The sequence below is a fragment of the Antennarius striatus genome, chromosome 10 (assembly GCF_040054535.1).
Source record: "Antennarius striatus isolate MH-2024 chromosome 10, ASM4005453v1, whole genome shotgun sequence".
Lineage (NCBI taxonomy): Eukaryota > Metazoa > Chordata > Actinopteri > Lophiiformes > Antennariidae > Antennarius > Antennarius striatus.
In genome coordinates this window covers 3,743,822-3,888,000 of record NC_090785.1, presented here as the reverse complement: position 1 = coordinate 3,888,000, position 144,179 = coordinate 3,743,822, and the positions used below count along the sequence as shown (strand labels likewise).

At 40.9% G+C, this 144,179-nt stretch overlaps 1 protein-coding gene and 1 long non-coding RNA gene across 6 annotated transcripts; one reads left to right on the top strand and one right to left on the bottom strand.

Annotated features, from left to right (window-relative positions):
* Positions 1–8,730: 8,730 nt before the first annotated feature.
* Positions 8,731–17,476, bottom strand: LOC137603095 (uncharacterized). Of its 2 annotated transcripts, XR_011037232.1 has the most exons (5): positions 16,762–17,476; positions 14,847–14,925; positions 12,871–12,980; positions 9,957–10,030; positions 8,731–8,967 (listed from the first exon to the last, which is right to left on the bottom strand). It is a non-coding gene; the product is annotated as an uncharacterized lncRNA (long non-coding RNA). The 2 variants fall into 2 exon arrangements; XR_011037231.1 differs by lacking the exon at positions 12,871–12,980.
* A 77,907-nt stretch (positions 17,477–95,383) lies between these two features.
* On the top strand, positions 95,384–143,062 carry pitx2 (paired-like homeodomain 2). 4 transcript variants are annotated; one of them, XM_068325521.1, is made up of 4 exons: positions 95,384–95,578; positions 135,861–135,930; positions 140,398–140,597; positions 141,414–143,062. In XM_068325521.1, exons 2-4 carry the CDS (start codon positions 135,885–135,887, stop codon positions 141,972–141,974), a joined length of 807 nt encoding a protein of 268 aa, XP_068181622.1. In that variant the 5' UTR covers positions 95,384–95,578; positions 135,861–135,884; the 3' UTR covers positions 141,975–143,062. The 4 variants fall into 4 exon arrangements, with proteins under 4 accessions (XP_068181622.1, XP_068181623.1, XP_068181621.1 ...); XM_068325522.1 differs by lacking the exon at positions 95,384–95,578 and adding an exon at positions 121,481–121,655; XM_068325520.1 differs by lacking the exon at positions 95,384–95,578 and adding an exon at positions 133,058–133,424.
* The last annotated feature ends 1,117 nt before the right edge of the window (positions 143,063–144,179 follow it).

Below are 144,179 nucleotides of genomic sequence, written 5' to 3'. Positions count from 1 at the left end.
AATCATTAATAATCTTTTATAGAAGAAGTGAATGTGGAAATTTTGGTGCAAAGCAGATTTTAAAAAATAAAAAATGAAAAAATAAACATTTCGTTTTTACTTCCTTAAAATTTGGTGATTCTACTGTTTTTTTATTGAGTCATTTGTTTATTTTTATTTTTTTAATCAGTAGGGTTACATTTATAATTTGTCTGCTGGTGGTTGACATTTACTGTCAGGCTGCTGTAGAACTGTCTCCTGTCTGCCAGCTGTAACAGAATTATTTGTGTGGTTGCAATCAAGCTTTAAAATATAATTCGGAACCTCCACGTTAACAATTTGCTTCCTGAACAGCACAACCATTTTGAACTATATATATATATATATATATATATATATATATATATATATATATATATATATATATATATATATATATATATATATATATATATATATATATATATATATAAAGAAAAATAAAACACCCTTAAATGTAACCCTTCATATTGTGACAGAAGAAGCGGTTTATCTTGATTAGCATGAAGAGAGTGTTTTATCATTGACAGGTCTGTGTATGTGTGTGTGTGTGTGTGCGTGCAGAACTTTCAGCTGACTTTGTTTTGTTCATGCCATGTGTGTGAAATTGATTTCCTTTCAAAGATTCTTCCCTCGCACGTAAGTTCATTTCAACATTTTGTTTGTTTTGATTTTAATCCCTGAAATCTTCGCCTGCTCTGCTAAGAGTAAAACAACTTAATATCTTAAAAACAATAATTTCCCATGAGTATCCCTCACAGATGCTTTTTGCCAAGGCATTTTCTCTCATCCACAATATTTCTTTGAGCCTTAATTAACAGAACGTGGATTGAGTTTCCTCCAATTGTATCGCTCAGAGGAGAGGGGGTTGAACCCCGACAGCTTTTCCAAATGAAAATGAGTAAGTTCAATATGGGGCGCAAATCAAATGAGTTTAATTAAAAAGACACCAAAACTGTGTATGTTGTAACATTTTTTGAAAACTGCATGTGTATATCTGCATCACAGATGTGTTCTGTAGTCGGTATCAGGAAAGAATTTACTACATTTTTGTTTATGCAATAACATTCGATTGATTCTATTTTATTTGATTAGTTTTGCACAAATTTTGTATTTTTAAACCACGTAAACTCCTTTAGGGTTGTGTTTACAATAAATAAATGTCACATGGACAACATGGCATCAAGTTTTTAGTAAATAGAAAAGCAAAACTTTATGTCCACGGGATGGATTCATCAGGTGCAAATCTTGTAGAACTGGTGAGGGCATGCCATAAAAAAATGTGTTTATATCTGATAAATTCTGAATTAAACAACTCAGCCAAACGAAGCACCAGAAACATTTATGACGGGCATGACTGAGCATACTTCATGGGTTGAAATCCACACAAAGAAGTCCTGTGTTTTCTGTTTTCACAAGAGTAGTGAAGCAGCAGACAGATTTAAAAGCGTGTGTGCATGTTCCAACTTTATTTTAGATAAACCCAAGGAGATTACCTTATTGTCTTTCTCATTTACAAGAGAGGCGTAACAAAATTGCTGTCAAAATCTCGGAAGAATGGAAAGCCGAAAATGGCTCAGTCCTCAGCAAGCAACGGCAAGCCGGCAGGTGACAAATCTAGATAGATCTTTGATAAATAAAATTTACACAAATCTGTATTTATTTTTTCCTTAAAGGGAATCTTGCTCTTTATTTTGTTCTCTGGATGCTAAAAATATAAAAAACAACATTTAAAGGGAGTGTTCCCTTAAATTGAGGGTTTTATTTGTGTAGATTTTGCACATATTGATTCTTTTCCAGGGGGTTTCCAATTATTACGATTTTTTTTTTTTACCGGTGCATGTGGTTGCACGAGGAGATACAAGAGGATTAACCTTCAAAAAACTGAACCCTTTATTGTGTATAATTAAGATAATCTGAGGGGTTACCGTTGAATTTAAACGTTGTCGTAAGGAGGTGGAAACTGAACCAATGCTCCAATTAAAGTTTATCTGAAGTGTTTTTTTTAAAAATTAATTTAACATTTACTCTTTAGTATATCCATTAAAGGCCATTTATTGGCTATAATACAGCACAGATTTGAAGTATTCCAAGTACGTTACGTCCTCGTTCCTCGCGGTTAATGCGTTCCAAGAACCACACATGATTAATGAATTCCGCGATACAGCAACAAACTATTTATGTCATTATTTAGGGCAATTTAAACGTTTATGACCCCCCTCCCCCCATTCTGATATTAACCTACCTTCTATATGTTTTACCTTTTCCCACACTTTTATTGACTGTTTAAAGCACTTTTGTGTTTCACGGAAGTCTGAGACTCACCGATCGTAGCACACTTCCAGATGTCGTCAGCCAATAGAATGCGCGTACGGTATCACGTGACTGCCTACCAAAAATCTGCAATGAGGTGAAGTCGCGAGCGTTGATGCACGGATGTGCCAGGGCGCACTGTATGCCTCTTTTATTCATTATAAGTGGCTCTTCAATGGAACTAGGGCTGACTAATAGCTCAACATTGTAAAAGGTGACTTATTACAATAAAGCTCTCTGAACACTCCTTCAGCTTTACGTTGTCCGATATGATGTTCTGTGTATTTAAACTACTGTGACGTCATTAGAACCTGAGACTTGTTGAGGTCCCGCGGCCCATTGACCCACCCTACAGCATGGGCAGAGACCAGGGATGGTTGTCACCTTTCTGACATTTCTGTCTCCAGCTTTGAACTATTCTAAATGATTGCATTCAAACTTTACACAAAATAGTAACACATACAGTATGGGTAAGCGGCATAAGCAGAAAATGCGTTATCTACTGACACAAGGAGCAAAATATCACAAAAGAATTCTGAAAACAACGTAAGACATATTAACCCGAATGTAAAACATCATATTCTATGCAGATGATGCAGTGTTATACATCCCACATAGTCTGTTGTGTGTGTGGGGGATTATGCCGCCATCACTTTACAAAGGCTGTCTTGAGAAGTGTCTTTACAGCAGCGCTGTCTTGAAACATTTTGCACACTCCAAATTCAGAATTAGACTATAATTACAAAAAGGTTCAGTGAAATATAACAAATGTTGTTGTTTTTTTAACCAGATTTAATTTCAGTTGAAAATATTTGCATTTTGTATTTAATCTATGCTGACGTGCTTTATCTGGGGTCAAAGCCCCACCCAGAGATCAATATTCCAGAATACATTATGATCCTTGATGTGTTTGGAGATTTGTGAATTTTTTAGTATTACGTCCCCGTTTGCAATGGAAGGATTTGCAACTGGCCAAACATGAAGTATGCTGACAAATTCAACACTCACTTACTCACTCAAGTCGCTGCTATTTCAGCATGTAAGAATATACTGCGCCGTACAACTGTCCCCGCTAACAGCCAGATAACCAGGCACTAAGTTGTTGATTGAGGGATCGCTAGCGAAATGGGATGTTGGCAATTCCAAAAGGTGTAGAGATAGAGATAAATAGCCGTGGGGCCTCCTCAGCATTACAGAGGAATGTCGCCCAGCAAGGAGCCTTTTGAAACGTGCACCCAAAATACGTGCCTTCTCCCCAGTTGGCGAAGCCGAGGAAAGAGGAAGAAGGATGGCAGCCGCTCCTCGACGACAGGTAAAAAAAAAAAAAAAAAGCATCTGACACAAACCGTCACCCTCCGGCCCAGGAGTGATGGGGCCACAGATTTGCACTTTGCCATGCTGGCACAAGTTGTGTGAGCTTGACGAGTAAGATGGCACCTTCCAAAAAGTCTGCAATTGATGAGAAGGGAAATATTGTATGTTTGTATAATTGTCTTTGTCATCAGAAGTTGTGCCAAAAGGACAATCAGCCATGCTGACATTCAATCTTATGGACAGCTTCCTCACCTGTTCACCTGTATTGCGTGTTTTTGAACTGCGAAAGGAAGCTGAAGCCATTGCTGGAGGGAATCCACGCACCCCAGGAGGGCCCTGATCCGGATTAAATCCAGAATCCCTTTGCTGAAAGATGACATGTAAAATACAATAAGTTACAAGAGCCTCATAATTTAATTACTGCATTTGGTACCTCCCTGGATTAAATATCTTAATATCTTTTATATCCCAGCTCTTTGCCGTATTAATATCACAGTGCTGGATTCATTCACCATTTTTAACTTTTGAAATATAAAGCACAGAACAGTGGATAATGATCCACAGCACTTGACCAACAATTGGTACTCTGGGCGTTGTAGTATTTGTTTGTAAAGCGCTCCACTCTCTCAACAAGGGTAATCAACTGTAGATCCCTCTGAAGGACAAAAGCATTGCTGAGCTAGCTCTCCCAGCCAGAGTCGACATTTGCTTTGGACCGGAGTCACCCTCACAGCACACTTACCGGGATAATATGACACGCATGTGTGCATCCATCAAATGCATCCATTTTGAAGGTGACATTCTAATACAAGCAGGTAGTGTGAGTGTTATTTAGTGAAAATGAACTGTATTGCACCATAAGGAACAAGATTATCTAGAAAAGGAAACATTTAAGTTGTATAATAGTTTAATAATAGTATTGATTCATGATCTTGAAAGAATTTTTTTTTTTTTTTACAAAAAATAAGATTGTTGGATTTGAATTGACATTCCTATAAATAAAAATTATAAATTGGGAATCTTTTCTGAATAATAAAATGGCTGTTCTTTGGACCGTTCTGTTAAGAGACATTTCATATTGAGTCTACCTCTAATTCCTAAGGACACAATGTACCTTTATACCACTGGAATTACGGTTTTTATTTGTGGTGGGTCTGTCAGATTAAAGCTTTGTTTTTCTGGATTGAAAGTTTATCTTTGACATGCTACAAAAAAAAGTGCTTGGCATACCATGCTCACAGTCCGATGCGGAAGGGTTTTTTTTGGGGGGGGGGGCTGGCTGGATGAATTTGCAGAAGGATTCTATGAAAGTCTGTTGTGTACAAACTCAGAATCGAGACCGAGATGTGTGTGAGATATACGCGTCTACCCTTTTGTGCATATTCCTCTGTGGATGCAAAAACTTACATAATATTAACAAAAAAATATATGCTACCGGTAATTAAATAATGTGCAATTCTGTCATTTACAACAAATCAACACAGAAATGTATTTATTTGGAAATATGTAATATATATATATTAATACTTATAATAAAAATATGTATTCTGACTGATTATCATACAAAAATATCCTCATTTGATCATCGTCAGCTAAGATGCGCACATTGCTGTTGAGATAAGGGGCTGGGAAACAGCGAACCAGGCACCTGTCTGTCTCTAGAACTCTATCCTAACAGCAGGGAAGCAAGTGTCAATCCAGAATAAATATCCTGGGCAGGTGTAGTAAGAGCCAAAAATCCATCGCCAGCTCAGCGAAGCCCGCGTGGCTTTGCTCAACTGTCAAGTCAGTGTGGAAGAGAAGAGGAGGCAGAATCCCACTCAATCGATCACAAAGTGCAGCAAAAATATGATAAAATTGCATATTTTATTTAACTTCAGAAAACATCATATATATTTTGTGTGTGTTATACATGACATGAAATGAAAATGTGTTTACATTAAACATATAGGTCAGTCTTTTTAAATTCATAGGCAAAGTAGTTATTGATATATAAAATATATGAAGAAGTCTTGCGGTTCTCAACAAATTCAACACCAGTGAAGATTGGTTTGGGTAAATTATTTATTTCATTGATTTAAAAAGAACATCTTTGACAGAACATACAGTGCATGCTTTCTACATACTGTGAAGAACACATAGTGGTAAATTTAGTATGTATACTGAATTAATTCTAATTGATGGGGTGTATTTAATATCAGTATTGGGGTTTTTTTTAAAGTAGAAGTATTCTTTTTTTTTTTTTTAAACCCAATACTAATATTAAATACACCCCATCAATTACAATTAATTCAGTATACATACTATATTTACCACGGTCTTTGATTAAGTTAACAGTAGAGTAAGAATCTATTGTGTCACAACGACAATCTATTGTGTCACAACGACAAACACAAAATCAAACACAAAATTTTGTGTTTGAGATGTTTGAAGGAATAATTCAAATTCATACAACTATGGAAATGTTTGGCTCCTGCTTTGTGAAACAAAATATCTTCTTTTCCTTTGCAGTAAATACAGAAAAGAAACCTCAAAACAAAACAGTGGAGAGGATAACCATTGATCCCCATATAAGCCATGCTCAATCACACTTAAACGGGGCGGCTCTTCCTACCAGAGGAACCGACACAAACCTTTAAGTCGACAGCTAATGCCCGGTTTAGTCCTCTCTCTCTGTCTCTTTCTTTCCCTCCCTTCCCAAAACTTCCCCACTACCACTTAATGTGAGACCAGCTCAAGCTGGGCGACTGGGAAGTGCTGCAGAGGCCCGAATAGCACAGTCAGGGTTTGCCCTTCTTTTCCATTTCGCCTTTGCCATTCTCCGTCTCACCCGCTCTTCCAGTCCTTTTTCGGGTCACCGAACCCTGGGACAAAGTGTATCGGCCCCACCTCCCGATCGTTGGAAGCCAAAACGGAGACCACCTCGCCACACACAATGCTGGAAGATGGCATTCTCCCTCCACGACCCCCTAATCCAATCAGCAAAGGCCTGAGTTTTTCTAATATATTGGTGGCCTCATACTCTGACTTTATCCCTGCAGCTGTGCCGGACCACTCATTGGCAAGATTAGGGCCTCCTCAGCTCCTCTGATCATGTATTTCAATATGAAAGGGACCAATAAGGGGGTGGATTATGGCTTAGTTACTCTGGAAATCCAAGGCCCCCCTTTGATGCCCCCGGGTTTGAACAGCAATGGTAGGACCCTGCCTGGTCGGCATGGCGTGGTGGCAACGCCACCTGGCAGTCAAATGTTTGCTCATATGCGCTCTTTAAACAACACCACACTGGCAGCGTGGGTACCGACTGCGGGCCCGATGGCAAGCCTTGGCCGCGACCAGATGGCGCCGCCACCAGTATGCCAGGTGGGGTTCGTTGTCACTCATGAGATGTATGACGGACGAAGGATGGGGGCGTGGGGGGGGGTTGGGAGGTGCGAGAGAAAAAGAGAGCGTGGGCAGAGGACGTTGCCAAGTAGGAAGAGAATAAACAAACCCATATCCCTGTTACCTTCGCTCACGCAGAGATTCCCAGTCCAACACTCTTTTTACCCGTACATTAATAAATGTAAACGTGTTCTTAACACAGAATCCTCATGAACATGAACCAGGAGACACCCCTGGATGCCCACTCAGTATCACCTTGTACGTGTAAACTCAACTGACTTCCAAGATTAGAAACTAGACATTCACACACTGAGGTGTCCAGAGAGTGCAAGCCCCACCACAGCATGGTCCCTGTGGGGGGTTTTCATTAGTTGTCGAGGCCTGTGTCATCTTCTCTACCAGCCCTCCTGCCCACACATCTTGGGGGCCCTTTTGTGTGTGAAGTGCTAGAGGTGATTAATATTTGTTTTCCCTCCTCTGTGGGAGAGGAAGACCCAGTTGATCCTCTGTGACCCTTCCTTAATCCCCGCTGGGTCGAGCCAGTCTCTCCGTTTCGTTCTCACTTCTTTTGGGTTCTTACCTCTGAGGGTGCCGACCCGATGTTAATGCTCATGTTGGACCCGAGGATCCCAAAAGACCAAGGTTTTTTTTAAATGGTCTAGGAAGTTTTAGACCTGAGTAAAACTGCCCATGCTTGTGAATTTTACTGTCAAGACAGAGGATAGTTTGTAACATTGAACAGTCTCTGGACAGCAAAAAAAAAAACTTGCAGCAGTAGGTTTAGATTTTCCCAATGAAACGTCTCAGTGTCAGCTTCAAAAATAGATGTGGCAAACTAAAAGACCGTATCGCTAACGCACTCCTCCTAGTCTGGACAGGTGAAGGAAGTATCTTCTTTACGGGACTTTTACTCACTGAAACTGGCCAAGATGGTCAGGTTGAGGGGTTTGGGGAGTTTCGTTGGGGCCAGTGGACGGGGTGTCTTGAAGGATTGAGTGGCTTGCGGGGTCTTTTGAGCACTTGATCCTGCTGACAGATATACTGCTCCCTTTGTGACCACATGGCTGTGATGGAAATGGCAGGTGGAGTATGGGTAGCCTATGGAAAAAAAACCCCCCAAAAAAACCTCCATTCTAGCATTGTGTTTCACTGGTTGTAAAAACACAGCTGTTTTCTGCTTTCTGGACCAACTGCTCACTCGGGTTCCAATTCTCTCCAGCTCCTTGTTGCCTTGTTGGCGTAGTCGCTAAACTCGCAAACACGGTCTTAGGGTCTTAGCTCTTTATAAGAGGGCGAGTTGGGAAAAATGTACAGCCCAGTATCTTGGGTAACTGATAGTCGACCTAATGGAAAACCGCTTGGCTCTTTAACGCAGCAGCATATTAACACGAGATAAGAGAATAATTCAGACCTAGCTTAACTTAAAGGCATCAGCATGTTAGTGATACAGGCAAAGTCTAGGACCAAATTACAAAACCATTTTAAAGCAGTTTTACCTTATCACAATTTGATATATAACATATGAAATTGAGTGTGTGTGTGTGTGTGTGTGTGTGTGTGTGTGTGTGTGTGTGTGTGTGTGTGTGTGTGTGTGTGTGTGTGTGTGTGTGTGTGTGTGAGCGCTTGTCCCACAGATGCTTTCTTTTAAATAACTCTAAGTGTGCACAAATAGACATGTTTTTATTTTACATTTCAGAGACGTAGGCTCCATTTGATGGCTCGACGGTGCCGTGCCTGACACGCCCCAGTCAGCATCGTGTGGGAGTGCATTCAGACGGCGAAGCAAAGCTTTTAGTTCTCTGTGAAGTTGTGTAATGAATGGCGCCAAGCGTCACAACTCCTCCACAAATTACTTTCCTCCACAATCAGGCCTCACTCTCTTCCAACATCTCTCACTCCCATTTTCTTCTTGTCAACACTTTTCGGTCGCTGCCACGTCTTTGGGAAACCATAAAATTGCATTTTTTAAAATCAGATATCATAAACTTTACATTTCATGAACTCTCAATTTTACATGATGAAGAAACAACAAATATTATTACACCAATCTGATTCAACAAACTGACGTCTTTTATATAGACTTCCACTTGTTTTTTTAAATGAGTCTTGTACGTATCTAAGATAATTAATACATGAAAATTCACAAAAAAAAGAATAAAACATTGTAAGGCAAAATTAAACCTGGTGTAGTATCAGAAATAATAATGTCAAAAATAAGAATTTTACTGATCAATGGGATCCAGGTTTATTGTTTGAGGGCGTTATGTTTCTACACACCTTACCTGTACTGAATACACACTTTTCTTGTAAAGATTTATGGCATATGCCAGCTAGAATAAGCTTAAAATCCTCAATGGTAGACATAAGACCGCCACCACGCGAGGGTGCTTGAGTAATAGAATCATTGATATCAATACCAATAAAATAAATGCCCATAATTCATGTGATTTCAGGTTTAAATTGACAACAAGTTGACAAACTGAGCTCAGAGAGCTGATCTATGCCACCAAAGAGCACATTGTCACTTTTCACTTTCCCCAATGTGAAGCAGTCTTACTTTGTTCATCACGCTGGAGTTTAACTGATGAATGACACTGCGGTGTGCTGTGTGCCTCACCACGGGGCCATTTGTGTGGAGATAAGAGAGACTTCCTGGATTAAGGAGGTAGTTGAGGTACATCTCTAGAGAGCCTGTTTGTTTGGGTAAGACAGCTCCGTCATTACTGCAAAACTGTGGGAGGCTGGGAAGCCAACCTGTCTCCGAGATAGCACAGAATGGCTGCCAAAACGTACTTAACCAGACCGAAAATGCAACCCACTTCCCATTGATGCCTCTAATATATTATGACACGCATCAGGCGTAACACACAAGGCATTAAAATAAAGGAGATGCTCATAAACTGACTTCAAAATATCACATTTCCCACCTCGAATGGTAAGAAACTGCACACTCTTGATGTTTTTTTGACGCTCTTGTGCTCCGTGGGTGGCCCATCATGACCTGGCAAGCAAATGAGAGTCAACGTTATAAAATGAACGAGTTTCTGATGCCATGTGTCATTTTGAAAAACAAGAGTAGACTCTCTAGGGTTTTTTTTTTTTTTAATTTTTTTATGCATGCATGAAGGATTAATCTCAGAATGTATGCTGGTTCTCACACTCAAATGAAAAATTAAGGAAAGGAGGAAACATATTAAAGGAAAACTTGATCGGATTATTCTTAGCTATTTTTTTAAATAATTTATTCATTTATTCAGTCACAGATTTTTATTTTGTCTTTGTCAAATGTTTCTTTTCACATATTTCAGCATAATTATCACTCATTTAAAAAAAACCCATTTATTACTTATCTTTAATTTAAGTATTTATAAAAATTAATTGTTTACTTTATTTTATACAACATGGAAAGGTGTCGATTACACATCACCATGTTTCTCTTCTCCTACTCTCCAAAAAATTTTTTTAAAAAAAATTCTAAATGTCAGTAAACAAAAAAGTAAAAAATGAAATCATCATAAATCACAGATACAATGGCTTTTTATATATCTCAACCCCTGCAAACACTTAAACAAGATTCTATAATATTATTTTATTGCAACTAAAACATTTTAAACATTTTTATGATTGCGTTAAAGAGACTCAAATTCCTCTGTAGAGGATCAACGTTCATTGTTGGGAACGCATTTGCTTTGTTTTTCGTCAGGGTAAGGCACAAATCAACAAGTGAATTTATGCGTCATGTCTGAGACTAATAGAAATAGTTGCATCCCCATGCATAGTGATCTGTTCAGTGCTGTAGTGCTGTGTGGAGCCTCTTGTTGGCCCAGTGGCAGTGAAGGGGGAATTAGATGTAGTGTTGTCTGAGTCCCTGTTAATCCTCAGATGATTAGTGGAATTCTCATCAGGGCTTCTTCAAAGACAGAAAGAGTGTGTAGTAGAGAAAAGGGGTGAAAAAGAAAAAAGAGGACTTGGAGTAACAACGAAAAAGCAGAGATTGCGAGACCTCCCTCATTTCCACTCATCAGTCACCCCCCTCTGCCCTCCCGCCAAGGACCACAGGCCCAAATCTCCTCCGGCCAATAAGATCTCAGGCCCTCAGATCACCTGGCTCATGAAACTAATCCTGAATCTGCCTTGTAGATTAGCACTTTCCCACTCGCAGCCACTCTAGCCCAAGCCCCGGCAAATCCCGAGGTAAATGTCGGAGCTTCCGGTAAGTGGGTGAGCACGGCGTTGTGCAGTGGATTAAGGAGAATAGGATAATATTTACAAGCCCATTGCCAGTAGTGATAAGGCCGAGGATAAACAGTAATGGTCCCTCTTCAGCCTTTTTTTCCATCCCTTGTCAAGGCAAACGGTTAAACCTCTGAATCACTGTGTTTAGACGTTGATGTGCTCAATTAGCTGGCAGCTAATTCATCCACGTCAGTCTCTTCTAGATTTATTGCTGTTTATGGGTAGTTACTGAGTGTTCCTAAAAATGTCCAAATGTTGTCTAGTGAATATTTTTATTTTATACAAATAACATTTTCTGAGCATTACATCACAAAACTTAATTTTTTTGCAGTGACTTCTATTTGTTGTAGTAACCGTTCTGAAAAAGCCAAAAAAAATGGTTCAGCATACCCTAAACAACAAGAATGAAAACCACTAGCACAAGACGGAGGATGTTTTCACGTCTGTAAATCTCTTACGGTTGGCGTCATTACATCACAAGATAGTCCTCTCTACTGTAGATGGCACTGTTAACCTTGACTTGCACTTGTTGGCCCTTGGTGTCCAGGAAGTAGACTAGGACCAGTCGCTGTCTGTTCCTTATTACCTCTGAGCCCAAGGGAGAAATTAATTAAAGTTTGGAATAATAACGATAGTTAAAATAACAATGATTATCTTTGTCGTTGCAGTTATGCTAACAGTAATGGAGTTTTGAAGGGAGGCAGCAGCTGAAATGAATACCCTCCAGGCTTTTATCTTACAGAAACTGAAGACGCAGCACTGTTTCTCTTTCCCCCTTGTGTTTTTTGGAGAGGTGGAGTATTGGTGATGGTGGGTGGAGGGACGGAGGTTTGTACAGGGAGGTTTGGGGTTGTGGCCGAGAGAAAAGTGAGCGTGTTATTGTTACAAAGCTTATGAGGGAGTCAAGAGGAGGGCAGTGTGCCGATCGCACGCTAGGCTACAGGATTCACACAACAGGCCTGAACACAAACCCACTGGACTCCACCAATCGCCCTCCCCCCTACATGTGAAATCCCCATCGTCAGCCTGCACCCAAGTGAAGGCACATCACCTCACATCGCCTGTTGTGTGGGCGACTCCGACCATCTGGGGGTCAATTGGGCACCTCACCCCGTGGAAAACATCAAAAACGAATCGCAATGACATCACTTCAGTTTGAGGGGAAAGACAAAACATCAGGTGTGGAAAAAGGATTTTCTTTTTTGACCTCGTAGTTACATTTTTTTAAAACATTTGCTCAACATAATAAGCTGAAAAACTCACCGTGCTAAAATCCCATTACATGGTTTTACATAGGCGGAGGAAATTGTTTGACTTCAAAGCATCATGAAACCCTTTAAACGCCCATTTTGTCAATTTTAAACATACCGGATTATCATTTCACATAGCAGTGGTTATCCCTCCATCATGAAAGCATTCTTCAAATGTCAATAAGCCCATGAAATACTGATTACATCAGTATATGAGAAATGTCCTGCAGCAGCCACCTCACCCTATTGCGTTGTCTGAACTGATGAACCCCCAGAGACTGAGCGACCCACCTCTGTCTCGTGACCGCCACTCGAACCTCTTTTCATGTTGTCTGCAAAAAAGGGACCGACTAACCTCATGTGCTCTTCGGATATTACTTCACATCTTCATCTGGTTGCGCCCTCACCTCCGGCTTATGAAAGACTCGGTCGTGTCTAGAACGTCACCGCATCGCTTCCTGTGAACTGTACAATAGCTTGATGTTATTGTCTAATGGAAGACAGGTGCTGCGAAGGGGGAAGAGAGATTGAGACTTAAAAACCCAAGAGTGACTGAAAGGAAGGCTGGAAAATGTAGATACTACTTAAAGTTTTTGCCAATATCAAAAATCAGAATAATCTATTGAGTGTTAAGATGGAAATATTATTGGTTTTTGCTGCTCATCAATAGTTAATTCAATCAAATTGTAATGCAAGATAGCAAATTTACTCAGGATATGAATTCCTGATTCCTGTAAACGATGATTGTTCTTTGTCTTCTTCGTTTCGCCACAATCCAATTAGGATTCGCCGGGAAGGAAATCACATGTCTGTATGCTTTAGAGGAAGATAAAGTGAGCTCGGCTGCTCATTAGCTATTTTCCTTGAGCCCTCTTGTAATATTGTCTCACCGAAGTTAGCTTTGGTTTGAATTAGTAATAAAGTGCACAGATCTGGTCTTTGATGATTTTATTTTTACCCTTTCCTAATGCATTTCCTCTTCCTGCAAAAATTCATTTGTTTTCAAACTTATTCTTTGGAAACTTGCTCGCAAAAGGGCAGACACTTCCAAAAAATACCGAGAACGAACCATCTGTTTGTTTCTATCTTTGATGAACAAAAATGACCCTTTTACAGTTCTTATGGAATTATTTTGGTCTTGAGAAGCTGCAGTTTTAGAGAACTTCACCTGTATCCAAATTGACAAGACTGGCATGCATCAGCAACACGTCAGACCCTACATCCTGTGGAAGCTGGGACCCATCAACACGAGCAGCGAGTTGGAAAGTGTTCTACCAGTCTGCTCTGGCCAATATTGTCTACTTTAGTCTGCAGGGGGATCAGCATGGGAGCCAGCGACACCAACCGGCTGAATGCGCTAATCAAGAAGGCTGGCTCTGTGATTGGCTGAAAAGCTGACACATTTGAAGCCATGGTGGAGAGGAGGACTGAACAAACAGTTATCCATCCTGGATAATCCTGACCACACTCTCCAACATCTACTGGACAGACAGAGCTATTTAACAGGCTGATCCACCTCTGCTGTCGCAAAACAGGAAGTCTTTCCTACCCTAAAAACAACGACTCTACAACTCCACACCTTTGATAGAAAACTCCCAATAGTTTCCTGTCAGCTGGGGTTTTAGTGTCCATCCAAAATATTTTTTTTTAAAATCTTGACAAGCTTTTACCTGTGCTATTCACCCAGTTAATCAACATGAAGACCCACACGGCACCCCTTCTAGGGAAGTGTCTTCTCGGAAGCCCCTTGTGGTCCGTCACCCTACTGCATGCCCATCGTATCTGGAATATTTAGCTCCGATAGCAGATTTGCTCCCTCTAATTGTCCTGTCAGTAAATCAGTAGCCTCAGTTCCTCCCTCTCTTCACTGCTTCAGTGTCACCTGTTCCTCTAACATGTTGCCTGATGAGTGTAGATAGCGTCTTTGTTCTTGAGGTGTGCCGGCTGATTTCGTTGGCGAGAGAAACGGACCGGAAAAGAAGGAAAAGAAGTTTCCACTTCCAGGTCCTGGTTTCTAACACAGTCTGTTGAAACATGGTGCTGAGTAGAATACAGCTCAGTATATTTGTTGCTAAATCAAACAGAGTTATATGTATATATGTGTCAGGCTGGACTAAAACTCACAATCGATCGATATGTCTTATTATAGATTTCTACAACTTCTCTTTATCTATTTTTTGTCTTTTCGTTTTCAGTAAAGCGCATTCCTTTCTCTGCAGAAATGCTTTATGACCAAGCACCACCTTATCTCCACCTAACCTCTATACCCTTCCCCCTCCCCCAACTCCACATCCATCAGGTCTGTGAGAGCCGTCATGGTAATTTGTTAACCTTTATCCAGCGACCTCTGCAGACCTCTGTATCACCCTCAGCCTGACAGCGTGGCTGCGAACGCGGAACTGGATTTTCTCTGGAAAAAAAAATGGCAGAAACGAAATGATTATTATTCTGTGCAGTTTGTGCTGATGTCTTACAAGACGCTGTGATCACAAACACAAGTGGATAAATGAAAGGAAAGCACGCAACGCTGAAGAATTCTTAACGTGCATTAAAAGAAAAATAAAGAGTTTTTCACTTTGAAGATTCTTTTTTCGCCATGGAATTAAAAAGTGTGCTCTCGTGATCTTTTTTTTCAGTCACAAAGGTAAAGAAAACACAGTTCATTCCTCTGCTGCTGGATTATTATTCCAAGCACAACGCTGGCTCGCTGCTAACTGAGAGCAAATGCTGTATGCCGATACATATTCATATGTTTAACATACAGACATGCATTCCTAATGACACGAGACAGGACAGAATGCAATGCCGCTCATTAATGCATTTCACCATGCCAGGCAGAACACTGCCACACGCCATCAAATCAAGATAATTCAGCTCTCCTGTAAAGATCGACTGAGATGAAAACATTGAAATGCAGCTTCTGCAGCGTGTTCGCTCCTTCAGGTGGAAATAGGTATTTTTGGAAAATTAATCCTGCTAGATTTAGGAAAATTTGTCAATTATAAGTGCTAAATTTTTTTTTTAAAAATTTACAAAAAAATATTTTCTCTTAATGACAACAAATCCTACATATAAAAAGTAATATAAATCTTTTTTTTTTTTTTTAAATGTTCCAGTGAGATCTCTACCTTTCTGTCTTCTTGTCACTCAATGGTTTAGCAGAGATGGGACGATGGGCTTTAAATGGCAGAGGTAGCATGTTTTACGAGTCTATCCCAGTATAACCATTTCTTATCTCTGAACATACCCTGTCACTTTTAGTTTTAAGATTTAACATGAACCAGCCCAAGATGTTGGGGTGGGGTGGGGGTTAGACAACCAGACATCGTCCGGTTGGAGCGGACAGACATCAGTAATGGCCGTCGAGTTTGTTTATAAGTTAGTAGCGATTTTCGGGCCGTTCCTGTCATTTTGGACAGGCTGAGAGACGGGCTGATGCCTCTCCTGTTTGCGTGGCAACACGCTCCTTAAACAGATTGCAATTTATTCCTCTGCAGTTTGTCCATCAAGGCTAACTCTGACAAGATAATCCCAAACTAATCCGCCATGTTCAGTTTTTCTTGTTGGCTCTCATGCAAACTGCTCTGCCAAATCCTGCTACCTGTCAGCCTTGCTGTGTGATAGGGAGCCCAGACGAGCTGCCAGCCCTGCTGCAGTGGCTCTCTCGTGTGTGTGTGTGTGTGTGTGTGTGTGTGTGTGTGTGTGTGTGTGTGTGTGTGTGTGTGTGTGTGTGTGTGAAGGGGTGGGTGGGGGTGGAAGCATGATGCCTGGGTAGACTTAACCCCTGCCTCCCTCCCTGTAATCCACTGTAAACATCCAGAGCCTTAGAAGGGCTAACTGCACTAATCAAGCCCCAAGCTTGCCCAGTCACTATCATACACAGTACCCTAAGAACTAGAGATTTGAGCAGCTTCTGCAGTGTGTGTGCAGGGTATGAGAGTGTGTGTGGAGCAGAAGGGCCCATTGACAGCTCCTAATCCTGAAGGAGGGAAAAAGGTGCCAGAAAGAGGCAGAGATGGGTACCCTAAGTGAAGCCGCAAGACCAGGTTTCCATGACTAAAAGCATAAAAAAATGTGGAAAATGACACGCATGTGACTCTAGATGTTTCCATATTTTAAATAAAAATATCTCATTAGGCTAATAAAAAAGTGCTTACATCCCAGGATACCAAATTACAATTTAAGTACTGGAAAAATATGTTATACTAAATTATGCAGTAAACATTTTTTTTTTTTAAATACTCACAAGTTTTCCAGAAGCAGGAAAAAGCTGGACAGAAATAGGACACGACTTTCCTCCTCTACAAACCAGCTACTCAATATTCTCTCCCAGCCTTCTGGAGGGCTGCATTTAAATTTCCCTCACACCCTTCCTTAGTCACTCTCGCAGTGGCCCAAAATCCAGAGGAATAACATAAAAGGGTCTGAGAGTAGTCAAAGGCTACAAGGAAGGCGATCTAAGCCAGCCCCCCCCCCCCCCATCAAAAAAACCCAAAGGTTCAACAAGTGGTGAGAAGAGATGACAACACAAGCGATGAAACTTTACTCGCTCGTCTTTTCTCCCTCCATCTCTTTCATTATTCCCACTAATGAGTGGATTCGGTGGGGTGTCTGCAGAGGGTGGTGGGGGGTTAGAAGCTGACGGCAGAGAAAAAGAGTCACTTTGTCCAAGTCCATCAAGTATTATAAATAGATGCGACACTAGAGGCTGTTATCCTGGTTCAAAAGCCTTTTACCACTGCAGACGACTAAAAATGAAGGACAATTGACTGTCATGGATTAGAGATACTCAGTATAAACAGGTCTTTATGTTGTCTTTTAAAATATTTCATCATGAATGACAACTAACCACAATCTAGACAGTAGAACCTCAAAATATGTCTAATGAGAAATGATCTCATTGGATACGTGATGCTTTACAGCATCCCGCTTTTTAATTTGCTAAAATATGCTAAATTATCTCCCAGGTCCTGTAAAAAAAAAAAAAAAAGGTTATCGGCCCCGAGGGGCCCACGGACGCACTTATAACCGTGGCGTCCATCTTGACACACTGACTCCTGCTCTGCGTTACAGCGCAGCTGCTTCGTCCACTTTTCCAAGTCCTGAGACTGTGGGAAAGCTCTGGACAAATATGTTTGTCACTTTAGCGCTTCAGATAAAAGTGGCCTTCAAGGGTGGTGCTTAGAGGAGTGTTGAGATGACAGTGAGGCAGTTGGCAGAAGTGTGGGGAAAATGCGAACATGACATGTAGCTGATAATACTCCTCCAGCAGGTTAACACCGGAGCTTGTAACCGGGATTGCCCCCCTTAGAAGCCCTCTTAGGAAGGCCTGGCATCTGCATGATGGTAAAAGCCCTGGCACTCACAAGAGTGCTGCACACCGCAAGTTCTAGAGGGTGGTTTGAACGGAAGTATGTACCACGCCTCGGAAGATCAACTGGGGAGGAAAGGGTCAAGCTGTGATCACTGGAATGAGAGCAGGATGGCAAAAAAAGTGTGTTTTCCATAGTTTTGTTTTAAATCGTGTATGTTTTCACTGAAACACGATAAAATGAAAGCCAGAAATACAGAAAGGGCAAGAAATAGCAATAGAGAGTGAGTGATGGCCATTGATATTTCAGGCAGAAGAAATCCCATGTCAGGAGACTTTTCTTGGCTTTACATAAACAGGGTAATAAATAGATCGATCACTCGCAGCGAGGGACATTCGTGTCGTATTAAGTGACGGGACATTGAACATAAAATGCTGCTGTGCCTCCCCCTGGGGAGGCTGGGAATTAAAGGTGATGGAGATCGAACTTTACATCTGCTAAGTAAGTAATTCTGCAGAGGTCACTTTGCCAAAGATTGTTCAGGAAGACATGAAGAGCACAGCTTTTAATGGTTAAAGAATTTTATTTTTCCTCTCATCTTTGTGATCGCTAAAGAGGCTGTGTGGTTTAATGAATATCTTCTCATTTGTTTAATGTGACTCACGTAATGTTTAATTTTGAAAATTCTCCATGCCAGCTTTGCCTTCCTGCCAAATTTGATCTGGTCTCTGCAGAATGACGTCGCCTCCGTCAGAAACAGACTTGTGGTAGATTCACTGCGTAGCAGAGCGGAGAGCTGTGCACCTGAGGTAAAATGCAGAGCAGAAATGTTGGTGGGAATCAAGTAAAAAGATACCAAAACAAATGATGTCGGTTTGATGTCTTATCTTTGCAGCTTCATGTCATATAGTTTTATTGTCTTTCACATGCAAAGCCACAATGATCAGGCTCAAAGAGCTTGTTATACCTTATTAACTAGCTAGAAGATTACTCTCCCAGTTTGGAGGCTTACTTGATTCCTATAGTACCCAAACGTAGAATGGTAGCCAGAGCCTTCGGTTATCTGGCTCTTCTCCAGTGGAACCATTTTGCAGTCTCTGTCCAGGAGACACCCTCTCTACTCTTAGGGATTATTAAAGGATTCTGATTCTGATATCTGCACCACCATCTCTACCTCTGGTCAGAACAGAGGGCTGACCACCTTCTTGGGTCCTTGAAGTTTGTGGAAGATCCATCAAAAAGACAAATGGATCCATAACCAAATTTGGTTGTTTTACTTACATTCCACTAAACCAACACAATCTGTCTGCAAAAATGTTGTCGGACTTTCCTCAATTGAGAGATATCTGTCTTTACCATATAAGCATAAACCAGTCAATTGACTTTAAATTATGCAAACCCTTATGTCGATGTTTTTCTTGCAAAAAAAAAAAAAGAGAGGGAGACCTAATATCCAGCTCACTCTGTCCCTGTATGCCAAGTGAGAAAAATCCAAACATAGTTTACCAAGTGAAGCCTGTGACCTTTACGCTCTTGTTGACCTCCTGTGGTATACTGCCGTGCTGGGGATTTCCCCTATATCACTGCCCAGCGCTGTCAGGCTGAGTCCTGCTGCTTTAGATAGCAGTTTGATTTACAGTGAAGTGGGTAAAGGTTGGTCTCGCTAGAGGGATTCTGTCATAAGCCAACAATGGAAGTGGTCAGCGGCGTGTAAGATTGAGTTTACAGTTCTGAGAAGGACTCTGGGGCATAAAAGGTTGTGCACGCAGGTGACATTTCCAACCCGGTCTCATTTAGTCTTGGATGGTTGAGGACTTATGAATGGCAATGGCAATGACAGCATTTGAGTGAGCATTAGTGGGTCATCTGGTGTGACCCCTCTCGCCTCATAAATCAAAATCTCCTGTGACCTAAGAGATGCTGCATAGTTGTTTTATAGGGGATCCTTATCAACGTAGACGTGCACAAGATTTACTTGACTCCGATATAGGGTTAAGGACATTTAATTTTGGTTGTAGTTTGATACGCCACCTATCACATAGCGCCGCGACGGTGTCACATGTTGGTTTCCATTCTGTTTCAATCAAAACCTTCAACATGTATATATCAAGCACACAGTGCAATGCTTTAAAATAAACGGGTAACGGCAGGTTTTCAGACAAGTAAAAAATGAAAGTGACCGTACCACGCAATTGGCCGAGGGCTTTCGAATCCACTTTTAGACCCCTGGTGATTTCTCACCAACAGCTGCTGTAAAACACAAATTCATCAGATAATCCCTCCAAAGCCCGCCGGTCAAGCTGAGGCATTCTGGGTCCCGGGCGCTCTCATAAATGAAATACCGCGAGCACCAGCAATTTCAAACCTGCAATGGAGTGAAGTTATATTTAGGTAAGAACATGAAGGACCTTGATCCCTTAACAAAATAAAAGCTTGACAGCTAATCTCCTCAACAGAAGTCAATAGTGTTGAAGTCTGATGATGTATGACAGGGCGGCCATGAGGACTACGACTAAGACGAGCAACTGTCAGTTGTATTTTTCAGAGATCAGAATGGGGCTGGAGTCCATCTCCTCCCGAGTCTTACATAGTGCCGCTTATCTTTTTGGTATTATGGAAATGTATTATTATTTAGCTGTTAAAAAAGGTTTTAAAATCCACATTGATTTGACTACACTTTTATTTAATCAGATTTTAAATTTGAATTACGACCGGGAGTTTACTCTTTCATTGAGTCGATTCAACAGGCATGGTGTCAGAGTGGTTATGTGCTGATTTAACACTACCGATGCCACGAGAACAAAAGTGACTCAAGTGAGATGTACCTCTCTGTAATGTGTGAGTATTACCAGAGACTCTGGTAATACTTAAGCATCCAGAACACACACCGCATCTCCTCAATTCTCATCCAGAGATTACGGTCAAGTACAGCCGACACTCTCAGCATTTCATCATCCCCCTGTTTCGTGCACGGCTCTCTCTGCCTCCATGATGCACGCAAGCATGTGTTGAATACGCCGATATAAGCGTGTCCGTGTGATTCGTGTCATTCCACCTCCTCTCTGCTTCGTGAAGAGGAGTGGGGAGAAACAGAACTGTTGCACTCACTCTCCCCGGGGATCTGCATCTCCTCAAAAAGTGACCTCCACCAGACTTTGACCAGATTCCTCTGTACTTTAAACAAGACTCCCATTACAGCCCTTGAGAGTACAGTAACAGGTTTCCATAGTTTGCCTTGGGCAGTTGCGTGGCAGATGTGTGTTTGAACATGCCTCCATGTATATGTCTGTAGAAGTGCATGCACATTCGTGCCCTTGTGTATAAATCACTTGACCTAGACTTACTACTGACCGTGGATTTATGCCAGCATGAGAGGCTCCCGATGACAATGTATCTGCCTTAGCCATAATGGATGGTACACAGAGCACGCTGTCATCTGGCAAATATGCTCTCCGAATGGATCTCAAGTGGGGCGGCGCTCGGCAAAGGGGCGACGGGCGACGGAGAGGGGAAGAGATGGATGGTGATCAGCCCAGGGTGGAGCCATCAGCCACAGACTCTCCCCCACAGCTTTTTGGAAACTGGAAATATTGCTTGAATTAGACCTGCCATCAGCACCGCAGTTGGCAAGATTGACGGTCAGACTGATGCCTACTGTGCTCTAAGCTCAGGGGTAGCTTTGTAAAAATAAGGAAGGGAAATCCAATGCTCTGTGTTATTATATGTGAAAATGATGAATGTTTTCACATGTGGGGGAGGACTAAAAGATGCCAGCGAGCAACCAGTCGGCGAGACAGAATGTGACGTTTTGGCGTTATCCATGCGTATTTGACCCGCGGCCTCACGCTTGTTCGCAAGACGAGCACTTATGTCATCTGTTGTTACTTTGATAATGCGTAGAATAATATCATTAGTGCTGTTGGACATTAATCAAGAGAAAAGAAAGCAGGTTTTTTTTTTTTTTTGTGAGGGATCAAATTGAAACCACATGCTGCTAGAACCCGATACACTGTAAGGGTCCCAACTGGGTCCGAGGAAACAGATCCACGATTCTGCTAGACTATCACAAAGCATAACGTCTCCCAGACAAACTGGAACTATCAGTGGGGAGGAGAACTGAGAACCTTTCACAAACCGCCGTGATGATGTGTCCTATCGCTAGGTTGTCTCGGAATATCTGGGGCCTCTGTTCCACTTACAGGCGGCCCTAACACACAGACAGATTCTATCTGTGCAGCGTGTGTGTGTGTGTGTGTGTGTGTGTGTGTGTGTGTGTGTGTGTGTGTGTGTGTGTGTGTGTGTGTGTGTGTGTGTGTGTGTGTGTGTTCTGGTGTAGGGTTTCTCACATTATTGTGTGAGCGTCTTCAAACGTAGATAGGGTGAGCAGTCAAATAATGAATTTAAAAGGTCATTTCCAGCTCATTATTGCTGATTTAATGGACCCAACCCATTCCTTGCCAGTTTTTTTTGCGTATAACAGGGAAATAACAGCAACGTAAAAGGGAGAAGAAAAAAGAAGAAGTTCCAGGTTCCGCCTCTTGATGCAAATCTGCTGTGAACTTGAATGGGTCCCCTGCCTGACCTTTACATGAAATCTGTCCAGTAGCTTTTGTGTAATCCTACTAAATACCTGATGGACAAAATAGTGATGATTAAAAACATATCCTCGTTGGCAGACGTAAAGAAGAGCTTACGAATGTTGTTGCACAGTTTCTTTTTCATTTTCAGGAACTTAGAAACACTGTGTAAACTTTTTTTTTTTTTTTTGTTAAAAGGAGGCAACTGAATTTATTTTGCAAGATTTATCCCTGACTGGAGCCACTTTCTTTTATTTTTTTTGTCTAATAAAAGAAATAGAGGAAATTACTCATTAAGAGTACATGGATGCATTTAAACTCTGTCCAGTAGGACTTTACGGTTTGTGGCCTTTGCAAAGATGAGAGTGAAGGTCGCTCCCTGTCTAACTGTGGTGGATTCCAACCTTTTAGACATCGCGGTTGTAATTGTAACAATTACAGAGTCAACATGTTTATTATGAAGATGAAATGTAGTTTATAGGTGTAGATAAACTGTGCATGACAAAAATGAAACGACAGGTTGACATGCGATGGCGTCTGCGGACTCCAATAATGTGAGCGCTGTCTCAGGTCCAGCTGCTTGTAGACAGTTTACAGAGCACAACCGGTCCGACGGTGCGCGCGAAGCGATCACACACACACACACACACACTCACAGCAGAGGACCCTCATTATTCTGTCACAATGTATTGCTCGCAAAGCAGGCGAGGATCACACCAACCAAATTCACACAAACACACATATGTCAGGACACATGCTTGCACACACTGTATAATCCTCTCATTCACCCTTGTCTTTTACACTCACCCTGGCCGCTGGCGACTTCGCTCGTGAAGCATGAATGCTCGTAAATTCCCCGCCTTGATTTTGTTAACCTTTACTGTGACCCGTCACTTCTCTCCTTGCCGTTCTAGCACCCACTCAGTCACAGATGAGGCCCTGCTTACCTCTGCGGAGCTTCTGCAGCTCATCGCTCAGGCTGCTGGCTCGGCTAGAGGTTTCAGACCCACGGTGCCAACACACTTCAGGATTTGGAGAAATTTCTGGACATTTGAATCAATATTTTACTTCTGTTATCATTGCCCTGCATAACACTTTCCATAAAGAACACTGAGGAGTTCAAAAAGCTCTTGGAAACGATCGTTTTCGGGGGGTTTTCAGATTCAGTCCTACCTTAGATAGCATGTTGCAAAAGGACGTCGATCTGTGTTGTTTGAGTCTTGTTAGAGGAGAGTTTCTGTTTATTACTAAGGTCATTTTATTTGCATTAACCAGTGGGGTCACTCTTCAAGACGTTTACAAATTAAAAGCATCAGACTGGGGCAGGTAAATGTATAGAAGCACCTTGTTCTCCACCGCTATCATGATTTTACACACGTTTATCTTCAGACAACAGTATAAAAACCAACAGAAAGTCAATATGCTTTCCTGTTGATTAAAACATAAATAGCAATTCATTACATTCAAATAAATTGAGAACTAAAAAGAAAATAACACTTTCTCATTCCCTCCATCAACAGTTTGCAGCCACAAAGCAGAGACTTGAACCGTTGCATTCTTTGCGCGTTAATCTGAACGTTTTCGGCTTGTGGAGCATTCTTCACTCTTATTTATCTCTGTAATGTTCATTACACCCAGGGAGAGTGTGTGCTTAATATACACATCTCCCCATGTGTTTAGATGTTCTACCCCTAAGGTCAGCTAGGTGGCAATTTGTTTGGCGTGACGCTGATAGCTGCGTTGCTTGGCGTGATTTGTTGTCTGTGTGTTGAGGACGACGTGGCACGTAAATGTGTAATGTATACTTATTCAGTCAAATAGAAATGATATGTGTATATACCATGACGAGAGTCATTGCAACGTTATTTTTATGATTCAGTATCTGTTACAGAATGAAGCGGAGCGTGCGAAGGACGACTAATTCGCAAGAGCTATTTCTTTTTCCTAGGCGACCAAAGACACAGGGGGATATTCTGCGCTTGTAACCGACAATGGAAAAAAAAATAAAAAAATAAAAAATGGACGGATGAATGTCATTATGATTTATAAGCACTGACAACAGCATGAGTCTGCAGAGATTTCCTGGCTGGAAAAAAAACAAAAAAAAAACTGTGAAGCATCGAGAACGATCTTCAAACTGTCTCAAAGCAAACGTTGCGATGGATCCAGCTGTGGCCGTGACACATACTCCATCATACGTGTAAAAAGCTTTCCAAAATGACATTTGATGTAAAATATACCTCAAATTTTTAAAATTTTTTAAAAAAATGATGGTGGTGACAAATATTGTGTTAATATATCTACTGAAGTTTGGCTGGTTTTGATTTTTGCCAATGAACTGAAAAAAAATAAAAAATGCCAGATGGAAATTTGGAAAGCCAATTTCCTCTAACAGTTCCACATCCAGTTCGTCTGGTGGGGGGGTGTGGGGTGTGGTGGGGTTGTACATGGTGTACCGGAGCCGTGAAAAAAACAAACATGTTTGTGGACTCGTCTCTGGCAACACATGCCCCCCTTTTATTTCCAGTGACGATGACTTTGAAGGCGCTATCGGTGGGAGTCTGCTCTTTGTGACCCGGAGGATTTACTTTTGGTTTGTCGGCTTCTCAGTGACAGGAAGACGAGGTCACGACCACCCGAAGGTGTCACCGTGCCAGTCCTTTTAACGCAATGCTCCAGGTCAGATCAGGATGAGGCGGCTTCCTTTAACTCGCGATGCTCTTATTTTTTTTTTATTATGAGATTCACATAGAGGTGTTGCCCCCCCCCCACCACTACCTCCACCCCAACCTCATGGCATCAGAGCCTCCAGTCGTGTTTGGCCCTTGTGCCTATTTTCTGCAGCGCTAATCCACCGGTGCTTGCTTCCCGCTGAGCAACAAGTCCGCGACTTAGTGACTCGGCTGTTTGTAGCGAGGGTTTCAGTCTTCACAATGGTAATTGGTTCATCCTACCCCCCATCACTCACCTCTTTCAGACCTTTGATTGACAAGGCTTGCAAACCAAGGGACAGAGCAGGAGATTACGGGAGTAGAAGAAAGGCAGTCTCAGCTCAGCAACTCCACAACTGATGAGAAATCCTGCAGAATTTTTTCAAGCTCAACGGCAACCACAGACGTCTTTTTGTCTTTTTGCTTTGTGGGAGTCAAAAATATCCTGTTAGCCAGCTTCTTCGCAGTGTGATTTATCAGTGAAAAGCCATTCTCTCGTTTTTTTTGTTATCACATTTACTCGGAATCTTTCGCCGCTTCAAGCCGTTTGAGTTTGCCCGCAATGCCGACCCGCTGCCAAGAATCAAACCAAAATGCCCAACACTCAACTGATAATGCTACCTTTGCTCTCTTTCATTGTTCTTTATAACAACTAGTGTTATCAGGAATAGTGTGCAACACATGGTTGAAGGAGAAGTAAAACTTGTGAGTATAAGAATACTGATTGCGTTTGAATCAATGAAAAATGTCTGCAATGAAAACTGCTGACAAAAAAAACACAAAAAAAAACTGTGATAAACTCCCAAATGTATTCTTTTCTAATCCTTATTGATGACGCCTTACAAGCTGTCTGAGAAGTAACCTTAACAACCCCTCTAATCAATCAAAATATCTTGAAATCATCTCCAAAGATCCATCATTATTTAAATACGCCACATTTAAAAAGGTTCCTTCTGTAATCTGACAACAAATGAAGGAAGATTTACGTTGTTTCTACGTAGTCAGTAGAAATCTGGGTGGGGCTCTCAGATTCTGCAGCTACTGTCTTGTTGATTAGCAATCAGTGTTGGCGTCTTTTAAATCTATCATACTAGTAGGGAGTGTGGAGGACTAAATAAAAGAAAATGACAGCAGGAACCCCTTCGGTTTGTGCCCTACAGCTTTAAATCTGCCAACAAGGCTGAAGCGGGGAAAGGAAACCTTTGTGTCTCTACCTACCGAGACATTTGCTTTTCTAGCGCTCCTTTACAACTGATAAGACGACTGCATTCCTGCTGAGCCCACAGGCCGGACCTGCCGGTGACCCCACTTGACAGTGTCCAGTCACGAGAGGCTCCAGCGCCCATAGACAACACACCAGAGACCCCTCTTCAGCTCACCCCCCCCCCACCCCACCCCTGACCCCCCATCTCCCTACACCAAACACTCACTCACAGGAGTGGAGAGATAAGGAGCAGAAAGCAGGGCGTTTTTTTTGACTGTACTCCTCTGATAACTGCATTTTTGGAGGTACCTTTGAGTAATGTTACACACTTAATGTGGATTACTTTCTGCGTGAATATGTAAAGCGCTTTGAAATGACATCTGGGAAGATTTTGTGTTTTATTTTGGAAAGGAAGGTGACGTTGTAGCTTAATATTTTGGGGGCTTGTGTGTGAGATTTTTTTAAATTTACGGTAGTGAAACTTTAGTTTCTACGCTCATCTATGAACCTCTGAATACATTAGGAGAAAAATTCAAGCAAATCTATTTGTGAATACTGGAAGATTTTTCAAAATAAAAGTCAATCAGCTGTTGGTTGTGGTACTGATGGTGGTACAAGAAAATCCAGCAATGCAGTATGTTAAAAAGCTGGATCAAATATGACACAACATCCTGTAATGTTGGCCTTTCTGTGTGAAGCTCTGTGAGATAAGTCCTCCCACACAGCGTGAGGATAGATGCTGATATGTCCCGTCTCTCCCACGAGGCTACAAACACCAGCGAGCTCAAAATCTGAGGAATCTTGATGACAGGTTTTCATCGAGCTCAAACTCCTTCCTGTGGCTGCCAAAGTTAACACACAACAGGTTTTGTTTGCGAAAGAAAAACTCTCACGGTGAATTTAGACGGATCGTAAAACTCTTACAGGCTTGTAGTTAAAACAATAGCTTAATCTTAATTTTTTTTTAAGAAAAAAACAATCTAATTTACAGTTTTGTAGAGCTCTAGCTTCCCTGACTGCTTCCAAAGCTGCATCCATGTTGAATCATTCATTGTTATAATGCACGGTTGTGAAGCCCACAAAACTCTAAACAGGGCTTAATAAATGCGGATTATCGTCGCAGATTCCAGCCAAATGCAAATCCATAAATTCTGGTCAAACTGCTGACTAGAAATTTTAAGAAAAATCTATTCCAAGTCTTTTTTTTTTTTTTGTAACTAAAAGACATTTAACTGTCATGTGTTTCGATTTCATGGACGGCAGTCAACAATGTTCTTTTGTCCTTTCTTACAATATTTTGTAAAACTGTTGCACAATGGCAGCATTTGAGATTCTTTTTCTTTTTTCTCTCCAGCTATAAATAATAATAAAAAACAAACAAACCATGACCTAAAATTAAGACTGGATGTGTTTTCCTTACCCCTGAATGAACCTTTTACGTCAACAGACAGAGTTGGTCTTCTAACCTGTCTACCTTGTTCCATGCGTGGCAGCCCAGAACACATGAACCAGCCTCTGGCTCTAGAGAGATTTTTGATTCTTTTTTTCATGCTTTTCTTTGGATTTTAACCGTGGACCGTGACAGAGGGTGATGTGTGGGGTTTTCAGTGAGTTACAATCTACAACCCGACTGCTGGATGCCACTAAATCCTGCATACTTGACCTTTAAGAAAGGGATGTGAACGACTCCTCCACCATAGGCTTCATGCTGCGTTTCTATGTCATTTCACAGCATTGATCGCCAAAAGAAATCTTTTCTGAGCAAGAATCAATTTTGAACTAATTTATTAGCTGTTTTGAGGCGGAAGGGAATTAAGTGAAGCTGGTTTAAAAGCTCTTCCCTCATTTTTGGGCGACACAAACCAAGTGAGAACTCGAGACGACAACTGTCTCAAGAACAGTAACAAGAAAAATCCTGGAATCACAAGTTCAGCTGGCCACTGCAGCATTTTCAGGTTAACAGAGAAGAGAAATCTAGTGACTTAGTCGTGTCGTAAATCCCAGATTAACATGTTCTTATTCAGCATGAATTGGCTTACACAAGCTGAGGCGGTGGAGCTAAGAGTGACTTAGCGAGGCTTAGACTTGCTCGTTCAGTGTCTGGGATGGGATGGAAATTCTCCTATGGGAAGAGGGAGAACAGCAGAGCAGTATTTAAGCCGGCCATTTCAGGAAGCCATGGGATCAAAGAAATTAAGAGTCTCAATTCCTTTATTTATACAATATGAAGAACATGTCATACCGCCACCGTAGTAGCGTTGACATTCAACAGATAGTTTTAAGGACAGGAAGTACAGAATTTAACACCATTTATTTTTTATTTATTCATTTAATTAAATATAAGGAAACAGCAGCTACTTAATCATGAGAAAGCTACTTAATCAGGGAAATGGATTTCATTAAAAACTGACACAGAAGTGTCCATTTCCTGACCCGCTATCCTAAACTGACCCTTGATTCTGGAAACCAGAAAACCTCAAATTGCTCTCTGGGAATGCAAAATAGAGGATAAAACTCCCAATATTTGTTCTTTCTTGTCTTATTATTTTTTCTTTCTCCATTTGAAATGACTGATATCACTAAAAATAAAAAGAAATGTCACATTTTCCAATTCTAACCCCCCTCCCTTTAGTTTTTTTTTGTTTTGTTTGCTATGACCAAATGAGGATTTTCAAAATTATGAGCATGGGAGATTTTTCTTGGCTACATTTCTTAAAAATGTGAAATCCTTGTCATTTCTAAGACATGCACAGATTAACCTGAGGATATTAATGTATTATTTTATCATTTCTCTCTTTCCTTTACAAACTGGGAGTGGACTTTTTACCCAACAGCCGATGGACGGCTCCAGCCGTAGGTTCTGTCCCGTCTCGATAGCGATGTCATATTTTTTTGTTGTATCAGGTTTGTGTGATTTGAGTCTCTTGACCTTTTATGGACACTCATACGTCTTGATAAGGTTTGAGGAGGAGGGCGTCTCACAGACTGTCCGTAACCTCACGTGACCCCTAGTTGAACAATGAAGGTGTAGATAAGGTGAAGTGGGACCAGTTCTGAAGTTCAAATACTAAAACACAATTACAACAACAACAGAGTGTTTTTTTTTTCCTGTGGTTTCATCGTCTAGATTAAAATAATCAGTTGTTCTAGAGCTAAAGTTTCAATGATGCTCTATTTCATAGAAATTCAATTTAATTTTAAAAGCAAATATTCATAAGGGATTGTTTGTGTTTTCTCTCAAGAGAAAATGCTTTCAGTGGAGGTGGAAAGAAGTTACCTCACATTTGTAAAATGTTCACAGACACTGTATTTCATGAATTTTATTGCAGATGGAAGAGAAAAAAAAGTTTTACAAGTACTTTCGTTGTCTAAACCTACACACCCATTTCTAGTAGGACTGTTTCAATCAAATTAATACTGTGTTCTAATATAACTATGTAGTGATTCCAAACCTGCAGAAATATATTTGCTTTTGTATATCATGTTTGTGGGAGCTCGGGGTGTTTCAGGAATATGCATAAATCTGTGCCAGGCTTTAAAAACCCTGGTTTGAATTTTTTTTGTGGTTTAAAAAAAAGGTTTTTTATGCACGGACACAGTTCAGTCTCTAGTGGCCTGGCAGACGCATCACAGCTGAGTCTTTGTGTTTTTAGGGCATTTGTATATAATTTATAGTATAAAACTCCTGCAGTCAGCAACTAACAAATTCAGATCCACTGATCAAGTTCAACAAACCGAACATAAATGAATACCCATTCACTTCATTACATTTCATCAGGTCTCATGTATACGACATCCTAGCTCTGCTGTTTATGTCTCTATCAAATACAACAGTAGAAAGGTGTTGTTTATTTGCTGCTTGCAGCTCATATGCTCTTGTACGAATTTAACAACATGTCATCATCCTGTATGAAGAGAATTTTGTTTTTATTTGACAGAATTAGTTCTCATGTGTCTTACAGACATATTAAAAATATGCCCCACGGTGCAGAATCTCTTTTGTTTTTTAGCTGTCTTTCAGAAGTTTTTCTAACTCTTCTGTCAGGCTCTTGTGGGACTTTGCAGGGCTGTCGTCGCCCTCTGCTGGTCAGATATGGTAACTACAGAGACAAATACAACCCATTGAAACATGATGAAGGCCCCTATGTTTGACCTTTCAGGGGTCTGGGACAGAGACTTAGCTGTTAGAGCTAGCAGGTGCTGCAGTCAGTTTCTTAAAATCCTACATCTGGTCCAGGCGGAGGTTTCAATACCAAGCTACACTGCCCCCGCAGCCAAACGCTGCTTCTGCTACATCTTTTGTGGCAAGCTGCCATTTCGAACATGGAGGTTTGCCTCTCTGCCGTCTACAGCCGCCTCCACCAAACATCAAAGTTGTGCAGATGTGGGTGAGGCCACCAGTGAAGCCTGTGAACATCTCTTCACAACAACTTGTTGAAGGATGGATTTCTATCTCTGACTCAGCAAAGACACAGTCCGGCGCCACTTTCGAAGCTTGTCAGAGCACGGGGCCCCCAAGGCAAAGCTTATTGTCCACAAATTGATCCAACCCCCTTGGTTTTGTTTATTTAAATGAGACTCTTAAACCCTGGGGTGTTTGTTGAGAAAAAGTCAGAAATGCCAAATATCTTTTTTTGGCCTTCTTTCTTTCGCGTCCTTCCTTTCTTCTCTTCTCTCATATCCCTTCAGCTTTGTGAGCCAAAAATCCTCGGTAAACATCCCGGCTCGGCAGCTTTGCAGAACCGGTCTCCCTCTCAGTGCCCTCACCCCACCCCGCCCCACCCCACCCTTTGCACTGAGATCGTCTGGTTTGCAGCACAGTTTCATTGACATGCTTTTTCTTTATAAACATATTTTCCCTGACATGCTTATTTTTAAAAAAAAAAAGTTTCTGTAGAACTCTTGAAAATAGTGTAAATTGGAATTTTATTTAGCCTTTTTTTGGTGTTAATTTAAAAAAAAACCAAACCACTGTGTATGTTGTTACCCTGTGGGAATGGCTTGTAGAGAATGTTTAAGTGTAAGCCCAGATTGAAACAGACACATTTAATGGCCCAATATTTATGTTTGAAGGTCTCTTTGTCACTATGTCATAGTCCTGCTTATAACACGCCATGATTGATGGATATGTACAGAACTAATCCTTATGGTTTACAAAAGACACACCAAAAAAGCCTGGATCATTTCAAAGATACTTTAAGATGTGTAGCAGGTGCAGCGAGGGGCCATTCCTCCATTACATCTACTTGTATTAGTCTTATAATAATGTAGGTGTAGGTGCTTTATGAGAAAAAAAATATTCTTGTCATGAAAAAAAAAAAAGATCAAATATGAGAACAAAAATGCCTGAGTCATTTTTGGGGGTATTTGTTAATTAAAGGGGAAAAGTTTAAATCCCGCTAATCCCTGCAAAGTCTGTGAAGTCACGGCACACAGGCAGCGGAGGTTTTAATTTTCATAATAAAAAAATTTAAAAAAAAAAAGAAAAAAAAAGGAAAACACAAATTGGCCACGGACATCTATTTCTTTTCCTTCTTCTTCTCCCCCCCCCCCCCCCCCCGTGCAAAGCATTTCCTTATTGGTTTGTTGCCCAGAATTAGGGCACATCTTGGGACGATGCGCTGCAGTCATACTAATGTTAGACAGACGACTGCACGGAGTCGGCATGCGGGTCTATGGATGGTGGCTATAAGTAAAGTAAATCACTTGTGTGTGTATGTGTGTGTCTATGTGTGTATGTGTATGTGGGTGGGGAGGAGGAGGAGGGGGGGGGCTTCACAACAGGGTACACAGAGTTCAGTCATAAATCACACCGCTCAGGTTCTTGATGCTTTAATGTACATATTTTATTCTATGGGAACATGGACGCACGATTGCGCACCGCAAACTCCTGTGACCTGACATCCACAGTCCACGGGACTCTCAACTGTCACACTCTGTCACAGGTGCTTAAGTGCTGTGACCAGGGAGTGAATTTACGCATGGACGTTCCTCCTCCATGGCGAAATCCAGTCCAGTCCAGGCGGAGGCCGTGCCCTCTCCTGCTTGTTCCACAATGAAATACAGGAGGATTAAGCTCCATAATGAAACCTTACAATTCTACTATTACATCGATTCACTTCCATCTCTCGATTCATACCAGCGCCGCCGACAGATATCCTCGGAGTCCAATGTCATCACGGTGAAACGCGTCAGCGGCTCATTTTTCCACTCTTCCTCCGTCGCCATCACCGCTCCTTACGCGCCGCATCCCCATCCCACCGCAAAGCTTACGTTTCATGTATTAATTGGAAGGTAGAAAACACAAGTAATCACTACCAGGTTTTTCCAGGAGCTAGACATTGCGCATTTACTCATCCGGCTTCCTCTTGGAGAATCACAAAGCCCCTGCTGCTTATTTTCCAACGATTAGCTGTACATCAGCATTACCACCTCAAATCCAGCAGTTTCACATCCAGAATTAAATAGGATGAATATTGATCTGCTAAAGAGGATTTATTTATTTCATGCTCTATCCAAAGATCAACTGCTACCAGCTTTGGACGGATCTGCGGAGGTCTTACCGACTAAAGCTACTGCATACATGACTTTGGACTTGACATTTTAGGCCTAGAAGAAGACCAAACAGTAAATTCACTGCAATAATCCCAGATAAATGGGATGATCACTGCAAAAGCTTAGATAGTTAAGTGGCCCACACTTTAGTCCAGCAACGATTAAAAAAAAAAACAGCATCTAGGAGGAGATCCTGGATTGTGGCGCATTGTCCACGTGGTAGACGGAACACCTGAGGATCTCACATGACAAGGGGTCATGGAAATGACTCCAATGTTTGTCTTTAACAGTCAATAAAAGTGGAAGAATAGAAAATCCAGAAATCACCTTGCTTCCAAACTAGTTTACAATGGTAGTAGTGGAAGATTTACACCCTCCGGTTTAACCCCTCACACCCTGAACTGTTCTCATCGGTGCTGGTTAGCGGTCGTGGGCTGTCAAAGGAGCGGCTCCAGTGACTCCCAGTGACCGGCTCAGCTGCGTGGAGCCGCGAGAGGGAGACAGGCAGCGAGACGGAGAGGCAGACAGAAAAGCGGCCATCTGGATCGACAGGCCGCGGGGTCACATGGTGGAGTCACGGGCTGCGCGGTGCTCAGCTGCTGCGGGTCTGTGCGTTCAGCCGCACCGTCACTCCGAAGGGACGGGGATTGTGTTCCGAGAATTAATCAGACTGTACAGTTTGGCTCGTTGGGAGGATTTGATTAGAAGTATTGCTCACATGATTGAATCTTTTTTAAAAACTTATTTATCTGTCTTTAGATCTATTTTTATTTCAATTTCAAATCACACTAATATTTATACTGTTTTTCTTCTCTTATAATGATTTGTAATAATAATACCCATTTTTTACGCATATTTACTTTGATAAAATTAGAAAAATTAAATATATCCATGCATCTTCAATATATTTCTAATTAAGCCTGTTTAAATACTGCACCAACTGAATTTAAAGGGTAACATGAACATATTTAGGCCTTTAATTTGAATGTAAACGCTTCAGATTTCGCCTCATCACCTACAATGAGGGTCGTTTGTCTCGTCACAGGATGAAGTACCCCCGGATGCCAGTAGATGGCGTTTGATGCCTGCTTTAGAGGTGGGAACAATCCCACCATCATCCGGTGATCCTCCTGCAAATCTGCTGTAGGATTCTTAATAACAAACAAATTCCTCTAAAAGACAAATATATAAAACATTATTGTCCAGGTAAGATGACATTAGCCGCATATATCCCCTCCAAAATAAAATGTAATCATGATGATAAAATTAAAAACAACGGCGAGAAGGAAAAATTTCCTTTTTTTTGTAACATCTTTTACATATTGGTGCAGTTTGGGTTGACAAATTCTTTCTTTTTCAACCATAAATCAAATCAAGTAAAATGACTATTTCAAATTTTTATTTCAAACAATCCAATTATTTTACAAATTAGGATTTTTTTTAAAAATTTGACCCTATTAAAACAAGTAATATATCAAATTTATTTGCATATACATGCATATATTTGCATGATATTTACAGGATTTAGAAATTCAGATCAAATGGGAAGAATTCTTCACTGCAGGAATAACCCCACTCCCAGCTAACCAGCTTCACATGCTTATCGTGTTGCAGTCTGACATGTCTGTCTTGAGCCCATCAAATTGAAGCAGGTATTACTGGGAGAAAGAAGCTCTAATTGAGATATATTTGATTGCAGCTTTAAGAAAGGTCCCATCAGCCCTTCTAAACATATGGGTCTGTGCTCGTCGTCTGGCCATAAATTTTCAACACTGCAGGACGTTGTCTTTTTTTATGCCCCGTGATCCATCCTTCAATCATGCCAGAAAAGTGTCAAGGCCCACTGTGAGTGAGACGAAAACGTGCCGCTGGCAGGGAGCGAGGATCCCCAGCCAGCTCGCCGGGGTGAGGAATGCATTCAGGTTGTCGGTCGGTAGATCAGTCACACATGAAAAAATTATTATTGTATTATTCAGACGCTGTGTAATAGGCTGTTACCAAGAATGCTTTTACAGCTCTCTTTAACACTTGATTATGTTGTTTAAACAGATTGATTCAAGTCATTCTTTTTTTGAAATGTGTTTTCAGTAAACCTCCACTAGACTTTAATGTGATTTGGGTTTTTTATTCATTAACAAATAAATCATACCTTATCAGAAATGACAAGCGTTTTAAAACCCCCACAAGGCACGTCTGTGATGAAATACACTTTTGAAATGATGTTGTTGGGTTTTTTTTACCCCCACAAATTGCAATTATATTAGTGTTTAAACCTGTTTCTTTCACTTTTGAGGTGTATTAACACTTTTTTTTTTTCACCAGACTTCCATCAAGGGAAGAGTACTGTGTGAATATCTTCGTTTCAAATGAGCACATTTGGAGTTTCAGACCAAAAATGAAGACCACACAAGTGGCCAGATGGTCACAGCAATGCAATCATCTTAACAACAGGACAACAAAAGAGCAGCCACGCCTTAGATAAAGGTGCTTAACCTCCAAGCATGCAGAGTGCCCCTCGCTCCATTACCACTTAATAGGCCTAATCAGTTTTGGCCCAGATTAGATTTTGAATCTATTGCCACCAAAGCACAGTGGCGTATTAAATTAGTGACTTCATTAGACTGAGCAGGGTCACGTTCAGTTGATGTTCTCTGGAATAATTTTATCATCAGCGATAAAGAGCTTCAGCTTCATCCCAACCGGACCACTGCATAGAAGGATGGGGGAGTGGGGTGGGGTAAAAGCCACTTTTTGCTTCTACCTACATGTTTGAATGGATGATTCTTGTCTGCAAATGAAATTTTACATTAAAAAAAAAGCTACTTTCTAATTTAATATGATCTAAATCTGGATAAATAAACAGTAGGTTGGATTCTATCCTCTATACGAGCACCAAAGTGCCTGTTTAACAATTTTTGGAAGAGAAATGTGTCATTTTTTTTACATCTTCACATTCTTGTCAATTTTTTTTCGTGTTTATCGAAGCTCTTGATCAAGTATGGTGTCCCTGTTTACAGCATGGGACTCACGGCCAAACCGACTTCAAATCTGACGGATCTCGGCCTCCAACTTCTCAGATAATTTTATTTCAGAATAAATTAAAGTCACTGAAGAAGAGCCACGCAGGCGGCTCGACTGACTGACGTTACGACGGCTCAGCATTTCGAAGGCTAGATTGTACCATGGAGTTATATTTTCCACTGAAATGAAATTAAGTGAAATGCATGCCATGCCACATGCTGGCAGAGCGGATTGCCCCAAAAAGCATTTACCTCATCAGATATAAGACAGCTGAAGAAATAAAGAAAAATAATGTATGTCCTGCTGTTTAGGGATGAATGCAGACATTGTGTTCTGTTTATGCGATTCCTTCCACGACCCGTGAACCATTTCTATTGTCTTTAAGGATTTCTAGTCTGCCATATCTCGTAAAATGGTCAAAAGTATTTGTATTCAAAAACTGGGCGGCACCCAGAGAACACAAACCTCCACTGATGCAATTCAGAAATATTCCCATGATAACCTCAACATACGAAAACCAACGCCTGGTATTTGGAATCACACTCTCAATTTCAAATCAGGATTATTATTTCCTTTCTCACTATAGTGGATTTATATATTCCAGATTAGGCTCTGATGTGTGGCCAATGTTAGAAATCAGGGATTGTATGGAAGAATCGATTAAAAAATGTAAAAAAAAATCCATTCCTAACTTTTTGAACCTACTTGCTAATAAATAAAACACATAAATGAACATTGTTGCCTCCTCTGTGGACGCAATTATGTGAAAAAGATGTTGTGTGGTGGAAAGTCTTGACAATAAAGAGAAATTTGCATATTTGTTGAGAGTGAATAAAAAGCTACAGAGAAAGTTACACTTGAATAGAAATTTTTGGGGAAGCCAAAACGTTTGTGAGGCTTCAGAGGGACGAACCTGAGACATTAGAGCAGACAGAGAAGCACTGCTGACATGGATGAGCAGTGCATGAGTGTTTTCTTGACAAATAAAACACCGGGACGTTGAAATTCACCACCAGGGCCAATTTCAGGCCTCCTGCACCAGTTGGTGGAATCAATACAGGGCAATGGAGCTGGTTAGGGCCGGGGATCGATATCTGACGATACAATCATATCTTACTTTCTGACACTGTCTCAGGAGCACGCCACGCCGGGGGGGTGGGGCGGGGTGGGGTGTGAAAACAAGCATGAAGAAAAAAAAAAGACATTTATGTTTCACAAATACAACACAGGTAACTGAAAATCATCCCTACAGAGGATTCAGGCTGCAGATTTGAACAAAAAATGAAGAGAAAGATCTACTTCTTCTTAGTAAACAGTATCTTAATCCAAGTTTGTTGTTCAGTCTTTTTTTTCATTGCATCTGGCCGAAGCAAACTTTTTCTTCGCAACGCTTGTCAGAATGTCTTTGCGACCACATGTGTTATTTCTTATTTATTTTCTTCTCATGTTAGTCTCGGCATGATGAAAACACAGCGTTGCCTTGCAGACAGCCTCAATTGCAGCTGATGATAGATTAATGAAAAGTCTTCAATCTCAGCCCGCCGGACGTTTTTTGTTTTTTTTTTGCACATGCAGCAAAAGCCCAGGGTGGTTTCAAACGGGACGGTGGTCAAACAAATGCACACTTATATGGGCACGCTCGGATGGGAAGGGGAGTGAGGGTGGGGGTATAGGAGTCACATATTCAACAGAGGGTAATATGATATTGGATAACTGTAAACATGGTAGCGCTGCATGAACCGGGCGCTCCAACACAGATGCATTTCACACACACCTGCCCCGCTGATGATTGCTCATACTCTATAATGAGCGTACATCAGGCTGGTTTCAATGGCATTCGGGGGGTTAACGGCGCTTATGTGTGAACCCTTGAAAACAATAACCCTCCCATGTGATTTAACAGTATATCCTAGGATTTAAAACTTGGGCTCTTTAAAGTTGTATGTGAAAGCCCTTAAACCCCACCACACCCTAGAGAGGGAAGCTGCCTTCTTTATAGTCTTACATTGACTTCCATGGACTCCCAATCATGAGTCACCCTGTGTGCGTTGCCATTATCTCCCCTCCACCACTCTGCTACTCCCTTCCCATCTACCCACGCACCCACCAAAACAGAGTGCCTTAGCATTTAATGGGCCAACAGGGCTTGGCTTACTCAAGCCGTACCGTAGCACCCGATGCAAACCAAATTATTGCTGGGAGAAAACAGCAGAAGGCAATTAAGTCCCAGTTAGACTGATCATTGCAGTCGTGATTAAGAAGGTCAATGGGTTAGGGTGGGTGGGGGGTTGTTAATTTATGTCTTTTTAATTACTGTGATGAAAAGTATACTGGTTACACTTCCTTATTAGTTAGTGTCCACTTAAATTGAGTGTGTGTGTGTGTGTGTGTGTGTGTGTGTGTGTGTGTGTGTGTGTGTGTGTGTGTGTGTGTGTGTGTGTGTGTGTGTGTGTGTGTGTGTGTGTGTGTGTAGCAAACCGTGCAAATATGATGACATCACCGGCACGATAGCATCAGCCATGAAAAAAAAAAAAAATGGTTGCCTGAAAAGTTTTCACTGAAAGTCAATCAATGAGTTTTTGGCCCCCCGGCTGATTTTGCACTTCAGGTGCCAACTACGTGGCAGTTTTGAATCAAAATAATCCAATTTGTCCTGGCGGTGTCAGATGTTCTGGTCTGCAGACTGTACGCTAATGAAGTAAGCATGCACAACTATTTCTGCGGTTTCCAATCGCGCCAGTACCGCAGTTTTTTTTTCTCCTGGGCCAAGGATTTTGCATGGTTTTGATTAGCACGTATCATTTAAACTCAATCGCTCCCTCTCAACGTTTGCCAGAACGCTTCAGATTCAGTCTGTCTGCCTGTCCGCGGACGAATACGCTCCGCCAGGGAGATTTTTTTTTTTTTCGATCAGTGATGAAGCTGAAAGATGATGTCTCTATTCTGTCCCGTATCACAAAAAAAAATAAAAAAAAATCTCTCAGTTAAAATCTCTCAGCAATGCTGATGTTGCTGATTTTACCTCGTCGTGACGTAACCGAGGATAAATCCACCAGTCGCTGCATGGTCGAATGTGCAACTCAAACATTAATCATAGAATCTGCTTCTCCTTCCAGGCTCCTCCTGACTGTTGACAGTCGCAGCGGATCACACACCAGCACAAACCCACACATCAACAGAGGAGGGCCGAGCCGGGATACCATGTTTGCTGACCAAATGACGGCCTCCCCTTTGCGTGGGCAGGAGCGTGGTGGTTGTGCATTCTCATTCTCCATCCGCTATTTTCGGCACCGTACAGTCGTCACTCAGAAACCAAGCGTCCGTCTTTGAGGGTAATCACAACTAACTCCTGCCTGAACCTCAAAAGCCTTCACTGCAAGCCTCGCGCCACCTCGGCTCATTCCCATATTCCTGCAACCCCCTTTTTTTTTTTTTTTTGCTCATCGCTCCCACATCCACCCACAGCCTCCCATCCGAGCCCACCCTCACCTCCTCAATCCACTCTTGGATCATTTCAATTTGCATCCCAACTGGCCCCAGGATTCCCCAGCCCTGTTAAAAGGCAGGCTATTTGTTGTGCTCTGCGGTTAATGCCGCACAGAGCTTTAAATACCCATATCAAATCTTGGAGGCTCAACAGATTCAGTTTTGCAAACCTGTATCGAACAGAGGTTCAATCCGTCAGCTTAGAAGTGTACACTCCTTAAGTTGTGTGATAAGGTAAAACCAATCACTGGATTAGGCTCTCTCTGTCAGTGATGGTGTGTTTTCAAGCGCGCAGCGTTGCTTTGCTGAAACGGGATAAGCTGATGGAGTAACATTATGGTGCTTGAGATTTCTTTTTTTTCAATAGGAATATACTATTAATAGATTCTGAAAACCCTGCATGATGCTGCTCTTGCAGTTGCAGATGATGCATTAGCAGTAGCGCTGAAAAGACGTCGGCGCTGAGCGCTGTGAGCAAATCATCTGTCAAAGCCGCAAATTTGATTGTTTTTATCATGCAAATCCTGCCGACTACCCGATAAGATTGATCGAGGACTTACAGATGGATTGCAGTTTGTTTTGGGGGTTTTTTTTCTCATAGAGCTTCTCACAAATAACCCCCAGCTTTTTATTCATATCTATAATTTTGCACAGCATATGGTGAATTCATAACTCAAGGAAGGGAGAAATCTCAAGGGTTTGCTGCTTTTTGTGGTTACTCTGCCTTGTTCCATCTGGTTTTGGGGTGGGGTGGGGGGGAGATGTTGGAGGTTTTGAACACAGCGAGCCTGATTTAAAATTCATGGCAGGTACATAAATAATCACCCAGCTAAAATATAGGCCGCATCTTCTGTTTCTGGTCGGAGTCTTGCAAAGACCGTCCTGGATGACATTTGAGAGCAACGTGGAGCAAATCCGCAAAACTGCAAACCGAAACCCCCCCCCCCCTCTCACATGAAGCTGGGTTTCCACTTCGTCCTGCCAGCGAGCGTTCCTGGAAGCTCCCTGCCCGACGACGGTCAAACTTGAACGTCAAAGCCTTGAGGCATTGTTTGGAGACAGCTATCCAACTGTCATATTCTCTTTTTGTTGGTTTTGTGTGAATGTAAAGAGATCCGCGTGGTGATTGGTGATGAAAACCCTTCAAGGACTGTTTGACGACTCAAGTGAGAAAACTTCTGTGCCACTTATATGAGTTTTCTGGACCTTAGAGTGCCAAACCACAGTTTTCCATGAATGTGCTCGCAGTTGTCTTAACACTTTAGTATGTAACTCACAATTAGCTCACTCACTGGAATACTTGTTTCATGCACGTTCTGTCTCTTTGCTCTTATCAAGACTGAGACTTAAAGATAAGCTCAAAATTTAGAGGAGGCATGTGTTTTTGTTTTTTTTTTTGTGGTGAATGAGCTGCTTAACTGTCAAACATTTAAAATCATCATGTTTGTGTGAGTGTGTGTGTGTGTGTGTGTGTGTGTGTGTGTGTGTGTGTGTGTGTGTGTGTGTGTGTGTGTGTGTGTGTGTGTGTGTGGGTAAGTGAGAGTGAGAACGGAATAAAACTATTCATCTAGGTAATGTGTGTCTTGTAAAACCAGAGTAATTTATTCAAGAGGTGACTTAATAAGATTGGGCAAACTCAACAGGGCAATGAGTGATTACAAATGCAGTCATTTAGTCTAGCCGTGAGACGCCATAACAAATTAACATACATTTTAATCGTTAATGTTTTGAGAAGCTTGAAAATCCTGCTCCAAGTGGGTTATAAACTGGTGACATATAGCATTTTATAAAGAGTCGTAGGCAGTCACTTGTTAAAGTCTCACATATCTAAGCAGAAGGGCACTCAATAGAGTCCAAGACCCAAGAGTCCCTTATAATTACATTAAACCAATCCAAAATTCAAATAGACATGTACGTCATCAACATAGCTGAGGTCAGGGTTCTAAGGAAAGTTAAAAAAAATAGTGTGACTCTTTAGGTTACACTTGTTGGATGTCTTCTTTGCCCTCCATAATTCTTACATAGGGTCCTCCTTATCCATATTGATCTCATAACTGCTGGATTGATTTGAATGAACTGTAGTTAAAGTAAATTTGTTCATACTAAAATGACTTGTCAGGTTTAAGTCCCATTGGGACGAGTCCCAACAAAACCTTTCTTTTCTCCATCCAGTCCACCCACTGAGCTGCCTCAGGTTAAATGGACACAAAAACCGACAGAGGGTGTCCATTCTTACCCATTAGCTGGTTGCCATGCAAATCCGGGGATTACATGAAATACATTCCCCCTCCCCCATTTGCGCTTTCCCGGAAATTACAGACTAGTAACAACACACCATCTCCCAGACGTGTATGAATCTTTAATGTTGCTGCAGTTGGAGTAGGCCTGATGTCCGGCCGTCACATTTGACCAACGAAGAAATTAACCTGAGTTGGAAAGGAATACGGATAATAAAAGCGTTTGTGCATAATAATGTATATATAAGTTTTACATGCATTCAATGTTTTTGTCCAACGAGATGTCATCAAACGCTAAACCATTCATATATGGTTTGCTATTTAAATGTCAGTAAGACAGGTTAACTCTAAACACACGAGGATTAGCTGCTCTGCAGAGATAAGAAGATTGGGACAGTTTGGAAAGAAAACATTCTTTTCAGGGATTTTACTTCAAACTCTTTTCAACTTATAAACCTTATATATAGTAAAACTCAAGTGAGCGCCATAAACTTTGTCCTCCACAAACGAGGAAATGGAACTATTGATCTACAGAGTCCAGCAAAGAGCTGATGTTGACGCAGGACAGGCGATCTATAAGGACAGTGCTTCTGTCGGTGCAGCATATGGGATGAGAAGGTAGAATCTAAACATTTGCTTTTGGGTTTGACCGTCTAAGGATAACTCTAAAAACAGCCAACAGAGGGTAAGAAGCGCCAATGGTGTCACGTTACCTGTGTGAGTTGGGCTTGGTGTTTTCAGGCTCAGCCTAAACAAAACAGTAACCTGTGGCAATAGAATTCTAGCGTTGACATATTTGTTATATAAAAGGTTGTTTTTTTTTCCACCATAAAATTTTAATGTATGGAATAACAGCAGCTTAAAAAATCACAAGATATTTAAAACATGTAATTGCCCCTTTGATTGTGATGCCTACCTCACTAATTTAATATGGTAGCATAGTTACAATAAGTCACACACATTTGTACATTTTACTGTCCCCAAAATTTATCAAAAAAGGATTTTGATCTTGTTTGTGTCAAGCATTTTGGGATAATTTTAGAATCTCAACTTAAAATCTCTTCAACTGGGTTGACATGACTACAAAATATCATTTGTTTGATGATAAGGTGGAACAAACATTGTGATAAATTCAAGCTGACGTGAGTCAATTGTCAGCATGATAAACTCATTGCGGTCTCATTTTACACAGTGTTGACACCTTTCCATCATCGTAGTGCAATCTGGCTATGGCTGGTATCGGCCGTGCCAAAAAGCATGCAAAGAATATGTTCTCTGACGTGTGTGTGTGTGTGTGTGTGTGTGTGTGTGTGTGTGTGTGTGTGTGTGTGTGTGTGGTTGTGCATTATATGTGCGCATACACATGGCTTCCAACGATTATGAACATACATGATCCCCTGGAGCAAGACAATAATATTGGCATTAAATATCTCAAGATTCAGCTGATTTTTAATATATCGTAGATTATGTCAGGAAAAACACTGGAACATCACACAAAAGCCACAGTCAGTATAATGCTATCTAATAAAGCTACAGATCTCTCCAACAACATTGACATAGGGAACGGGCAAACAAATGTCAGCCCCTATAACATATGAAATACTTAACGTAACCAATTTACTCCTGTCAATCAACCAGGGAATAATGACGGATGGATGAGAATCAATACGTCGCAATTGAATTTTATGACTCCAGACGTGTCTCAATCTGAAACATAAAAGACTGTCAAATGTCACGATGCCCAGAGTCTTTAAAGATTTATTTTATTTCCACCTGCAAGGTCTATTAGCAACATGGGAAACAGCAGGTCTAGACATTTCTGGTTGTTCTTTGTGGTGAATGCCCAAGGACAAGGCGAGATGTTTGTGTGCACCAACTGTTAGATAATGAACGTACACGTGTTGCAACTCACGGCAGCCCGGTGACTCACAAAGACATGACACAACAGGATATTTGCACAGCCTCCTGTGAAAATGAGGCAGTTTCATTAATCGGTGATACAGTGTGTCCTCGCGCATTCGCGCTTCAAGATGGACGGCTTCACTACATCACGGATATTTAGTAGGTTGTCACGTGATACCGTGCTCGCATTCTATTGGCTGACAACATCCAGATGTGTGCTCCGTTCTGTGAGTCTCGGACTTACGTGAGGCATAAAGTGCTTTAAACAGCCTCTAGTTAATACAGTTAGAAGGTGGTTTAATCAGTATGGGGAGGGTTCATAAATGTTACTGTAAATAATAAGATAAATAGTTCGTCGTTCTATCGCGTAATGTGTTAATTGTGAGTGGAACGCATTAACCGCGAGGATTGAGGGTGCACTTTATTCTCAGGTCGTAAAAAATGCAAACTATTGGACAAGATTAGTACAAAGCATTTAGTGACGAAGGCATTTTTCAGATGGCTACTCGATACAACTTATGACTAGTTTCTGTTTGGTGCACAATGTTCCCACGACCTCTTCCATGAATGACACAAGAATTTCTTCACTGTTAACTACCACTGTAGCAGAAAATAATAGAGAGTGAAGCTACTGAGCATTGCGGTCTTTATCTATCACCTCATTTACAATACGGTGCCCTCTGCCTCACATAATCAATTAAAAGACGGCGAGGCTGAAGAGGCACCCTACCAGTCACAGAAGTTTACATCAAAAGGGAGAGATGCTTTTGAAGACTTGCTTCATCCTTGAGAGTCTTCCCCGAGAATGCAAGGACAGATTTAGTCACTGATAGATGTGGTTCTGGCCTACTTCAAGGTCTCTTCTGAAACATATCAGATTGCACCGCTGGGTTGTAGTACAGTATTTCACTGCTGGGCTCTTCTGTGGCGAAGAAAACACTGCTAAGACTTCAGGGGATACTTTTACAATAAAGGTACAATTATTCATCATCATTTCTCAGTGCCATAAAATGGACTATAACCCTCATTTTGACGTGTTTTCTACCGTTAAAAATCAAATTAAATACACTTTTTTTCAATACGGTCTTTTATGCATCACAGAATAATAACACAGGAAGTTTGTACTGTAACCCTGAAACTGTAACCCTGTAACTTTGTAGGAGCCATCATCATCCCGGTGGCCGTAACGCTGTCGTTTCTACTCATTGCTAGGTGAGTTAGCTCACATTGTACAAACGACTGAAGCCGAGTGACAGAGAGGAAGCGGCTGTCTCCAAGCTAAGGGCCATTTTATGGTCTGACAGCTGTGCTGGTAGTATTGATTACCAACCACTGTGAATGGGGCTGGACATTTTTTTTTATTAAGTGAGGAATTCTGGGTCTGTATGGCTGGCGCCAAATGGGAACAACCACAGGACGCTCTATGTGGCCCACTGCCTGTTTGCAGAGATATTGACGTGTTCTGTTCACATTCATGTGCCAACAGACGCCATTATTTGATATGTCCTCAGCGATAAAATGGTCCATCCCGACTGCAACCAGATATATTGTTAATGGCCGGCTCTTTAAATATCATCTCTATATGCAATCGGAGTTATCGCAGGAGTTTGTTATACAACTCTCTGCATGCATAGAAAGTGATAACTCAATAAAAAGCCACTCGAGACATTAAAGTTGTAAATCAAACATTCTGGGCAGCTGCACAAGCAAAAGTGAAAAATGATGATTTATGAGTGAACACACTGCAAAAAGAGTTCATATGGGGTCTGACACCTACTGTATGTCTCACAGGATGTTTACTTTAAAAACATACAACACCTTATTCATAAAGAACAAATAAATGAAATAAATGGATGATTAAAATATTTATCCACCGGTTTCATCCAGTTCAAATTTTTTTCAGTACATACGGCAAATCCAGACATGGAACACACTTACGAGAACGGTGTTTAGACTGACTGTTTTCGGCAATCTAGATTACAATTAGAATAATCTAGAAACAATTAACCCAACTGTTTGTAGATGACTATATTGAGATTAAAATGATATCGGGTATCAAAATAACAAGAGGTGAGAGACTCGTTTTTGACTTTTTGACTTCTGATCAAATCATGAATGTAATCTAAACAATCTAATAATGTAATAATATTTAATCTAAAGCTAAATCTGTCCAATGGCTGGCCATCGAGCAGATGATTTTTTTTTGCAGTGGATGTTCTTGGTTCCCAGGGACCCTTATGATTATCAGAACAGGTGGCAAGAAGCTGACTTTGGAAAGAAAGCAGCCAAAAATTGAAAGCTTGTAAGCACAGGTGGAGGAGTAATCCAAACCATATAGAGCGAAAGATAATCATCTTTTTATAGGGTCCTATTAGGGTGCAAATGTCCCATATTCATTTATAATGTATGAGAAACTATGTTTCGGCCTCCATAAATCAACCCCATTCCTTTGAGTGACTCAATATGTGTGTTGGTTGGTGGGCAGATGTGTTTACCGCTGTCTCAGTGTGTGTGCGCCGGTGTTGATGACACAATAGCTTGGCTGGCGTCTGGCTCATGCAGAGTTATGCAGAAGTTGTTAGTTGTTTTGCTGATCCCTCTCTGTCAGTGTCACAAGAAGGATCATCAATCATCAGAAAGTTGGAGGGGGGGGGGGGGCAGACCAGACTCCCCTACTGGTCTCACTCCACGGCACTTATAAGCCTTGATCTGAATGGAAGGATTACTATATACAGTACATGAAGTCAGTTCTACAGAAAAAGAAAACCACAGATCAGAAAGAATGTTTCATGAAGGCTCAGGGTCACCTCAGGCTGTCAAGAGCTACATGGAAAATTAATAGCGTCACGCAATATCTGTCTTGTGATGACAAGGACACACACAATGTTTTGTAATTCAGATTTACCTGAAAATATTGTATATATACAGTATATATATATATATATATATATATATATATATATATATATATATATATATATTTATATATTGAAATAGAGATCCAAAGATTTAGCTTCATACTGCTGTGACGCTGTGGAACAGTAAAAAGGATAAAGACCGATGTATCTGTTAGCATTCAGTTCATCATGTCCACTCTGCATACTTTGCGAGCAATCATCGCGAAAAAGTAAAACCAACGCTGACGATGGTGTCTCCATTTATTCCCACAGGCAAACCATTGGTCGAATATTACAATAAAAAATATTTTTGAACTGATGGTGGCCTGAGATTAAAAAAAAATTTTTTAAGGGATCACCAAGGATATAACAAACCATCCTGAGAGGAAAATGAATGCGTGTCCCAAATTCCATTGTAATCCATCCCGCAGTTGTCGAAATATTTCAAAGAAAGAATACCATTTCCGTCCCGATTTTTAATAAGACAATTCACAATTTTACAAACAAAAAAAAACAAAAACCTGACTTGTGTGTGACTAGAATGCATACAGGTCCTGAAAACTTCCCTAAAAATCAGCACTATTGTCATATTTTGACAGTTTAAAACTCTATGATTGCTTTTCAATTGATTAATGGTTGAACAAAAGAAAAAGATCCAAAAACAGTCGGGAAAGTCAGCCTGTTCACATGAACTGGGCCAATCACCCTTTCTGCACTGTACCAGGTGTGCTGTCAGTTATTGCCTCTGACATTTGTTATCTGTTAAAAACATCTGGTTTCAGTATCCACTCTCAGAAGAACAGAAAGAGTGAGACTTATAGTTGGGGGTAGAGAGAGGTCAAGGGGTAGAGTTTGGTTTACCCGACAGAAATATTTACCAATTTAAGTCTGGGGCTTTTTTTTTTCTTTTTTTTTTTGAAGGGCTTATGTCATGTCCTCGTCTTGGCCGCAAACTCCTGCCTCCCAAAAAAACCATTTGTCATGCCCGTGTTTACACAGAAACCACACCAGTGCATTGCTGTGAAATGAGTCGTCATATCAGTCTGCCTGACGGAGAGGTTTCTCCTCCCCTCAGTAACAGAGCTCTCTATGGGCTCTGCCACCGTAGAGGGGGCTGCCGACGTCGGTGGAGATGGTCCTTCCTAAATACAGGTGGGGAGGGCCTTCTGTTAATGGAAGATGAGAAGAAATGTTCTTCCTGGTTCCGTTCTTTGTTGAATGTTCACTAAGAGACGCATAACCACCCTGCTGAATGGAACTGCACCATTACCAGCTCCATGCACGCATACCTTAAAGATGTCCATGCAAAGAGTTACCGCAAAGTTACAAACTCAGTAATTAGTGATGGTGAAATCATTCTGCTAGGCCTCATGAAGATAGCCTGAAGATGCAAGTGTAGCTGCAAAAACTCCAAAAACCCATTTCACCTGATTTAATCTGTCTTCAAACTGCAACGGCCAAAGCAATGTGTTTCATAAATTACATTTGAAAAGTGGGGAAAAAACCCCCCAAAACTGTTCAAAACTGATTAACAATTACAAACTAGTCGTAACCAGACTAACAACTTGGGGAGTTCTCACAAGCGTCACCACCACAGTCACTGTCCATGCCATGGGAACCCCCCCCCCCATGGTGGAGCGTCCTAGTTAAATATACTTGACATTGGCTGCTTAGTTTTCTGTGGTACTTTATTAGTACATGGTGTCAGTAGCCAACACATTAGCAGCTCATTTAGACTCCGGCACATAACTGTGACTTCCTAATTAAGCAGGAAGAACCAGCACATCATCTCAGCACCGATGCTACCAAACACTATTATTACTTTGTTCAAAAGAAAGCCACCATTATGGTTCCTTTGTTAATATTTGACCGACTGGAGCTGATTACCATTTGCGTTTTTCACCATCCTAATTAAAATAAGTTGGCGAACCCCACAGAGTCGAGACAGATTGTGTTTCCCTTCCAAAATTGTCTCGGCCTCCATATTTCCATACATACAGCGCAGTTTCATCATGGATTCTCTTTGAAAGCTAAAACAAGATTTTTTTAAATATTTTTTTTATTTTCTGGTTATGAGTCAGCTCGGGTAAATGGATTTTCCATCTTACTCTTCATAAAAAGGGAGTATCTTTCCTTCACTCCCTGTGATGTCAAAGTACAGTCCGTCATGCAGAGTGAGCACTCTGTTGGCACCCATCAAATAGACAGTGTCGACCCAAACCCAAAGGGATTACATGTGTGTGTCCTCTTTGTTCAGAAACATCTAGCAGCATCTGGGAATAGTCAGTCCGCTTGTGCTACTTCATAAAGACAAGTGTGTTGTGCGATAAATTTTCTCAAGCTTCATTTATTAAATTAAGCAGTGCATTGCTGTGATTTGTCTTGTATCTTTTTTCTTTTCTTTATTTTTTTTCTCGGGCAAACGTATAGCTGGAAAGACACAAGGCCTTTCAGAAACCGAGACAGCAAACGGGAGGGAGGAAGACATATAGGGGACGAGTGGAGCAGACGAAGAGGGAGCCGGGAGACTGTGACGTGAAGAAACGGGGGAGAAGACGATAGGAAAAAGAGAGAAAAATGCAAAAAACAGGAAAAGGGAGGGGAAATGGCGGCCCTCCTGTTCCTCTTCTTCTCCTCAGTCTTCTCCCTCAGCATCACCTCAGAGGGAGGAAACAACCTTCTGCCAGGTCATTCCTCATAACTCTCTTCAATTTGTGCTGACCCTACTCCATTTCTATTAAAAATCGCTGAGAGGTGTGCTTCGGCTTTTACAGCACCTGCGTCCGACGGGAGAGCATGAATTTCCATCTGCATGAGTATCAAAGATACAGCACGTCCTCGTGGAATTACTGCCAAGCACGCTCATGCTAAAAAAAAAATAAAAAAACTAATTACTTTTACAATTTAAGCTGGATTTGGTTTTTGCTTTGGTTGGGGGTAGAAAACGTGTCATTTCATGGCATCTATAGATTTCTTGTGCTCCCTGCGTGTCATACCACCTGTAACTGGCTCAGTCTCACTCCCTCCTTTGTCTGGGTTTGTTAGGAGTGTGTGTGTGTGTGTGTGTGTGTGTGTGTGTGTGTGTGTGTGTGTGTGTGTGTGTGTGTGTGTGTGTGTGTGTGTGTGTGTGACATCGACTGTGAAATAATGTGTGTGTCTGTGTGTGCCTGCCAATGCAAACACGTTGAAAAAGCATAAATTACCCAAATTAAGTAGCAGTGTCCATGAGAAAAGGAGTCAGTGCAATTACTTAATGTCATAGCATCAGAGTAATATGCTCACTGACTAACACACACACACATACACTCACACAGTTTTTGGCTTCTGCAGCGATCTAACACCTTAGACTGATTTCCAATATATTCCCAGGAAAACAACAGTTTCAGCACAGTTGGGAGGGACTCTGACATATTTCATCACAGTTGTTTTCAAAATAAAGCTCTGCAAAATTATTTTTAAAAATTCAGATATTATAATGACAGATAGACGTAGTTCAAAAGGCACCAAGCGTAAGCCAATGGTAGGAAGCTGAAGTCTAGTTTTCTTTTTAAATGATGGCTTTGGCATCTATTGAGAGATCAGGAATCTCATCCAAAACCACAGGGTTATTTATTAAGAAAAGGTTTTATTATTACACAAAAACAAAAAAGTAAATCAGATTGACCGCGAGTGTAAAAGAAACTAAAAAAAAAAAAACTTAACTGCAGCACACACAGGGAAAACAGCTTCAAGGCTCATTGTGAAGATGGTAGGATTTAGTGATAATTATAGCTGCTATATGTACATGTAGGATGATAAAATTTCCAGCACTCCCCCTCATTAGTTCTGATAGTGGTCAAGAGAGATGTAGTTACATGTGTATGTTGGATAGAAAAGGGTATATTCCATTGCAATTCATTGGCCGTCTCCACCCAGACCCATCACAGAACTCAGTTTTCCCTATCACTGGTTTTTACATGTCAATCACTTTGAACGCTATTGACATTATTTACAAGAAAAGTGAGAGGAAAAGTCTTGTTAACTTATAATTACACATTAAACATGAGCTCTTTTTCCAAATGTCAGACACTTTACTCGTGTACATGCTAAACGCAGAGTTACTTTACAAATTTGACAAGCAGGCAGAATCCAATTTTGGAAAACGTAATGATGTTTGCAGATATGGAAATGTAAAGTAGCTCAGTCAGTGGAGTTTATAGAGGGAATACTAAAGCCTTGTTAATCATGAGGTGCTGCAGTTTTTGTATTGTTCGTTTACATGGATTGGGCGTTATCATTAGTTAAAAGATGTGCTGGTTGTCATCATATGTCACTTTTAACAGTTCAACCGGTGAGTGATTTTATTCATTAAACCTCTTGTACAGGATAAAATGTCCTGTCAGCTGCGCGACAGCGTTACAGCCGGCATCACCCCGTTCCTTTGACTTTATTCTTATTCCCATCAGGTCTTTTGACTGGGAATGAGCATGACAAGGAGGCCAAGAGGTCACTGGTGACTAATTTTCTGAGCACTCACAGATTGTGTAAGTAATGGAGCACTTATTGCATTTTCTCCCCCCCCCTATCACTGCAAACAATCCCCCCCCCAAAAAATCCATACAAATTCCCACAAGTAAGATCGTGCCTAGGGGAAAGGAGAAGTGGCCCATCTTTAAGATATAGCGAGCGTCGTGGAATCGGCCCTAATGTGCAATTTAAAATCAATATGTTTAAAAGAAGATGCCAATCCTGCCTACGACAGCATCATCTAAATATCAATAGGGCCGCTGCGGGCTTCAAAGAGAGCTGGGTGTGAAGAGACACAGATCCGAGGTGCTTTGACCGAGGATTTCACACCGTCTATCCGGAGGAATCGGGTTCTCACTGCCTCTCTTTCAATTTTCATACGGTGCTGGGCTCGGTGCGCGAGGTTTAATAAAGTAGCACAGTGACTGTCAAGCCAGGTGTGGCTTCAATCCTTTCATATTCTAAAAGTAAATCCCAAAGAAAGGAGTTGAGAACACCAACAGAAAAAAAAAAAAACAACAGCCAGAAAGATGGGAACCAGAGGGGGTGGGTTTATGTAATATATATATATATATATATATATATATATATATATATATATATATATATATATATATAAATTCCATTATTTCATGCTGGAATTTATTTACCGTATTGTCACTCCAAGAATCAGTTGACAATAATTTATCTCCGGTCCTATCATAATCAAATATTTTCCATCAAATTGTAAGTAAACAGCTCAAAAAATATTCTTACATCACCAAAAGTCCTTTAAATCCTGTCTCCATTATTATTTTGGCTCCTTACCTATCAAAGGACATAAAGATGGAAGATGCCATCTATCATAGAAAAATCCCTGAGTATAAAGCAACACTTTCCCATTTAAATTATTATAGTTGGCCCACAAGTCTATTGGATATTCATATTTTCTATTTTCAATTCAAATTCCTAGAGTCAGTTCTTGGAAAATTTTCAGTTTCAAAGACGTAATTAATGTCTGCCACGTCTTGTGTTTGCTCATCTCTTCCCATCTGGATCCCATGGACAGGATTCATCTGATAAGGCCATCAGGAAAGGAGAGGAAAGAGAAAGAGAGAGAGAGGGGAAGATGGCAGATTGTTACAATTTCCTTTTGTTTGTCCTTCTGGTGCTTTTTTTTTTTTTTTTAATCTGGAATTGTTGACTATTTCTTTCGCTATAATCAGTCGAGTGTTTCAGGAACTACTAAATTAATCAATAATAAAAACTTAATCCCTGCCCTGAATTATTGAGAATATCACCTAAGTGATTGAAGCAAAAAACCTTTCATTAATTCTTCGGGAAACAGATTCAATCTTTTTGACAATCACAAACAGACCTGTCTCATTGATAGACTGCTTCGGCCAAGTTCAGGAGGAGCTCCGACAGGCGACCCCTGGGTGACCCCGGCTGCCCTGGTCTGGAGTCCTTTGACTGTCTGCTAACCAGGCTGTAAAAATTGATTAGTCCTCTGTTCTGAACAGGACGTTGAAGTATAGTATTGACAGCGGATATTATGCAAAGCAAAATAAAAGAAGTAAATCATGTCTTTCCAAATGAATTCTTGTCAATCCCGTATGAAGGATCAAATAAAAAGCACAAAAATCTTTTCATACATTAAATGCATTTTCTCCTTTAATTTTGCACAAATCAATATGTGAGAAGTTCAACCATTATCTTTAAATCAAACAGAACATTTACCGCAATAAAACTGCACTCTGCTCATGTTGGCGTGACAATGTTTGGCCTCCAGCCACCAACATGTTTTATTTAATAATGTGGGAATTTTCTCCTGTTTTGCTTTCATTACAGTCGAGGAGGCTAAAGCTGAAAACAGAAACAGAAAGCCAGTTGCTTTAAAGCTTGAACTTTACCGCCCAACAACTGTCACATGCAATATGAGCATCTGGATTCAAAAAAGGGAGGCTTTTAACAGGATGTCGGCTTAACGGGATGGTATTCTTTTCTTTTTTTTTCTTCTTATTCTCTCTCTCAGAATGCACTCTTGTGCACTCCGCTCTTGTATTTTCTCAATATAGTGGAAGTCTACAATTTTTAACGGTGACCACCCATTACCAAGCGGGACCATGCTAGCTCTGGGATATGGAGATTTGGGCAGCAAAGGAACTAAAGCGAAAAGCCGCAGGGTAGTATTTCTTGAAGGCTGGGATGAAAAGTATATTTGAAGCTAGAGAGATGCAGGGACACTGGGAGAGAATGAAGGAGTAAGGAAGAGTAAATAAGGGGGCATTTATTTTTGTTCCTTTGCTCCCGGGCCAGTCAGCATGCCAACGTATCAAAGAGACCACCGAATACGAGACGAGCCCGTGGGCAAATCATCCCCAGAGTACTCCACACAGACTCGAAACGGCAAAACTAAAGAAAGAAATATCTTCATTCGCGAGTTTGAGATATTTTGATTTTTTTGTCAAAGAGTAATAAGATTCGATCATCATTCTGTAATTAATCCGCTTGTCTTTTCAGTACAGACTAAATACAGCACAGGAACGCTGAAAAAGCTAAATGTTCAGCGGTGTTTGTACAGAAACCCACATATTTTCTTTTTTTCATCTAGTTTTCAACCGTGATTATCTGTGATTAATTCCGGGAATGCGCAACAAAAAGCAAACCTTACGAATAAATGCAGATGAATCACACGATCCACAAAATCCCAATTTTGTCTTATTCACAAAAATACCGATTGATGTTGACATCATAGTCTAATCTAGTCTCGTCATTTTTCCGACAAATGTTTCATGACAGGATGAATCAGCAACACACCACAGACATATCCGCTGGCACATGATGCATTCTGGGAGGCACAAGAGCCCCGGAGTCACACTGCTGTTTATGCTTCAGTGACGAAAGATCAACATTTGTCTCACGGTAGCGGATCACTGAGAAATTGAACGGATTTCGTCTGGGAGTCGGGTTTCACCGTCTTTCTTCTCATCTCTCAAAGGCTGGATCCCAAAGCAGATGTGCCTCCGAGGCAAGGGCCATCAGGTTGAAGGGGCGCGGAGTTGGTGTTAGGGTTAAATTTAGAGGTTGGAGGTGAGGTGAAGGTCAGGGTTATGGTCAGGTTGGGGGTCATGGTGAGGTCGAAGTATCCGACTCCCCCCTCCACCTCCCCTCCAGGGCAGCATTTAAGTGGTCAGTGTTTACCTCTGCATGCACTTTGAAATGTCCTCGAAGGCAACTAGAAGCATTGTTTGCAACAAATATGCAGCAGGAAAAACAGCTGAGCCAATCAGATTATTGATCGGTTGATTGGAAATTCATTTGCAATCTTTTTTTTAGTGACTCATCCCAATATGTTGACAAATGCAAACTGTTTTTTTTTTTCCCCTAGCTTGTTTTTGTACAGGTTTTGATGCTTGTATTGATCATGTACTTTATATAAAATGGGACAAAAACACAAATGTGTGCATTTTTAAAGCTCATTTTGAAGATGCTGTCTTAAGCTGTTCAGTATTATTATTATTGCTGTTATAATAATTATCATCATCATTATTAATATTATTATAAGTAATACAATTTTGTGAGTCTGTGGGTATTGTCACTCCGGCTTCACGGCATGATTCATCTAAAATACCAAGAGTAATATTAATAGTGTTTCTATGGTGTCCTGTGACAGTTGTTGCTGATGTCACCCTTGGCTTCTGCCATCATGTCTGGTTCTCCCACGTTCTCAGAGCCTGCGGCATGCTGGGAAACCTTACACTTAGGGGGAAGCGAGATGAGCGGTGCACATGTGTCGTGCCGGGACACACAGACAGCGCACCATATCAGATGGCTTCCCTGCCATGTTCCAACGCCGCGGTGGAGATGATCCCAGAAATGAGGCGAATGCTGCTAAAGCGACTCCAGTCGGACATCGTAACAGCAAAATAGAACCAGTTTATCACGTCTCTGCCAGAAAAACCCGTTTAGCGCTCTTCCCAGGGAGAAAGATCGACAAAACTAGGGTGACAGATACATTCAAGATGTTTTGCATTCAGTGGGTTTTAGGTGAAACTAATGAGAGTAACAATAGGAGGAAGATGTTCTTCACTGAAATGTAAACTGATTTGCAGGAAGTTAAGGAACCGCATCGGGCAGGCAGCATTCAAGGATGCAAAGACGCAGGATGGAAATATTCCACCGATTCATTATCTCTTTTTCATACGTCTCTCTATTGTATTAGAAAATCCAACAAGGGGCATTCTCAGGCTTTGGGTGACTTAGGACCTCATAAAATCAATTGTCACCTGCTTACTTACAAATAACCGAGATGCATAACTTGAGAAAGTACCAGTCCACTAAACCTATTCCAGCAGGAAGAAAATAAGCTCCTTTCAATGCATTATTAATATTTTGCCTAAACTCAGTCTGGACTGAACAGTGAACTGGATTAGCCAAAGGAATTTAATATAAAATTCATGCCTTCCTTCTTTTTTTTTCTCTCTCTCACAGATATTATTCAGTCTGTTGTTCGTTAGAAAGCCACAGCATTCCTCGGAGCGCCGACGGAGCCAACATATGAGAGCGAGGGGTCAGAGCGCAAAGTCTGCGGCCACACCAACGACCATGTGTTGTCATTTAAAAATATACTTTCTGAAGTTAATGACTAACACAGGCTTATAGGTATAAATGGACAGTCTCTGGTGTTAATTTCATTGGCTAAGTGGGTCCCATAAAAAGGTCATTATGCCGGGTTTGTGTTTAACTCCTGTTATTCCAGGCAGCAAAAAAAAAGGGGGGAGGGGAAGCTGTATTGATTAAATGACAGCTTTAGAAGTAGTTCTTTAATAAAACAGACACTGTGCATTAGACTAGAGAAAAACAAAAATAAATAAACCAGCCTGAAATAAATGTGTGAGCGGAGACTGGACAATATGGAGGATGAGACAGTTTAGGCTGATGTTAACAAGCAAATTAGCCACAGAGGTGAGGCTGGGCCCAATCAATAGCCACAATAAAAAAGTTGGTGCTGACCACGTAGTGTCTGCAATGTAAACTGCTCGCCGCCCCCCCCGGGTCCCCAAGGCCAGGCCAACAATAACCTATAACTGAGCGAGACACAAAAGGTATCGACACGGAGAGCGCTTCAATTTCCCCAGACGGCAGGGCCCTGTCACATCAAACTGGCTATTAGTCACAAATTCTGCCTGCTACCGATCCATCCCCCCCCCCACCACCACCACCATTCTCTAGGGGGACCTTGTCAACTTGAAAGTTGTGCCGCTGGCAAAAGGACATCTGGTTCCACTGTAGTGTGTGTTGAATACAAGAGGCCAGGAGCTGCCCGCCTGATAAAGGAGAACAAACAGGGCCACTTTAAACTTGTCAAGCCTTGTTAGGGGGAGCAAATGACAAAAGGAGGGACGGGCATAAAGATCCAGGAGCTGCTTTTATGGGCGTCTAGTTAAACAGTGTGTGACAGTCATTATGATGATACTGAAGTGTTGTACATGAAATCAAACTGTCAGCTGTAAAATGCCAGTTCCTTTCTTTTAATAACAAAATATTGGATTTATTTAGATATATAAATAAATATCACAACTCCGGAGATCCAAAAAAAATAAAATAAAAAATAAAAATTGTTAATAAATGTTGTGACAACTACGTAATGCTGCTAATAAGTTATTTCTACCCTTTGAATAATATTCAACATCCCCCATCACACGCTAAGCAGTCCTTTAGCGCCACACATGCTTTCCTTGTTATACACGTCTGGCCCTCCTCAAAAAGTGTCCAATCCGACATGGCTGTCAGTGGCGTGCGTGTAGCCTTGTAAATTTCAATCAGCGTCTCACAGCGGGGGGCGGGTGGGGGGGGGGGTGCCAAGGTTTCACTTCATTTCCCTGCACACACTGAACAGGTGGTAACAGACCAGGTCATCACTCAGCGCTGTCTGAGTGATCTGTCAGCCCCACCATTACTGCTCTATTAATTGCCCCTTGTGTTCTTGATGAAATGCACAGGCGACCCCCCCCCCTCCACCCCCAGTTAATGTTTAATGCGGCGACGCCTCAGATCAATGCATGTTTAAGTCAAGCGAGGCTAAGCGATACTGCTGGATTGCAACCGTTGGACGGATGCAAGACGGAAGTGTCAAATATTTCTCTCGCTGTTGGGTTCGACTTGGGGCGGGGGGGATGTATTATTTGGATAATTGACTCAGACAGGGGGAGTAAATTAGAATCCCTTCTGTGGAGCTGTTTAAACTATCATTAAGGTTAATTGTAGGCAAAGGAGGGGAAGCAGCACACCCTTGAAGGCCGTAAAGAGGTGAAGCATAAAAGAAATACTTTGATTTTATGCATTTTTAGTGTTTAAAACCTACAAATCTTAGCAGCAAAACCAACCCAGTAAAAGGAGGCTCATTTAATTACATCCCATCATCTCTGCAGAACATGCACGTGTTCTAAAGTGTGATATTTTAAAGGAGATTTATGATGCTATTGCATTTGCCTCTTGATGGAGGTGGTATCATCTGGGAATGGATCTGGAATACAGATGAGGTCGGGCGATGGCTCGGGGAAGAAAAAAAAAGAAGAAGAAATGGGAGATCAATTTTAGAGGCAAGGGTTGGGCACATTTAATGAATTCATGCTCCTCTCTCTATCTCTCTATCTTATCTATCTTTCCTTGGCTCCACTCTCTCCATAAGGATGGAGAAGATGAAAGGAGAGAGCCTCACACACTGACCGTTAGGGAGGTGCTCTGCGGGTAATCAATCACCAATCAGTCATTGAAAGTGCTTGTCATGCTGCTGGAGGATGTTCTTCATTACCTACAGATTTTCAATGCGGTAACGGACATGAGGGTGAAAGTGTGTGTGCATGTGTGTGTGTGTGTGTGTGTGTGTAAGGAGTAATTATAAATACGTCTTTTACTTTTGCTGCTCCTGAAGGAACTCGTTTAATCCTGGGATGTGGTTGTTGGTGTTCAGGTGGTGACAATATCATCAAACCTCTATTTCTACCCCTTTATACACACGCACACACACACGCACGCACGCGCGCACACACACACACACACACACACACACACCAGCCTCATGAATTTGGAGTCCTCAACAGACCCAGTGGGCTTCAGATGATCCCCAAGGTTGATATTAGCTCCCATGATAGGCATCAGAAAATAACCTCACCTCAGATCATGTTTAGATTTGCCAACCTTAACGTCTTTAAAGGCCATAACAAAACACGCCGGACATATATATATATATATATATATATATATATATATATATATATATATATATATATACATACACACACACATATATATATATATATATACGTATATACCAATGAAGGTAAAATATGTTTACACTTTGATATGTTTGCAGTTTTTTTTTTTTTTACAAAATAAAAATTCATATTTCTCCGTCTATAAAGTGAGTATAAGTTTAATTTACAAGATTAAAAAAAACAACAAACAAACAAAAAAAAGATTTGTGTTTCAACACAACTGCGCCCAAATGACAAATTCCAACTGCAGCAACAGACGATAGAGAGGAGAGAAATATTCAGCCCTATCCCGCTGCAGATATCCCACAACTTATTAGATGCGTTGCTGGAATACCCTATTAGGAATGAAGAAGGGAGGTAGAAGGGAAAGGAGGCTTTACTTTAAATTGAGAAAGTGCCAACGCACATTTATTGGCACTAATGTGGTACCGGCGACCCCCATCACAATATCGAAGCTCTGTGGGCCGGTGCTACCACAGTGAGGGAACATAATAACCTTTTTAAGGGTGCAGCGTGCTGCCGACTCACAGAATAAAGACCTCACCGTCAGCGCCTGGTGAGAAAACGGAGGGCCTTGCCCCAGATGAACATAATCTTTTGTTATTATGCTGTTAATACATTTTTCTTTCCGAGTGCTGATCTCAAACAAACCTCCCTGCAGCGCCCCGCAAACCGTCGCCTGAAGAAAGAAATCATTTCTACGTTCATCTAACCTTGTGAATGGAACTGCAAAGTCTCAGCCTGTTAGAGGAACAGTGCTATTTATTTCCATGTACAGTAATTCAATATGTAATATGACAGTTATAAACAGCAAGAAGATAAATTAATAATATTCTGTGATTCTTTTTTAAGAGAGAAAAAAAAACCCTCTACAGCTACATGATCAGCCAGATTGTACCGCGTTTCTCCCACAATCCCTTTCACCCAGTTTGCTGACACCAAGTGGTTTTGCGCCGCCGCACCTTGCAAGGAGCCAATCGACCAGCTCATTGATTAACAGATTGGAATTATTAACTGGGGGATCATCCATCCCACGTCGCCCATGTCATTTCCATTACTGCATTTCCATTACGCCTCATTTCAGAGACAAGACACGGAACAGGAGAAAAGGGGGCCGGGAAGGAAAACCTCCCCCCCCCCACCATTAGCATTCTAATTAAGAGGCCATCAGATAATGATCAATCAAAGCAATCAGCAGGAAGGCACACAGCAGCATGCAGATGGAGAAGAGGTGCATCTCAGCGCAGACGCAAGTAATCATAAAGCCGTTCTGTCCCATTCATTTGGATAGTAATCCTTTAAATGGATATAAATTGGATGTGTCCCATGAATCAAAACTGGTTATTTTAATAGATGGTACCATATGTAAATCTGATGTCACATCTTCCATGTGCAGTTTAAAACATTGAATCATGGCTTTCTATTTTAGACTAATCCACATATAGGAAGAGAACGTTTGCAAAAAATATGAAATAAAAAATACATAGTCTGGTTTAAATATTCGATATTTTAAGATCTCATTCTGATGAGACCAATCATAAGTGTTTAAATATGTCACATTAAACCAATTTTGACTCAACATGATACGATCTGTCACACTTTAAAAATCACAAGTTTTGACACAACGTCAAATGTTTGATGGACCAGCACGATGACATAGGATATAAATGTCCACATTTGTTAGCATGTTAATGCTGCAGAGTTTTATGGGGAAAAGCTTTGTGCCGCCATTCCCATTAACTCAAATAAAGATTAAAAAAAGCGCTAGGTGGCTAACGCTCGCCATCCAACCCCGGGTCACTACAATTATGCAGAATCCCATTGGCTTTGATTTAGGAACAATCAGCTGGCCGGCCTGAGTGGAGGTGGAGAAAAGAGGCGTCATTGATTGAATTTTATGTCGTTGTTGTTGGAGATCTTAGCATGCCAAAATTTATTACCCAGAGAATAATTATGTCATATAAAAACTGACAGATAGAAAATGGGGGCTGCACTTCAATGTCTGCCTCGGCCCGCCGCCGCTGTGGTGGCCCTGTCACCGCCCTTCTCTCCATTTCAAATGTATTCGCTCGCTTCGGGGTTTTGTTGTTTTTTTTTCTGAAAATGAAACATTTGTGTTTGACATTGGGGGGAAAAAAAAATCAATACGAGTTTAGAGACCATACATAGAGTACACTTCATTACTTTGTGACAAATTTATATGTCTGCCTTCTCCCTATGAGAAATTAGACGTATAAATTATGTCGATTTATAAAGTGTATATTTCAGGAGTAATGTCAACATGAAACAGTTCTCTTGCGAAAGACATGCTGATCTCAGACAAATAGACACATGTACACATATGCTGTAAGATAAATGAATATATACATTATAAATACATAAATACAAGCTGTATTTTGATTTATTGCCACATCTTTACCACAAAAAAAAGAAAAAAAAAACTCCATTTGTTCTGTTCCTATTTTTTGATGTTGCTATTTGTAATCTAAAATACTTAGCTGTGATTGGCTAATTCTAACCCTAGCCTAATCAGCGTAATCAGTGCTCGCTGATATTCAGCAGGGGACACCCTGGACAGGTCACCAGATTACGCAAATGCTCACAATTCACACCTACGACGATGCGTGCTCTAGGAGTGGAAGGAATCCGTCGCACCCAGACGTGGTCAGAACATGCAAACTCAGATCTGGATTCCAACACAACATTCTGGCTGTGCAGTGATGATGAAACAACACAAAACTAGTTGCTAAATAACACTTTTTATTGCTTTATATCACCTAAGGCGCTTATCAAAGTAAAGTAATTAACTTTAATATCAATCAAAATATGCCAGATGGGAGCTGTGAATAACTGCGCGGCTCAAGCGAGTATGTAAGCATGCAATCATCCAAAACCTTGCAGAACCAGCTATTGTGTCTCACGTTGTGTAACTGAACAGATGTATCTGGTAATATTGGCAGTGGTGTTGCTGGTTGGTTACCAGTTTCAACAGGCCCTGGCATCAGAAGGATGGTTACACCAAGACCACATGGCCCCTCCCAAACTGTCATAAGAAACCTGTTCACCACTCGTCTCACGCCGCTCCGTCCAGACGCCATGTTCCTGTTGCGTAATTACACTCCCCATCACCCAAACAAATAAATAAATACATTTTTTAAAATGGCACAACGTCGACTGAGCGGAATTATTGAATTTTTTCCATCGTCCGCCTTAGGCTACGTCCGGACGGTTCAATTTTTAGCCTGAGGAGGACACACCATTAAAGGAGATGAGTCAAGATCGGGTCTTCTTCTGATTGCCCTGAGAAGCCATTACCGCCCGACAGCAGCAGCAGGACGGTGCTGGTGGGGAGTGGACACATACCACAAGTACTACACACACACACACACACACACAGACACACACACGCTTTCCGGCATGAATTCACAAATGCATACACACATACACCACTGAAAATCCACATATCCCCATCCTCACCCCCCCCCCCTCCTGCAGAAAGCAGATGCAATTTACATGAGTTGAAGGGAGGTGACAGGTAGCAATCAGCCTGGGGAATAGGGTTAGAGGCTGACGCCTGGTTGCGTATTAACGCCCGCCAACCAAAGCCTTCAGATTGCTTATACCAGGCCACGACCTCCGACCCTGCCACATATCAACCAATTGCCCTTTAGTATAATTATGTGGAATAATCTTTTAGAGTTTGATTCGGAGGAGATAGGCAGGGAGGGCCACTTGTAATTTATTTATTTTTTTTAGAGAGGGCTTGTTAATAAACACTTTTCTGGTGCAGGGCCCGTCTGGCAGCTATAAGTGAAATACCCTTTAGCACCGGAGGTCACATTTATCTATTTGCGTGAGTATCTGTCAGTCAGTCAGTCCAGCCAGACATCTACACCGTGTTGGCTGTTGGGTAAAGACTGTCTGGAAAGTCATTATCTTCTGATGATCATTTAATGATAGCATCATTGGAAGGGACCCGCTCAGATCTGTCAAAATATAATTGCATTGTTTGGATCTGATTAAAATTTAATGAAGTGCAGAAGCAGCGATTGCTTTTGATAACTTGATGTTACATGCAGCCTTGAGAAAACATTTTCCCTCCTTATTTCACACCTGGAGCACGGGATCATGGTCGCTCTGATTCCAAATATGGAATATTCTGTCAATATTGTGCATCAGGAACATTTGAAAGAAATTTATCCAAAACTAAGATTCCAGTGATGAAATGTTGGTTGTTTGGTTGGTTGTTTGGTTGGTTGGAACGACTGTACGAAATTCCTGACTGGATTTTGGTAGATGCATTGAATACAAGACCGGAAAGAATCAGTTCCATTATTCTTTGCGTACAGGACAAATTCAGAAGTCATTTTTCATCATGTTTAAGATGGGATGTTTTTAAAAAAACTTTTATTTCCAAATTACACAGAAAGTACAAATATTTTTCTATGAAATTCTGTAAACTAAATTTAAAAAAATTATAATTATTTAGCATTGGTAGGGAAATACGTTGTTTTCAATGTTTTCTTCAATGTAAAAAAAAAAAAAAAGAAAGAAGTTGTGAGTTTTGTCTGATCTAAATCAATGCAAAAAAAAACTTTTGTAATTGACAAAATATGAAATTTGGGAAAGAACAGACGTCTGAGGCAAGATGTTGAGCATTTTCCAAGCACTTGCTTAACAATTAATGGAATCACTAAACAGTGAAGAACAGTCATTGTGTTCAGCTTGATTTTCACAGACATCAAATTAATGTTTTCTAAAATGTTTGGCTTCTAGAGGCAGAGTTGATGTTGCACAATCATCTCATCTTCCTCATCTGGAACAAACTGCATTCTCATTTATCGGCGTCTGATCTTAACCTTGGCCCATTAAAAAAATCATGAACTTAACCCACCAGAAAGAGTTTGGTATCCATCGCGACGCCACACACAGTCGCATTAGCAGCCGGGTCTGACCTTAATCATACAGTCCCATCAGAAACCCACTGACCCTAACCTCCCAGGAGAACTCTCCTCATTCACACACTCACCGGGACCTCCGGCTGCCCCATTTAGTGCTTTAATGGTGGGAGGCTCCCGCTCAGCCACCCATTTCATTGTGTCCCCTTCTGCCTGACAACCACAGTAGGCACACACACACACACACACACACACACACACACAAACACACACACACACACACACACACACACACACACACTGGATTCTTTGCTCCACATAAGTCTACTTGTAATCACAGTCACACACACATACGAATCAAGGGTTTACATCCACATCTCACCAGCCTCCTCTCCACGGGGGGTTAACATCAACATATGTCCCTGTCACACATGAAGGTGAAGGTTATAGGCTGGCGAGTCCACATGTTGGGCAGCGAGTATGAGGAGTCCTGATTTTTATTTTTATCTTTAGAGTTTCTTCTTTTTAAAAAAAAAACAAAAAAAAGTTTCCAGGGTTTTTATAAAATGAGACTTTTGACAGACGTTGCCGGCTTTATTGGAGGTGTGCGACACCACCTCCCATCCACTCTGCAGTTTGAGCAGTCTGTAAAGGGCAAAAAAGAAATCAATTCCGCCCTGACAAATGTAAATAAGGTCTTATCGGGGGCAGCAGCGACGCATCGACAGCATCAAGCGAGCAAATGTTCCACTCGCTTGCCTGTCATTTAACTACATCACTGGATCACTCCTTCATATTTTGCCCCGAGGACAACCAATTCTCCATCACATCTGCGTACATATGAGCCCCCGGTCCACATGTGTGGGTATGTGCATGCATCTATAATAATGTAATGTGCGTGTGGCTCCCGTGTTTGCTTGTGGACAGCATCACTTTACATTTATTGAAATGAGCAGCTCTCCCTAGGGGGCTGGGGGGGGGGGAGCTTGTGCGAAGCTGAGGCCTGCAGCCATGCTAGCATCTATCGACTCACCAGGATTAAGCCTGGGCTGAGGCAGCCCCCCCCCCATGGCACTGGTGAGGTGACCTGCACCGAGATAAAGTTCAGGAGGGGAGAACAGGGTGAGCTCTCCTGGGCTCAGATTAGGGGCCCCCGGTTTTTTTCCCAATGGAGACTTGAAAGCCCCCCCCCAAAAAAAAGGATATGTTGTGTCTTTGCACATGCACAAAAACACGCACGAAAAAATAGTATCATCAAACAGGCTCGGGTTTGTTCAGGCAAAACTCCCATTAGGAAACGGTGCCACATCTGACAGGTAGAGACGTCTTCCAGAATTAACTGCACCAGTGACTCAAAAGCACAAAATTACCATTTTAGATTTGAAAGCGATTTGATTGTCGTCTTGAAGTTTAAAGTATGGAGACTTTCACAAATTAGTGAAACCAAGTTCCACACAAGAGCTCAAACACTTCAGCTGTTTGTTCATTTTGACGCAAAACACATTTTTATGAACTTGCATGAAACAAAAACATTTTTGAAAAGGGAAAGAGCGATTTTGATTATTTAAAAAAATAAATCCCTCAATACTAATTTAATAACACTTAATTTCTAGGGAATTCTCTTTGTAATTTTTAACAAGTTCTCACTGAATAGACAAACAAAATAAAATTATATTTCAATTTACTTAAATTATTATTTTTTTTGTGGTTTTACGTTTCTGGTTAAAACAATCTGTTGTTAACATGAACAGGCATAAGCATAATCTACAAAACGCAAAGAAATAAGCGCAAGCTGTGGACGTGGTTTGTTTGCGGATTGATTCGTGGGTTTCACGGTCGCAAAATGGAACAATAATCATGAATTTTGTGTTTTGGAATCGGAATTAAAGATGTCTACTTTCAGTCTATCTGAAGTAGAATACCTGTGTAGTCACTGATTGGAGGCGTAGTTAGAAATGTGCCTTAAGGAACATATTTCTCATTTGTCTGAGTTGTTTTTTTGGGGGGTTTATTTACTGATCCCTACCTTAGGCCACTAATTGCATAGAAAAATCTGCGTTCAAATAAAGCCATCCATTACACCGAGGTAGACGGGGATATAGTAGTCTGTTTTTAGATGTTAAAGTACTGGTAGGAGTAGGTCTCACAGATTTTAATTGGTTCTTTTGTCTCATATAAGCCCCTTAGCCTTTGAAGCTAACTCAAGTTGTTTCTTTTTTTTTTTTTTTTTTTTTGTTGTTCATCCCAAGAATTTCCCACCACGAACATTGGAGTCAAACTGAAACACATGATTCTAAATTTGCTTTACGTTTTCCGAAGCAGCAACAATCATATTTGTACTTCACCAAATGAAAAAAATATCAGAGTTTCTGTTCAAAGCCAAGGGGTTACATACGGGAATTGGCTAATCTTGCGATGGTGAGGAAGGAGATGGGGGGTGTGGGGGGGTGGGGGTACAAAGAATGAACTCCTTAAGTCATGAAGTGGCTATCTTGCCTCTGAGTGGTATCATCATCATCTTCATCATCATCACCACACAAACCCCTTTCTCTTCTTCGTGAGTGGAGAGACAAAATAATTGGATTCTTTCCCACAAATAACACCTTCACCCCTGAGCTTAATTAACTAGACAGACTGCGGGGCCAGGGTCCATTCTCCTTCACACTCTCGCCAGGCTCGAGTGAGAACGAGGAAAACCCAGCTGTTATTGCCCACTGGCCTTTATTACCATGGCTGGATGATGATATAGGTTATTAGGACGCGTCACCACGAGGACTGCTCTTTTTTTCAGTTGCTTATGCAATGGCGATGCACAATGTGTCAAGGATGAACAATTGGTGTGCTGCTCATCCGTCCATCCATCCATTCATCCATCCATCCGTTCGTCCATCGGCCTCAGTAACTCTTTCTTTATCTCCTACTAGTGATGTCATCCAGATGTTTTTTTTTTTCTTGTTCCTGTGACTTCCAAAAGGAGCAGCTTCACCACAACACACGACAACAATGACCTCAACGAAGGATTACCATACGCACGAGTTTCTTATACCGCACAATCCTCAGAGCTGTCGTTTATCTTGGGAGTGGGGGGTGGGGGGGTGGGTGCTGCATGAACGACAGTAGTCAATATACTAACAAATAGAGGCTTTGACAAGTTTCTACAACAAACAGCTGAAGATTCAGCGATCCATCACGGGTCAGCTAAAGCTGCGACGCTGTTGGTCAATGCATTAACGGTAAAGAAAAAAAAACACACACACACACACAACCAAGACCAACTTAAAGGGATGGTGTGGTTTGGTCTGTGGATTTAAGGGGTTTACTTTATTACCGTGGGTGTTGTTTTATGGCTAAGTGTGCTGTATATGCACTACACCCACAAGGCCTTCTCGGACGCCACCGTTGGTATAACTCTTCCCCGGGTCCTCGGGGCCACTTTGTATGGAGGAGTTGCCATTTAGCTGTCACCAGTCCCTGCACACTTCTCTTCACCTTAAAGCTTCATGTTTGTTGTTCCATTCTCCTCTATATCTCCCACAGGAGCGCCCTCATTTTAATATAAATAGAATGCGGGACAAACTTCCCCGTGTTGCATCGCTCTGAAGAAGAAGAAGAAGAAGAGGAGGAGGAGGAGGAGGACACGCCGAGTGGATGGAGCACCGGTGGCGTGTAGGACAGAAGCAAACATGTTTTGTTCTAGTCTCAAATGGTTGGTTTTTGTCTGAGAGGCAAAATATGAAAAGGCAGCAAACCGAGAAATATGAAACAAAACAAAACAACAAAAAAAAGAGTGTTCCGACAGACAAAGGTGGAGTTTATTTCCAAGCGACTTGATACCGAGTACAAATTGGGCTTCTCTTAAATATACCACAGAGAAGCAGTCGATTCTCTCTTGTCAGTATGCCAGTGGGCTAGCTCAGACATGAGGGATTTAATAGCTGACTGATGGACAGACTGCAACTCTATTGAGAATTTTTTTTCCTGTTTTATGTGTCAGATGAGAAAGCCGCTGAGATCTAAGCGAAAGCACTTCTTAGCCAAACTGGACCATGCCCGCCTCACTCTAATCAGATGTGCACAGCTGTATCCCAAATGCCAGAGGGATCATTTGATGAGAGATATTTGCAGCCCCTCTTGGCCCAGGGATTTCTGCTCTCTCCTCTGTAGTGGTAAAGAGGCCCGAAAAAGGCCAGCAGGGCTAGGACACAGCCCGGGGCACTAACTGCCAATAGCTTCGGCCCCGAGACGCACAGACTTGTGTCTTGTGATCGGCGGACACCTAAAGCCGCCACCATTGACTAATTGTGCTTCATCTGGGTGCAGGATCCATCTTGGCTAACAAGAAAGCACTAGAGGTCTTCATTTAGCTATCAAGCCTGCGATCCCCGGGGAGGGTTCTGAGTGCAGCTGCTGTCCTCGCTCTTCTCCCAATCAACACATCAAACGCCAACCCCAATTCATTTTCCTCCCTCCCTCCTTGCTGTCCTCTCCCCACCCACCCTCTCTCCCCGCCTTACTGCCCTCCCCTCGCTTTGCCTCACTGCGAGAGAGGCAAAAAAAAAAAAAAAAAAAAAGAAGGAAAGTTCCAGGACGGTGGAACCAAAGAGCCAGGAGAGACACAGCGGTGAATACTGAGTGTCAGCTTTAGCCCAGCACTCTGGATTTAGCAGGATTTTTTATTCTTTTATATCCAGACAAAAGAATTGCTCATGCCCTCCTGTGCTCAACACAGTCACTCCAGAAAATCAGCAAGAAGTAGCCTGAATATAATCTGACTCCATTATGAAGATGCTGACAAAAGCTTGGCAGTAATCTGGCAAAAACAAAGTGGAAAATATAGGCCTAACCTTTGTGTGGGGATAGAATCCCACTGACTGCTATTTATTTACAACTTGAATTTTTTTTAAATATTCGATTAAACTGTTTGCAGAATTCTGATTGGATAGATATTACGTGTTATTTCTGATGATTTTCAAAAAATCCCCCTTAAAGAAACATGTTAGGTGACAGTTGTGTGCTTCCTCATCAAACGTCCTGTTATTTATTACCACCAGGAATATAATCACACGCATCTAAGCCTCCAGCTCTACATCCTCTGTCAGCACCGGGTCATGTGTTTATTAAAACCTTATTTAGTGTACGCTTTGATTAGAATCCAAATTACCTTTGTGCCACAAAAAAAGTATTTTTGTGTCCTCTAGGAAATAAGAAGGTATTGAGGAATTAGGGGCTGCAGCCTTTGTCTGTAAAATACAGTATATTAATAGCAGTGATAATGCAGTTCATTACAAGATGTGACTTCACTTCCTGATCCCCTTTAAATGAAGCAGAGGTCAATACCTGTAGTTCAAAGAGAAAACAAGTGATGGTAAGCACAGGTTAAGGTGTCTGATAATCTTTTTCTGTTTTACCGAGTGTCATGGTTAAAATGTTTGATTTCTGTAATGTTGACAAGGTCCTAGAAAATAAAAATAAATTAAAAAGAAAACCTTTTTTTTTCTGATGAAATTAGCCAACGGTGCCAAATTTAAATAAAGCAGAAAATAAACTACTGCTCCTACATTGTATTTAAGTTATTTTTACTTTAATTTAATATGCAAGCAGAGCATGGAAGATGAGCATCAAAAGTGTGACAAAAGGTTAAAAAAAAAAAAGATGAAATTATCATCAACTTTATTACAGCTGCTTTTATTTTCATTGTACAAAAGAGCATTTTGACAGCATATGCTTGTGATGCCGCTTAATATTATATAACGGAGATCATAAACATGTGAAATGTTGTTATTGTGGATATTTGTAGTGTTTTTGTAGTGTTTCTCTAAATGGTGAACCGATGTCACACTGAAAAAAATCTCACTGATGAATGAAGTGATTCGGATGTTGACTGTGGTCCAGGTCTCCATCACATCCCACTGGAATACCACGATGACAGTTGATGCTGCATCCGCATCTGGATGCTCATAGAATTTGACACCAATTGGCAGAAGGTAATCATTTAAATAGAACGTTACTCCAAATCACATTAGTGAATATAAATTGGGTGATTAAAGGAGAAGTTTCATCAGCTTGTTTAACTTTGATTTGAATGTCAATCACAGCTGACGGATGTGACACATCCCAATTGCCAATAATCAATATCTACCATGTATGAGTTTGGTTTGGTGAAAACAAAACAAACAGTGAAGTGTTGTCCTTTTGTGTAACGGGCAGTAAAACATAATGACATTTCATCTGTCACGTTGTTAAAACACGGCAAATGAGATAATAAAGCTCTTTTTTTAGGTGACTGGCTGTCCAGTTATTTCCGCACCAATCAATAGGTTGGTAAAAAAAAAAAAAAACAGTCAATAAACATATGCGTAAATTGATTCAATCTGCTTATTATCATATAAAACAGCCGGGTAAATATGCAACTAATTACTGGTGACACTCCAATATCCAATAAGCAGCGAAAAGTGATGCTCATGACTTCCACATTCAATATGTTATTATTTTTCTATCGATAAAATACACGGGAAATTAGCTTTAGAGTGCTGAAGACCAACAGATTCTCTTTCCTATCAAAGTTTTGCATATTTTCTTTAGATTTTTTTTGTTCTCAGCATCTTCTAGAATGATTTCACCCCAAGAAAAGCAAGATAATCATCAGAATATTAGCAACTCTCACTTGCTTCTACTGTATTCTCGGTTATTACACAATGATAAGTAATTACAATCCAAATGTGTTTTCCCGTACACACACCCCCCCCCAGCCTTCCTCTTTGATACTTTGGCCAGACATCCAAAGGCTTTCTGTCATAATCTGCGCATCACTGTCCTCCTTGGCATCCCTGCCATCCATTTCAGCATCTCAAACACGCCAACCGTGCAACATGCCACCCTAACGTTTTTTCCAACTCTAATTCACCAAGCCACACAGAATTTTTTTTTTTTTGGTACGTAATCCCCCTTTGCTCACACTCCTATCCCCACTGGAGTTTGGTAATACGATCTGGAGAGATGACTGAATTTTTGTTCCGTCCAATATCACGGGGTCGCTCGTCTCTCTGCCTCCCCGGCTCTAATAAAATGAGTTGTTTTCCATTTGGGCCCTTAATGCCACTCTGGGCTTCATTTTGCAGATCCCTGATGTGCCACAATGAAATCATAACCCTGGACTCAAACCAGTTTGTTGATCTTGAGATTATTGGTTGACAACAGGTTTCCCCCCTAAGCCGTGTCTGCCCTCGGCGGGGGTTGGGGGGGTGGGGGGGACCTAGGCATGGGATGATATTGAGATGTGTTTCTGTGCTTCTGTCTTCACTGGGTTTCCTTCTCTTGCTCTCTCAACACGGTCATCCACAAGTGCTCACAGCTACCGGCGCCACCGAGCCACTAAGCAGGTTTTAAGACTGGTCCCATACGAGTCCTCTCTCGCCCAACCAGGAGGCAGAGCCCTGGATCCAGACCTTTTTAAGTGATCATCCTTGTATCATAACAGATTAAGGGCTGCTGCTGCTCTGGATTAGGCCTAATCTAACCTTTATCCGCTCCCATCTTCACCTGAAACTTACAGCCACCAGGAAGTCAATCGCCAAGCCCCCGTGATATACAGTGACACTGATCTTCCTTTTCACGCTCTAATTATCAGGATTAAGAAAAACACTTTTGAGTAATTATTTTCACATCGGATAAACATTAGGCTTGCACGGATTTAGCCGAGCTTTCGCCCAACAAGTAGTAGAGATCCGAACGGACTTATGAGCTCCAGAAAGGCAGATGGAGATCCGCACTAATCAGGAATAACCAACAAACAGACAATGGGAAATAAAGGAAGAGCAAAGAAATAAATGTCTCTTTCTTCATTCAAATGATAAGGGATTGTCACAGCTGACAAACTCTACTTGTAATGCCTCGTCGTGAGTATATTTACATTTCAGACAAGGGAGGTGTTATGTTGTGTCTTTTACTAAAGCACAAAAACACTCCTTTGCATGTCTTGCTTTTCTAGCGCTGCTTGGTAATGGATTTGCCAAACAAGTCACACATTTGGGGAATTCTTCTCAGAGGAGGGACAACGTGGAACCATGGGAAAAAGGTGACCTTCAGAGCTTGTTTGATTTTATATATTATTTCAATCATACACAATTACAAACTGAAATCACATCACTGCACCAAACCGAGGCCCAGATAACCTTTTAAAAGGGACAATTCCCTCAGAGGCGTGACCCCTGACCCTCAGGCCTGCCAGCAATCTTCCGCAGGATGACTTGGCTATGGTTGCAGAGGTTAGGCGCACTGACACACACACACACACACGGGCACACACTGTGACTCCCTGTCTGACCTTTTTTTTTTCCTTGTCTCTTGGATTATCTGCCCTACAAAATGTTAATGCACACATTTTTCCTATGGTTGAGTATTTTTTAATTAATCTATTTCCAAAACAATATCAACAAAGGAAAGAGGACTTGATTTATCCACTAGTTTTATGTAAGAAATTTTAAATGCCTCAATATTTGGGGCGTTCATACCGAGGATGAACAAGATGAGAATAATAGATCTGATCAGACATACTGAAATAACAAAAAAGGCTAAAAAGGGACTCCACATTTTTCATCTGCTTTCTGAACATGGGAGAAAATCATCTTAATTGAAATCCATTGGGAAGCCAAAATATTGTGGGTAAATAAAATATACTCAGAGGGAACAAAAATAAATAAGTAAAAGAAACCATTTCAAAATTTATAATCACCCAATTCCAAAAGAATAGCATTCAGTGCAGGTCATGGTAAAGCAGGTATATACAATTCTGTTTAACAGTCAAGAAAAGGCTTCTTGCAAACGTATTCGTATCTCAGAGAGTCTATTCTAAAGTCAGAGTTAGAATCTTCCCACCAGGTCGGGCTGTTCTTTAGCGTCTCTTACTGTAGTCCAATTTATCTTGCCGAACTGGACGCAACCGCCGTATAACAAAGATATTATTTGGCTGTAGTTACTACAATTCATACAAAACATGTAGGAGACTGTATGACTCCCTGAGATTTATAACCAAACTAATTTTCCAACACTCATCCAGGAAATGACAATCCTGTTCTCCTAAACTCTGATTAATCTCCCTGAAGTGTGGTGAACATTTCTGTGTTGCCACTAACCCCTTGTTACCCTCATGACATCCCCCCGCTGCTAAAATGAAGACCTCTTGTGTCCACCTGCCCCCTGCCTCTAGTCAGAAGCAGATGTGCTGCAGCTTTGATGTGGACCAAACTTCTTTTGGTCAGAGAAGGACGAAAAACCCAAAACTCGCTCCCATGAAGCCACAACAAACACATCGCTCTGGAGTTTCAGCACAAGCATTATGTAAAATGGTGAAAAATGTGAATTCTTTAACTTTTCAAACCGCTCCGCGATCAGTCATCTGCAGTGGACGACTAATGCCGAGGTTTCAGTTTACATTGTGAAGGGGAGAACCTTTGAGGAAGACTATGAGAAAGTCTACAAGCCTGAGTAATGATGAGTATACTATATCTTCTGTTAAATGTTGCTTTCACACTTTCATTGGAGCACATGTAAATTGTTCAATATTTTTTGTGTAATTCGAGAAAATATTGCAAAGCACCCAATCTAGAAACATTAAAGAAAGTTGACTGATACCCTAGATGCGCTCCTCAATCCTAATCCTAGTCAATTTTATCATGGAACTTCGTGGAATAAATCAACAAATATAAAACTGCACAAGGGTGAAAACATAATCACATTGGCAAAGTTTAAAAAAAATAAACTTTCTGTGCAAGTGAAACACGACAAGGAGATGCAAATGCACTGCTAATTATTCACTTGAAGAGACCGAATGCAACAAATATGTTTGTACTGTGAGTGATTGGTTTAAAGATTTGCCTTTGCCCTTAATATTGAATTGTTTCATCTTGTATCTAATTCATTATTCTTATTATTCCTACTTTTAAACAAGATGTGAAGAAAACAGTCCTGGCTTTGCTACAGCAGATGTAAATTGGATAGACTTCTAGTTGAGTCGCTCATTTTGATCAAGAAGCACCTTTTTGCCATTAGCAAAAAGATTCAACACATTATGCCCATTTCTAACAGGCGGCAGATGACTTTCACATTTGATCCTCTGTGTCTTTTCAAATTTGAATAGTAATGTTAAAGTAATTTTGAAAATTTACCATCCAGTTCTTCCTTCGCCGTTAAGCATGCTTACAACCTTGTACCACCTTCGCTAACTTAGTTTTGTATGTATTCTACAAATATGATTCAGAGTTTTTTCTAAGATAGTAATAAAACCCATCTATTATGACTTAAATCAGACTGTAGCTAAAGGGGAAGCCGGCCTGAGAAGGTAAGTTTCTCGTTTTCCCAAAGCTCTGTTGGAGGTAAAAGAAATCACCGAGACCAGACATGCCACCGGGCAACGCAAAGGGGGAATGAGAAATTAATGGATTATTCAGTCAGGAAAGAGGAATCTCTTCGCTACTTTGTTGGGTTTAGTGAATATGTCGGCGGGCATGGAGCTTCAAACTAACTGTATATTCAGGGATTTGGTTCGGGCTATTGTCCCATAATTACCTGTTGTTTATACAAGGGATGGGCACATTTGGGGTGGTGCAGACTTCCTGCACAAACAGGAGGAACCAAGCAAATATGAGGTTCACAGACGAGACATTTAAGCAGTGTTGAAAGGCAGATGAAAAACACGTTGGCCAGTCATTGTTTTATTAAATCATAACCTGAAAGGGTTTTGCCCAACAGATTGTCTGATTTGTATTAATGATACCGATCTGGGACCAAAGCATGCATTAATTTAAATTAAATAAAATATTCTAGTTTAGGATGAAAGTCATTTGGCTTCATATCCTATCTTTAAGATGCACAATAATTTCTTGCCATTTTTGAATAACGCAAAGTCATCAAAGTTCCCACAGTAGCGTTTGGCTTCACGCGTAAATGTGAAATGGTGGTGAGATTATTGCAGGTAGTATTTCTAATGAAGTGCAGTAGCTGTCCGTGTCATCATCGCTCCAGTTCTAGGATTGATGACTGATGTCAAAATCCGCTTGAATTCTGAGATAGAGTGCTGCTAGCTTCAAAATATCAATGTGTCAGATAGAGATTCATGGTTGTATTTATAATGCGCCTCCACCATGCATCGAAATGTCTGACCAGTTGCCTGGAAGCTCCAAGTGATGGCTGATACTGATGATAAAATGTTGGAGGGCTTTGCCAAATATCTTACCCAACACAGCACCCAACGACAGACTGGTGCCCAGCGGAGGCCAGTTTGATGACAGGGAATACAGTACTAATGTGTTTTTAAACCAGGTTTGGCTGGGACCTCTGGGAGTCATCTAACAGGACCTGTAGCTTTTGGCTGCATGGCTAACTCAGCTCAATGTAGAAGTCCATCGACAACTACAAGGAAAGCCTTTTTACTGAATATGATAACGTTGATTTGAGTTAGTGTAAAGGGCTTTTGATTAAATAATAATTTGGAGCTAAACCAGGACCTGTTCTCTCCCAAAGGATGTAATGAAACTTAAAATATTTCTACATTTAATCAAATTGAAAAAAAAAAAAAAAGACAATAGTAAAATAGCAAAAGAGATTATGTTGTACTTGGTAGTTGTGTGTAGAAAGTTTGGTGACAGAACATTGATATTTCAAATCACGCCTGGGAAAAAAAAACACTGAGTAAAAATAGAGAAAAAAATTAATTAATTGGCTCCAGAGACCAGAAGAGTTACCAACAGCTAATAGCTATTTCTCAAGTATGTATTCATCCACAAAAATGTACAAATTGCAACTATTGTTTCATTATATCACAGGGAAATCTAGAAATTATTATTTTTGTTTCTATATTTTAGCATTTAATGTAAATAATAGCTTATTATAACCAATGGGTGATCCAAAAATGATTAAAAATAGACTTATATTCTCAGCATGATGTTGAAGTAATAACAGCAAAAAGACAAATTACAAACAGACTGTCTAATTTAGTCACTGGTATGTTTGCTGGAATGTGTCCTTCTTGGTGAACCAGAGTGGTCACCTCTCACAAGTCACAAGTCATAAGCTGAAATTAAAGGCAGTTTGTTTTCTCTAGCTGGGCTTGATTAGCAAAAGAAACATTCGGTGCACATGCAACATTTATAAACCTTCTTAAGAGCATAAGTGCAGTTTACTTAGTCTCTTGTCACAGAGGCAAAAGGTCAGCAGGAGGTTGATGTTTGGAGAAGCACATTAAATGTTGATTTACCCCTCAGAGTTATTTTTGAGACTTTATTGACCACAGCTGGCTTCTGTATGACTAACGCTATATAATACAGGGATATTAAACCAGGGTTGGCAAATTATCACATTCAATAGTCCTGTGGTGCATTCCATGAAAACATAGAGGCCTGTACCCTGAGGAGGAAGGGATGGATGGAATTAAACGACACTTGAAACAATCGGTGCAGTGATATGGTGTCACATATGAAAGAACCGTACAGCATAAATTCAATAATGCTGGCGGTGAATACTTTATATCGCTTATTTAGGTAACGACCTAAAAACATGAGATCCACTATTTCACACAACACAACTCTGTGGTGTCTTTTGCTCACAAAGTTACAAATGCTACTAGAATTATGCTATTACCCACCTAACTCTTGAGTCTGACTGACTTGCAATGACAATTCCTTATTGAAAGAACAGAGTTATATTTATTCTGGTGCAAAAATATGCAGCTGTATTAATTTCCTCCAAATGTCTATCTGTTCACAACGGAGGCAGCAACCAAATTGCGGAGGGTAAGGGTAGTTGGGTTTCATATTTGATCAGTTGCAACTGTAATTTAATGCCTTGAACAGACTAAATAGTGTCCAAAATAGTATACGCCATGACTCAACATCAGGGTAACCAATCTCGTTTTTCCTTGCACAATGTGGAGACTGTAAATGAAGAATGGGGCCAGTTCAGGATTGAATGACAGAACAGAATGAGTCACATTAAAAGCAACACTTGAGTTGGCTTGATTCCCCTCTTACGTTTTACCGTAACCCACGTATTCAAAACAAACTTTTAAGATTCATTTGAAATTTGATGTGTTGACACTTGCAGGAATAAAAAACACTCAAATGTTATTGTAATGATTTGAAAGGGATCAGCTGGTTTCTTATCTTGCTATCAATTTTTCCTTTGGTTTATTCCTCCACTCATTCAGAGAAAAACACCAAGAAAAACTCCAGAATTCAGTCCAAATTAAATTAATATACGTTGTCATTATGGGCTATACTGCATCTAAAATGAGAACGCTAACATCGCTTAAGCTCTCGCTCTGTATTCTTCTGTATTTCCCTACATCCACGTGTCACATCTCCCACGACGTGGTCCTCCCATCATCAGCAGTAATTTGATTTTGCCGTTGACAATGACAATGATGGAGATGCCGATAATCCCCACTATGCATTCAGAATGGAATATTTCCCAGTAGCCTTTATTGATCGGTACTGTTATTTGCCATGAGGATCAGTGTGATAATTAAAAACTAAACACATTTAGCATCTGACTTCCAAGCTTTTATTACCTCTGATAGTTCAGCGGGAAAAAGAAAAGGTCACGTTGAGGGATGGGGCGTGGGATGGCCGATGGGTTTGACAGGTCCAGGTTTTTTTTTGGATATGATGGATTCTAATTTATTGTGTAAAGGGAGATTAGCTGGTGATGATGTCTTTGCTGTAGACATCTTATGAGACACTCACAAAGCGTGAGGAGCTACAGCATGTGCGAGATTATTTCTGATGCCATTTCTTGTGTTAGTCCATGCGTAGCGCGGAAAGATGAAAACCATTAGGAGCAAAAAGAACGATGATTCCACTCATCACGGTAGGGCGCTTTAAAGATGTGGTCAAAATGACTTAAAGCTCAAAATCAAGTCTAAAAACATGTCTAGTAGTTTAGAGTCTGCAAAGCCAAAAACTTTTACAGATGCTGGATCATAACCATCAAAACATTCCTCTGTTACATTTATTTATGGGAGCAGTTTCTACAGTGTTCAGGTCTTTTATCTGCCTCCTGAGACCTAATAGTAGATGCATATATTATGGAATGCTTACCAACCACTATGCTCAAAGCAAGTTTTCTGTGTTCTCGTTCCTGTGCGATGTTTAGTGGCGTTGCACTGGATAAGATTTAAAGATGAACAGGTGACATTCATTGCCACTATGTATCACACAAAAACACCAAAAGCTCAGCCCAAGATTTTGAAAAAGTAAGCTTGTTTTGCACACCATGACGTCTGGAGACAAACCGTTCATGAAACTCAACGCATCGACCACGCAGCAGCCACTTTTACACTTTTTGAGTGAACTGTTGGGACGACATGGAGTTCACATTCGTGTTCACATCCAATGTGCACCGGCCCAACAACCAAAACAAAAACCAGAGGGGGGAGAGAGAGAAAGACGTCACTATTCCGCCATATCTTTACATAGCAAATTGTTGTTTGCTTTTGTATTAATGCTCAGAATGCTCACATCCAAACCTTCAAACAGCGGTACAAAGATCTAGATGGAGCGCAATCAATAAATCTGTCAGTCAACATGTCAAATACGATCCATCATATCAAGGCTGTAACAAGTGATAATATGTTACACATGGCAAGTAGATCAGAACCAGTTCCTTTATTTTCACCAGGAAATCTGCTTTCACTGCCAATGGAAAATAAATAAATAAATAAATAAATTACATCTCAACCTCCTCAGACTTGTGTTCAGACAGAAAATCTCAATTTGAAATTGTAGTAAGTCTCTTGAATGTTAGTGACGCCTGACAGAAATAGGAGTCATCTACAGATTTTTTCTTCTTTCCAGGCCCGCATGGAGGTTGGCGCCATGTGTTGCTCAGCTAAAGATGAACAGGCAAAGACAAATGGCTTCCTTTGCTACTATTCGACAGCTGGGGCCCTCAGTGGTTCCCTAAAGACACAACGCTTAAGAGCCACCATAAGGTGGCAGGGACTCTCTGAAATCCAATAGAACTGAACATTATAGAAAAGTCCGTAACCTGGAATCACATCTGTCCTCGTCTTGTTACTGCTGGGGGGGGACACACACAGTAAGGGTCCGAAAAGCTGCCAAAAGTTTAGGCAAGATGAGTTTCCTGAGAATACTTCATCACTTTTCTCTTCCTGGAATAACATAAACTGGCACAACAGTCCATCCTGTACCAATAATAAAACCAAAAATCAAAGTAGCTGTTAAACAGAGTAATTTGTTTTTGCTGTTATGTGATAGACATTCACCAAAAGTAAATTATTTACATGTGTTTGTCTGGCAGGGTACGTAGCCCGTTGTCAGGCAAGAGAAAGTTTTGGAATTAATTATTTCTGTTCCCCTCAGATCATGCTGCCTTTATGAAGCCTGTGTGCAAAAGTAAATCACAAGTTTCCTGTAACAGGAGGGATCCAGACACTTTTATGGTCTCTAGGGCATCGACAGAGCACGACTCCATGCATGAAATGGCAAGAAAACGAACTCTGTGATGACATAATATCTTACTATGTAGGTGATCAGACATTGAGGTTGTTTATGTGTGAGTGAAGATTGCGATGAAGCGTTTTAAAGGAATGTCAACATATTTGAAGAGGTTTTTTGTTGCTTGCAAAGATTTAGATGACAAGTTCTAGCTTAGCTTCGCACACAAAGACTTGACACGGATAACTTGGACTTCTTAAGAATTTCAATTAAAATTAATTCTAATTAGCAACCGGTGTTTGTGGTAAACTAAAAGCTGTTGCTTCATATACAACAAACAGATATGAGAGTGGTGTCCATCTTTTCATCTTAACTCCACCAGAATGTGACTAGTTCCCTAAAATGTCAAACTATTGCTCTTCCAAGCCCCCCCGTGCTTTATTGTTGCACGGATAAAAAGCGCCGCCTCGACGCTAAGCACCCTAGCGTGCCGCTGCCTGATACAACTCAGGTTAGAATTTTATCTTTCTAATAAATTAACAGCGTGACCATAGGCCTTCAACCGGGAGCAAACACAAGCACTCCCCGGGGGATGGCAATTTGAAGGGAGACATGAGGGGGAACAGTGCATCAGGCCACCGCTTGGATGGATAAAATCGACCTTTAAGACAATCCAGTGCGAAATGCTGCAGAAATTGATGGCCATATGTCAATGAGATGGAGACAATGAGGGCGAAAGGTAAATGCCCCTGGGTAGATGTTTGTGCATGTGCATGGATGAAGTTTACATTGGGCCTCTGGCTGTGTGTGCATAAATCATGAATATCCTCACAGTCACTGCTAGGCCCCCTCTGGAGCAATTTCATGTGTTTTAATAAGCAGAAAACAATTGCTAAATTTCAGTGGATGTGGATATACTGCACGCCGTCAGAATGGACCTTTGTTTTTGTACATGATCGAATGGGATGATGGATGTAGCATTGCTAATCAAATTCATTGTGGTAGCCTCTTGGGAATGTGGCTGAATGAAAGAATGTCTCACATGTTTATGGAATCCAACACAATGACAATGATATTACATGATCTTGAATTATAAATTCTGTCTATGAACGCAAATAATTATTCACGTAGGGCTGCAGTGGACTTGGAGATGCTAAAAAAGAAAAAAAAAAAAGAGGACAAATCACAATGAATGAACAAGGATAAAATCACTAGACCATAATATGGACTTGACCCCCACTGAGACTCAACCATCCATCTCTCTCATCACTTTATTTTAACACCTTTTATATTCTTGCTGCTGTCCGGCTACTCCGATGGATACACAAAAGGAGCACATGTTGATACTGATCCAGTTTATTTTTCATATTTTATCTCCTCTATTATTAAAGTTCTATAGAAGACAAAGCTCTAAATAATCAAATATGTCCCAACATCTGCACTAAAGTGAATTTACATGTAAAATATGTAAATACATAAAGTGCGAAGGATATCTGCTGCCGCATTTCTATTACCTCAGCTGACCTGTTTGACAAACTGGTCAGTAAGGAGGTCTCTTATTGGACGACGTAAATCCCTGCTGTAATTGGTGAGCACATATTTTGAGCAAAAAAACAGGGGATGATGAATCACTACAAGCCTATCCGTCTAGCCAGGAGACGGCGGAAATATACCTGATTCCCAGATGTGTCCACCAGCCCCCATCACTCCCACACCCCAGCCCCCGCTCCCTGTTATTCCTGTAACCTCCGAGACTATAAGGAAATGAAAAAGGATTAGTGGGACTATGAATCAACGAAATGACTTTAAATGACTTTTTCAGGTAGCCACAGGCCAGGCGCGCAGCATGTGTTTAAGTTGACATTTCAATTGTACAAGTAATTTGCATTCTATTTGACTCTAAATGACACCTTCATATTAAGGATTCCAACAGGGGTTTTTTGATTTCCTCAGGTCAGAGATGAGCTGAAGAAACGTGGCTTAATCAAGATACGAGGGACTCCTGTCAATCTATGAGTAGGGAAAAAAAAACAAAAAACGAACAGGGTGAGGTCTTAACTTCAATCAAAACGTTAATGTGTCCACATATTAAATAAAGATCAGTCACTGGACACGCGTACATGTAATAAAGCATCATTTCTCAGAGGTTATAACATGATTGGGGCTTAAATTTCTCCCTAATTCTAATTGGTTGTTCAGTCTCAAGCAAGAATGAGGTATTTTCTGAGGCTGGTTGAATTTTATTCAACAGATTTTGATTTTTATATCCTGAATAGACATTAGTTCACATCCGTCTCTGGTGGCAAAAAAACTACATTTTCAGTGGTTAAAATCCCTGCTTTATTTAGAATGAGAATGGCCAATCACACAACAAATTCACTACACTTGTCTGTCAATGCAAAAATATGTTTTCCAATATTTTGGAAACAGTAATGAAGATAAGTTGGAAAGTTAGTGAACAATTCTGTTGCTAGATGTTTGAGGGAAGCACCGTACAATAATCCTCCACAAGAACAAATTAGAACATAAGACGTGTGAAATAAGATATTTGTTTAGCTTAATGGTTAACAGTCGCTGTGAGATATGTTTGCTGCCACATATCAATAAAAGACTTATAGAGCCATATTTAATCCAGTTCATTTATTTGTTTTAAGTAGTTCTCTTTGTCATAATGCTTGGCAGTAAAGGTTAGTATTAGTACATACTAACACAGAGATACCAGTAACATTTCAGAGATGAGTCACTCAACACATAACTGAAGAGGATATGAGTGATATGTTGTCATTTCAAACTATTTAATCCCTTAAAACACATCCCACCTGTGGTAATCAGTAGGCGCCACCAGTTCTCCCATCATTATTCTGGTTTCTCTAACTTAAGAACTTGAAAACCAGTTCCACTTCACCTCATTCTGATTTGAGAAATTGCATTTACTCACACCACGACACAGCGAGAGTGTACTTACTACAAAGTGCTTAGTCCACTTTTTTTTTTTTCTTTAGAGAACTTGGTACTCAGTTGTCACCTTTCTATCTATTTTCTCAAGGTCAGACCGTGATGGGTGGATGGTTGTACGTGAGGCAGAGGTAATGACTTTGGAATGGCATTTAGAGCAGCGTGAGGCTATTGGTACTCACACCTGACTCATCACGCTATGGATTGAGAAGAATAGAAACTGTTAATGAAAATATAGCTGAAGTCTGGGTTCATACTGACAGAATGATGGAGAAATGAGCTAATATTAGCGGTGTAATTCAATAAAAAAAAATAAATAAACTTGCAATATCATTTTAGATGGCATGACCTCCATAAGGTCTTTTCTTCAGTAAGTAAAATTTAAGCAAAAGTTGACAAGCAGTGTGGATTTGAAGTAAAACCAAGCTGTTTAGATTTAAAAAGGTAATGACAATGTGGATGTGACACTGTTGTGTTCTTTGTTTGTACTCGGGAAAGAAAATGCGATTCAGCTCTTTAAACAGCCAATGTCAAGAAAAACATTTTGGCCTTTTTATGCAGTCTAGGCCAGCGTTTGTTCTTGTAAATGTCTCTTTTTGCCCCCAGGGTATATATATCTGCTCGAGTCAGAGCGTGCAGAGAAACAATCATGTTTAGGCCGTCCACCAATGACATACTTTTCAATTGTCCCATCAGCAGCACAGGACAGACCGATGTTTGCTTTTTTTTCTTCTTCTCCATTTTACGGTTCTCAATCTCCACGCCGCTCTGCCACGAGAGGAGAAAATGCTTGTTTACCCAGAAACCAACGGGCCCTCTCTGATTGCCATCCCGACGGTAATGGCCAAGGATGAGGCAGATCAATAGCCATCTACACCCATTCGTAGAGCAATAACACGCGATAGGAAAACCCATTTACTTTTACTTACCTTCGCTTTATTTTGTTTTACCATAAGGACAGCCAGTTCTGATGAAGAGGGTGTTTGATTTTCTGTATTTTTTTATTATTATTATTATTACTGGGATGTCGGGTGACGATGACTCCAAGCACGACTACAATAAATGCCAAGATGCTATCATAAAACGGCCCTAGTTGTATAAGTTTTACAAAGACCACATCAACTCTATATGTTTATGTGATAGATATTTCTTGTTTGCTCATCTGACCTTGAAGGATGGATGCTGATGGAGAGCGGGGGCTTTAGTGTACAGCCAAGCAATGATTGCTGCCATATAAGGATAATACCAATTGATGGCCTCAGAAACATATAAAAACAGTCAGTTATTATCACACAGAAGGTAAGTTTTTTCTTTTTCTTTCGAGTCCATTTCGTGACATACAATTTATCCACTGACCGCCAAACAAACCAGAGGTCGCAAAAGGTCAGCTAAATCCTACATTCTTGCGTGTTTGTGTGGCCGTGTGCGCTACCACATGCATGTGCGTGCTCTTGCTCGGCGAAAAAAACAGGAAGTTTAATATGAGTTTGTGCTGAACTTGCCTCAGAGCCAGTTCACAAATCCTTGTGCAGTCAGAAAAGCCAGCTCTCCCAGGTGAACCGCGCTCACATCCAATTATCTCCAGTTCTCTCATATAAAGAAAAAAAAAAGGATAAAATCTTATTTTATTTGTTGAAAACACTTCATCACCCTCTCATTCAATATTAAATTCAAAATTGCACTTCACCCCCCCATGGAGAAAACTTTGCCTTCTGCCCCTTTGGTCTTGCTAGAGTGTTTCTCTTGATGCAAGGTGAATTATATTTTTCTATCTTTTCCATTCTGTGGCTGTTGTTTGCCTCAATCCACCAAACTAAACACCCGTTCTGGCTGCCCTGTGTATAACCTTGCATCCAACTCCAAAGACTTCCCCGAATCCTAAGCAAAGCTTCTGGGAATGATATTTCTTTACTTTGGCAGACAGCTGACCTGCTGTAGATATATTCTCTTTTTTTTTATTTTTTCAAATGTTATCACTCTCACTGTGCACTACTGTGGAAAATTTGTCAGACTAGTTTTGTCACGGTAGTATCAGTTCGAGACAGTTTTGCCTCTATTATGATGCTGCAGCCTTGATATATATACTGAACAGCGCATTAATAATATTTCATTCGTGGCTTGAAAGTCCCGTTTGTGGACTCCCTTTGTGTGGACATTTACTTAAGCAGCATATTTCATCTGCTCCTGTTTGTTCCAGAAACAAATGTTGGATACACATCACATGACATGGAGCTCATGATATCATTGGTGGGTTGGTTGCGTAAGCAGTACTATAGCACTGAAGTCGAGTTCACAGGGATCTGGAGGCATCGCTCTCTGTGCATGCAGATGTTTTCTATGTCAATTGCATTGTCCACTCCCCTAATCTTACATTACATTGCACATTATAAATATTCATGGAAGAAAACCTTATAAATTTCAATACATCTGTGTTGCTCAGAAACTGACAAAAGGATTAGGGAGCAAACAGTTACACTGCTGCATTCACACACACACACACACACACACACACACACACACACACACACACACACCGGTAATTACTGTATGTTGATTTCAATCATTGCAAAATCACATGAAATGTTTCTTGCATAAGCAACCATGTATGCTAACAGAGATTGCATTGCTATGCGAGATCCAATATATTGTGCTAATTGTTTGCCATGACAGCTTTCTTTCCAGGAAGTGATATTATGAGTCTTGAGGTCAAAACACTGTAAATACATGATTCCAACGTCCTTTCCCTCAATTCGTTATTTTTCTGGTGGAAAGAACATACAGATATCGACTGTACACGACAGACACCGAATATTGTCATCGCTGTGCCACACGCAAGCAACTCCTATGATGGAGCAGCCACACGTGTGTACGAAAGCGGTGCCTGACTGGGCTTTTCCCTAAAAGGTTAGGAGCACTCGCAATTAATCATCTGGCATATGCACCGCAACAAGCATTGTTTCCAAATTTATCACGATGCCAGGCCTTTGCAGGCATGCGTGTCACACATCATGCCATTCGACAGTGGGAGACACGAGATGTCAGCTGTAAATTAGGCGGCACACAATGACCCTACACCATTCCAGCTTTGGTTAATCCAAAGGGAGGCATGCAGGGGACAAGGCAGGACACAGTGATCCCTGTGACTTAGGTGCTCAAACACCATTTATGTGATTCATATTATATCCCCAAAAGTCATTTTGGGTGGTTGGCGCTAGAGCAAATGAGATTAGAAATGCTGGAGATGTTAATACCAGGCTCCACATAGGATATGTAACTACTACTTGGGTGTTTGCTGTAGTTATTAAGCTATATGGGAAGTTTAACCTACACACATCCATTTGTCCATATTAGCAGCCCCGATCTGTCAGTTGACAGACTAATGATCCGTCACTGTGCTCAGATTTGTTGGCTGAACTGTATCCTTCATAGCAGCCGATAATGCGGTAATGCTCGCAACTGCTGGTGTGAAATATGGCATATAAGTTGGGCTTTTCCTCTTGTGAACAGATATTCTTCGTCACTTGCTTTTAGACTTGACTAATTCACTTAATTTAAGATCAAGTTTTTTGAATTGTTTAAAAAAAAAAAAAAAAAAGAGAAAAAAATCACAGCATCTCCAGCATTACGTATAATTCAAAGCCAGAGGCTCTGGTGAAATAAAGGTTAGTTCCCGCGTTTGTTTCATAAAGTTTAGCGAACGAACTGTGACCTGAATATTTGAATGTATGTACATTTAATTGTGTATACAGTACGTCCACATGTGTTTCTGTGTGTATCTTACCATCAAATGTGTCCATAAACTTTCCCCAACTGTCCTCCTGTCTTCATCAGCACAAAGCTAGCAAACAGCTGCAACCCTGAGACAGCTGGTCATCCACACACACACACACACACACACACACACACACACACACACACACACACACACACACGCACACGCACACGCACACGCGCACACGCACACACACACTTCCTCTCCTCAGCCGCTCTTCAATCCTCTAGTATCTATCCCAGGTGGAATTGGGTTGAACAATGGCATGATGGGAAGGGTGTTGTTTGGTGGGCTCGGTGGATAGTGGAATCCTCCCCAAGGTGACCTCAGAGGGGTGTTGGGGGAAGAGTTGAGGGCTTTGACGGTGTAATGGACTGGTGTCACTCTGGCCAGAGATGCTCAGCAGAGTAATGATATCATCTCGATGCTGGGAGGTAAAAACGCACAACTGCAATTGGTTTGGGCCGAGTTTTCCTTTCCTCTCTTTGCTAGAATTGAAAGTTGAAGCTTTGACAATGCTGTTGTGTTTTCACAGCAATTTTATGACCTTAAGGCTTATAAACGTTATTTAACATAGATTGTAAATGCTTTTACCATATTTTTTGGGGTATAGACTATAGCTGTGACATAAAGTCAGATTCTTCTGTTTTAATATGAATATAATATTTCAAAAAATGTTTCTTAATGTACTTTACAATGACAATAAATTCCGAGAAATATATTCACAGTTTGTAATTGTAGATGTCCCATGATCCTCTGGTGTTCTATGCAGACTGAAGGTTACCTTATCAACGCAGCTCTGAGCATCTGTGTCAAAAGGATGACGAGGTCGAAACCTGTTTTAAAAATTGAATTCCCACACTTTTTTATTTCACATTCCCATGATGCACTGCTCTTGAGAATTAAGTTGACAGTACATTCCTATAAATAATGGAATTCTGGAATTTGTGCTGTGGTGAAGTATTTCTCCCAGATTGGATTGCAGTTTACAGCGTGTCAGTGTTTGACATTAATAGAGCAGAATACTGCTCACATTTCACGATTAGTTTTACAGTGTCAGCTCATATTTTGTGACTTTTTTTTAAAATATGAATACACTGAATAATTTACCAGTAATATTGAATAATACAGTCATTTATATCATAGAAACTGAAAATGTACATTTAAAAGATTCTTTACATTTTTAAAATAAATCTTGTGTTGAATTAGAACTTCTGGACATTTTCTGAATTCAATTATTACGGCTTCAAGAGAATAACATAATTCTAAAGTTGATGTCTACAACGTCGATTAATGCGTGCGTGTGTGTGTGTGTGTGTGTGTGTGTGTGTGTGTGTGTGTGTGTGCCTATAAGTTGTATGAAAAAGAAATCTGATAAATTAAATGCACAAGAGAGTAAAGGGGCATCATGTTAATAATGTTTTGCTTTGTGTGTGTGTGTGTGTGTGTGTGTGTGTGTGTGTGTGTGTGTGTGTGTGTGTGTGTGTGTGTGTGTGTGTGTGTGTGTGTGTGTGTGTGTGTGTTCGTGCACATCTACTTCAATAATTGTTCCTAACATAAAGTGAGACAATTACAGCTGGAGGGTAATTAGCAGATGCTGAAGCAATGCAGCTCATAAATCTGCCCATTTCCATTGATACTGTATGTCAATGAGGCTATGCATACACACAAGGTCTAATTCACGCTTTAATTACCTTGAAATGAACCAACTTTGAAAAAAAAAAAAAAGTATGTTGAACTTTCATATATATTGATTTTAATTATTTCAGCCCCAGAGGGTTCAACACACTAAAAGTGAAAACAGGAGAGCGTTTCTTCCTACCCTCCCCTCGCCTTCTCATCTTCTGAAAGAGAATTTGCTCTCTTGGTGTGGAGGTGTTCAGAAAAAAGAAAAAAAGAAAAAGCAAAGGGGAAAAATAGCCCGGGGCACCTGGCAGAGGATTTGACCTGTTCCCTTGCATTCAGAGGCAAAGAGGCAGAAAATGCACTTTTTCCCACACTAGCCATATTCAGGTTTAAAGATTGGAAAGTAAAGCGGTGCCCTTATAGGTGAAAGCCTTCATCTCTCCCTCAATATGGAGGTGCGTGCGGCGTGGAACAATCTGGACATTGTGCCGCACCGCCCCGCCCCCGATCTCAGCTTACACACCCAAAATAAGATAAATAATAATAACGTTTTCCACGTTTATCAAGGTTCCCGGGGTCTACCGCGTCACATTAATTTACTTTCAGTCTTATGGCATCACAGCTAGTCACGCGATGGTGGGTTAACCCCCTTGATGATGTATTATGTTGGATACATAATACGCCGTAATAGATGAAAGTTCACCCGTATGAAAACTTTCACTCAGCCTCTCTGTTTTTGTCCATTCATCTCGGCTAAATGAAGAGGTTCTGGTTCTCAGGCGTAGAAAATACACACCATCCCTTTTTCTGTTCGGCAAAAAAAAATTAAAAATTAAGTAAAAATCACATAATCTGACTCCATGATGATGCTTTACCCTCACGATTTTTACGAAAATGTGGAAAATACAATTTCATTCAGCAATTTTTGACCCTTAAATTCCACTAATAGCAAGTTTATATCAAAGTTAATTCATCAAAATCAACTTTAGCAGTTAAATGTCATCATAAACACCGTATCTGTGTCTCCTGTCCTCTACTGAGGGAAAATTTAAATGTGATAAACATGCAAGAAAAGACCGTTTTTATGTCTATCACACAGCTATTTCACAATAACTCATTCTTCCCACCTTGGCTCTGCTACCATGGGATAAAACAACAATTCCCCATCGCACAATAACCATTATTTCATATTTCTGGGAGGAATCGCTGACGGGGGTTGTTTTTTTTTTTTCCTCTTCAATATATTTTCATGGTGCAGTTGTACCCGATGATGGTTATGATAATTTGATCTGAGAAGACACAGAGATTTGAACCAGCAGATAGGAGGATGCAAATCCCTCAGTAAATCCCTACACTATATAGCCCCCAGCCTGCCGGGAGAGTTTAATATCTACTGGAATGATTAAACTGAAAAGGTGAAACCACCATTGTAGTAATAAGAAGTAGGGCCGTGCAACAGGGGTTGGAGAGTAGGCTAATAGTTTGCACTGCAACTCTGACCTCTAATGTCCACTGAAGAGCAAGAATGATAATTTTGCACATAAAATAAGCATTTGTTCCTTTTTATCTGAATTGCCATCACAAAATGGAAAAGCATTGATGAATGTTGTTGTTTTTTTTTGTCATTTTCAGACAGGAGATAAGCTTGCTATCCAAAAAAGTAGATAAATAAATGTAAATATGCAGAGCAGGGGGTCATAATTTGTGTTTTAATCAAGCTTTTTCCTGTATTTTGCTGTAGTCAAAGCGTAAAAGAGAATTTATTTGGATGATCCTTGACACTATCCCCAGATCTGAACACTTGCTGTCGTAAAACGATTCATCCACGACGGCACTGACACAAGGATGGAATCCCGGCTTCCCACCAGCAAACAGTGACAGTCGCGACTGTTTGGAAACCATAACCTCGTCCTGTACCACCGGTAGAAGTTAGAGGTGTTCACAATTGGATTTATTAATAATAAACTCAATAGAGAATAAATTGCATGGCCTACCAGAAATAAATTTCTCATCATTCAAGCAGCCGTTCCACTGAGTGACATGTTTTGTTAAGTCAGTTTGACATTTGAAAAAGTCATGTAGGGAAATCATCTCTGTCATGATTGCCTCCTCTTTGATTGGTCAACAGAGTCAAACGCCCAGCAAGGACTGCAGCGCCCGACTCTCCTCTCCTCATTTAAATGTCTAATAATAGCATTAATAAGTGTGGACCTTATGAAACCCCTGAGGTTTTCACCAGAACAGAAACTGATAGCACTGCTGGCTTCTTTGAAAAAGGTCATAAAAGGATTCAAAGTACGTAATTCCCCTGAAAGTAAATTTAGTGCTCTATAAAACACTGCCCTATATAAAACCAAGTAATAGTTTATAAGCAGTACCTGCTAAGAATCTTTAGACAAAAGAAAACAGAGCTTTCCAACTGTTGTATAGATGTAGAAAAAGTCATTTACAATAGCTTCTGAAAAAAACAACAACATTATGTTACCAATTAATTGAAATTAAACTTATAGTCAAGTTCTAAAACTATTTTGGGTCATTTCTCATGTTGAAACCCTCCTGGGCTGAATGTCGACCTCTGTTTTATTAAATGCTGGATGCTGATTGGAGCACAGCGGGTCAGAACACAATCAGGACCAACCGAGACAAGCAAGCGGGGGTAATTTACCACCCAGTGTTCAGTTCATGCTTTGTTACACTTATTTCCCCTCCCAAACCGACATGCAACCTGTAACATGATAAAAAAAAAAAAAATTCAACGTCATCTTCTAGTATCATCTTTCTAAACAGTATGCAGACACAAAAGTGACCAACTCGCAGGGTGAATGCATTGCAAGACTCATTCAGACTCCATACACAGTAATTCTTTTCGAGCCCCTTTAGTCTCTGCTGGCTAAATCCTCTGTTAGAGATAGAGGCTGAGGTGATCCCCAGCAGGATCTCAGTTTATCTCTCTTGCAAATCTGCTGCCAGATGACAGGGTTAGCTTTGTGGACTGCGGCTGCCCACGCCGTCTTAGACGTCGACACAATGCATGTTGCCTCAGTGTTTTTCTGCTGTTTTACTTTTCTAAAGACGGGGACTTTAAAAAGGGTTCAAAAGCTATTTATCTAATAAAAAATACAAAAGAAAAAAAAAACGTACATGTTTCTTGCATAATTCGTATTGAATCTGTTTTCACTCTTGCAAAGTTTCTGATTATAAAAAAAAAAAAAAAAAGTAGCTAAGAGTGTTTTACGTTTCATAGAGATTTCCCACAAAATTCTGAAGAAAAAGGGACAAAAAATTATCATCTTGCATCTATGGACACGTCCTGTGTGCTGCACACGCCCAGCCGCTGCTTTGCAGGAACACACGTGTCTTGTGTCATTATTTCATCAGCGCTGTGCAACCAGCTGCTGTTGTTGCTTGCTCATTAAACATTTGTAGAGTCAATATAAATTCCACCAAGCCTCCCTTCCTCAGGGCAAACACTGGGGAAATACAGTATGTAAACGGCGCTGCACTCATCATTCATCTATGCAGAAAATAGAGCTATCTTCCCACCGTACTGTATCAATAACTGAGGGATGGAGGGGGGTCCAGAAGCAAACCTCGGCAATTCATTACGGGCTCGTGTTGCCTCCGGCAGATGAGAAGGTTCGCTGCTGTTGACACCTCATGTCTCTGCAGAGAATCACTGATTATTGTAAAATGTCAATCTGAAATATCAAATGAGCATCTGAGAGTTGCACTAATGCAGTATTCTGATGCACAAGTTTTATAAAAGAACTTTTTTTTTTTTTTTTTTTGAGTTTTGTACTCGGATATATTCATGAGGGAACATCCAAAAAGAGTTTCAGCTCACGGTTACTTTTGCAGACACAAATTTTTTTTGATGAGATTTTAGCTCCGAGGAAGGAAACAGATATATTTACTGTATTTATCTGTTTGTTAATCTCTAGTGGGTCATGCATCTTCACTCATGACTTGATTTATAGAAATTTGTGTCATATGAGACTTTGGGATTTTATAGATGAAACTTTCACAAACTTTTATGCAGTTTTCTTTTATGCACCAATTCACCAATTTATCTAACAGACAACTTTATCTCTACTGGTTACTGGTTGGACGTCCTCCTCGGTCAAGGAGAACCGGAAATAATTGATATCAACAGAGGAACAACCAGTGTGTCTCTGTCTCTACAAGGATCAGACAGGGGTTGAATTAAAGGAAGGACAGAATGAATATCAAGACACACACACACACACACACACACACACACACACACACACACACACACACACACACACTTTCTGCCCGAGGAGAAAGAAAACCGTAAATAGCCTTTTTCTTCCATAAAGTTGTATTTCTTCCTATATCGTTTTGCACATCCTGGGCTAGCAGAGCACATCTGTGCATTATGCTACATTGCATTTAAAAGGTCGGTACATTTGATGTCATTGAGAATTCCACCTCTTGGACTACATGTAATGAGTTTCCACGCAACCTCAACGTCGACCGAGACGGACGCCACAGAAGCTGTATTGACTGCTGTGGGAAGTAATCTGGCAACTGAGATACCGCCCCCGCTTTACCGGTGTGAGAATAGCCTGCTGAGAGTAAAAGCACTCGGGGATGTGCTTAGCAAATGTCTCCTTGTGATCCCAGCTAGGTAGGCTCTCCTGCAAAAAGACCCGAAGAGTCACTGCAACTCTGGAGTATCACACAACATTTTTTTAATACGGAAACTTATTAAATGTTGGGGAGCATGAGAAAGCCATGGGAAATGTGAACATTAAAAAAAAAAAATTTAATTTGTGAACAATACCAAGAGGCAGTCAGATATAAAAGCGTCTTATTAGTGTCGATGCACATAAACATAATTTAATTAAATAGCGTACAACAGAGAGCACCGTAGGCAAACATTCACATCTCATTGAAATTGGCTTACTTGCTAAAATCGCATGCTTCAACCAGCTTAAGTTCACACGGGTGAAGTGTGCAAACACCAAGTTAGCTGACTCTCCCCCACAAAAAAAAAAACAAAAAAAAAAAAAAACCCCGACGGCTGACCTCAAATTTCCTTTTACTCAGACACTTTGAAATCCAGTTTGTTTTTTGGGCCCCTTGAAAAGACAACACTCACTTTTTCATCATGTAAATTCTTGCGGGTCTAAAATTCAAACACCAGATGCAAATAGTTTGTGTATATTTGCTCATATACTCTGTATTTATTATTTTGTCACATATATGTAATATACATTTATGAAACGGTGCCTCAAATAGTTTTTTTTTTTTTATACAGTGTGTGTTGGACTTAACCTCTCTCATCAGGTGAAACATGATTGAAGAGATAAGACAAAAATGTAACCTTAGCATGAACTCTGTCTGAACGTATGACCCTGAGTGGTATGATCTTCCTCTGGTGTAAAGCTAAATAAGTCCAATATGTGGCAATGATTCAGAGAGAATCAACATCCCTCAACTTATCCTCCCAGAATCTAAAGTTTGCTTTTGATCGTATCACAAAAATCCGTTGGTGCAACTTAATCGAATTTACAATGGAGGAAATGTGTCGTAAAGGGAATTTTTTTTTTTTTTTTGAAAAATCACAATTCAACATCAATCTGAAAATTGTTTTTTCGACGTATTTTGCAATCGAGAAGGTGGTGTTTAGGAATGAGGTGCCAGACGATCAACACTCGACTCCACAAAACATAAGTAAACACGAGGTCCAGAGATAGCTGATGGCTGTCAATCAGAAACCATCCCAGCTGCCTTCGCCCGTCATCCGTCAGTCTTTTCCCATGGTTCCTCTGGGCTGGAGTATCCCAGGCCGTGTTTCTAGACAAACAGATCAGATTCCTCCTCAAATAGGCCGCCGCTGTCCCTTTTGATAACAATGTAATAATTCAAAACAAATGATTCAGCTCTCTGATGAAAGCGCTTTTATGGGCGACGAAGACGCACCCTCACGCTGACATCTGTTCGATTTTATCTCCTTGAACTTTATCCTCTGCTGGAGAATTTACTGGCTTTGACCAGAGCAGTGTGTTAAAGTCAGACTAATAGTAGAGCAGAGACAACTGAGACATTAGACAGGACAGCACATCTCGGCCTGTTCTGCACTTACGCCAATGTTCACAAGGATGTTTTCGGCATGATGTCATGAAATTTTGCAAACTGAGCGCATTTTAAAGCCCAAATAATATCACCTGGTAGACAGTCCAGTATGACAGTCGGTTCAAATCTCATTTCTTCCTTTTTTCTTTTTTAAATACTTTATTAATCCCACAAGAGGAAATTCTTTTTCCTGCTTTTGAGCAAGAATGCTCAAGGATAGCCTGACTTGGGAAAATTTTGGACTGGGATCGCTGACCAACCAAAGCAACAGCCACCTTTCGAAGGGAGGATTTCAGTGTAAAGTTATATTTTATATTTTCCTTTAAAACCTTGGTTTAATGTGAAACATTATGTCCAGAATCAGATGAGTCTGGATTATGGAAGAAAAATCAAAACAGACACAAACTTTCAAAGACGAGTTTCAAAGAAAATATGTCATTCAAGCTCAGCTCAAACGTCTAAACCGAGATGCATCTGCAAGCTTCAGGAAAAGCTAATAAGTACGAAAAAGTGTGGTATTTTCTGTAAAATAAAGGTGTTTTGTGTTTAACTGAAATCTCTATCAGTGTCAAATAGCTTGATCTTATGACTGTAACTATTTGTAGGAGAGCTGAGGTTATAACGGACCATTGACTCCGCTTTTCTGGAACAAATGTGAATGAAAAACTCCATGAAGCCCAAACTTGGCTTGCTTAATTCCTAATGTCTATCCATCTACTTTTCTCATGCTTCTCTATATTTCTTCTTTTGACGAGGGGTGGGGGGGTGAGGTGGGGTTGGTGGTGGTGGGGGGGGTTGCTTCTGCTTTAGTCCCTGGCCATGGTTGGAGCTGTATGCTAAAGCCATGGTCAGGCCCCAGAGATTTCCAGCCTCTTAGATGCCTATAACTCATCCCTAGCCCTGCTTCTGAAGGGAGATTTTCTCCCCTCAATCCCAGGCCTGAAATATCCTTTCAAAGGCCGCAGACTGGAGACAGATATGTAGGTGTTTTAGATAAGGTAGGAATTGCATTAAAGGATTTTTCCGTTTTAAAGCTGTTGCCATCTTTTTTTTCTGCCCTTTCCCATAGACTTGAGAAGAACAGTTGAGAAAGGATGGGAAGAAGGGTAAGGCATGTACTTTGGCACAGACTAGTCCGTACATTTGTGGTCAGTTCACAGCTCATAAAAGACTAGCGCTAACCTCAGTAAAAATTGAATAATGTAGAGTGGCTAGAGGCAACGCAGAACCTTCTCAAAGAATACTTAAGTTATTGACCCAAGTTTGGAGGAGAAGCCTCCGAGCTCATTGATCTGTACACCAACGTAATTAAAGGGACGGTGAAATGAATCTTCATGGGGAAGAAAACATAAAATAACGAGTGATGAAGATGCTTGCCAAATGCAACCATTAAATTAAAGCCTTTTTTTTTTTTTTTTTTTTTCCCCCAGAAACTCAGAGAAGGATCGTTTTATTTTGCAAAGCACAAGAATAAAAAGAGAGTCTGCGGCGTGTGAGAGTGTAAAGTTGGTTTGAACAGCGGGTCTAGTTAGGTCCTGGTGTGTAGGTATGTACACAAATTTACAACTTGCGCTCTCCACGCTTCTCTTTTTTCATGTGGTTTGGACATCTGCTTTAAAACGTTATAATTATGTGGCCTTCTTTTTTCCCCCAGCCAACTGTGTTTACATTTGCCAGCCTATCATGCAGACAGTCAACATGTTGTGTGGCGGTGTCTGGTGGAACGAGCTTCTTAGACCGACCGTCTCTGTGTATCCAAACCCGAACCCAAATTCATTTTGGAATTGACTCTATATCGATGTATTTTTCCCCACAAGAAAACTCCTGATTAAAAACTTTCTCTCATCACACATTAAATTGACATTTACATTCATTTAATTTGAAATAATTAAAATACAGTGTCGAAAATTTCCTGCATAATTAGCTTGTGGTGGTATCTGTCAATACAGATGACTTCATAAGGTAAAATATCTAAACTGTTTTAATTTCATTCTGATGATCCATTAGAATTTATCCCAAAATTTAATAAAATAAATTTACTTGTGTTGTTCTTTTTATCGGCATGACTAAAACAGTAATGGATGATAACTTTGAGCTGGTACATCTTTTTTTGTTTGGAAAAAAAAAAAAGTTTTTGTCGAGGCAAAGCAAAATTCAACTATTAAAATATTTTTATATGCTGGTATTTGAAGCATTTGAAATGCTGCAGGACTGAGACTAGATATTGCTGAAATAATACATCACATATTCTCCTTTTGAGAAAATTACAGGCGAGCACACTCCGTCTAAGGCAGGGCGCTAGACTAGACAGGGACTAGGACCCACTTGGTCAAAACCCACACATCAGTGGATTTGTAGGAGCATGGGAGAGAAAAATAAGAAAGAGAGACGGGGAGAAGAGAAACTTGCTGAAAGCATGCTTGTGGCGGTGGCTGAAATGGAGGAGGGAAAGGCTCAAATTTGCACACGGCAAAGCTAAAGATAACTTGTAAACAACTTTGAGGCAAAAAGTGTAGTCCTTGCCATCCTACTGCCATCATAACGTCTTCTTTTCCAACGCACGAAACAGGACGTCTGGTTTCAAGATCTCTAAGGTAAGACTTCATTCATACAGTTTGCTCTGTGCTATTATTATAGTTGCTCTTGTCCTTCCAATTATGTGTATCTCACAGCTGATATTTAGGTGCAATTGAACTTCTGCATTTTCCATGAGGGAAGTTCTGCGTCCTTACCTTTCGGAAACGTTTGTTAAATACTACAATATGTGCAACGATAGAGATTATGGTCTGTCCACATCAACGCAAGTCGACTTTTCCAGCAGCGGGGGCATCCATGTCCTTGGATGCAAGTCCTCACCTATTTCTCTGCTTTGTGTTTTATTTTGTTTTCTAATCTATCGCAGCTCATTGGCTCATTTGTTGTTTGGTGGTGTACATTTTACTTATTGAGCAGTGGAGTTTTGTACGGCCTAGGCAGAGATTAAGACAAATTCTGATAAGGACTGGAAGTTGACTCTCAGCATTAAGGAGGATTAATGTTTAGCTCTGTGTGGCAGGGGCCTTCTCAGTGGCTGTGTTTACGCAGTGTTGCAGACCCTGCATTAATCCAAAATTAGTATAAAAGATCAGCTGTGGCCACTGAGGCGAACCTTCACAGGGCTTAGGCCAGTAATCAAGTCTCACTTTGGGACAATGAGTGCCTGGAAGGTCAACGAGAGGCCTGTGAGGAAGGGACAAGGAGATTGAGGTGGGTGGGTGGGTGGGAGAGCGGTGAGGGACTCTTGGTGACCACATGGTTTAATTTAGGTGAGACACACACACACTCGCATATGGTTTACCCCCACAGTGTGCGCCATCTCCTCTTCACATTGGGGTTTCACAACCATAGTTTGTTTTTCTTACAGTTGCAGAAGACATTAGAGTTTATAATTTAACACTTAAAAGACATTTCTCCTTTTTTTTCCCCCCTGAAATCTTATACATGTATTTGATGTCACACAAGTTTACATTTCAGTGTACCGAGTATTAGCTCTGTCACATAATTATAATGTGTGCTCAGGGATTATATCAATAAATAGTATAATACTATCTAGCCTCTTGTAGCGTAGATCAACATCTCCTGTTCCAACCAAAACCAACAGTGAGCAGAGCTGGTCGGAGAATCGCAGGCCGTTTCTCGGCTCCAGGGTCGTCTTTTACAAGAAAGTAACACTGTGTTAAATTGAAAACAAGCAGTATAAAAAAAATTTTTTTTAAAAATCTGTAGGAAATTTTCCACTGCCAAACTGGTGTTGGCTGGTACAACACAAAAGGCAATACCACTGAATTCAGTTAGGAAAATAAAATAAGGGAAATATAGCTCAGCATAAACCACAGCCCTTGGATGGTGATGGGGACTTGCAGAATTGTTGATATCTTCATTATTTTTGTATTTTAAAACCCCTCATACTGCAAGCAGCCACATTCAAACCTGTTTCCAAAAAGAAGGCAATTTTATTGGTATTTTAAACAAGGCCCACCATACAGTGCATTTAGCGTTATAATGGCTCACGTTGTAAAAGTGAATTTCTGTGCTGCTGCTGCTGCAAAAAAAAAAAAAAAAAAGGGTCTGAGGAACTTGCTCTTGTAAATACTTTCCAAACGACTATAAACTTCTTAAATTATTTATTTATAGGAGTTTTATAGGACCTGGGCAAATTACACTGCCCTTGAAAAAGAAAACAGAAAATCATCTCCTCGATCAAGCATTCATGGCACGTGTCAGACTTTATCCTGCGCTAACTTTTCCACAGTTGACCCATCGTGTTTTTCATGCACACATGTTGACAATAGACAAAGTACAAATGAAAGGCTAACAGCATTTTTTTTTTTTAAATAAAGAAACAGACACACAGCCAAATGATAATTTAGGGAATTTGCACCACATTGTGGTAGAGGCAGTCCTCAACTGCCAATAAGGTACCAGCAAATCCCCCACCCCAGCCACCCACTGCTCCTACTAAGATTAGACAAATTAAACACTATTATTCACGTCAGTCCCACAGCTGGCCTTTTAAGTGGTTCTATGTTAACTATCATAATGGTTTGCTTTGAAAGCCTCAGTCTTCTCCTTAATTTGCAATATGAAAAAGCACTTTTGGCTGAGTCTCAGTGGGATTTTTTTTTTTTTCTCTCCTGCCTCATGTTACAGAGGAAAAATGGGTTTTCTTTACTCTAAAACAAATGAGAGTCTTAAAATCTGTGTAAAGACTTTAGGATCCCTGAATTCAAAACATGATCGACATGAGATTTTAAGTCCTTTTCTAATTATTAATGCTTAGCACAGCAAGTAAATTTAAATATCAGGACCCTTGAAGTCTGTGTCCCGTCTGAAAGAGGACTGCCGTACGTTTTTAACGTAGTCTGTTGTTGGGAAAAAATCCCTTCCTTTTGTCCCTGTATCCTCATAACCTGATAATGGATGTGGTATTGGCCGGGGGGCCTGTGGCCTGAGGACAGCCGGTGATGGATAACGTAGTTTCAGAGCCATCATCACCGTACAGCATGTGCCTTGTATCTGCAGTAACATACCCCCCCCACACACCCTGAGCATACTGTGCTTATGGAAATAGGGAAATCATCTAAGTGGTGTTTTCTTACCTGCATTATGCTTTAAACTAAAGCATAATGCAGGTCACAAAACCATAGCATCATTGCTAACCCAAACCCCCACCAACAAGATTCTGAAAGGTTGGATTTTGAAGAAATTTTTTCATAGGAATGGATCTAGTGCCAAAGACAGAGCCAAGTAAATGCTGAGGGAGAGAATGACATATATTAAAAGACCAGTCAACATAAAAACACCTAGTTGTGAACAAGCCATGTTCCACTGTTCACAACTGGATCCATCTGGTGACCTTGCTCAGATTTTGGTGACAACATGCTTCTAGAGAAATGGAATGAGATCTTGGTTCTCTGGTAGCCAATAAAGTTGTCCCACAAACTTCAATATCAACTAGATAGTATAAAAAGGGTCTACTGGAAATCCCCGTCTGATTGTGACACAACAGTCAGAGGAGGGAATTTGAAGTAACCAGTTACAAGATGCACACTTTTAAGATCCCTTCATAGTGAACTGGAAATTTGGATATTCTCATTGAATTCTGCCAAGCAGTTTTTAAGGAGATGTGGATCGACCATATCCTGTTACATACAAGGGTAACTTTATATGCCCCCATTGGCAAGGGCATAATAAAAAGGACTTCTGGTCTGACATTGCAGCTCACCATCAGAGATTGCTAAGTTCATATAATTGGCGCCAAAACTGCCCGAAGCACATAAAAGTCAGCAAAAACATCAATGGTAGGTTTCACCAGGGTAAATATTTCACATGAAGGTTGGTTTATTGTCGTGTGTACATGTGTAGTACCAGACAGGCATTGTATAATGTCTCCAGAGGCAGTGTACAGAGCCATAGAAAATAACCTTGATGATGTCATCAGGGTTATCTTGGCTTGGCAGGAGAATTGAGGTCCCTATACCACAAACATGAGGTGGGGGTTTGAAGAAAGAAAAAAAAGGGTATTTTAAGAGGCACAGATGGTCTAATGAAAGACACTACTGCATGAGTTGTATGGTAGAAGTAGGATGTAGAATTTTTGAGGCATTACCTAAACACTCGCATTGGAACTAAAATTTAAGATGTGTTGCAAGTCCCTTGGCTTCAGTTTCACAAGACACCTAGTTTAATGTATGTACACAACACTGATGGAGCAGACCTTAACGTACATTGCACCAAACAGAGCAGTAAGAACTTAGATGCCTCACTTGTGGTCTCAAACCTCAGCATCTGTTGCCAAACAATAAACGTAGTGATGTGTTTGTATTGGTAATGGCAGCCATCACTGAGAATATCCCTTTGAAGGAGTAAATAGGGATTAGAGTTACAGTATCAGACAAGTACTGTAGGGCATAAACTAATCAACTATATAACCACAGTCGCAGCCAAAAACTTCTATTACTCTGTCTGAACAAAAATTCCACTAGAGGCAGCAAGCCAGCAACAAAAAACAAACAAAACACATCCACAAAAAAAAAAAACTGTGGCTCCATAATGGTCCAATTAAAACTTTTTTCTTGGTGTCAGACGTCACAGTAAGGCAAGTTTGAATTTATAGGTTTTCAGGAAAACTAGATAAAACATAGTATGACTCTCAAGAGTAATCGTTGCTTAGCCAACACCCAATCAAACTCCAACCTAAAGTCCAGTTGTTAGCCCACTCTAGACATTCATAGCATAACTGGCTGATCATTGTCCTCGAGTGCCTGGACTACAACTAAAACATCAACCAAGCAACAAACAATACATAATTAAACATAAAATGAATTAACAAGATGGTGAAGAAAATCGCTCTTTGTCTGGATCAACTTCAAAATGTAATGGTTTCTTCCCCATTACATAACCAACCACCAATGAAAGCAGAACGTCCTTGGATTGAAGTAATTAGGTGCAAATCGTAAAATGGCTTAAAGTTACTTGAAACAATGTGAAAAGGTGGACTTAATAATTAAGCTGTTAGTTTTATTGCAATTGTTTTTTTCTGTTCCCTCATAGATGGTCTTCGGTAGGGAGTGAAAATCTGCCTCACTTTAAATTCAAGCAAGGATTTTATGGACATGAAGGCAGGAACAAATTATTTCTTCCTGAATATTATTTACATATACTGTATATACAGTGTTTATATACAGTATATATATGGAACAGTTATGACACTCTAAAATTATGTTAAATGGAAAGTCCATGTATAGTTCTTTATTTCTCCTAACATAGCAGATGCCTTACTCCACATTGTTCATGTGATTCCTTCTGGCAGATGTGCTGTGATTGGTTGGACGCTTCGTTGACAGGTAGTGGGTGGAGTTGGTGACAGCGTGACAGCGTGTGACTTTTCAAGTGAGCTCATTCAAATTATATATATATATATATATATATATATATATATATATATATATATACACACACTATAAAATTTGAGCCATGTTGGGAGCATGAACAATATTTTTATTGAAGTTATACCTCAAAGGACTAGGGGGCTTTGAAATACAAAATCCCACTGCTGATAGATCAGGACTTGTGCAATGTCATAACTCAGATATTATTGTATTGTTTTGTCTGGCTTTCTCATAAACACTACACATTAGCTGAACTATATGAACTGAACCCAACACTGATTTCAGCCACACAATCACACTCCTCCGACTTGAGCCCGTGCGCTCATTACAAAACCAACAATTGGAAAATGCTTCAACAGTCTCTGGTATCACTTCCAACAGCATCACTGCAGGAGCGAAAAGACAGCTCGCTTCCACATTATCAATTTCAATGAGTCTCACATATCGTCTCCAAATCCAGGGAGCTACACATAGCTTGCAGTTGCAGAGGAGGGAAGGAAAAGGTCTCCAATAGGTCGAGATTGTTTCTCTATAAAAATAATAAGAGAAGAGCTCATGTCTCTGAAACATGATCACTTTGTCTTCCAGACATATACAGTATATGAGGCCCAGCTATGTGTCCTGAGCAGGGAAGTAATTATTATTCTTTGCAGTGGAATTTCTTGTATTCCATGTCTTTATGTTTTATCATTCAATGCAGCTTCTCTATATTCCACTATTGGTAGCGCATTAAATACATAAGACATTCTGACTTCTTCTTTTGTCTTCTCCTGATAAGGTCTTAAACTGGGAATAAAACTGGGAAGTTTTATACCCATTGCAAGCCTACCCATTAAACTGGGCTCAGGACCAGGACTGCTGTGCTCTCAGTAGCTGGTTTAACAACAATGAGACTAATCCTGTTAAAGTATTTGTATTCTTGTAGTGATTATTTCTTTATTAATACAAAGAAACCGTGGATGGTGTTAGTCATCTCTACTGTATATCTAGTGAATCAGTCTTGTGAACTCTTCATGTTGGTGGGATCTTCAGCGCTGCAGGAGGTTATTAGTCAAAGCAGGGTTAAAGCTGTGACAGATCATGTTAAAACCACCATACAACTCACCCCAAAGCATGGGCCTCTTTGTACCTGAGTGTCTAGAGCTGCAGGCGGCTGGTTCTCATCCCAAGTGTGATGATATATGCCTGACACATCATTTTACAGGAAAAAAAGAGTCTGCATATGAAAAACAAAAAAAAAGAAAGAAAAGAAATGGCTTCGCATTCACATGTTTTACATTTCTGCCCGCTTTGACAAAAAAAATGACATTTCATTTCTCACCCTCAGACATCTCCAAAGGGTTCTAATTTAATTTGCACTCCAAGCTGTTTCTAATCCTTTTCGCCTCAACAATTTCTTTTTTGCGTTCCCTAAGAACTGGAAAAGTTGCAGTTTGATTGTTTTTAATGACAAATATGGAGGCAATGTTTTAAGCTTTTAGTAAAGTGTGAAAAGAAAAGAATTTGTCAAAGCTAATTGAAATTAGCCAAAGCACCAGTAGGGTTTCCTTACAAGATTTGCACATTATTGACAAATTTAGACCCAAATGAAAATGTGGTTTGGTCCTTCACAGCTCTCAGTATCTCTAATCCCAGGATGGGGATAAAAATACTGCCTGCAGTTTGTAGGGTGGTGCATGATACCAACGCTGGCTGAAATAGATGCCATTTTTTTACCAAGCCATGTTACACACCACAAAAAAAAAAAGTAACATTAGTATCAGAAGTGTTGAAAATGAACTGTCCCCGAAGTGTAGCTGAAAATGCAAACCAGCTGCATTGAAGCCACAAAAGTAAAAGATATTTTTTGAGTTAGGCTTATTCAGTTTTTTTCAAGTAGAATATGTCGGGAATATAGATAGTAGACCTATTATACATTAAGAAGGCCAAGGAGCTAACGTGTGTGGTGATTAGTTTAGCAAGTACATTGGGTCAACAAGAGAAATTTACAGTATTGGTGTGTAACTTCTGAGAAAAACACAAACTTTACATGAAGGTTTATACATCTGATGTGTCCATTGGTTCTATGTCTTCCCCCTCCATTTAGATGCAACACAAATTTCATCTAAGCTAAGCTCCAGCTCCCTATTAAGCACGCTAACAGTGATATTATTTTTCCTTATCTGTTTTTTCAGCAGGATATAAGGCTTTTTCCAATTTGACATTGCCATTGATTGAAAGTCGGGAACCTCAGAGAGTCAAATTTACAAGGCACCATTAAATATGATGCATTAGAGGAAGAGCTCAGTCTTACTTTGAGTTAAACTTCAGAAATCTAAATGCATACACAATACATTTCCCATGATGATATTCAAAACTGTCTATAAATTAAATCCTCACTGTGTGATAAACACCCTCAGCATCAAATATGAAGTTTCCTCCAGATTTCTACATGTAGATGTTAATTTAATAATTAATATCTGCCAACAATCACAATAATAAGCTCAACAGTATATCCCATGTGCTACTTCTGTGTTTAAGTGTTTTGGTCATGCATGATACATTGTGGGCTCAGAAAGGCACTCATTGCTAAGGCGACGCTGTCAAACAATTGGCACTAAATGAGAGTTTCTCCACACTAGCATCAGTTAGCTCGTGCTACATACATCACATATGGCCTTCGCTGGGTAATCCTCATCCACTTATGTGCAGCATGTGAAACTAATTTTTTTTAACCCACTTGTCCATTCAGCAAGTTGGCCTTGAAGTAGGACATCCACTTTTTAGAATATAGACTGTTTTTTTTAGTAAAGAATCTAAAACTTAACATTTCTTTCTTTAAAATGTTCACCAAAAACTATCTTGAATATAAGGTGACTTTCTCTGTCTTTGATGAGTTTTTTCCTGAAAAAAATATCCATAACAGCAAATGGAAGCAAAGTGTTATATCATAAATATTAGCTTTTGCCATGTATTGCAAGTTTAGATGGAGGGAAATTAAAGTACCGCAAAACTGTGTTCAAAATGAACATTAATAACACACAAATACTGAAGTTTAAAACCTCTGCTATGTAACATACCACCATACATAATACCACAGATAAAAGAGTTTTGGTTAACTGGCTGACAAGGGGAGACGTTTCTTTTTACCGGCCCGGCACGCCATGTCCCTTTACCACATTTCTGTCCATTAACACATCCCCTGCGTATGCACTCAATTTGGAATCGTAATAAGAGGCAGATGATTCCTCCAACTGCTCCCTTCACAGCCGGTAGAGACCCTGAAGGAGAAAAAAATTTGTCCAACTAAAATCACCCCAACAGGGGTGGGGAGTGGGGGCTCTTAGGTCAGAAGCCCTTAAGTTGAGGCGAGCAGACACTCCTATGAGTTTGTGATGAAAACCGTGTGATCCATCATCGCCGGCACGTTCGTCTGTGAGGGACTGTAAGCGTGCTGGGGGCTCCCACAGGCCACTTGATCACAGTTAAGCTGAGCTACATGGGGCACCGAAGATATCACTCATTATGAAAATGGATGGAAACTGAGATAAGTGTCCGCATTAAATAATTAAAGACCTTCATAGGGACTGGTTAGTGTTGCCAGGAGGCGAGGGGTAAAATAACCCAATGTATTTCTTTATTGTCAAAATTCTGTTCTATCATATCATTATGTCAGTGCCTTGTCATTATAGTTGAAATACAAATGAGAATCTGATATTGATATATATTTCAATATGGAATATGGATGTAAAAAATTATACAAGTGAGATTCACAACAAAAAGTATTAAAAATCTGCTTTTTTTTAAAAAATTCTGCTAATTACAATTGCCTTATTCAATAAAAAAAACTTGTGATGATCATATCATTAATCAGTAATTACACTTTAGTCCCTGCTGGACCTTTGATAAAAAATATGTTACCACACACATATTTTGTCATGCCTGTGCCTCACCTTCATTTCACTCATGAATCGACGTACACAGTGATACAGATGAATCTGCAAAAAAAACATTTTGGATAATATAATATACGTATAATGAATCTAATTATTTATCTGCTTCTAATCTAGTGTTAGTCAGAGAAGTAATGTACCCATCAGCCCTAACTGGTCACTGGTGACTCTGCTGGCATTAATATTAATAATAATAATAAAGATTTGAAGCTGTACTGATAAAGACTTTAAATACAGACTTTATACAGAGTCTCCACTCGAGGGCCAGGCTTCGAGACTAGAAGGAGAACATCCTGATATAAGCCCAGCTAATAAAACCTTTAAGTGCAGCATTTAATATCATATCTAACCTCTTCCAAAAAAAAAAAAAAGTTACACTTAAACAGGAATGGGACCTTGTTTTACACCGGTGCTAACCTGACCCCCGGCTAGTCCACCGAGCGCAAAGGTAGCAACATCCCAGCATCACGGAGCCAAGACGAGTCTGGCTCTGATTACCCAGGGAGCTACTGCCTCGGCCTGAGAAAAACGCTGCTGCTTTAAAAATAAATGTTATTGTTTGTCACAGGAAACCAATCTGATTACTGTTCTTCTCTCATGTGCACACTTAACGCCGTTCACCGGGGCCGTATTTACGCATGTGGTTTCCATTCGGCCTTCCCCCAGCGAAGGGGAAACAGACACCTCCAGGTTTCATCTTTATTAAGTCACACTTTGGAGAAGGTTAAAATGTGGCCTGTTTACACAAAGTATTTGGAACCCCTCTGGAAGACAATCTGTCTGTCCACATCAAACAATAGATTGAGTTTCTCCGGAGCGGCAGCGGCGTTTCGGGGGGGAATGGGCAGTACAGCCCCCTCTGATAGCCGTGACGTCTGTGTTTGCTCAACCTGACAGTGAAAGTGAGGAGCTCTTTAAGTGTGGTGCGAAGCCATTTTTGGGATCTGAATGAGTTGACCATCAAAACGGTGTAATTTTCACAGCGCCGGCGTGTAACGTTACAGCAGGAATGCGCGCATGTATGTGTTACCATGTCTTACATACTGTAAAGTTGATTGAAAATAACATTTGAGGAGCCATTTACCTTTTGCAAGTGAAATCTTTCTACTTCCCTTCCTCTTTTTTTTCTTCTTTTTAAATGAAATGTACTCATCTGGGAATTGATGAATCACACACACACACACACACACACATACACACATACACACCAATAGCAGCATAAGGAAGCAAATACAGCACCAGTAAAAAAAAACACAAAAAAAACCTGAATAAAAGGCTTAAAAGGCATCTGGAAAGAAAGCAGAGAAACCAAGGGACCCGTCAACAGGGTCTGCCAAAGCTTAGAAGTCAGAGTGTTTGTTTTGCCTCATATGTCGACGCAGCCACTCTTTTCCTCTGTCCTGCTGTGATTCTCCACCAGGCAGCGTCTTATAAACTTTACCTCCACAGGGACAAACAGGAGTTGACACCCAGCAAAAAAAAAAAAAAAAAAAAAACCAACAACACCCACCTCTAGGAGAACAAGAAAAGGCAATATGTAAATGTTATGAAAGAAGCCAATTAGGATGTGTATCTTGTTCGAAAGAAGGAGGTTGTAATAGTTTAATTCAAAAAACATGTTTTCTTCCTGCTAGATAATGCGTCACATGTGAGTCTGTGGCTTTTCTGGAGAGCGGAGGTGGGCGGGCGGTGAAAGGATGAGGATGGTGGGGGGGGGGGGGTTGAACGTGCTTGGTGGCAAACATTTGTTTATGTTTTTTTTTTTTTACCCCTCTCCTGGTGCATCATTTCAAAGGGGCGCAGCAACGCATGTTCCATCGCAGGCTTCGCATCCACAGGCGATTAGAAACACATTGTGGGCTCTCCACGGTGAAAACGTCAAATCAGCAGTCATGTCATGCATGGGAGGGAGAAGAGAGAGAGAAAGAAAGATGGAGGGGGGGGGGCATAATGGGAATGGCTTCATAAAGAAACAATAACTTACGCGTTTAATCAAGGAAACATCAGCTCATTTGGTTTCACTTACATCCTCAAGGCCCTCCTGATACGCAAAATGTGGACAGGACCCCCCCACCACCCCCACCCCACTCACCGATTAAAAGGAAGACTCCGTATTGAAAGATGTTGTCAAAAGAAATTGAACGAAAGCGTTTTCGATTCCCCCCACCCCTTATCTTTCACTTCTTTTTCAGACAGAAATAAAATATAACTGAAACAGCGAACGCCTGTGTAAATGAGCGGAGGCCATGTGTTTCCTGCTGCTCTTAATGTTCTGCTGTGCTAAGCATGAACATATGGGTAACAAGACTTTGCCATTTAATTGCTCCAATAGAGGCATAAACTTCCAATGTGATGTCCTCGACCGCCAAGCGGAAAAAAAAACAAAAAAAACTGGAAGGAACTTTTTTTTGTGTGTCCTCCTGCTACAGTTTTAGGTTATGATTTATTCATTATCTCATTAATTTTCTATAAATGTTAAATTAAACTGGGATTTTATTTTTATTTTTTTTGTCAGACATCACATTCACAAGTGTGAAAGAATACCCATGTGGTTAAATATTTTTACTAATTTAATTCCTCTGGACATTTTTGAACGCTCTGACTGAAGGTTGGAGTTTATTCTAATGTGAAATCTGCTCGCAGCGGTTGGGGTTTTACTGTTCGATGACACATGACAAAACAGGAAAATAGTATGGCCATACTTGCTTTACTTCAAAGAAAGTCTTAAAAGAAGTGTTAATGTTCACCATATTTACCAGACAGAAAAAAAACCCAGACCGACCAGGTGTGTGAGGGGGCAGCAGGGAAGCAGCGGGCAGCACAGGGTGAACACGGAGCTGGGCAGGGTAAGGCCTTATCGCCGCTTTAATTTTTCTCTCCAAGGTGAGCTGGGAAGAGATCAGTGGCACTAAACCCTGGGAATTACCCTAGATATTGGCCCCCTGTGCTCTGCAAATGAAATCCTGCCGTCGGCAGGAAGAACATGGTGGTTAACACTCTGAAAATCAGTTTTTGTGCAGACCACAGCTGGCGCAAAGGGGGCAAGGGAAAGCAGTGGGGAAAGACGAAGGAAAGGAGGAGAAAAAGAAGAGGGGGGGGAGGGCACTTCAAAAATGACATTACTCATAAAAGAGAAAATGAAAGAGGGAGAGGGCTTTGCTGCTGGCCGCTCCGTTCTTTGGCGTATCCGTTTTCAGATTGCTCGGTGCAACAAGTGTCACTAACATAATTATTCGCCAAGTATGGCGAGTCAGTCTCGGTCATTTGGCAGATGCATATTGAGAAACCGTATATGGACACCACTCCAGTGCATATGTGAGAACAAACTGCAGTTTGTATTTGTATTGACCATACTGGTAATGAAACCAGAACCGGGATCCAGCTGTCTGAGGGTCTGAGCGGGGGTCTTGGGGCCATGGTGAGTGGGTGAGTGGTGAGATAGAAATCACTCACTGTGATAATAACCTTCACAGTCCTGAACCTGACCAGCTGTCGGGCCCGGGTTCGCCTCCGAGCGCCGTGAGTAAAACTAGAGTGTTTAGACAGTTTGCAAATTAGGTTTTAATGTGAAACGTCTTTAATATAAATAGTAAAAAAAAATATCTGAATATCGACTTAGATATTTACAGACAGAGAAGCTGAATTTAAAATGGTCACATCCACTATTTTCCACCATCATTTTGTTGACTATGAGCAATATTTACTAAATTATTTACAACCCTGACAGGTAATGACCACGTCAAGGTAAAAAATCATGAGCTGGGGCAGCGTGAGGAGATTGCAATGAGTGCAAAGAAATTTTGAAAATCATTAAAATATAAACCAAAATCTCACTTCGATCAAGCAAATGATAATAACATACTGTAGATTTGGTGGTTGTTGTGTGATCACCATACTTTAACAATATCGCACTTTTTTTATGAAATAACCAACATTTTCAGAGACCACAGTAGACGTGTGCTTCATATAGTCAAAGAGCGACTTCAAACCAGACAACGAAGTTCAAACTAATGACCTGGAAAGTTAATCACCAGCAGCTATTCCCACCGCCAAACTGACACCGCACAAGAGGAAACAGTATATGTTGTTACATTTCAACACTCACTTGGGTCAGTCTCACTTTTCCTCACTCAAATATACACAAATACACACCCATGCATGCAAAATATAGTCGTGCTCTCTCTGTCTCTGACACACACACACACACACACACACACACACACACACACAGTATTTATAGGTTCTAATCAGAATGTAAAACAAGACCATGGGTCTTTTGGAACACCCCCTTCGCCATATGCTCCCAAAAATAGCAGGTGCCCATCCAGACAGCCGCAGTGGGAGTATTCAGAGCTTCAATACAAATGGAGGGATGTTTACCCATTGCCAGAATGAAAACAGCGCTAATCTCCAATCAAGTCCAAAAGGCCGATGGTTAGCGAGCGGGAAGCTAAAAATAGCCCAGAAGGTAACACATTACAGCTTCGACTGAGCTTAAGGCTGATCTGACTGTAGCTGGTGTGTGTGTGTGTGTGTGTGTGTGTGTGTGTGTGTGTGTGTGTGTGTGTGTGTGTGTGTGTGTGTGTGTGTGTGTGTGTGTGTGGGCGCGCACACGGAAAATGATTAGCACTTCTGTCCAGATTTAGGACGTCCTATATTTAGATGAACTTAAAGGACATGATATGATGAGTGGGTAATATTAGTACATGCTCAATAGATCAGTGAACTGGAAAATGTGGAGTAGTGTTGGGAGGTGGGGTGGTGGGGGGGGGGGGGGTAAAAGCAAAGCTTGGTTGGAAAACAGTTACTACAAATGCAACAGGCCTGATATTTCGGAAACAATTAACTAGATTTTGAGGATTATCTGGAAGATTTGTCATAAATAATGTTTTATCGTTGTACAGACTGATCTCTGTCAATATGTAAAAACCTACTAAATCATCATATTTCTTCAATTATTGTTAAAATAATTGAAGAATAATATTTAGTTATCGGGGCGGCAGTGGCTCAGTGGTAGAACGAACATCTTATGACCAGACATGTGTAGATGGTAAAAAGTAATTTCCCCGTTAGGTGATTAATAAAATCTTCTTCTTCTTCTAAAACATGTACCAACACTGGCAGACATGTTACTTTAATCTACTTGGACATTATTTTTTTTTCCATTAGAAACAACCATAAATAATCCTAAACCTTAAATGTAACTTCATCTGAAGCCGTCTTGCCCAGTAAAACAAGTGAAAAGCGTTTTATTCCACAGGTTTGCGTCAAATTGTGTTGCAGTGATGATCTGTGATGCGATCTGCCAGCGTTAAGTAAACTGAACATGTTCGCTGAGGCCAGGTGTCACAAGGGATGACAGGCTGACATCACAATTAATTCAAATAAAATTGATATTGCCCAGATTAAAATTCAGTTTAACCCTCTGAGACAGGGAGCTATGCGTTAGTAGTAAGGCGCTCGATGTTTGAAATGAATGGGAGTGGAAATTTAGAGCTACGTTTCCAAGTGGTTTGGACCGATATTACCTGCATTTTCGCGGCACTGTGAAGTGTTCCACGTCTTCTGCCATCTGGCCGACTGTGACTGGTGTGTGTTTGTGGCAAACAGCCAGTGTGGTTGAGTTTTCGGTGAAGTGACGGCGAGTAAAAAGACCCATGAATGGAAATGGTCACTTGACAAATTTTGAGACCAGGTAATTCACCAAAACAATAAACAGTAAGGAGGGATGAGTGGCGGGATCGTGTTGGTGGGTTCAAACCCAACCAGGATTTTCCTCCTGCTCAAATGTTTCAGCCCCACCTTAACCCAAACCCATCCCTTCCATGCAGATCATACATTTCATTACTTAACCCATTATTTACAGCACTCCCAGGCTGTCGTCTAAACTCTAATACACACGTGTCAAACTCAAGGCCCGGGGGCCAAATGTGGCCCGCCACACCATTTTATGTGCCCCACAAGCGCATAAAAAGTCTGAATGTCCGAAAAATAAAGTGTTCTTTGACAAAAAAAAACACATTTAAGTCTATTTTAAACTGACAAATAAACCAAGTTACTGTCCTAACTTGTGTTTGATGTTATTTTTCTTTCTTCACTTGGATAGTTTGATCCTTGATTGATGGATTTCTGTGGGTTTCATAACCTGACAAATTAAAAAATGTATGTTAGAGCAACAAGAAAAAAACATGTTTATAATGTTTGTAAATTCAAAGTTTTTTTTAACATTAAGGAGTAGTTAGATTTATTTTGAGTTACTTTGAGTTATATTTAGTTATATTTATTAGTTTCATCTGGCCATTTGTGGACAGCCGTTATGCTGACGTGGCCCTTAGTGAAAATTAGTTTGACACCCCTGCTCTAATAGATTATTGGGCTAAAATAAAGTCATTTACTGTAAATGTGCGTAGATGGCAGTTTGCACCAGAGCCAAGTAACGATGCAGCAGATGTAAATGTTTTATACAAACATATTTGTGATTTTAAAAGTGCTGCAAAGTGAATTTTATTTAAAGTTTAGAAAATAGTCGGGTTGTCAGTTTACACTTGATTACACTACGCTATGTGCTACACCAGTGAGAAATGAACATTTCAGTCAAACAAATGTCCACTCCCACCCCCCCACCCCCCAGTCTGTCTTTCTTTCTGGCAGGAAATCCTGTCATCTCATGTTCCTAAAAAGTACACATGGAAAGGGCAGACATCATAAAAAATGCCTATCCACCTGTTGTTCTGGTATTGTGGGAGCATTTTTAAACCCCACCTGCATTTCTTTGGTCTGGCAGACAGCGTGTGTGTGTGTGTGTGTGTGTGTGTGTGTGTGTGTGTGTGTGTGTGTGTGTGTGTGTGTGTGTGTGTGTGTGTGTGTGTGTGTGTGTGTGTGTGTGTGTGTGTGTGTGTGTGTGTGTGTGTGTGTGTGTGTGTGTGTGTGTGTGTGTGTGTGTGTGTGTGTGTGTGTGTGTGCAGACCAAGTGCGTCTCCCCATAAACAGGTGGGGTTCCCCTCCACAGATATCGAGTTCCCCTCTTTGATAACCCATTACAGACTTCATTAATTTCACTCACTCAAGCCACGCACTCGCTGTCTGAGTCACTGAGGAATTTCTGCATGAGCACACCTCCTCGGTCTTGTGTAACTTTTACAAGAGATTAACATGTGTGAAAACAAATGTAATTCAACCCTTTATTGTTTTTAGGAAGGGTGAGCCGGATGAGCTCAGTGATAAAGGTTTGCCTGTGTTGAGCAAGGTGGGGCTATCACCTTAAAACCGCAATGTAAAAAAATATATATATATACAATAAGCATTCCTGTTTTTTAATCATGCAAGGAAGTTAAATTGAAGTTGAAGCATCAAAGCTTTCAGTTATGTCACCAGCTCTCGAGAGCCTATACGCAAATTTCTCTCTTGAGCTGTGTTAAGCCAGGAAACATAACTCTACACAGATACATCTCCCGCGTCCAACTGTTCAGGGGCTAATTTGTGCTTTGCTTTGTTTTCTTGACGTTGAATGGTTGTTCTTGAGCACATGGGACACCTGACACCGCGGCACGCTCGATTCCAGTTGTGCAATGAGTCATTTTCAGCGTCTGGCAGACGACACGGCGGTGTGCGTCGAAACTCGTAGCAGAACTGGCTCCGTCCACGCTGAAGCTGTGAGCGCCGTGCTTCAAAAAAAGCATGTCTAGCATTGCTCCAAAGTAGCAGAACAATGCCAGGGATTAGGAGGATGAGCTTAAATTAGCCACAATAGAATGAATGCAACAACATACGGACCCCCCCCCCACCCCCCACCCCAAAACAATGACTCTGTTTTGTTATTTAATCGGCTTCGTCTTTCAATTTGAAATTCTGAATTAACTCCTTTGTTGTTTTTTAACTTGATAACAAACACAATCAGAAATGTATTTCAATCAAGTCAGGAAATATGAATGATAATCTTTTAGAAAGAGCTCAGACATCGTCTTCGTCTTAGCCGATTTTGCATTTATAGGGTTTTGAGGTGCATCGATTTGGCCATATTGCAATTCCTGCAGGAGTTGCAGATTGGGCAAAACCTCTGCATAATCTGTGTAATGGTGTCGAGTTTTGAGCGCCCAGACACAAATTCAGTAATGATTGTATGAACCCAATGGCTCATTCAGAGGAGCAACAAGTGTGGGGGGAGTGAATTTGGTCCAGGTGGGGAAGGAACATGGAGTTAACAATGTCCAATTTCATAATTCATGACAGAAAAGTACATTTTGCTGGTTTTAACATTCACCCTTTTTGCTGATGGTGAGAAATTATCTGCAATATCGATAACAACAAGGCTCCGCGGCGCCAGGAGTTTCCCCCACCTCATGCCCTAAACCGGCTGGGATAGGCTCCAGCACAAGGTGCCACTTGTGCAGCTTTGTTTAAAGGATACGCATGTTTTTTTGTTTTTGTTTTTTTAGAAAGTCATACCAACTGTTTAAAAAGGTCCTTCTAACCTAGATACACAAGTCACCGCTGTCCTTTTTTTTTTTTTTTTTTGTTTTTTTGTTCTTGTTGCTCGGAGAAGAGTCACCACCTGTCGGGACCTTTGACTCCCTGTATTGTTGTTACAAAAATGGATTTGAACTTCATTCTGATGAGACAAGCATCTTGATTTAACACTAGAGAACAGAGTTTTCTGGAAAATGTTGAGGTATTTTTGGCTGTAGCGGTACATACGGAGCATGTGGATGCTTGAGTTCAAGATGATTTACAATGCCGAGGCGTCTATAAATCCATAGTGTTGAAAACATAGAAACATACCACAGAGGCCACTGAACAGTGGGAGTGGGAAGTTGTGGATAGAAAACCAAACGAAACCATTTCATCAAGCAATTTCTGATCCTCCTTCTCAGCTTGAGTATTGATTTTTGTGGTTCGATGTGTAACTTTGTGCGCAATCTTTAACGGCTCGATGCCATGCAACAGTATGTGTTCTCATTTAATTAAGATCAATAACTACCTGAAACAGAGTAAAGCTGATCCCCCCCCCCCTGTGCTGTCTCTGACTGTTAGTGTTAATAGAAAGTAATAGAAGAAAAGAGACAGAAAAGGGCCTACCACAGACAAGCCATTGAGTCAAGTTTGCAGGAAAAAAAAGACATAAGAAATGACTATTATGCTGTTTGATTTAAAATCATATTGATCTCTGCTCCTTTTGATTCACATTTTCCCCACTCACAGCCAAATCCTCCCACGCAGGCTTTGAAAAGATCTCTTTCAGTCGCTTTTAAAGATGCCAGCCGCACACCGAAAATTATTCTCGGAGAATATTGCTTTAAAATAAGTATTGATTCCGCTTGCAGAAATGAGGCATTATGTGGGTGTTGAGTGGAGCGGGGAGATTCGGCGGTGAAAAATGACACTGTGTCATGAGCTATCAGTTTCAGTGGCTCAAAGAGAAACATCTGGTTGGACACGGCTCCAAAGAACACAAACCGAGCTAAGAAGACGGCATAAGTTGGGAGCAGACAGCCTTCAAAACAAACGCCACCGGCTTTGTTGGCTTCTGACACAATTTGCTTGAGGTCTTACTCAGTTTCAGAGCCTGGAGTCTTGCGATGATCTCCACGTGCGAAAGACGCCTATTGCGATAAAAAGGAAATGATCAAAAAGGTGCAGTTTAGTGTGTTTGACAACTGATACTCATCCTAGGAATATGTTACATTGTTACCTCTTTGGACATCATATATAGTTTGGCTTTAGAGTAATCCATCAACCCAGGGTGAGAAATTTTCTTCTATATTTGGCCTCTACATCTTTAGCTTGTTCTCTCAGTGGGTGCAGGGGCAGCTGAGGAGACAACCCTCTCCATCAGTCATAACTGCTGGCCCAAGGCCCAGAGATCCTGTCACTAAGAGAGGCTTAAACCCAAGAATCTTCCCCACATTCGTACGAAAGCCAAGCAGGTCAAAAGGTTCGAAAATGATTTCCATAGCCAATGAGGTACTGACTTTATGACGGCAGTCCACTAGTAGGACTGTGAGTGAGGGGAGTGCTCCCTGAGGGCTAATTTCTTTAGTTGGCCAGCTTTTTCTGTCCTCACAATCAGCGCCACAGCCCAATAACCTTAAACTGGAAATTGCCAACTGTACTAAAGGGCTTGACTGAGGATTTACCATCATCATCACCTTGAAAAAGTAATATGCCATGCCTTAAGTTGTAATCAACCTCCACTCCTACATCTGCACAATTTAAGGCATTTAAAACCAAACAGAATGATCACCCTGTAAAGCGTGTACGATCAACGATAGGAAAACACTCGGTGAAGGAGCCCAAACTGGGGATCGCTTCTGTAACGCTGCCGGGTGACCACAAAAATCTGTCTGTGAACCACGTCAAATCTTTCACTCTTTTCTGCAGCTTTTCATCTGCATTCGTTTACCACCACATCAGCATTTTTACGCCAAATTAATTCTGACGGCAGTCCTTTTCCCCTTCGCACCCTTTTCACAAACGTGGTCAAACCCCGTATCGGTTTCTTTGCCGCCATGCGACATGTACCTCAACAGATAATGTACAGTTATTGTCTACTTTTTAGTCAAATTAAATGTGTGATAAAGAATTTAAAATGACAATAATGAACAGATAATCAATCTGACAGCAACAACATTTTCAAGCTTAAAAATAAACATGTACACAGGTCAAATCCTACAATTTCTTCATAAATACAGTTTATAGAATTTCTATTCATAGGTGAAGGGAGCATAACCAATGCAAAGAATACATTTTTGTGGTTTATAAATGATTTAATGTAATAGCTGAATTGATGGTCTTTATCAAAAAACTGCATCTTTGGCCTACGATCACGAATAATGCACATATTCTAATGTACAACATGCCCAGACTCTAATGTAACCGATATAAATCACAATGTAAAATGCTGTAGAGTTTGTTCTTTCAAGCTTCAAAAAAATAACTCAGCTATTGTCTTTTGCAATGCGAGAATATTGTTCAGTTCAAGCTATTTAACCATAAGTATAGTTTCTACAGCAACGTTCTTGGATGTTTCAGATCTGCTGAACACGGTGAGGGCAATTTATAAGCTGGAACATAAATATTCACTGGCAAAAGCTGATATCTTGTGGTTAGAGAACTTATCCCGCAGAAGTACTCGTGGCTGGAATGATTGACGTATTAGGTTTAAATAATGGCGCAGCCATCTCATGCTGTCTTCAAAGTGCAACCCGTGCAATTTCTGAAATGTTAAGGAGTATTAAACTTTCTGCCTGGACTGTAAGTTGAGGTGGGATTTCATTCTCTCTAAGAACTGATGTCTTCTGGGTGATCTGAGAATGTCTGCTTTCATCTAATTCAGAATTTGAGCCCATGTTCAAATAGTGTATACATTTCACATATAAACTCAAACTAGAAATATTCTATTGTGTTATATCGTATCACGGTAGCAATTGCCAATAAAAGATCGTTTCCATTAAACCTGGCTGACGGACCAACTGTAACCTCAGCAGCACCAGAGAATGCCAAACGAAAGGTTGTTTGTCTGTTCCTTCCGAGAATGGTTGTGCAAGAAGCTCGGTGACGTGGGGCCCGATAACGGCTAACTTAATAGCCAAACAGATATATATCGTATTAGTTGACGAAAACACATCCATCGAGCTAATTCTGATCACAACGATCCAATAAATGTGAAGAAATTCAAGAGGTTTTTTTCTGAAAATGGATACAATACCATACCTCGAGTACGAAGCAGTTCATACGCTCTATAAAATAAGAGTTCTACGCAAGTATGTGACGAAATAGAACCTATAAGCTTCAGCAACCTCCTCCGTTCTAACTCCCTAAAAGGTCAGCAATGTCTACGCCGTGTCGCTATTGGTCAGCGTCAGAAATTCACGCGTTTGAAGTTCACCAAAGTTGAACATGACAGGGAAGATTCATGCTGAGGATTAATGCGCCGGCACAACTGCAAGTCGGTTTTTAGGAAGCTGTTCATTTTGGGGATTTCTATGAAAAGTTACACAAGTGCTCATATTTCATGGTTTGGGTTTCTTGTGATCGGAAAAATAGTAATTTCGAGATTTGCATTACATGCTTGTGTGTGATTACTGATGAGGTAAATACACTGATTTTATATTTATCCCAACATTACTTTCTCATTTTACGCAATTATTTATTTATTTATTTGCCGCTTTTCCAGCCGACCGCACGCCAAAAGACGAAAAGGAAATCACCGTACGATACAACTCACCAATTTTCCGCACTCGGCACAGTCATGTTAGGTAATTACTTCCGTCTAGGGAGAGTTAAAACTAAAAGGGTTTATATTGAAATGCACTAGAAGGGTTTTGATTTTGCTGCATCTTCTGCACTACTTATGGAAGGCTAGCACTTGTCGCTCTCAAGAGTCCTCATTCTCCGCTTGAGTTGACTACCACCCAAGCCAAGAGAGATGGTATAAAGTCATCACAAAAGTCAAGAGCTACTGTGCCACAGAGACTGATGTTCAAGAGGGAAGAAAAGTTGGCAGAAAATCAACGTTGTGTCACTGGAAAGGATTTGAAAGTGGGAGGAGGGAAAACAGGGAGGGAGGGAGACAGGAACTCTGGCTGAGGCGGAAGAGGGTTGCTCTCTTTTGAGAGAATAAAGCAAAAAGGGGGATGGAAAAATGTCATACAAAGTTAAAAAAAAAAAAGAGATTCGGAAAAAGACGAGCAGAATGCAAAAGAGTCTCGTTGTTGCTTTGGAGAGGGAATGGCGGCGTTGATAGAGGAGCTGAAAGACATTTTTCTCTGGCTCCAGGCCCAGCTGGTGTCTACGCTGGATGTCTGCGGGTGTCCAATCTTTATTCCGACCCCGGAGACAGCTGGAGGTGTCAACGCCACGCCAGCCTCGGTTACACTTCCCCACAAAGACTCAGCCATGTGTTTGTATACACATCAGCCCCACTGTCACAACAAGCACATATTTTGACACACATTCTTTCTCCCTTATGTAATGACTGATCGCACATGTTCAGCAGTTTACTTCTCTCCCAAGCAAGATTTATTCTAAAAGGAATAAAAGCATCGATTGTATTTTGAAACCAGAAATTGCCTGTGGGGTTTATAATCGAACAAGAACAAAAAGTCGAGTTAAGGAGGTGCTTTTATGCACTATTTACACCAAAACAAATACTCATAACTTGGGTTTTAAATTCGTAATAACCACAGACATTTGAGGGGTTAATCTTCTAACTATGAACCGGCAGAGAGGCGTTTTATACATGTCTTAATGGGTTCCAGAGGACAGAACGACTCTTGACAATCACATACGTCTCCGGAGCTCCCCTGTCTCCTTGGAAGAGTAACGGTGTTACGTAAGGAGATATAGATGCGGAGAATTAATTTCTTTTCCTGTTTAGTTTTATTTGGTCCAAAAAGGTAGAAAATTCCAGCTGCCACTGAGGCACGATGAGAACAGGAGTGCTGCACCGTGTATGACTAAAAGACATTCCTGGGTAATGAGGTTAGTTCTGGTCCCATAGGTGAAGGAGGATGATACGATAGTCACTGCAGGAATCTAGAAACGACAAAACCAGGTCCAAAATGACACATTTATTCCCAACAAAATGAAATATCTTGACTAAATATGTCTGATTACAAAAAAAAAAAAGAAGCTATTTAAAAAGAAGAACACGCGTCCTTCATCCGTCATCGGACTGGAACATTTCCAGTTTTAACTTTGACGGTTCACTCTCCACTCAGCTGCAGTCGTCTTCAAAATGATGTCCATTTAAGGGGGGAAATCATTTACTACCTATAAATCAGACAAGATCAAAGGGCTGAAAACCTTAGAGCGATCACTTCAAGAGATGATGCTTCACGTTTTTTTTTTTTATTATTTAAGACCGTGATTTGAAAGTTTTGAAAGTAACTATAATGATGACGAAATACCGAACGGAAGAACGCACAGCTTTGCATTAAGGTCGAAATATTTTAGGAACGATAGAAGAAAAATGAAACGCTGAAACCTCCGGTGCTTCACTTTAGAGCAGGGGTGTCAAACTCATTTTCCTCGAGGGCCACATCAGCATAATGCCTGTCCTCAAAGAGCCAGATGTAACTTATAAATGTAACTAAATTTAAATCAATGTAACGTAAAATAAATTTAACTTCTCCTTAATGTTAAATAACTCTGAATGTATTACTTATTTGAGTTACAAACATTGCAGTTGCACAGAAAGAAAAAAAAACATGTTTGTTTGTTGCTCTGTTATAAATACTTTTAACATAAGATGATGTGCAGGGCCACATTTGGCCCCCGGGCCCTGAGTTTGACACACGCACTTGTAGAGATTCGTTCAGCACAATTTGTTTCACCCAAGCAAATTTCTCTCAAATACTTTTGTCACACAGCCTGCATCAAAACTGAGCAGATGTGTTTAAGGGAAATGGGATGCCTAATAAATCTTTAGCATAATGTTATTGAATTAGTAGGGACTTAGGACCAGATACCGCATTAAATCCTGTCTTTTCCAGTTCACTGCCTTTGATAGCGATATATCAGACTACCACATGATATACTTTCGCATCTACCGGTTTTTTTCATCACCTCAAGCGAGGCATCGGCGGCGGGGTGACGATGAATAATAAATGAGTTTGAATCTTCTGATGGAATTTCCACTTGCGCTGTGAACAATTTTCAGGAAAGAGGATTTACACTTAATACCTCGCGGTGCCCCCTCCAACAGTCGCTGTTTGTACCACAGATTAATGGCGAGTTCTCCATCTCTGCCGTGGAAAGATGTGATATTTGCTGCCATTTAAAAGATACTTATTAATCTGAGAACTCAAATCTTAGATGTTCAAGGTGAATTATGTCTGTCATCTCCGGAATGGATATTGAGAAAACATCCAAATCTACAAATACATGCTTCAAATCATTACATACTGATATAATTCAGACTTGTAAAGATGACTTATGTCTTATTTTAATCAAATCTGTTATAAAGCACCGTTGCGCTATGAGAAAAAAATATTAGCATGCACATCTTGACGGCATTAGCATCACTTTCATGAATAATGATGGTGATGGTGCTCAAATAAGACACTAGGCCTTTAAAATGATTTCAATATTCATTTTTTTCAGCATAGAATAAGACCTCAAGGCCAGTTAAGTGACACATTTTGACTGACTGCTGATCAGTGCTTAAACACTACAGCAATGTCTTATTATCAACTAACATGTCAACAGTAATCCCAGACCATAAACTTCTATCGTGCATCACCTCCTCGCTGTGACCCATCCTCTCCTTACAATGCTCGCAATGCAAGAAGTTCATCCCGCTTTTTCCTTCCGGATGAAAGCAGAAGCTAAATACCTCACGAGGAAATGTAAACAAAGCTCACACACCCTCGGCAAAATGTCCTTTCTTCCCAACATGGCTCGTAATCGGACGCCTGGATACCCCCTTTGCCATCCCTCATTACCCGGCATTCCTGAGGGCCGCATGCCGAGGGGGCAGCAGAGGGACTGGTGTGAGGTTGGCGCGGGGCCAGGTGACAGTGATTGATCGGAGGATGATTGATGGCTACAGCTGATGCACCAGCTCTGTTTTCAATTGTTGTTGAGTTTGGTACTTCACACCTTGTAAAAGTGTTTTAAGGGGAGCTTTGGGAAAAATGAGGGGTGTCGTGTTGGAGGTAGAGGATGGAAAGTGTGAAGAGAAGTCGCGTGGTTTAACAGTCTCTTTAAATTTGCTGAGATCGAGAAATGTGGAAGTTTGATAATATCGCATTGTTTTGTATGAAACCAAGATTTGCAGAATATGAACGTAACCGCGATAAAATATGAAATTGAGGCAAATTCAGTGGTTTCAGTCAATTCCAAAGAAAATGTGTTCAGATTCAAGTGGCAGAGTCCTCAAGAAGCTTTAGAAAAGTAATAATATTCTCCTTTGTGTTGCAGGGTGACATTATTACAGAGCCACAAAGTCTGTATGAGGATGTTGGGGTGGAAGTATGGGTCAGCCAAGCGTTCTTCAACACGGGAGACCAATGTTCAGTTTCATATCCTCCCCCCCAAAAAAAAGTCAACATTGGTTTCTCTTAAGCATGAATAACATTCTCTAACCGAGCAGATAATTCAACCCAAACCGAGACGTCTTTGCACCATAACCTGACCAAAACCTCAACCATTCTGAAAAATGATAAATTATTTTACAGCTTATATCCCACAGATATGGGCATGAAATCTATTTGAAGTCACATTAAAAATAAATAAATAAATAAATAAAAAAGTGCTAGAAAACACACACACAAAGAATTCAAAGACAACCAAATAATGAAAAGCATTGCAAGTCAGAGACATAACATAGTTGAAATGGCTCAAACATTATTTTCCAACATCTGTGATGGATAACTAAATTCAGTAAATGTAATAATAGGTGGATTTGTCCCCTAAATTTCATGCATCAAATTTCAGACTGAATTTGTTAATGTTTAGTCTATTTTCATCTGCTTTATTACGTTACACTGAGTCATCAGTCAGAAAGGTTATGATTCTAGTAGAGTGGCTCCCAACCCCAGTCAGATATGAGGACACTGCTAATAAGATTGCACATTTACTATAATTAGTTTAAAAAAAAAAAAAGTTTTCATGCTGATTTTATTTTGTTTTATTTGTCTGAAAGGCTGGTCTGTGAAAATATTGTGTGCTGTTAAACCCATCAGTGGTTCAGGACCAATGTTCTAGAAAATGAAACCAACAGCATGTTTTGGCATTTCACTTAGAGGACTTGAACCAGGAAGTTTGTAAAACAGTCTTAAAGTCATCCAAACCAGCAAATTCCTTCTCTCATAGCAGTAACTTATTTTAATTTTGGACTATTTAAAGAGACGGGTGCCCCCCCTACCCCCCATCTTCCTACTCTTCCAAGTATGAATGTGTCCGATGTTAAGATATACTTCATGCTAAACACAATTCCTTCCGCCAAGAGGTAGTGGGTTCACCTGTATACCTTGGATTTTGGGGTGCATCGCCAGCGACACAAAATCAACTGATGAAACTGATGTGATGAAACACGAGCCGTGTGCCAGAACAGAGTATTCAATTTCGGCGCAAATCCGGTCTGTCGTGGCATCATCACAGACGAGAAAGAAAAGCTCTCTAGTTACCTGTCAATCTGCATTCCAATCCTCAGCCATGGTCATGACATCTGATCGACAGGATGATCAATGATGAAGGCAGTCGAAATGAGTTTTCTTCCTGGGCTGCTTGGGTTTCGGCCTCCGAGATGGACGGAGAGGGGAGTGGACTACCTGTGTGAAACCAAAAGTAAACCTTAACACTTACATGTAAGTTGGTTTCTAATCATGTTGTTGGAAACCATTTCATATTTTTACCATGACAACAAATGTAAACTTCTTAGAGAGACGACGACAATCGTCTGAGCTCATCCTTTCCTGCTGTTCCAAAACTCAAACTAAATATCTCTCAGCAAGTTTTATTTTGAAAATCTACTCTTACCCTGATTTTTTTTATTTCATTATATCCTAACTTCACTAAGTTTTGCACATGTAAAATCGGCAATATGGCATGAAGAACATCACAGTTTTGAGCACTGGGTCATTGACCGAGTTGCTGAATTTGTCGAGCTGGGATCATGTTGGCGCTACCGTCCCTCTGCTCTTGTGCACAGGCAGCATTTTTGGACAGATGCTGTTAAGAGAGCGATGGGATATATTTTAAAAGGTCTAAATCTCAGCGCGTAATGTACCGCTCGAGAGCTGGTATTAATGAACATCCCTTTTAATCCTCCGACTACTGCTGCAGCCATTTTGAGGACCATGTTAGTCATACTAGTTTCCATGTTAAATGGAAATTCCCGCTCCCTCTGTCCAAGTCCTCTAAGTTGGATGATTAGCCGGGGTGAACAGGTGGCACCCTCATTCCTCCACCCTGCTTCCCTGTTCCAAAGCTCCAACTTCCCTGCTGCGAGCTGCATAGCTGACGCCTTTGCCCTGAGAGTCCCTGCTTCATGGTCAGTGCAGGGTTTCTTTGCGACCCAGCGGGGAGGGAACCTTGCAGAAGACGCTCGGTGATCCACAGGATGATAACAGGGAGGAAGGAAAAACGTTAAAGCCTCATCATGACCTTCTGAGACACCAATAGCTATCTGCCCTTTACTGCACCGCTGAGGTCCTATATTGCTTCTGTGGCAACAAAGAAGGGACCAAGATAATGTCAGATGTAAAACTATAATTACCTCCCAAGCTTAAGTGGCATTATTTAACTTCTATTCATAGGAGAGTAGTAACACTGGTCTACAATATACATATCACAGTTTTTTCCACTGTGTATTGATTATTCCCTTCATTGATGATGCTTTTTTTGGTCAATTGTGCCATTTAATTAGGAAATATTGAAAAAAGGCTGTGTTTGTGCCTTTTATTTTATTCCAGTTTGAATTACTGGTGGAGCTACACAGAAAAGAACAATTTTATAGTTTGTTTTTTTTCTCTATGGCCGTTTACAGTTATGGAGACAGGAGTCGATCGATCTGCTTCCCCTAAACATCCTTGAAGTTGAGTGGGATTGGTGACAAAGCCTTGGTTCTGTTAATATGGGCCCCCGATGACCTGACGGTATTTGAACTGCCCTTCAGGTTCAGTGATAAGAATGCTGTGCGTTACAAACCGCGAGCACCACGGAGGGGGTTAAGACTCAGTTGGTCCACCAGGGCCAAGTCCAACATACTAAAGGATCTGCAGTTCTCTTTGCGAGGATCACGGACCTACAGCCTGTCAGCCATTGGCTGAATTCATGTCTCACTGGTCAGTGAAAAAATATCAATCAGCCATTACCTGGAGCCCACTGTTCAATGGCAGCAAATTCAATCTGTAAGTGATTTATCTTCTTGGACTCTTGTTAAGATGACAGTAGCTTTGGTTTTTCTATCTTTTTTTTTATGTTTGAATACCAAGGACATAACTTATCCAAAGATATTTCCGGATGTCTTTATTTCTAAGACGGTTTCAAATGCCGGTTCCCAATCAAATCTTATTTTCTTTTGGAGAACAGATTCCCTTCCATCAGTGTCAGTCAGTATTAGACACTTTCTTAGATACTTCATGATGCTGTAGGATAGCATTCAGGTTAAGTGTGGATGAATCTGCAGAATTAGGCTCCATTACTCCAAGTTGGGTCCCTGCATGTTGTAATATGTCTGCAGGGCATTTAATATGAAGTGTTTTAACTACTTGTCTTCTGAGATTGCATTTGAAGGGCAACAGTGTGGGTTTGCACATCAGATGTGTCGTGTTGTCTTTGTCTATAACGGTTGATTTAAACCCAATCACACAACTGCCGTCTATAATTTTGGCTGAGAGTCGAGATAAAAGGGAATTTATCCGATCAAAACAGAGTAGGACAAATAGAAATTAAGTGAAATTAATACAAGCAATAATTTTAAATTCTTGACTGTGAATTTTGGAAATCTCTGTTGAGGTGATTGCAAAGGATAGTCTCATGTCTGATCTCAAATAATGGAACGTGATCCGAAAACACACCCGTAAAATGTGATGATCAAATGCATTTGCACATTTGCTTGGTCCACATTTATTAACAAGCGTACACATGCAAAATGAATGGAACACCACCGGGGATGCACGGCATTCGTGTAATCAATCACATCAGTCGTTCTTAATCATATAATGAAAGATTAGTTCCACTCCCATGCTTTCTTTTATCTCCAACTACCCAGACTTAATGTCCCCAAAAAAAACAAGCTTACCTCATCCCTTTGTCATCGCGCAAGTATTCTAACAACTGAAAAGCTTAAAGGTTAAAACTCGTGATGAGGAGGGCCTCTAGTCTGAAGCTAGAGGATTTCCTAAGAAAACCGGGCGGGGGTAACAGAGTGAATATACGACATATCTCCATCAAAATCAAAAATTTTCTCTTATATAATAGCCACAACATGAAACACACGGACTTCACAGCTCTCTGTTGTACTTGAAACAAAACCTATTAGATTAGCGTTTCAAACTGGAGACAAGCAAAAGGTGAAAGAGACACGGTGAAACCTTTCAGCATGAAATTCAACAGTTCTAATTACGTCAATCAACGACAGGGGGCTTTCGCGCCAAAGGCAACGTGTATCCTGTTAGCCAAACATCTCTGCAATTAATTGAAACATTAGAGAGAGAGAGGGGGCGAATGCTCCGGAGCTTACGCGGCCTTGGCTGTGGAGTCACATGAACTGCAGGCCCCGAAAGACACGGAAAGCACTAGCCATCCAGCATTGGGCTTAGCCTAGCCTGAGTGTCCCCATGGCTAGATTCCCTCCCAGTCAGGGGGGAACCACATGTAACTTTGCACTCAGCATTAGCATGTCTGTCATGTAGAGGCAGCAGCTTCGTAAATGGCTCCTTCGTGACGGCGTTACCGGCGCGCTGTGTATTATTTTTGAAGGTTGCTCTTCACAAAGCATTAGACCGGCGTCCAATTTCTGGTGTTTATGTGATGCGTTGAATCGTTACACAGATATAGGGAATAGATACGGGGAGAGGATGAAGTATGGAAAGTGGGAACAGAATAGGGAGTGGCAGGACAGACATGTGATGAGACCATCCCGAAGCCAGAAGATTAGAGGTTTGAGCTCATCCACTACTCATGTGTCCGTCAACAAGGCAATAATCCCACAGTGTGGATTTGCAATAATTAATGAACACCTAAAATAATTAAATGTGCAAGAACTTTTGTAGTTATGTCCTAAAATTTGTCTTTGCAAACCGATTTTTCGTTCTCCGTTAAAGGGCAAAAAAGATTCATCCCTAGACGGACTCTGATTAACGTCAAATTTTAAATAACAAGATCTGCAATAAATCAATAACATCGTGTTTTGAAATGTCGATGACGATGTAGAGTTCAAACGTTTTTGCGCCTCCGTTCCGTCTGTTCGTTAATGGAAACTGCTGTGTGACATTCACAGCATGCCAGGGGTCAGCAGCGCCAGCCCGAAGCAAGCTAACACATCGGTCAAAACAGGTATTTGGAAACAGTCTTAAGCATTATTTACGAGACTGGCAACTGCCATCACAATGAACTATGACATCACCTAAGCCTTGTCCATTAAGCATTTATTTTCAACAATGTGGCACCTCACACATCAGAGTTGTCTGCTCCGTACCTCCCCCTCCCGCGCCTCCGACGGCGTGGAGCTAATTACATGATCTGACGGTTGAGGTTGTGATTGGATGCTCGCTGCAGGGACAGTAAACATGATCGCCGCTACCTCCACAACAACAGCTGCTGTGCCCTTGAGCAAAAGTGTTAAACCCATGACTGACTCAGGAGCTGCGTGTCAACCAGGCGGCGGTTTCGACATGCTAAACAAGTCAATAGAGGGCTGCCAAAATATAAGAAAATTAATTATAATAAGAGGGGTGTCATCAGCAAACAAGTGAGAAAATCTACTGACTTTTAAAGATCTTAAACCTGACTTTGATTGTTTCCGTGCAAGGTAGCACATCAGTAAATATATGTTTTGGTAAATAGGTGATTAATTTCTCGTGTGTTTACGAGAACATTTCATGGTTATGAAATATGAAGAACGCCCTTTGTAAAGATGACATCCAAATGTCACTATAAATGATTAGAAAATAATCAGTAGAGACAAAAAATGTTTGTGATTTTTAAAAGAAGACATTAAAAATTGTGGTCTTAAAGACTTTTTTTTTTTTTTTTTTAGGAATATTGCCCATTATATTAGAACCAGTTTGACATTAGTAAGTCCTCATTGTTACATTTATAAAAGCAAAAAGATTCATCTCTACCTGTGTCCTCAGAAAACCACAGATCACAGTGTGGGAATCGTTTTTACACCTTTTTCCTGTCATCTATAGAAATACAGTCCTACCATCTCCCTGCAGGAGTGTGGAACCGCAATCAGATATTACTCAATGCTCACATTTGCCCTCTGGGATCACTACACCTCAGTTATTCCAATGAGAGTGTCACTTTCATCTTCAAATGTAAATACGCAAGCCCTTTAATGAATCGCCTTGTTTTCCTCGAGGCGATCTCGCTTTAAAGTGTGAGACGAAGCGATGCTGTTCACACCGACATGAACAAACAAGACTAAAAGGTGGCTCGTACAAACTTTTTCCAGGTTATTAATCCTAACATTGTGCATGAAGATGTCTCCACCTGTGCCAAAATATGTGGTTTGAACCCTTTTAAACAGCTATTGTTTTGTATTGTGTGTGTAATTTATTTGTGTGTGCCCGAAGCAAATGTAAGATCATTCTTAGTTCAAGTTGAAAATAAATCATGAAGACAGCCCTGCAGCTAGAGTGTTGTTTTGGGCCGCTGTAAATGTCTGGATTAAAGGTATAATTGTGGCTTCACACTTTTATTTCTAAGAAAATATCTCACAAAAGAATTGATAATAGAAAAGATCACAGGCTTTTGTAAGCATTCAAACTGAACTCTGCGTATGTGTGAATATATGACGACAAAGTTTATTATGCTTCTAGTAAAAAGAAAATGGCTACACAAAATAATCTGAAAGTCCTTCTTACAAATCCTGAAAGAGGATTCCATGCCCCGCCCTACTCTTTGTGTGATTGGCTTTTTCCAGCGATGTCCGACAAACCAACCAACCAATTAAAAGCGGGATAACTTGACAAATTTTGAGTAAATTTCAAAGATGGGCGTCAATCAAGGGAATATGTTATTTCATATTTAGGTTAAGAGGAGCAAATGTTACAGGACTGAGGTATGATGCAGGCACTGTTGTTGGATCAATTCCCTTTTAATCAATGTGTAGTTCTTCCACATATCCTAAAATATTTCATTAAATGTTATTTTTCATTTAAAAAAACAAAACCCTATTAAAGTCTTCTATCCAGGGATCAACCACTGTTTTAAATTTTAAAAAAAGCTTCACTGACACCAGATAATTATTGTTTTGTCTTGCATCACCAGATGACGATCAGCAGCCATCTGCTTTATATTCGTGTATCTATCACCCGTCGCTTTTATGGAACTATTTTTACCATCTGTATAAAAATTGGGGCTTCAATTTCAATCCGCTGGGATGCCACCGGCCCTCATTCAATCCCATTATCCTACTGTTAGGCCAGGGTGTCCCCCCACCCCACACCCCCCTCCTTCCATTCCATAATAGTCTGCAATGTGAAGCTTGAATAAACACAATCAATTGAAGATAACATATGCACCACAGAGACTCCCCCCCCCCACACACACACACACACACACCCATTCTTCACCCCTGCGTGTACTCTATTACGTCTTCGATTGATGCCATATTACATGTGGGAAGCAATAATCTGTGATGTTATCACCATTACAGGATTGTCTCAGAAGAACGGACCCGATTCTCTCTCTCTCTCTCTCTGGATGGGGCTCGTCCATGCTCTCCTACTCCTGGATTACAATCTCTTCATCCATTATTAATGAAGTTAAACTACTAGTGGCATGCTGAATGTGCTGCATGGGAGATTTGTAGCTAATCCAGCGCAAAACAGCCCCAGTCACATAATGAAGGGAAAAAAAAAAAGCACAAATGTCAACAGTTTCACACTGGGACTGGATTAGACGCCCCCACCTCACCTTCCTCATTCACACATGGCTTCGCTCTTCCTTTCTTACGCTCTTCCACGCCACTCCAGCTCACAACACACACACACACACACACACACACACCAGCTAAGTCACGACTGTACCAACATCAGTGTTTCACCACAAATGTCTGATTCAAAGGTTAAAGAGGGGGGGGGGGGCACAGGTGAAACCGTTCAAAGGTATATGACGGGATGTTGACCCTGCAGCGTCTTCCACTCACTCGTCTGGGGCGACTGCGTGGGGTTGGTCGTCGTGGGCGAAGCGCTTTAGGTTCAGCTCCGTGAAAAGCAGAGGTGAGCATGAATCTCTTGAACGTTTTTTTTTTAAGGCATCTTTCAATTTTACCGCTATTAGTTTACTTCCACAACAGCTCTCACCACAACCGGCCTCACATTATTACTACTGCTAAAAGCACAGCCTTTTTGACTGCTCATCAGCTAATCAACCCCAGCTGTCGACGCCGCTTGGCGAAAGAAAAAAAAACACGATGCGGCGCTTTTGGTGAGGCTGAACGTCAGGAACAGGAAGAGCTGGGGAAAAATGCTGTTCAGACCAGACCCCCCACCCACCCCCCACCCGCCCCTCCACTCATTAAACAGTTGCACCCTCAGCGGTCTATACGAAGCCCCTCGTCTGGCCTTCGTAGACCGCATCCTTTGAAGGATGCAGCCTCTGAACTGAGACGCAGCTGGAAGAGGAAGGTGACGTCACCGGTTTCAGTCCCAGCGAAAAACAATGGGCTCTGGTTGTTCTCCAGTACGGGACACATCTGTCACCGGCGTCGTGTTTGAAAGAGTTTCTGACTTTTAACTTATCGATGTGAAAATATCACTGGGCAGGTTCCAAACACCGATGAAGACCATGAGACCTCAGATGAAGATTATCATAAAACAGATGTCTCCACATGAGTGCAAATCTGATAGATATTTGAGGATTTATTGGACGTATAACCCATCCTACACCTCTGAATCCTCTCCCTCCAGCTCCTTCCCTTCCTTTCTCCTCCTACCCCCACCCCTACCCCCCATTCTCTGCCACTGTGGACCAATTAGGACGAAGCGAATTCCACTTGTGACCTTTTGGGTCCGACTCGGCTCTGCTGACAGGAGAGTTAGCATGTTAGCCCAACTGTTTTACATGATATCGACGGAGCGGGGAGGCATCATAGTCATTTTATCACACCAATTTCATTCTTGGCCGATTTCCCCTTAGGCAGGTTAGTGGCAGCTTCCCATTGATTTTTTCATGTAATTGATCAGAGAACTGCTTGAGCAATTTATTGGCCAGCTCGCACCTGTGATTAAGGGCCGAGGCCGCATGTGTTTATGCATGCGCTCGCTATTACTATCCCTGAGATCAACCCACGTGCCATTAAAAAAAAAAAAATGCTGTCAATGTAATGAATGCCGTCCAAGTCTCAGGGACATTTTTAATCACGCTTGACCGAAGACATGTCATGTCCAAAGTCAGGAGAACTGGAGACGGGGGCTTGTCTGACTGACCGACAATGACAGGAGTTTATACGCTGACATAAAAACATGGGCTGGAGTCTAATTCAGAGTAATTATTATTCAATTGAATCTGCTTCATGCATGGGATTAATATTAGAGCAGTCAGGGGGCCAGAAACCACAATGACATCAGCCAAAGCATTTTCTTTGGAAGCCCAGGATGGGATAATTACAGAAGAAGACAAAGACGAAGGGCTGAGTGCTTTTTAAATATATACCACGTTAGCCGGGCATGTCGGGAGAAGTGAGGGCAGCCCGTCGTGTAAGTCTGGCCTTGTGTGGAGCGTTGGAAACCACAAGCCATGTTGCTGAGTTGGAGTGCTTAGCGTTTGGTTCGGCTCATCTCCCTCTGGTGCTGTGACAGAGCTGGAATAGCAAGGATCAGGCATAAAGCCTTTCAACAACCTCAAGAGCCATCAATGAGCCTCCCTTTTAATTTGCTTAATTTACAGGAAACTTTTTTTTTTCTTTTCTTTTTCCACCGGTGATGCTGATGGAGTGACACTCGACAAACGAAAAACACACAGGGCGACTCCTCCGTCGTCCCGTCTTTTTTCTCTTTCCTCCTCCAATTCTCATCGCTTCTCTTCCTCTCATCCTCTCTTAAATTCACCCCCCTACCCGGTCGGGATCGCAAAAAGAAGTCACACCATGCAATAAAACGGAATTCCCGGCGATTACTTTATTTCTAACACATTAGCAGTACATAAAATGATTTGTTTCAAAGATCTGCGGCTTTGGAAACACCAATTTGACTCTAGATTTTACTACATGGCCACAGAGTGTTGGCCAGACGGTACTCTAGGCAATGAATGCATGTGGTTTGAGGCTGAAGCTGAGTTTCTTCAAGTAGAAACTTAGTTTTTTCTCCCATGCAAACAGGACCCCCTGCAAACTGGAGCCCCCCTTAACATCAGCATTACCGAAGCCTTCCAACGCAACAAAACGATGTTGATGTACAGAAAGTCTTCCCTGAATGCTTTTTTTTTTGGAGGGGGGGGATTTACTGTATTTATTATATTTAATGATGACCTATAGGAATTAATTAAAAAGGAAACGGTAAAGGGAGAAATCAGGACAAGGATTTCACTGTAATTTGACTGCTTCCCTGGGGCCTGGGAAGATGCAAAGGCCGCAAATATTTCTTCAAGAAATGTCCTTGGAAATAAGTAGAGGCTTTATTTCACAATGAGACAATTATGTTTACATCAAAGGAGCAATTTAGTACAGAAAATATAAGGATGTTTCAACACAGTCTTTATTCATGAGGTAAATTCATTCATTTCTGTGTGCGGATTTGGTTTCATCGCTTGTGCATTTAATGCATCTTCTTATTTTACAAAAGCTGGGCTTTGATGACACAAGTGTTGCACCGGTGCAAGATTCATCAATTTAAAGTTAAGTTCAGAAAAGTAAGCAGATTGGTTTTTAAAAAAAAAAAAGTTGACATTGTTCGAAAAGTATCCACACTGCAATGGCCTGGGTTTTAGATCTTATGTGCCTGTTGTGGCCGACTTGCTGGGCAGTCCATCATCTCCCCCTCCTTAAAGTGGAGGCTAACAGATAGACGCGCCAAATCCGGGGAAAGTGTGCTTAAAAGTCCTCAGTATGCAGGAGGAGAAAAGTTGAAATGTCCAACTGTACTGACGCTGGAGGGTTGATGTGCTCGTTAAGAATCAGGAGAGAGCGTCAGCAGAGCAGGTCACCCTGTTTCTCACATCACAGCCCCATCAGAAATTCTTTCAAGTGTCCTTCTGCGTCGCCAAAGATGACAACAGTGAATCGATAAGCGCTTGAAATGGAAAGAAGCCGCCGGTTTGGCCCCGAGGCGAAAGATTTCATACCCGCCAGCCTTCTCTGAACTTCAGGCATTCCTCTGCACCTTTCTGCGTGAGAAAGAGGAGGCTCTGGACTGATTTTTACCCCCTTTGTGTAAGAAGGTAAGAGGAGAATATATACCGAACCATCACGCCTCTCCCGACTCAGCTCACCCCGTTTTTTTTGGTTTTTTTTTCCTCCTGCAGGAGGGGCGTGATTTGAAGATGTGCGCGATGCGGGGGCTGATATTTTCTGCGCGAGCTATTGGGTCAATCACTTACATCGTTTTGGTGTGTGTGTGTGTGTGTGTGTGTGTGTGTGTGTGTGTGTGTGTGTGTGTGTGTGTGTGTGTGTGTGTGTGTGTGTGTGTGTGTGTGTGTGTGTGTGTGTGTGTGTGTACGCGCGCGCTCGTATGTTTGTACTTGCGTGCGCGAGAATGTGGGTGCGTGTTTGCGCTTTTACGCGTACTTTTGTCACATCACAGCATCACACAAGGGATTAAAAAAGGTGCAGATTTAAGCGACACAAGTGGGTAAAAACAGCTTATTTTATTTAATTTATAATTGAATGATTTTCACGCGCTATCTCCACGTGTTCACTCGGGTGGACTCTTTATATTCTTTATATAATGACCTTATTGGGCCCTCCTTGTAAAATTTGTGCCAATGGCGTAAAATAAAAGGTTTTAATGCTGATCTATAAACCAGCTATTAAAATGACATTAACTTTATAGATATACTCACCTACAAGTCCCCATAGATGTGTAGTAAACATTTATTAGACTAGATATGCGTTTGAATCAAACCATTCTTCATTCACCAGATTTTTTTTTTTTTTTTTTTGGGTCGAGGTTAGGGAGGAGGGGGTGATTCGCACGTCTTGCTTCAGTGTCTCCTTTTGCCAGGAAATTCCCATGTGGAAGTGTGCATTAATTACTGATTTAATGGGAGTATGACTAAAAATGTAAAAGACGGATTAAGCGCGGGGAAACGCGGGCCTTCGTCCGGTCTGCTCGCCTCACTAAAGACGGGAATGGAAAATCAGTCTGTATCAAACGAAACGGATCTATAAAGAACATTTGCATCCGAGCCAGCTGTTCACTTCATATGCACATAAATCCGCAACACGATAGGGCTCTGTCTGGCCCTGGAGAAGCCTAATGCAGCCATTAAAATACTTTTCTCTTTTCCACCCTCTTCTGATGATCCAAAATATTGTTTTATCTAAAAATTTGGTCGGTGTTTTATCATCCGTGGGCACATTAGATTAATTAGGCACTGGTATACTGACTACATAACAGGCCTTCATAGACTATATCGGCTGTGAGCGCCTCAGAATAGGATGATTATGTAAATAAAGCGACTATTATTAATTCAGAGCGCGTTGAGCCTTGATAATCAGCTGATTTATTTCCAAGCAACTTTCGGGTTAGGCTTAAAGTGAAGTGACATGTTTTTTTGTTCTTGTTTTTTTTTTTTTTTTTTTGGCATCCCTGCATCTCAAACGGTGTGATTTTAGAATGAACTCCCCGGCAGGACTAACGAGAATTTCTGGGTTTTATGTTTTAAAAAAAAAAAAAAAAAAGAAAAAGTTCGCGTGTTCTTTCTGAAGATGCCATGCTGGATTTTTGTTTGCTCGCTGTTGAAAGTTGAGAGGCTCGAAGTTTGCCCTCTTGCTACACACACACACACACACACACACATACACACACACACACACACACACACCCCTTTAAAAGCACACACACACGCGCACACACAAACAGGGTTTACTCTCTGAGCTCAGAAGGAGGAAAAATGCCCCACCAGAAGAGGACGAACCAAGAGGAGACTCGGATGAAAGCTCCCTCCTTGCTGTTTCTCATCGCCCTGTAAACACACGGTTATTTTTTGCGCGTAAATGAATCAAATCTAAACGCAGCACCGCGCCTGGTTTTAATTTTTTTTTTTTTTTTTAATTTCTGGGACCTGGTCCTAGCGACGCTCACGTTTCCGGACAGAGACTCCAGCCTTACTGACACCTTGAAGTTCCCTGACTCTTCTCTATAGAACGGCAGCTCCCGGTGTCTGAGTGTGTTTTTGGGGCAGTGGAATTTATCCCTTCGCTGTAAAATAAGAGCGTCAACAACTGGAAGAATCCACCAGTGGTAAGTGAAGCAAAGGAGCAGAGGCACTAAAAAAAAATCATTTTAAAAAGCGAGATGTGAGCTGATGCAAAAGTGGGGGGGGGGGGGTGTTGATCGGCTGTTCGCTTTTGTTTCTGATGTGAATTTCAACGCTGTGACCCGAACGAGCCTGAAGTAACGCGGGGGCAGAGTTCTCCTCACAGGTCGGCCGATGATAACGAAGCATCATGAGCGATGATGGTTTGAGTATAAAGAACTATAGAAACGCGTTTGGGGTTGTTGTTTTTTTGTTCTGATTGTGAGAAAACTGTTAAATATCGATTAGAGAATTTGGAAAAGTAAAAAAAAAAAAAAAGGCTCATTTGCGCACTTTGCCATCGCGTCCTGCAGATTTACATGATTGTAAAATAATGTGGCTTCCAGTGAACTCCAAACGCACCAAAACACAACTGCGAGTAATTCTTCAAACAAACGCGACCATGCATTAAATAGAGAGTTAACGCTCTTATGAATTACAAAATAACCTTGGTATTAACAGAAGGGAAAGCGAGTTCGTTTCATTTCTTTATCCTCCACTGCTTCCTTGGAGTTTAAGGACACAAAAACTTTTGGGGGAAAGCAGAGGTGACGTTCACGGTCTCACGCCTTTTTTTTCTTTTCTTTTTTTTTTGCGTTAACGCAGGACCATATGCTGGAGGTAAGTCGTTCATCTCCCGGTAAAAAAAAAAAAAAAAGCTGCCGCTCTCCCGCTCCGATGCGTTGATTTGGAGAGTAAACCCTGTGTGGGGCGACGCCAGCTTTCTGTCGGAGCTGGGCCTGGTGCCATGTGAGACGCTGGTTCATTTAATTGTTGGTAGTGAGAAGAGCGCGCCTCCGAAAAGACAATGAGTGGACGCAGGAGATGAATTGACGTGGTTTTGATGTTAATGCGGTTGTATCCCACTCCCACTGGATGCACGGTGTGGCTTGTGTTCATCAAAATAGAGATTATTTATTTATATATACCTGAGGAGGCTTAATTACCGCTGAACCACAAGTACCACAAATATTACTAATAATAATAATTGTATTTATATACATATAAATAATCCTATATTATTAGAGGTATTATATTAATATTATTCTATTTTCATATTTTTGTTGTGCTACAATTTTTCTTTATATTTACTATCTTTTTCATTATAAATAATATTTCATAAACTATCGTCATTTACGCATCTAATTTTTGCAACCTAGTTATTTCCAATATTTTGGCCTACTTGATTTTTTTGTTCACGAACTTTTAAGGGAATGGGATTCGTGCTTTTAAATTAGAAGTCTCCAAAAAAAAAAAAAAAAAAGGAACGAGAGAGATTTATCTGAGAAAAAACATGCGTTAATGTTTCTGCATAATAAAAATAAAATACGGTTAAAAGCATGATGTAAGGAACACCAGAGGCCGCACAGCGGACAGGCTGACATCCTGGAGGGAGCCCTCATTAGACCTCACTGATTAGATAACATGGAGCGGCGTGCAATAACCTTCCACCTTACAGCCTGACCCCCACTATTTCATTTTGCTGTGGAGATATGGAGCAGAGATGAGAAGAAAAGCTGTGCGGGCACACACCTTAAAAACTTAACCTCCAATATCTTCATCTTTTTGTATTCACAGAGAGAGAGAGAGAAAAACCCTCACAGATGATGTAGAGCAGGTGAAGGGAAAGAACTGGGGAAAATGGTTAACAGCATGACTGCATGCAAATTCCCTCCGACTTGAATTATCATAAGCAAACAGTGTGAGCCTGCACTAATAAAACCCCATCTGTGTAACTTCATATCGAGGTAGTATGAGGGCTGTGATAATGAATTTTGTAATATCCCACCGACAGACATCTCAATCAGACTCTAATCCCGTGATTTTACTACGGAATCACTCCACTTCCAACTGCTGCAGGCTGCGAGATCCGACTCATGCAAAACACGGCGGGTTTTATCCATTCAGACTGTACACAAATTAGACTGGGGGGAAAAAATATATAGCAATACGTGATATGTGATGAAATGGAGTTTTAGATTCCAATTTGCTTTAAATCGGGTGAAAGGGGGCGTCTATTGATGAGACTGTTTCTTTTTCTGTTTTTTTTTTTTGATTGAAGTATTTCTTGAAAAAAGTAGCAGCTCAGTGTGTGGAAGGTTTCCTTTCACAGGTTAAAGAAATAAACCAGAAACATTCACTGACCTATTTTTTATTACGTAAAAACAAATTGTATAATTTTAAGAGTACCAGCTTCACGTGTTGAAGTCTATCACAATGTTCGCATCTTAAACGTCCTCTTCAGCACCACCAGCGTTTTTAAAAAACCTTTTTATCTAATATAGGCCCACGCCAAGTAGTATTTGTTCCACATGCGGGTCAAAAGTGACCATCAGGTGGTCGTTTTAAAGCTAATCATGTCTCTTTCTCTTTTCTTACAGAAGTCGTGCTCACAAATTGCCATAATGGACTCCCACTGTCGCAAACTGGCCACCACCTGCGCGCAAATAGGTGCGTATCTGATCCAAGGGAGTCAATGAGATGCAGTTCTCAGGTTTCAGAAACATTTTAGGAGCAGGTATAATCATCTGTTTAATTGTATACGTTTGAAATCTGATTTATTTATATATAAAATTACATTAAAACAACACTCTTCTTTTCAAAACTGTATATTTATTTAACTCTTAGTTACAGCTGGTAGGTTATTCTAAATAATTCAACACTAATTAATTTTACATCCTCAAACGTGTCTCAAATTACTTTGAAATATTGATGCTCGAGTTTATTTTTGTTTAAATACATTCTAATTAATGAGCCAATTATTTCTATTTTTATGAGTGCGTTATTTCTTTCAATAATCACATTTTTAATCAGCAGGAAAAGTGATAAGATTTCTAAAGTTTTTTATAAGATAATCTCCTTTTTTTTTTTTCTTACCAGAACTAATATGGGGTAGAAGTAAGAAAAAAAAATGTTTTGGCTGCATGAAGCGTTCGCACACGGCCTCAAGAACATTCATTAGTGAGGTATCCCGGCCTCTTCGTCCGTCGAGTTATTGGTGAATGCTGGTCGTTTGCTATCTTAGAGCGACACCTGGTGGTCAACTGTGGCTCTGCAGCTACAGGAGGCGTAGAAATTCTGTTCGGAGCATCTTTGGAGCGTTTTATTGGGATGGTAGCTCTGCAGCGAGGCGATTTGTTGCAAATAGAATAAAATCACACTTGACTTGTAACGCATCATATCATACCTCACTATTCATTAATTTATCAATCGGTCATGCAGTGATTCCACTGTGACAACATGACAAAACATATTTGTAACATTTTCAATTCTGTGCGTATTAATCTTGCAATAACAAGTTCGAAAACTACCCCACCCCCAACTGGGAGGGGTAAACAAAAGCCAGAAATCCTTTACCCGTCAAAGTCTGTGATTTATTAATTATTCTAGAGGGGAAATTACATCAAGTCTTGTTGGGGTTTTTAACGAATAACCGATAAGTCTCCTTCGGTTTCGTTTAGCCGACATTGATGGGGTTGTGTGACAGCAGGCAGGCTGCTCATAGCCTCATAACAGCGCGGTGTGAATGGCCATTGATTAAGAATAATAAGATAATAAGATATAGACACGCCAGCCTCGACTGTTTTGCTGTAATACATGCAGCGCCTGTTGGATTGACTCCGGGGAAAACTAAATGTATAATGAAAGCCCATTCGTGAGGAGGAATATACTAATGGAGTAATGCGATGTCTCCTTAATCCTATGTAAAAAGCCTTGTCGTCTCCCCTTATATTGACTGAATTGCTAATTAATGGCCCTCTATGGCGGAGGCCTATTGCGCGCAGTAATCCGCAGAAGAGAGATAAAGCATTCACAAGGTAGAAATTAAGAGTAAACCGATAATCCACTTCAGGTTTAATATTATGATACGGCTGGAAGAAAATGGAAAAAGGAGCAACGCAGTGTTTGCTGCTTGGATTGGAATAAAGGTATGATATCCTAATTCTTTAAATTATTATTATTATTTATCAAAATAGGCGAATATTTATTCTTCTTACTCTAATCTGCCTTTAAATATTTAGAGCTGGGATGATGTTGATGTTTATACCTTTAAAATAGTGTATTAATACAGCATTAAATTATTTGAAAATGACATCATCTTAATTGTATTACGCCGGGATCATCCAAACAAGGTTTTATGGCTCTATAAGAGAGACGATTGGCTCCCTAATTTTGATAAAGTGCCTTCCCTCCCTCTGTGAGTGTCAGTGTTCTGCTGGTATTTATATATCGGGGGCTTTCATGGGATTATCCCAGTAACTTCTTAACATCGCCAAATCCAAACACGCTGTCTGAATGGGCGTCCACCTGGCCACGTGGACACGGGAAGCACGACGATGCTGAAATGATGATGATGAGGAACCAATCATGTCACGGAAGGAGAAAGACAAAAAAAAGGGGGGGTGCAAATGTCCAAAAACGCTTTATTTTTCTCTGTGGGTCCCTCATTCAACCCATCGCTTCCACACCTGTTACCCATCTGACATTCCCCACCCCCCACCCTACCCCCCAATTCTCCCACCTTGAAAAAAAATGTTTAAATCTCATTTGTTTGATTATATGCGTGTTTACTTTGCCTTTACTCGTCGTGATCTTCGGGGAATTAGAGGTAAAAAAAGATGCTGGCACATCAGCTCAAACTCATTAAAAGTCCTCCTTCAGAAATTCTAGTCAAATGAGAGTCTTATCAGATTAAAAAAAAAAAAAAAAAGAAAGAGAAAAAACACTATAGGAATACTGGCTGGGAACGATTGAGGCGTCCAAACGCAAAGTGAGGAGAGATATCCAGTTAAGCACCCGGATAAAGTAATCCGTCGTCAACAAACTGGAGTCTGCGTGGTTAACGGTGGCTCCGGTGGGCTTGATTTAATGGATATTTGAACCTTAACTCAGCTGAGATCAAGAGGATCGCCTCATTTGACAAGTCGCATGAGTGGCGGTGCTGTTCCTGAACATATGTGCAGTGGATAGTAAACCATTAGGCCAGCCTGGTCACGTTTTTTGGACCGTATGATCGAGAAGCATTATAAACATCTCTGCGAGTATAAAGTTGGATATGAGGATAAGACCTTCTGAGTGGGAGATGCCTAAATTCAATTTGTTCGGGGTTGTTTGCCTTTGAGTATTTTTGACACGTTTTTACTTCCAGCGCCGCCCCCCCCCCCTCCAACTGGATGAATGATATTAAAATTCCATGCAACACTCGTGCATGAAGCTGCAACAGCTGCACGTGGTCTCCTTTTTAACAAACTGTACACGTATAGTTACTGTCAGTTGACAAGTACGCACAGACAGTTTCTGGAGCAGGCTGACACAACCCTCCTTCTGAAGTAACCCTCCTTTTTTTTTTCTTTTTTTTTTTTTTTAAATCTGTGTCCTTTCTCTTGATCGCTGCGCTCTGGCAGGTTGTTTTGTTTGCAGTGAGCTTTTTTTTTTTTTTTTTTTTTTTTAATATGGCTTTCGATGCAATCCGCCGGTTGGCTCGCTTTATCCACAGTGAGTCCCTGAGTAAACTGCGTTGACAGAGCCTGAGAGCCTGCAGCTCAAGCTTGGGTATCAATAGAACGGCATCGTTTTACTGGGCCACTGGACCCATCTCATAAAATGAGGCCAAACTGTGTTATTTTCATTTTTATTTGGTCTTGGGCTGCTGCGCAACGACACTCCGGAGCGCCGCGGGTGCGCCGCGCGTCCCATCTCCCTTTACATGCTTTTATTTGGAAGAGGAAAAATAAGCGCAAGCCTCGATTTAAACACATTGGCACGCATATCTGGTCTCTGCAAGCTCCGGTTGGTTGAGCCCACCGTCACATTCACATGGATGTGCCTGTCAGAGAGAATATGGGCGGTCGCAACGCGGTGACGTGGAGGTCTAGAGAGAGGCGCAGTTGGATAGGCAGTGGCAACAGAGAACAGAGAGCGGTGCAGTGTCTGTATGCCTCTGGATCTAATATCACGTACCTGTCCTTGTCACTCTGATAGTCAGCCGAGGTAGCTGCTGTTTACCGCCGATGTTAGCATGGCAGCGCGCAGAGGTCTATTTTAAGGATTTTCCAGTTAACACTAAAAGGGGGCTTCATCTCTACCGCAAGAGGAACCGATCTCCTGCGCGTTTTTTTGGAGAAGTGAACACATTCCACCGACGGACTTTCCGCTCATCCTTGTCATACTAAAGGGGACTTATTCTGCTTTTGACAGTCAGTTTTGCAATATTGTACCGATGAACTCTATGAGGGATCCATTACATATAGACAATCACCACCTCACACTCACAGGGAATAAACTCGCCTCCACACACCACACGGCTCTGGCGATGGCCTCCAGTTTACAGCCGCTGCAGCGGTCTGTGGACTCTAAACACCGGTTAGAGGTGCACACCGTGTCGGACACGTCCAGCCCGGAGTCTGTCGGTAAGAACCTCCCGGGGACGCAGATGTTATCGGCAAGACGCGGCAGATGTCAGATTGAAATGAAACAAACGATGCCTCCAGCTGATCAAAGTAAACGGAGTTTTGGGTGCATGTAAATAATGGGACTGTCACATTTGCATTGGAAATCACAGATAATCAGTGTTGATGCTGATCTGTGTGCATGGTGGTGAAAAGTTTTTTTGGGTTGTTTTTTTTTGCGTGTTGTGTAAATACACATATCATGTCGAATTAAATGTCATGTAGCAATCATTAACACACTCGGCCCCAAGACTAAATAAAATGAAAATTTGAACTAAAATAAACAATGTCAAATTAAAAAAAATGGATTTAGGAAAGTAATTTATTATTATTTGTGCTTCTGAATGAAATCAGACAGCAGATCCATTAACAGTGACATGATTTCAGGGGTTCTTTTTGTTTTCACTGCAGAACGCAGGCCCTTAATCCGCCTATCCATGACTGAATCAACTTTCTTTCCTCTTGACAGAAAAAGAAAAGAACCAAAATAAAAACGACGACTCTTCAGATGATCCCTCTAAAAAGAAGCGGCAGCGGCGGCAGAGAACTCATTTCACCAGCCAGCAGCTGCAGGAACTGGAAGCCACTTTCCAGCGGAATCGCTATCCGGACATGAGCACAAGGGAGGAGATAGCCGTATGGACCAACCTCACAGAGGCCCGGGTCAGGGTGAGTACTCCCCCCCGGGTGCAAGCAAGAACAATCTGTGTGTAGAATTGTGGTTGTAATTCGTGCTAATTATTCGGTTAACCAACAAATACCGTATCCCTTATTTTTACGCACGGACATCAAACTTTACGCACGACTGAAACGTCCTTTAAAATATTATAAAGACAGTTTTTAACTACAAAACAAACATCAAGAGTCATGTTTAAATACACTGCTGGGTCAATAATCATTTAATTAGATTCTAAATGTTTACCCATTAGACGTAATTAATTCAAACCCCCAGCACACAAAGCAAAACAATTAATTTTATCACGAATTAATCTGTGGTTCTCGCGACATTTTAATCTACGCGGTAAATTATCAATAAAACAGGACAAAGCCGAACTATTTATTATTTGTCCATTAAGATATAATTATGCGTGTGTGCGTCGTTGAGGCTATTGATAGGTGTCGGTGGCAGATACCAGTCGTGTTCTCCTGGCCGTGCGAAAGAGGTGCAAAGCTCGTATTTTGCGATTGTCACCCTGGTGTTGTGTGATTAAGGGTCAGTGTGTTTGTGGAATACACATCCTCTCTCTCTCCACGTCAAGATGGGACACTGACAGCCCCGTGTGTATTCTGTTCGGATAACAACCGGACTAAAGCAGAAAAAAATGTCTGCACAAAAATAATAATAATAGAGAGATTTTAGATCTATAGATGTTTAATTTAAACGCGAATTAATGATTATCCTAAATATTAATGTCTGATATTGAACTAGAAGATTTCAAAAGGTGGAATGACACTCGGAATAATTTGGGATTTCCTTTGCTCCAGGTTTGGTTTAAGAACCGACGAGCCAAGTGGAGGAAACGGGAAAGAAACCAACAAGCAGAGCTTTGCAAAAACGGCTTCGGCCCGCAGTTCAATGGACTCATGCAGCCCTACGAGGACATGTACCCCAGCTACACGTACAACAACTGGGCCGCCAAGGGCCTCACGCCGGCCTCTTTATCCACCAAAAGCTTCCCCTTCTTCAACTCCATGAATGTCAACCCCCTCTCCTCGCAGACAATGTTCTCACCGGCGCCCAACTCCATATCCTCCATGGCGTCCGGCATGGTGCCATCGGCGGTCACCGGCGTGCCGGGCTCCAGCCTCAATAGCCTCAATAACTTGAACAACCTCAGCAACCCGTCTCTCAACTCGGGGGTGCCCACGTCGGCGTGCCCCTACGCGCCTCCGACCCCCCCTTATGTGTACAGGGACACTTGTAACTCCAGCCTGGCCAGCCTGAGACTGAAAGCCAAACAGCACTCAAGTTTTGGATACGCCACTGTGCAGAATCCAGCCGCCAATCTGAGCGCTTGCCAGTACGCCGTGGACAGACCAGTCTAATACCTACCTGCACTGCAAAAAATAACCACCTTAGCAAGAGGCATAAAACACTTAAAGTGTTTTGTTTTGCTTTTCTCAAAGGGGGGAGAGAGGAAATCTGACGGTGAGCTACTTTTTCATTGTGTTTCAGGAGATGTTTTGGTCGTCTGGCATTTTCTTGACACTAGTTGGAGTTGGTTTATTCCGACATTTCCCCTCATGATAGTGTCTCTTTGTACCAAACATACACAGAAACAGGTGAGATGATTCCATCGCACACACCAGACATTTATTTCATTTTTATTTATTTTTATTTTTTATTTTTGTGGAGGGGTTGGGTGGGGGTTTTTGGAAGCAGGAGGGTGTTTACAAGACCAACTGGCTTGCTACGATGGTAATTTTTTGCAGTGTGTGAGTTCTCCCAAACAGCCGGCCACAGGAACAAGAGACTACTACAACTACTTTTTTCATTTTTCAAAAAAATAAATAAATAAATAAAGGGCACTAGAAGACTGAACCACTGAAGCAAGCTCAAACTGAAACGGGAGATTTTAGTTTCATTCCCCTTCGATGAGTCCAGGCCTCCTTCACACTGCGCCACAGGCCTGTTTAATTTTTCAGAGCTCATCGTAAGGGTGTTTTTTTTTAGTGGATTTCTTTTTTTTTTTTGTGGACGGTACCTGTTGACTGAAAAAGTTGTATATATATTTGAATTATCATCTCCTGTTTGTCGAGGCGAATGCGCTATAACCCTCCAAGTCCTCTCCAGGTTCAACTTATCAACGCATGTGGGGTAAAAAAAAAAAAAAAAGAAGAAGAAAAAAAAAAAAGAACCCTAAAAAGGAATTGTGCTTTGCTTGCAAACAAAAGGGAATGTACATACTAAACGCACCAGTTGTGTGTTTCTAACATATTATAAATTTATTATTGATGTCTGTGTGAATATCGATTTAGAATAGGAATTCTGGATTTAAGAAAAAAAAAATGAAGCATCAAAATGTTCCTGCGACAAATTATTTTTGGGTTTTTTTTGCTCTGTGTATACTATTTGGTACGGAATTCTGTTGTTTTTTTTCCAACATCCAAAAAACTATTGTGTTTTATTTAATGGAAGTAAATATATTGTTCAAAAACATTCTGATGGGGGACTTTTTTTATTGAATCTTTGTGTAGCAGTCTGTTAGTGGAGTGCAAACCAATGACAGTCAGTCTATAGCCTTTCGATTATGTGAGGTACTTGTGCGCCTAATCTATAGAGGAAAACAATGGGCTGCTCCAATACACATAGCGACGAGATGCCCCGTCAGATTAACTGCTGAATGCATGTCTGCCTGCTCTACCAAGGGCTACACGGCTGCGGTCAGTCGTGCTTGAAATAACACGGGAATCAACAAACAGGAGGTGGACCACACCGCGGTGACAACAGTCCATCAGGGTGTGTTTCTCTTGCGCGTATTGAACTCAGGAGAACAGACACAATTCCACTGAATTCATGCTTGGGTTATTCATATCAATGTTTTACGCTGCGTAAATGCGCAAAAAAAAAAAAAACTGCAGAGAGGAGAATCACGAATCGCACACAAGCGCCCAAGGGAAACTCGGAGGTATATGAGCCGAGGTTGGCTGCAGGAGGCGGGGGAAGAGCGCAGCTTCGCGGCCGCGGCGCAGAGCGGAGACGTCGGGGAGGGAAACGCCGCCAACCCCCTCCCCTCTCCCCTGGAGAAACGAAATGAAAACACGCGTCTGTGGGATTGCAAACCGAACGGCGCGCACTTCACACCCACCAAATGTTGATCATGTGATTGCTTCAATTAAAACACACATTCCTATAAAATAAGTAGCTGTTTAAGAGGGGGAGGAATTGGGGGGTGCCGTGTGGTGAAAGAGCTGATCTAGGAACTGATGTCATGTTGCTAGAGGCCTTGAGGTCATCCCCCGAGGGAGTAATACCACAGAGAGAAAATAAATCACCCAAAGTGTCGTTTTTAAAACTAAAAAATAATAAATACACGAGAGGGATTTTCTGTTTTTGCATCTTATGAATGCAGAGGATTTTTTTTAATTTTTTTTTTTTGCGTGTCTGTCCGACCGTCTGAACTCTTCACCCTCCACAATTAGATTTTCTTTTAAGGCCCCCTTTGATGCACAAGTGTCACCTTTTGATGGAGTCGGTAAAGCGGAGCAATAATCAGCTTGACAAGGGATAAGCTTCGGCTGCTATAGGGG

Bases quoted from the DNA above. Each gene is read 5' to 3' on its own strand.
- pitx2 (XM_068325519.1), top strand. From the start codon at position 139,700: ATGAACTCTATGAGGGATCCATTACATATAGACAATCACCACCTCACA. The intron at 139,890-140,397 runs GTAAGAACCTCC...TCCTCTTGACAG, and splicing joins GTCCAGCCCGGAGTCTGTCG to AAAAAGAAAAGAACCAAAAT. The intron at 140,598-141,413 runs GTGAGTACTCCC...CCTTTGCTCCAG, and splicing joins TCACAGAGGCCCGGGTCAGG to GTTTGGTTTAAGAACCGACG.